The sequence below is a fragment of the Fringilla coelebs genome (genome assembly GCF_963513975.1).
Source record: "Fringilla coelebs genome assembly, chromosome: 3".
Classification (NCBI taxonomy): Eukaryota; Metazoa; Chordata; class Aves; order Passeriformes; family Fringillidae; genus Fringilla; species Fringilla coelebs.
In genome coordinates, this window is record NC_140030.1 from 24,232,251 (window position 1) to 24,376,429 (window position 144,179).

At 42.3% G+C, this 144,179-nt stretch overlaps 3 protein-coding genes across 7 annotated transcripts in view; all 3 read right to left on the bottom strand.

The window, feature by feature from the left end:
- Positions 1-15,254: 15,254 nt before the first annotated feature.
- ELOVL5 (ELOVL fatty acid elongase 5) lies at positions 15,255-54,675 on the bottom strand. 5 transcript variants are annotated; one of them, XM_084202935.1, is made up of 9 exons: positions 54,610-54,636; positions 33,795-33,847; positions 31,892-31,957; positions 29,802-29,989; positions 23,030-23,107; positions 22,217-22,388; positions 20,564-20,688; positions 18,592-18,726; positions 15,255-17,130 (listed from the first exon to the last, which is right to left on the bottom strand). In XM_084202935.1, the coding sequence occupies exons 3-9, from the start codon at positions 31,947-31,949 to the stop codon at positions 16,999-17,001; spliced, it is 888 nt and encodes a 295-aa protein (XP_084059061.1). In that variant the 5' UTR covers positions 31,950-31,957; positions 33,795-33,847; positions 54,610-54,636; the 3' UTR covers positions 15,255-16,998. The 5 variants fall into 5 exon arrangements, with proteins under 5 accessions (XP_084059061.1, XP_084059059.1, XP_084059060.1 ...); XM_084202933.1 differs by lacking the exon at positions 33,795-33,847 and having other exon boundaries at positions 31,892-31,960; positions 54,610-54,675; XM_084202934.1 differs by lacking the exon at positions 54,610-54,636 and having other exon boundaries at positions 31,892-31,960; positions 33,795-33,837.
- A 29,308-nt stretch (positions 54,676-83,983) lies between these two features.
- GCLC (glutamate-cysteine ligase catalytic subunit) lies at positions 83,984-120,884 on the bottom strand. The gene is made up of 16 exons (XM_084202329.1): positions 120,626-120,884; positions 106,449-106,561; positions 105,488-105,670; positions 102,801-102,914; positions 102,082-102,140; positions 101,854-101,990; positions 96,116-96,190; positions 95,110-95,226; positions 94,147-94,285; positions 93,507-93,619; positions 92,742-92,834; positions 91,917-92,021; positions 89,760-89,841; positions 89,558-89,661; positions 89,345-89,465; positions 83,984-85,674 (listed from the first exon to the last, which is right to left on the bottom strand). Exons 1-16 carry the CDS (start codon positions 120,773-120,775, stop codon positions 85,469-85,471), a joined length of 1,911 nt encoding a protein of 636 aa, XP_084058455.1. The 5' UTR covers positions 120,776-120,884; the 3' UTR covers positions 83,984-85,468.
- A 22,000-nt stretch (positions 120,885-142,884) lies between these two features.
- KLHL31 (kelch like family member 31) overlaps positions 142,885-144,179 on the bottom strand; it is an 11,952-nt gene continuing 10,657 nt past the window's right edge. The window contains exon 3 of the mRNA XM_084202096.1: positions 142,885-144,179. This exon is cut by the window's right edge and continues 5,029 nt beyond it. The gene's annotated coding sequence lies outside the window, so the exon portion shown is untranslated.

Sequence of the window (144,179 nt, forward strand, 5' to 3'; positions counted from 1 at the left end):
AGCTGCACTTCTGCCTTATGGAAACTGGTAAGAAGCCAAATCCAGACAGATATGTCCACCCACATGGGCAGTCCCTGCTTTTACTGATCAGGTGATAATTATTGCATCTTTCTTTGTCAATATTATGGCCAGCGTGCCCTTTTCTTATTTGGTGCTTTTCTGTCACACTAGTGATAGATATCACATCTAAGTTATTTCTTCTCGAGACTGGCTTGAGAAAAATCTCACTTCTTATAAGTTTTGCCTATCTCTGCTATTGTATCTCCTCCAGGAGAAGGAACACAACCGAGTTTCTCAGGCTTGTGAGCTGGTCTGACACCTACAATACACAACGAAGTGGGTAGGACTTCACCCCCATGTTTGCCTGTGCACCCTCCCTGTATTTTCTCCTGGTTCTATCTGTGGCAGCCACGTTGCAGACCTTGTTTCATTGACAGCATGGATTCATATTAGGATACCTGTAACTCCAATAATGCAATCCAATGGCACAAGACAACACCTTGTTCTCTGAAAATACAGTGGACTCTCTACTGCAGCTAAGGTCCTCACATGCTAACAGATTAATTTCCTAGAAGTGATGACAGCAGCATTGTTGTTCTCCACGTCATGTTCCTTGCCTCACTTTCTTTCTCCATACCAACTCGCCTATTCCCCAGCTATCTGGAGAGTGCACAGTAAAGTGCACTACAGTGATCTACAATCAACAATATCTACATATTTTCCAAGTAGTTTTTTTAGTACAGAATAATAGGCAGCAAAACTAGTAGCCCAGGATGCCTGGTTTGTTCTTTAGCTCTGAGACTGACCTCCGCTCTTGCCTTGATTGAATCACGTTTGCAGAATGTCTCACTGACTTGCCAGGTACTCCTGCAACCTGATCCCCCACTCCACCAAAAGTGGGTATGCCTCCATAAAGCAAGGCAGCTGGCCAGGTACTGGAAGCTGTGCAGCTGCATTTCCAGCTGCTCTGCCGAGGTTACTTAGCTCTGCTGGCTCTAGTTTTTACAGCCTTGCTGCAAAAGCCCAACTACGTGAGTGGCATGGTATTGCAGGTTGTTCTGAGACTGCTCCAAAGAAACCACTGCCCTCTCAGGAGATGGACTGTGCATTTGAAACTAGATACAGTACAGTTTTCAGCATATCTAATAACACGGTGCAGCAATGTTCAGGTAACCTGATGACACACTCCAGTGACTGCCTACGTATCTGCTGTCGTGCTGTGGCACAAACTGCAGCAGGAGTCTGTAAGCACCACTGGGTTTCCTTACACCTCGTGTTCCTCTCAGCACAGAAGGACAAGCCTGTCTTTTGTTTTCTCTTCATTTTGCTTATCCATTTGTCCTTCATGAAGAAGCAGCCCAGCAGCTTTTTTGCACTGCACTGAACTGAAGTCTCTGGTCTTGGATCTGTCACAGCAGTGAGGGAGAGCACTGTGCAATGTGGTCCTGGTGCCACAGACCAGGGACCTTGCTACTGGCATCAACATGGGAAAGCAGAAACCAGGGACAGAAGTTACAGCACAGTGTCCATTAACTAGAAGCAAGTTGTCTGTCCTGAAAACCCAGACCTTGTTTTCATGGGGCCACCAGAAACAGAAGGGCAATAAATGAGAGGCAGCAGCAGACAGGGAACCTGTGTGTTTGGGCAGAATCCTGCAGGGACAGCCACAACCTGTGGCAGGAGCATCTTAACCTTATGGAAACAATGGACCTGTGGTGCCATACAACTCACTTCAAAGCACTGAGACCAGAATAATTTTACTGCTGTTTTCTGAATTACCTTTTTTTCTAGCTGCCTTTTAGCTCCTTGCTTCTCTGGGAATAATCTAATTTTGTGGCAAAAATGTCTGGTTTTAATTGTGGTTGATAAACAAATGAAAATTGCTTTTTACAACCTTTCCAATTACCTTCAAAGCTGCTAAGCAGAAGTTCTTGCAAAGTGAGAAAGACAAAGAAAGTAGGAATGTTCTTGTCCATTCCTTCCACAGTATGTGCATGACTCCATCTTGACAAAGGCAGCAAATTGATCTGGAAAGGTCCATATGAAGAACTACAACTTGAAGAGGGCTGCTAAAACAGTGTCCCAGTGCTCTAACTGGCAGCAGTTTTCATGCCTTCTTCAAAAGCTCGCTGCCTGCACCCTGCTCAGAAACAAATTCCTACTTCCCTCTTCACCTGGTGAGCCTTCTCTCCTTTCCACATGTATCGACTATGGTTTAGTCCTCTGGCTTTGCAAATGATGATTTCCATTCATAGCTGCTTTAATTTTGCTGTTCCTCCTCCTCATTTAAAATGTGAAATATTTGAACTATGTAAGTTTTAAGTAAGTACAAGCAAGAGATGCTCTTATAAATGACCTTGGACATAAAAAAGGTATCTTCTACCTGTGCTGCTACTGTGCATATTTGGGTGCACAAAATTACTAGAGCCTATTGATCCCTTTAGGCAGCCAAATCACAGAAATTAACCCCTATAAGATTTTGTACAGGAAAATAGAGAAAAGCAACATTAACAGAAGGGGCAATACTGGCTACTAGCATTAAGACTTGGTCATGCAGTTACTCTGAGGCACATGGAAAAGTGAGGATTGAGTATCACTTTAATGAGTGACCATTCCAGAGGTGGAGGCTGCTGCTGACAGCAATAGCTGAACTCACCAAGGCTTTTTTTTTTTAATAAGCCATAAAATTTACTTATCTATATACAAAGAATTTGTGCAAAGGGACTTTTCAGTCAAGACTATAGCAACCATTACAACATCTATTAGTCACATAACAGCAGAAAAAAGTAGAAACATGAAACTACTTGGAATGCAAAGTTTAAGCTGCCTCTTTCACTCCTATTCAACAAACTCTTCAAAAGAAAAAAAAAAGTTGAATTAGTCACCTTATTCAGAACAAACAACTTCTTAGGGAAAATGATTTTTAAAATGGCTGGATTTGGGATAAACATCTATTGTTAGTATCATCCCCACCATGTAATGAAACACTGAGGAAAAACAGAGGACAAGATGGGAAAGGGCTTTGTGCAGGTGCAGGATGCATAATGCCCTTACACATTGCTCTCATCCATTTTCTGTCCCTTTTCTTGACAAACTATGGAAATAATTTATAAGGTGAAGAGACTTCCAGCCACTTTCAAACCCTTCCTTGGTTGAACAGCCCCAAAGTATCCCCAGGTGAAAGACTGTAGGGCAGTCAGCTGCCTGTGTCAGTTTTCCTGCATTCATTTCCTGCTACTGGCTCTTTGTTGGTAAGAAACCAGAGCTTTGCTGTAGTCTACAGACAGCAGAAGACTTGGCCTGACTTTCAGGATATTGAGAAATCAGCAGTTTCTACAGAGATGGAACAGAGAACCATCATCACTATGCTGTGGGTGCTTCAGCATAACTCCAGAAATCACTATGTCACCTGAGCTGCTCAAAGGGCAAGTTCCCATTTGAATCGTGTGGGAACTTGAGGCAACCATTACTAAGCACAGGATTGAAAGGAACATGTATAATGTGCTGAAATTGTTCTCTGGACAGACACTGTCTGTTTGTCCTGGATGTTACTAGCTCCTATTTCATGTACTGTGCCTTCATATTTAGCACAGTTGCATGAAATTAAAAAAAATGTTCCAGAATTGTAAAGTTGGGAGTAACAAACTTCAAGAGTTGCCTAAACCCACTGCTTGTCTGAATTGTTTCTTTCTGCTCCAAGCTGTGTGCAGTTTGCACTCAAATTATGCCTTAGTTTTGCCTTAGGGCAGATCTTTATTTTTATTTTGTTAGAAGAAAGTGCTCTGTAGTGACCTTAATAAGTATGAGATGGACACCTGTGTTACAAAAGGTCTCAAAAATCACTTTGGGAAGCTAACACTACACAGCCAAAAGATCTCTTATAATCTTCAGCAGTAGCTGAATACCAGCCCTAAAATGATTGGAAAATTTCAGGAACAACTTGCCAACTATTTTCAGAGTGCTGAAATGAGATGTGCGTGCTGAAATGAGATGTGCATGCTGAGATCATTAACAAGACCAAGAAAAAATGTATTCAGGGCAGTTTCCCATCTATTAGATTACTTTGCCTCTCCAGCTGTCTCCAGAGAAAGCCTCTGGCTGCTTCTTAAGGTCACTGAATCATTTCACTCCAATAAATGATCTGGCTAGCTGGAAATGTCGGAGAGGCTCAGCGCGCTCAGCGCTGCAGTATCAGTGAGTCACTGCCCGCGCTGCGCTCACGGGTGAGCACGCACCGCACCCAGCCCGCCCCTCCCCCGGCTTTCTCCTTGTCCTCCTTTATGTGCTTTTACTTTTCTGAGAGTATCGAGCTGATAGAGATCTTTGTCTTTTACTGTCTGTGTACGAAATGAGAACACAGACCAAAAAAAAGGGAAAAAGAAAAAAAAAAGCAAACCCCCACCAAACATGATTTGGGCACCCTAATCTTGGGAGTCTTTGCCGCGTGTAGGCAGTTCCAGGAAGGAGTCAGCAATGTTCCTGTGGGGCTCTGGCCGAGCAGGAGAACAAAGTGTCCCAGGGCAGGAACAAAGCTATCTTCCGCACCACTGAAGGCCTGCAGCCAGCGAGCATTGACAGTCAGGACATTGAGAGGCATGCCAGTGTAAGGGTAGCTGACATGCCTGCTTTAGCACACCGTGTAATCAGTAACAGAGGGAATTGTAGGTGCCATCAGCCACCATTCTGTCACAGAGAGCAGCACCATCTCCCAGATGCAATCTAAGACAACACTGATGAAGAAGACCAACATATCTTTGATAAATGCCTTTCTTTCAATAGGAGATAGCAGGCTGTTCCCTTGGTGAAACAAATTCCAGAAAACATCAGCTGCAAGCCCTTGGCATTATTGTCTCTCCTTATCCCCAAGTGTGCAACATATTTCTCTTCCAGCTTTGCTCTTTTATCTTTCTAACTTGCCTTTCTTGAAGTCTTGTTCTTCTATTTGACTGAATCCTTGTAGGAGGGAGGAACAAACCGGCACCACTGGGTCACTAGTGGGTAGTTCAGTAGTGCTGGTTACAAACCAGGCTCTTTCCCAGTCTCTCTCAGAGTTCAGCTATGCAAAGTTCAAGTGCTACAAAGCTGTCACCAGCCTTCCACTCCTGTTCAGGCATGCTGGGCTTGGGCTGAGTCCAAGGCACTGCGTGTCCACTTTTTCAGAGTAGTGATTTTATCACAGTTGCTTCCCCCCTGTAAACTAAATCTCTGATGTCTGTCTCTCTGCAGAGACACAATCACAGAATAATTTGGGATAAAGGGTCCCTCTGGAGAGTACCCACCTCACAGCAAAGCAAATTTCAAAGTTATAGTAGGATGCTCAGGGCTTGACCCATTGAACATCTCCAAGGATGGAGATCAGCCTTCCTGGAAAGCCTGCACCGGTCTTTGACTGCTGTGATTGTGAAGGATTTTTTTTTCCCATACATTTAATCATAATTTCCTTTGCTGCAACTTATGCATTTGTCCTTCCATTGCACCTCTTGGTCTTCTTCTGTGGTCTGCCAAGAAGACTCTGCCCATCCTCCTCCTTATAACCCTCAGGCAGCTGAGAACAGCATTGAGGTGTCCCCCTCTTTACTCTGCAGCTCCCTAAATCTCAGTGCTCTCTGGCAGACAAAGGACCCAGAAACACAGGTGCTTTGCCAAAGGTGAGGACAATTGAAAGACTTCAGACATCTTAGGTATAGACAAGCCACTTCCAAATATCTCATTTTGCCTAAAAGCCCAGTGGAGTTAGTAAAAAAGGTCATCCTTACTGAACATTGGTGAGCAGGGTACACAGCCTCACTCAATTAAAAGTTAAACCTGGGATGCTACCTTTACATATTCAGTTCTTATACTCCTAAAGACCCAGTCAGGATTTGATCTGGGATCTTCAAGTTTCAAAGGACAAAAGAGTCAAGTCAGAGTGTCCTCTAATTTTGCATCTTGCAGACTTCTTCATTTCTCCACCAGATTATTTTTAGAACTTGTTCAGTCTCCTTATGACCTCATTTCTTCATGTAATACCTTAAATGATTAATGTATAAGCTTTCCCTTGAGAGGATCCTGCATCTCAATAGTCAGAAAAGTTATTACAATTCTGCAACAAAAGTGCACTTCTGGTCCGATCATAAATATGTTTCTGATCATTATTCTGAGAAAAAGTTGCTCCATGGAAGTGAATTGCTCTTTCAGCAGCTGCTGGGACAAGGCTTGCTTTTATAGATGGCTGCTTTAGTATGACAAATATCAAGCAGACTTCTGGACACTGAAGGCTGTGTGCTCTCTTTTAAGTTATGTTTCAGAACTGCTTGTGGAGAGTATTTTTTGTGTTGTGTTTTTATATAAATCACTTTGACAGAAATGGAGACGTATTTTTTCCATAGGGGAAAAAAACATGATATTTTCAACAAAATAACTGAAAAATACCATCTGAAATAAAAAGCAAGGAAATGGGCCTCAGTGACACCTGGTGTTCAGGCAATGGATGTGATATTCCCTGGGGGAGGGTTCCCAGGGAAGTTGTCACTAGGAGCATCTGAAGTGACAGTATGTTACTGCAGAAGCATCAGCAAGGAGACAGACTGAAAACTCACTCCCAGATGCTGGCCACTCTCACTTCCTCAGGGGATAATCCAGCACAGCATAGCGCTGAGGATGGGCCAAGGAAGACCAGATCAGAGGGAATGAGGGGAGGAGGAAGCCCAGTAACCATTTTCCGACCTCTTCCACTGCTCCCATACTGCACTGTATTTTGATTTTGCTGCAGGATTGGTCTCGGCTTTTGCTGAGCTCCCATTGCCCAGGGCAGAGGCCGGGTGCCAGGAGAGAGGTATTCCCACACAACCCACAAAGCTGCACTGTTAAAGGCATCAAGGGTAACATGGCCACAAAGATCTATGGCACTTGTTTCAGCAGCAGTATTGGGATTCTATTCGTGCCTCTCCCAATGTCAACTTATTTCTCTCTCTACGGATACTTTAAATGATTCTGCTCAGCAAGAACCATCAAGGCTGGAGACAAGGCTTATGAAATGCAGAGGAGCTCCCACTCAGCAAAACATGACCAGGTAGCCCAGTCCAGAAGATGCTTGCAGCAAATGGCAACATCCCCACGTGTGATGGAAGTGCAGCCCCAGGTCTCTGTGCAGAGGAGAGGAGGAGGCTCAGCAGGGTGGTAGCAGACCTGGTAATCATTAGACCCAGACTGAGGTCACGAGAAGCAAATCCATGCCTAGATGGGGACCTGGTCTTCTGAGTTAAGGCCAAAGGAAGAAAGGAATAAAGACAAGGAACACATTTCTTAATGCTGCTTGAGGGAAACCTACCCCTGTATCAAGCTGAGCTGTGGCTGCTCTGCAGAGAGCAGGGATGGTTTTGGGTGTTCCTCAAACACCTACTGCTGAGAGAGACAGTAACTGCGGCCAGGCAGAAAACTGATCTGGCGTTGCATCCTCATCTCTGCACAATCTCCCTTGCCTTGCTGAAAATGAGAGCAATTCAGCTCATATTCATCACTTTCTCTTCCTATCCCTCTTCTCAAAACTGCCATGATGGCATTCTTCTTTCTTACCTGGTAGAGCCTCTCTCCCCATTAACTTTTTTTCCTGGCATTTTGTGTGTTTTCTGCTTCCTGTATATGTTTTCCTTTCCTCATTTTTTCCAAACTAGCCTTCTGTTACTGAGGTGTCAGAGCTGGGAGGATGCTGTCTTCTGTAACGCAGAGGAGCTGCTGTCCTAGCACCAGCCTTCATGGTCTTCTTACGAAGCCAGACATTTTGGGGTTTGCTCACCTAAATTTATCTACTATAAAGCATGATAAATGAGTGCTCTTAAATAATTACCAGTCACTTGTATGTACAGGACAGCTGGTGACGTATTATGTTAATAACCATTACAGGGTAAGCTTTAATGAGAAGGTACATTTGATTTGAGATTTGGCCTGAATTTAATGAATTTGTTCTTTTTTTCTTCCCTGCTTAAATGCATAAATTCACCTCTACCTGTAAAATGCTCTGAAATATTCCTGGGTATCAGGATGCACAGATCAGTATTCTGATAATTCAAAACAAAACACTTCCTGCTTTTCCATGAAAGCCAAAATTCCCAAGGTTACTTGTGCAACCAAGGTCAGGCGCATTACAAAGACCATTATGTAGGATATGCTTGCTTTTAATCTCCTCTCCCTTTATGACCCCTGTTTTCACACTAGGAAATGCTCTTGTTTACAAAGTCTTTGCAACTGTGAAATAAAAGACAACACAGTGGTTTATTCTTGTATGAGGTATTCAAAAGCAATCTGATAATCTGCACTACTACCAGGAACTACTGTGCAGATGTTTCCAATACAGCTCAGGAGCTCTGTTTATCTAACACTTACGTCTCTGGCCAGCCCTCCTCTTTTAAGAAGGGGCTAAACATGATCTTTGAAGAACACACTACAGTGCAGTTGCAAGGAAAAAGTCTCTGGCGGTGAAATCTCTGTCTCTCTATCCAGGTACTGATCTGCCATCCTTGCCTGTTCTAAATGCTAGCATATTTGTCACTGGTGTCAGCTACATCTTGCTATGAAATTCTCCCGGTTCTGGGTGCAGGGGCAGCAGCGTGTCCCCAGCTGTCCCCTTTCAGGTGCCGCCAGGAGAGGGCACCGGCTCCCAGCGCATCCCCCGGGGTGTGCAGCCCCCGAGCACCCCCACACCCCTTCTGGTCCTGGATGCTCCCGTACTTACCGGCTCCCGCTGCCACCTCCTCCACTTCCCCCTCTCAGCCAGCCAGGCTGACATCAGCCCTGCGTTTAACCAGTCCTGACTGTTAGAGAATTAGGTTTAAAACCCCAGTGCTGGCTTACACCATTCTTGAACCTCCTTAAAATCATCTGCCTAAGAGACAAAACACCACTGCAGATGCTGTTTAGATTTACTCTGTCCAATTTTGAGGCCAGAAGGCAAAACTGAACATAGTTGTGTTTAAGGTTTTTGTTTGTTTATTTTTAGTATTATCCTTGCAAGGTGAGATAAATGGGGTTTGGTTGTGAGTGGCTGGGGGTGAGTATTTGTCTAGTTGTTTTGGGGACTTTTTTACTTCAAAAGGTAAAATCTCACATCGATTATAATTTTTTTCTAAGTGCTTATAATTTTTTTCTAAGTGCTCTGGATGGATGGAGCCAGGTAGTTGGCCCCATAGTTTTGGAGGTTTCTGAAACCTTGTATGTTGCTCCTTTCTGAGCAAGAGAGAGTTAGTTGTTAATTATTCCTATTTTCCTATGTTGCAAGGAAACTTTTGGCAACTACTGCATATTGAAAAAATACCAGGAAACCAAGCAGAGCATCTACCAGCAAATTGCCTGGTCTGGTTTCAGGAGTTCCCACTCATTTAAAAATCTACTTGTACAGCTTTATACAGTAGGACTGGGCAGCAATTCTTCACATCTACTTAGCATGGAAACCAGAGTCAGATGTAAAGACTACTTCTTACCTTATTATTAAAACTTCTGAGAACAGAAGAGTCTTTTTCATGATGATTTGAAAAAAATCTGTGCAAACAATTTTGAAAAGAAGCACAGCTGATAATAGTTAGATTATAATAGTTATGCCATCTATATGCATGGGATGCATTTCCTGGTCTTTCTCACAAACTCATCACTATTCTACTGAGCAAAAGTGCATTTGCATCAAAGATGTCTCAAGTCCCTAATAGCCCAGCACACCAAGAGCTGGTCTCACACTCCCTTCCAACCCCAAGTGTTGTGGGAAACAAAGCAACTTGATAAATTAACAGAAGATCTTTCAGAGAGGCGATCCTTTCTAAATATACAGAAAGGTGTTAGACTTAGAAAGGCACTGAAGCATTGAGATGCCATTGATTTTAAAGGAAGAAATGCACTGAAATAACTACAAGACTACAGATTTTTTTTTAAATTTTATTTTCACAAAGCTCTGATTTCTGGTAGGTGAGTTGAGATTCTGATTTCCTACAACAGCTGGTAAAATTGAATTAGCATTTAGTAAACATTTGGCCTCCAGCAGCAGACAGAACAGCTGATAAAGACAAGCTTCCTGCTTGCTAAATGGGATGAGACACCATATGTCTAATCAATTACACAAATACTACAATACCTTGCTTCTGTATGTGTGGAAAAAAAAATTCACTTCATTTCACTGTGAGTATTTTTACCAAGTAGTTTATCACTACATAAAATTACCTCTGGTGCTGGCTAATCCTGGTGGAAATGCTGTGAATATCCACTTAGGCAAGTCTCAGGCAGTAAAAGTGCAATTGTGCCCCAGGGGTTGTACACTCCCCATTACACCAGTGCAGGAGCAGCAAATGCACAGGGGTAAACAACTCTGTGGGACTGCATTTTTATGTCAACAAGTGAACATCCAGTTCACTTGAAGTCTCACCTGCTTCCAAATGAAATGTGACAATGGGTATGGTTTTGCATTTCTTTTTGTCACATGGCTGGACCATCCCTGTTTGAGCTGGAGCTCCAGCTGCCTTTGAAGGGTGTGAGGCAACTCCTCTCATGAGGGAATTCAGGACCTTCTGAACACGGGCTTCCTTCACACGCTGTGCCACTGCAGTACCTTCCATTAGCACACAGGAGGTTCCTACACTGCCTTTAAAAATTTTCCAAGAATTATGGGACAGACTCCTGGAAAATGTGTTGTTTTAACATGTGTTAGATCTGGAAAAAACAAGAATTTTTTTTTTAAACCAAAACAAACAAAAACACCCACAAAACAAACAAACACACATACACACAAAAAAAAAAAAAAAAAACAAACCCAAAAAAACCCCAAAACCAAAGCAGTTGGTTCACTCCAAGGAGCATATTTTCCCAGACTACAAGACTGCCAGCTGTACTATGATGGCCTTCAGGTTTTCTGGTGCCTGGTACCTCGTGGCCTTTGGCAGATCTTCCTTCTGATCAAGGAAGCTGCCTTCTGCCTGGCTGCTGATTTGTAAGAGAACAAAGTGTCCATGTGGCGTGGGGTGACCTTGGCCACCTGCCAGACACCCGCCCAGCTGCTCTCTCCCCCTCCTCAACAGGATTGGGGGTGGAAATAAGATGAAATGATTGAGGTTTGAGATAAAGACAGGAAGGTTACTCAGCAATAATTGTCATGGCCCAAATGGATTCTGGGAAAAATAATTTAATTTCTTTCCAATTAAAATAGAGTTGAATGTGAGGCACAAAGACAAAAACTGAAACACTCCTTACCCCCTTCTTCCAAGGCTGTTTCACTCCTTCATCCCCCACCTCCTCTACCTCCTCCATGCTCCAGGTGCTGTGGGGGTGGTTCTGTTGAGTCCATAGCAGCTCCTCTCTCCTCCTTGCTACTCATGTTCCAGTGTGAAGTCCTTGAGGAAAAACTTGCAGCATGGGCTCTCCACAGGCTGCAGTTCCTTCAGGGAATGTCCACCTGCTCCACCACGTGGCCTCCCATGGGCTGCACTGTGGGTATCTGCTTTGCCATAGGCTTCTCCACAGGCTGCAGGGGAATTTGCTCCAGCAACACCTCCTCCTCCTTCCTCTCCCACCTTGGTGTCTGCAGGGCTGTTTCTCACACTTTTGTCATCACTCCTCTCGGTGTTTTGCCCTTTCTTAGCTATACTTTCACAGAGCCACCAACAGCTGCTTTTTGCCAGAATGCAGAGCAGCACACCAGGGGGTCCCATCCCTGGTTTTACCAGCTTTAGAAGTGGTCAGTGACCCATCTTCAAGCAATCCCCCAGACCTCCACACTATTCTTATGGGAAAAATGGTCCAGAACCATATTCCACTTAAAAAAGCACTCTCCCTATTTCTAGCCTAGGAAGACTCCTAGGTAGCTTATACCCACTTGATTTGTGTCATACACTTAAAATAGCTCATTTTCCTTCACAAAAACTGGAATCTACTGATGTGATGCCTGTGCTGGCTGAGGTTACACGCCTTCTCAACACTGTTCTTGTTAACATCTGTTTTGCAGAACTTCTCCATTTCTTTGCCCATCCCAGTAACTCTTCTGTACAGCAGATCTTTTAAAATCAGTTTTCTTGAGAGCTGATGTATTCATCAAAAGGAAGTCCTGCTAGAGCCTCATCCTCCCACATTCCTCCTACTAAAAATGGACCAATTAGCAAATAAGAGATTCCTCCCCTCTTTTTTTTCTTTTTTCACAGTTGCAGCTTTAAGTTGTTGAAGAGATGATTTTAAAGATATCTTCCTTCTCTTCAGTCATGTCCAATTGGAACTTCCATGGAAACAGCTGAAATTCTGTTACTGGTGCCTAAGGGGGATTTACAGTAATTCCTTTTTTTACTCCAGCCATCAAGGTAGTTGCTGTAGGAGATGTAATCTTTCCTGGCACTGACAGTACTTTCTGATGTTATCATCTCCAAACACAGTTGCAAATAGTCCTGGTTTTTATACCAGGGTTTCTCCTAAAACATTATTAATGTGCTCCATTCTGGCTGAAAGCATTGAGACAAAGCATCTGCTCATCAGTTTGACCTTGCTTATCCATGGATCCTGTTGCTGGTCACCACACCCTCTAGTTTACATAATAATTTCCAAGATTAAAAATACTACCTATTCCAGAGGGATGGAAGATATATTTTCTTTGTCTACACAGTATTTTTTTTTGTTAAAAACCAATATGGGTGAATCAGATGTGATTACTTCCAGTAAAGCTCTGTTACATTTTCTCCCCTTTTCTTTTTACTTCCTTTTACTCATTCTTCACATTTATTCTGAAACCTGTCATCATACTGAAAGCAGACTATCAAGTCTACCAGAGACTTTTTACATTCCTCCTATAGAAAATATAGTATCTACACTATATATCATTGAGACACAAGACATGTAAGTCTCCTTCCTCCTTCTCCACATCCTGGTTTGACTCCTTTAAACATAATGCACTTTTTAATTTTTTTTTTTTTAAACTAGACCTTCGTTGCTCTTTTCCCTACTTTCTGTTGGACATTATTTTAACACCTTTGACTTAAATCAAAATGCCTCTGCTACTGTCATGTCATGGGAGGCCCTGGGAACTCCAGGTTCCCTTGCTCATACAAATGCGTTCCACTGAAACTGAGAAACATATGGACCTGTTTTGTATATCTGTATATTTAAAGTAAATTAATTAAAAATCGAAAATGGAATCAAAGTTTGCTCTATAAGTCAGTTTGTGAAACATCCTGATGATCACAACTAATCACTTTTGCTAGTGCAGGAATTCTTTGCAAGAGGATGACAGTGACGATGTAAGTTAATCCTACCAATACAACTTGGAGCAGCATTTCTCTAACAGATCTCTACCTGTATTTCATCATTCCCTACACAGCCTCAAAGGGATTCCCTGCAGAACCCACACAGCACAAATAACTTGGCCTCTGATTTTATTTATACTTCTCTTTAGCATTCATCTTTTACATCTCTTTTTTTGAATAATGCATATGTTTTAAAAACATACATTCCAGTCTCATACAAGAAACACATTTTATCAACTTAAACTCAAGACAGCGACCAAATATCAAATATCAAGAGGCAACCCCCAGAATAGCTCTCTATGAGGTTTGGAGCTTTTGTTACCCCAGTTTTGGGGCTATAAGTCCTATCATAAGCTCCAACACTTAGTATCTCTCTTGAACCAAGTAAAATGCACAACCACCAAGATTTCCATAATTGTTCTCTGCTTTTCCTCTTCCTGCCAACCTAAGAATCCCAGTTCCTGAGTGATCCCAGTGATCCCAGATCCAGGACGCAGTGCTCAATGTCAACAGCAGGATCACACTAAAAAAGCTGCTTTCTGGCACTTGAGCTTACCTATCCCATTCACAGCTGAACAAAAGTTTAACTTTTCATCACTGAGGCGGTAGAGCCTGAGTGCAGGGAGGGATTTGGTCAGCTCATGAACTGTGCAAGACCTTAACCTAATGGTTTGTAGCTTGGTCATTCTCTCCGCAAATAACTGAACTGTGTCATTCTCCTCAGCCACCTTTACATGAAACCTCTCCATCCTGTTGGCAGTTCATCTTTTTTTTAACTCTCCTGCCTTCACAACACAAGAAGTCCTTTCTGAGGACTCTCTCATAGTCCCAGGCATCAATCCCAGCTATTAGGAAAACTTTGTGTGATCAGTGAATTGAGGCAACCCAAAGGCTGTTACATGCCCCAGGTCAGATGATACACTGGAAGCTGAGCCAGCTGGGCAGACCCAAGGCTGGTGCTTGAGTCCATCAGTTATGGCAAGATGATGTCTGATCTAACCCAGCCAGCTCTCAGACACTTTTCAGTTGCTGCTGAGACTGTAGAAGAGTATCCAGGAGCCACAGTTTTTGTCACACAGGTGTAGACACTGCTGATGTTCCCAAGGTCACATCTGCCAGTTTTGGACAAAGTCAGTGGGTTTTGTCACCATGTGCCATTAACCTCGAAGGAGAGGTTTGCAGTGCAGCAGCCCCATCTCTGCTGGCTCACACAGGGAGGCCACGTTGGTGCTGTGCCTTCTGCCTTCCAGGTACTTCCTGGAGATTTGGCCTAACGGCCAAAGAACTGCATCTTACTGAGCCTTGCTTAGAAACACACACAATTTCATAGTTGAATTGGCATGTGAAGGAGAGGAAACTGTCTTAGCAACTACCTCAGGCACTCAGACAACCCTCCCAGAGGAGACCAGCAGAGCATGAAACCTCTGAGCCTTTCACACAAAGTGTAAACCCACTTCCCTTGTCCATGTTTTTTGTTTGAGGAGCCTGCAAGGGAAAAGACAGTCAGCTGTAAGTAGCTCTCTTTTACCAAGTCCATCACCAGCCTATCTGGGGTTGTTGCAGTGTTAAACACTGAAATCAGAGAGGGTTCTAAAATGATCACCTACAGGCAAGGGGAGCTAAAAAGAAATTGCAAAAATGCTCCCATTCTGGAGAGAGGTATTATCCCCATTCTACAGACAGGACAGCTGAGGCAGGAAGCTCCTCTCAGTCACATTAAGCTTTGCTCCTGGCATTCATCATCTCAAGCTATTGAGGCTGCTCTGCATTCAGTGAGTCAGTAATCCCAGCGGGAGTTAAATCCATCACACGGACCAATATTTCTACAGCCAGGCAAGGGAATAGTGTTTAGTAACTGCCAAAGGTAAAGATTGTGTTACCAAATCTCTGGTACACTAAATGTCCCTGAATAGCTGCAGCTGTTCTTCCATCATGGTGGCTTCCCCTTGGCCTGACAAAGGATGGGGCAATGCATTGACTCTGTACAGACCCACAGAATTCAGGCAGAGATCATCAAAAGTGTTTTAATGATTAAACCATGTCAAACATTAACAATGAAGTATATTCAGATGAGCCAAGAGTTTATTTCTAGCACATTTAGACAGCCTATTGTGAACATTATAGCTGCTGTACTGAGCTATGTAAAGACTCTGCAAACCAGTACCTAGAAATGAAGACACACGCAAAAGCTTTGATAATGTAAACATAACAGACACTGTCTCCTTCAAAACAAGGAATGAAAACCCACAAGGCTAGTAAGAGAACTTATTAATTCCTTAAGAGATGTGCAAAAAATTTAAAAAAGATTTAAAAACAATTAAATGTGTTAAAACTGGCATTTATATAAATATCAAAAAACCAAATAGTTAAACTTGAGCAATGACCAGTAGAATGTCTTGCACAATTCAATTTTTCAGAGCTTAATGGACTCCACCATGGAAGATACCAGAATACTGGCTCTGCAACTGACTCCTCATATGTGCAAGACAGCATTTTACAAGAAGGAGTAACTTTAACCAGCACTCAAACCAAATCCTTAGATAACAAGCCAAAACATTACCAGTGATATACACAACTCACATTACAGAAACAGACATTTCCAGCACATTTCAGTAACATTTAAAAAACATTAGCAATGACTTCAACTGTTTAAACTTGCTTAATCAGGGAAAAAAATCTTTGTGTTAGGCACATTTTGAAAGTGAATGTATGCTACATGAAGAACAGTTCAGATACCAACTTACATACAGAAATTCCATCAGCAAAGCATCTTTCTGGCTCCACTTTTAAATATACTTTTGGATATGTCACAGACTTTAACAGTAGCTCCTAAAAAATGGATATGGCTATGGTAATAACACTTGAAACTGCCAGTTTCATATTAAAAACCACTCTTCATTTAGCATTTAAGAATTCTAAGAAATAAGAAAGAAAAAAAAGAAAAAAAGTAACAAGAATAGATGGGTCCACCCTGTATATGCTCTAAACTTTAGAGACAACATTTAAATCTTACTCGACTGTGTAAGCGCCAATTACTTTTATGTTAGTGATGTACTTCAAATAAAAAAATAAGATCTATTAAAAAGGTAAAATAACTTTTCCATCTGTTTTGTAACTGTTGAGTCAATTAAAGCCAAATATACAAAACTAAATGCGCCATTTCCAATCTCACTGTATCGAGTAAGAGATACGTAGCATCGTGTATCACATACAGAACAGTAAAATGATCAATGGATTCTTCTAAGTGACTTTTTGATAAAAAGTCAATCAACTGAAAAGTTGAAACATACCCTAATTTTTAAACCAGTAATAAGCTTTGGGCCCTGCTTTTTAATTTAAGGCATGTGTGTTTATCTACTGAAACCAGCATCATACAAATTACCTCTACAATCACATGCATGATCTATAGTTAAAAAAATGGAGGTTTAGATTACAGTGTTTTCAAATTGTGAATCATAATTCAGCACCTATCATATTGACTAGTAAGGCAACAGCAGTGTCGGATAATATGATAATACTCCCTTCCATAGTCTATAGCAGGGTCAGTGACAGCCCAGAATTATTTTTAAACTTTAACCTACTTTTATGTTCTGTATACAGTTTCTAGGGTGCTTGCACTGGTTAAGTCCTACATAAATCACACTATTCTAGGCAGGAATAGTTACAGTAGCCATTAGAGTATTAGTGCACAACTCTCATTGTGCTTACAATCAGATGATTTTGTTGTTGGGGTTATCAAAATGGTTTTTCAGTTTGGTCTTCAATCCTTCCTTTGTTTCCTTTGTTTCACATTGTTCTCAAGGGAAGAAAAGCTGTTTGTGTACCCGTTCGCAATGGCCGTCGAGCCATTCTGATACTCTTTCCTCCTCGAGGATGCCTTCTTGTTGTAAGTCTAAAATACATGGAAAGATACATGGTTTTGCTTAATTAGATATAAATAACCACTTCTTCACAGTAATTTTAGAAACACAAAAGTAAACTTGCATTCATCACTTTTAAAGACCTTGTGCCGGTGGTAAGAGTCTAACAAGCTCAACCACTTTTTGTCTATGAGAGTACACTATGCCTTTCATTCATCATAGTGAGAGGAGTAGTTCACTTGAAAAGAAAAAGGCTTGGCAGTATGATGGCAGTGTTATAATAATAGTAAATCAGAAACAAGGGAAGCAATTTTATGAGCAGACTATGGGACAAAAATATACTCAAAATGATATGTGAGGAAAGAGGTTTGTCACTGCAGGTGACTACCTTGAACAAAGCCAGAACAAGAAGTAGGTAAACAATAAAAGTGAGGGAAATTCAGAGATAGAAATGTGATGGGAATTTCCATTGGCTAAGACAAGAATCAAAAACTAACAGCATTGGGGAGACTGTTTAAAAAATTAGAGACAGTAAAATATACATATTTTTTTCAAAGGGGCTCAGCTGCTTGACAAAAGCAGATTTCCCCAAATTTCTGTGTGAAAGGAATTTAAACAATTAAAAGCTAAAATATGAGCCAAATTGACAAAGAAAATCAAGTGATATCTGGAATATACTATAATGGTTAATTAGCATGTTCATATGCAGCAAAGGATAGAAATCATGGGACTGATTTTAAGAAGTTCCAGAAGAACACACAGGGAAGCCTGCTGTGTTTCCCCCCATGAATCATTCTCACAGGAACCAAAATGCTCAATCTCTCAAATGACATTTGAAACATATAACAGAGGATGCTTGTTTGGGGGCAGCAGGCTGTTGGTTTGATTTTCTGCAGCCAGTAGTACATGATTTTCTGTAGACAGTAGTTGTACATCTTTGTACAGAGCCCAATTATGAACCACTCAGAATAACACATACCAAGTCTGGATCTGTTCAAACATGAAATCAGATTTGTAGAAACACAACTAAACCCACTTATTTCCCATATGAAAATACAAAAAAGTGCCTGTAGAAGTGAACAAAATCCATATTTCTGCATGTTGTGAGTTTAGGAAGTTTCCCTGGATAAAAACCAAGCATTTCCCCTTGTAAAAGCAGAAATGAACAATTCCTTCGGGTGCTTCACACAGGTTCACATGCTGTTGGTTTATTTCAGACTGGAAAGCTTTGTCTTACATAAAGCTCCTCCTCTCCCTTACCTGCAGTTAAAACTGCAATAAGCCATTTTTTTTTGTATAACTGGCTTACTGAAATTATTAGGCATTCAGAAGATTTGAAAGCAGGGGGTGGATCAACAAGCCTATACTTTAAGAACATATGTATGTTAGTGAAGGATAGCAAAAGGACATTTCCAGCATATCTTTCTGTCACAGTTTTCCAGTGAGATACAGACAGCAGAATGCTAGAAAGAGTTGATGAATATTACTTTTACCTGAATATAGAAATTTGTGAAGAGGATAATCAAAGAAATCATGTAAGAAATCTGAAAATACAGCCACCCCTGAGGAAATGCACACGGCCAAACAACACCACAGCTGGTCTGGAAGATTGTCAAGACAAACTGAATCTGGGGAGAGAAAACAAAAATAAGACAAATGGAGCACATTAATGGAAGGAGGAAAAAAACTACGAGTGACCAAAACCTCAACAGTTATTTCCAAAACAAGTAAAGAGTATGTAATATTGTGTGTTTGGCAAGTGTTTTCTCTGTAAACCTGAGTTAGCAAATGTTCAGATTGTGGTATCCTGTTAAGTGTGTTTATTTGTATTTTTCTATTTTAGAACATTAGAGTAACCTACGTAGAACTGATTTATAAGTGTCCAAGAAAGAAAGACCACCTTCTTCCTAGTGAGAGTTCAGTGGGATTTGACTTTACCATCCTAATGGAGTAGATCTGCATCTCACTGCTTCAGCTGCAAAAGACCTGGGGTCACTTGGTCTACATACAGACCCCTGCAATCCCTTCCCACAGACAGGAACTGTTTGACATATGGCTCCAGTGGAAGAATGTTTGGGGTAAAGGCTGCAAGGAAGCTGGGGAGCCAGGGAGGAGGACAAGGGTTCAATTATCTTTAATTATCTCTTTTGGAAAAACAGAGTTTGGGCTTATGTGATGCTGAGGGCCTTAGGCAAAACTCATCCTCACATAAAGGCTACCAGATTAGGGAATGTTTATTTAAAAAGGGAAAGACAGTTCTGCTCTGCTATTTTGCTGCCCTAACAGCTATGTATGCAGAGCAAGCAAGGAAGTGAAAGCAGCTATGACAATAGCCAGGGGAGCAACTGAAGCACCAAGACACTGCACTCTGTAGCACTTGAACAACCAGGATGAAGAACAGATCCTAAATCTGGAAAAAAACCAGAAGCAAACCTCAAACCAAAGCAACCCCCCCATGCCTCCCATGAAAATAATGAGCTCTTAACTACAATACTTAGCCATCCTTCAGGAAGAACAGTGCTAAAAAAAACCATGTTGAGAATCAACACTGTGAATTGCTGGCAGTAAATATTATTAATCATCACCAGCAAATGTTATTAAAACTATTCACAGCTCTTAGAAGGGTGGGGTGGGGGGGAGGGGGGCAAGAATATAACAAAACAATTTATCTCTAGGTTTCAGTTTCTCCCTCTATAACACGGGGAAGAGAGAACACTCATGCACACTTCCTTGTGGTGTTCTGACATGTTGTACACATTGAAAGCTGGTTCTCGTGCAGTATCACTACAGCATGTGCTGTATTACTTAATTTCACTGCTCTTACCACCTCCAGCACACAGTGGTCAGGCTTAATCACCACACACACTAGAGACAATGCAAATGGATACAAGGAGTCCAACACAGAATTACAAGAGAAAAATCTGCCCATTTAAAGTGCAGAAAGAGAGCAGAAATATTGAATAGTTTTTAATAAACCATTTGCAACTGAATGCAAAAGTAGGACAGAAAAGGCATTGTCCCTCAGGACTAGAATGGCCCTTGTTAGCTGTGGATGGCATTGCACTTGGTTTCTGGTCTGTCCCAGCCTGACCAACCAAGCACAGGGAAGAGCAGACTAGCTCAAGAGGGCTTGTAAGAAAAGCCTCCTCCCTGGCTACTGAGTCCCAGAAATCTCAGCACTGCAACTCCCAAATGCATCTAACCACACAACATGGTATGGGGGAGAAAGATCCCACAGACCTCAGCATTGATTCATGTACATCCCCAGTCCCCCATCGTCTTGAAAACAGAGCCAACAGATGTGCAGAAGCTGCATTTGTAAGGTGATGTAGGCACTCTAGAGAGGTACTAGCTCTCATTCTCTCTTCTTATATCCTCTGCCAAAATTTCCTGACTTGGTATAGACAAGAGGACCTCATCACAAATACAAGAGCCTGCTGAAGCACTGAAGAGCAAGCCACTCACCAGCTGCCCCTGAGTGATGTACTTCTTCCACCACAGATAAGGACGCATTGCTGGAACAGCAGACAATCCGTAGTAGGAGTACATGAGGACATGGATAAAGCTGTTCAGTGTGGCACCAAAGTAAGCTAAATAAAGGGCAAGGGAAAAAGAAAGTACACTGCATTACCAGGAAGGAACATGCTGTTTCATGGAACCTACAAAAATAACAAGTTCAAAATGTTACTATTTAAAATATTATTTCTCTTAGAAGAAAAGCAAGAGGGTTCTTTTTCTACCCTGTTTTTTATTCTGTCTACCCAATGGAGTAGCTGAGCTGCTCTGCAACTCTGTGCTTTGCACCAGCCTTCTGGTTTTGTTTCCTCAAGTTACTCTTTTTACATCTACATTATGGTTTCTCAAGGGAACTGAGGAAACTAAAAAAAAAGGAGGAATGCTCACATACCAAACAATCAATAGCTTCACCCAACTACTTTTAGGCTAATTTCACTTCCTTCCAGGCAGGAGCCAATTTTGTCATTTAAACCAAAAAAGCTTCAGATACCTTGAGAAACTGCAAGTTTGCTATTTTATTTGTCCTTGTTTATACCACCTTTAGTCATTAAAGAAACTTCTAGCTTAACACCAAACTGCTTCAAGCTGTGATTACATAACAGAATATAAAGCTTGGAAGAAGAAAAACACATGACTAGAAATAGTACAAAAGTGTTTCAAGACCACATGAGCACAGAATAGATTCTACATACACACAGTTTTGATTGCTGTATGAACAAGGACTGACTTCCTTGCAGGAGAATGTGTTTCCAGATGCAGACTTTTTATAAGTTCAGTATTACTCACTGTTGTGCTGACAACACAAAACAAATACAAGTTTCTATGCTGCTTGGCTCAGAGACCAGACTCCTAAGGAATGCAGCCTCTAGTCTGCATTGCCAGTGGCTCACATCCATCGGATCTGAAAAGGTTTCTCTTGAATGGAGTGTTCAACAAAGCCAGTATCTATAAGCTGCACATCCTAACCACAGCTAAGCTGTGATAATGCAGTTGTGAAACCAGATGCCAGCTAAATGCAATAGAAGAACTGAAGTCAGATTGCCAAAAGTTAGCAGGATTTAGACAAGAGAGACATGGAAATTTTCCACTTCAGATTCATATGCTCACGTTCATTAGTACTCAGGGGACAAGATTTTAATTGAAATAATTTGTTATGGCCACTGGTATAATGAGATTAAATTAAGAAAGTCATATCTCAAGTGAATTTTACAGATACAAGGACTAGAGTCTCTTTTAGCTGTTTTACACCTGAAACAAGCTTTTGGCTTAACTTGAAAAAGAGTACTGTTTCATCAGAGGGTCTGTAACTACAGCAAAAATAGAGAAGGCAAGGCTGATGGGTATCTGACCTGGGCTAATGCACCTGATAAATGTCACACTGCCACACAAATTCTTCAATCTACACAGACATTCCTTTCCTAGAGGCTGTGCTGGCAGCTTAATTCCTGCAACCATCTACAATAGCTGCAATTCAGCAAAGCAGCTTAATATGGTACAGAACAAATCCTACAGCTCAAGGTACCAGAGATGTTGGTTTGATCAAAAGACCACCAAAACAAAGCCCCTGATGCAGATGCTCCCCCACCATAACCCAGTACTTACAGTGACCACAAGGCACCCAGTTCATAACAAACCACCAGATGTTCAGCATTGTTGCATGGTGGTAGACATGCAGAACAGTGATCTGATGATTATTTTTCCTCAAAATGAAAAAGAAGGTATCCATGAATTCAATCAGTTTGGAGAAATAGTACCACCAGAGGACACGTATGATCTGGAAGGAGGAAACAAGTTTTAGAAGCATTGCACACTGTGGGGTTTTCAGCTCTTATGTTTTCTAAGTGATTAAAATCCAGATTCTGTCCTGCACTACTAGGACTGAAGACACTGCTGGGATCTTCTGTAATACTTCTGCCTCAGGTTTCTCCATAGGAGATCGAGGTACAAATTTACAGCTACAGCTGAAAACAGGATGACAAAGACTGCTTCAGGAGGCTACTGCTGTGCACCTGGGTTGTCCTGGGAGAAATAAGAAAATACTTAACTAGAGCTGGTGCTGCAGTGCTCTCTGTAAAGGAGAGGTCAGAAGTGTGACCAGAGGAAATCATCACCACATCTCAGAAAGAGAAGGGTAGTCTCAACACAGAGTGGCTGGATATAGTCTGAACACCAAGTCCTCATTTTTTGATCTGGGGACTTTTGAAAATTTGCACATAATTACTCACAAAAATACCAACCATTAATATATCGTAGATTAGCTATTATGTCTGACAGTGCATTATCTATTGTACTGCAAAAGGAGGAAAAAAGCTTACAGTTTAACCAAAATGTGCATAATCAATACTGTTCTGCTCTCCACTTACACTCAAGTGGACAATTTGAAACATTTCCAGCTCTAAGTCTTGATTACAGTACCTTCATATCGGCTTCTCCTCCACTGTGTGTATCCTGACAGAAGAAATTGTATCCTCCTTCCCATACTCCTGTCACCAGCTGAGCAAATAAAAAAAATAAAGCATTATTTGGGGAGGAGGCTGAACTCCATGGCACCTGCAAACCTCCACAGTGGCTCTGCCCAGACACCTGGTGTCAAGAAAATCCTGGGCACCTGAGGGTGGCATTAGGTTGAATCAAGTTTCAAGCAGTGACTGAATCATAGTGAAGGGTGAATTAATAAATTCTCCCAGTTGGGATATACCAGAATAAAAATAGGAGAAAACATTTTATCCCCACTTATCCCACAGTGTGAGCATTTTCAGAGTGAAGTCTCCTTCTTTGCTGATAATCTCACTGTTAGGGAAAGTACATCACCAAAGTTCAGTAAATACATTATTCTTCTGATTACTTTTAGAAAGAGCTACATCTTTAAAAAATGTTATACTCAAGAAATGTGACTATAATTTTTTCAACCATGTGACAGAGCATATTTTCAGCTTTGCTCTCCTTAACAGCTAACAACACATGCTTCACTGCATTGCCATTCTTCAAGATCTTTTTAAGCAATTCAATCATGCCAAGCACATTACATCCTTCCCAATATAAGTAACTTCCTCTGCAGGATATGCCACTGCCTTCCTGACTTCCTGGCATAACAAGTAACACCTCAAACATAACAGAGTCACAATAAAGGGTGACAGATTAGTCATGACAGATGACAGGGTGTCCACTGTGGGGGGGCTGGCTCTAATCTCTAGAGAAACAAGATCCATGCTGGATTCTCACCCTTTCACAGGTGGTAGGAGATGGTAGGAAGGTTGAGGGTTGAATGGGAGAAGGGAGCATGTGCAAATACATGAACAAAATCCCCTTTAATATCTCAGCAGAAGGGATGATTGAACATTGTTTAGAAAGATGTTCTTCCTCTTGGGAATAGCATGAGGAGAGGAGTAACAACCTGAGGCAACTCCCAAGTGAAAAAAAAATTTTTAGATATCTCATAAAACATCTGAAAGGCAGAAGCAAGTCGTATGTTTTTGGCCTGCAGGATAAGAAATAGCTTTGCAAAGCCACAGTAGAAATTCCTTATACTAAAAGTCATTTTAAAGATAACTTGATTAAAGGACTACAATAACTGGTATGACTAAATGCTGCTCAGAGCTGTGAACAGGAAGCTAATTTTAAAAGGTTCAATAATGATTATCACTTAAATGATCTACCTTTTCCCAATGTTATTTCCTTCATGCCTCATTTTCCTCCTAAATTAGCTTTTAAAATACTCAGCCTAGGTCATTATTTTTGACTTTCTGAGATAATATTATTGCTGCAATTTAGGGGAAAAAACTGTACATCTAGTTATATCATAATATACAGATCTGAAAGTATGTCTTGTATTAGTGATAAATCAATAGCACCCTGCCAAGCAAGGGCAGGGCAGCCGTGCACATCAGCAGCAGACCCAGGCACTTTCCCTACCCAAGCAAGAAAGGGAAGGCAGCCATGGAAGGACTCCTCTCCTGGCTGCAGGGCTCTGCAGAGGACACCAGTTTAAAAGTGGTACCTTGCTCAAGGACCAGCTGTGCCCCAGAGCAAGCTCTGCACCAAGCCACTTTCAGGCCACTGAGGGAAAGACTGCGTGCCTTGCAAGCGCCCGCCAGTCCCTCAGACAGAACACCACATTGTGCTGTGACCATGTTAAGAGCTTACAGATGTTTTCATACAGTTCTCATAGTTCAAGGAAGTCTTAGGAATAGAAGGATAATCACATTGTTTACATTGTAATGAATCCAAACAACATCCACCATTAATGCTGCGCTCCATAAACTTCTTCCCAGTAAAGGCTGGCACAGTGAATCCACAGCACTTTTCCTGCAAGAAGTACAGGTTCACCATCTAAGGTGTAATGCAACCAAAGGTGTCTCCATGCATGCCACCTCTCTAAAGGACAATGGCATCAGTGTAGCTATGAGCAGCGGCTTCACCTCAACCTGAGTACTCCCTTGTTCACAAAAGAACACATTATTGTATGCTAGGAACTGTAATACTCTCACAGCCACAAATGACATAAGAAAAGCAGCATTTGTAGGAAATGTCAGCATGTTTTATCATATAAATAGCTAGTATAGTTACAAAAATAATTTAATTCCCCGTTTTCCAGAAGGAACTAGTTGGTTAAAAGCTGCTACAGCTGCCCACAAACTGCTGTTGCTGCCCACAAACCTTACTCAGTGCAACATACAACATGTAAATAATATTCTTCCCCATTTAGCCAGCTGCTCCTTTGCCTGGCATCATTATTTCTTGCACCCACAATGCTTTCATCTCATGCTGGAAGGCTTCAGAAAACAAAACCAAGAGATCACCCTGAAACATGACCACAAATGGCTCCATTATGCACAGGTGTACAGTCCCAGGAAGCTGTCCCTGACACCCCAAAAGCGATAAGGAAGGGTCAGAAATTTCCAGCAGTGCATTTAAGTCCTTGCTCACACTTGTTGAGGTCTGCTCCCTGGATGCCAGCGTTTCCAAGACCCCTTACACCCCGGTACAGTAGGTCTGAAACTGCCCCCAAACAGGGCGGTGGCTCCTCTGCCAGCACAGCCTTAGACAACCTTTCCTTCCTTGCCTGCTCTCTCCAGAAGTCCTTCATCTTCAGGCTGGCAGGAGTCCAGGCCTGCTGATGGCACTGCTGATGGACAATCACAGGAAAATCTTCTCTTGAGAAATTAACATGTCCAGAAAAGGCCAATTATAACCATTTGCACTTGAGCAAACCACTTCACATGGTTTCTAAGCAGCACAAAAAGAGAGTTCATAAGCCAAATAAAATGGTACTCAATGTTTAGGCCCCTCAGCTCAGGGGAAAACCTGCAGCTCAAGACTCCATTTGTGCCAAAACAACCCACACTTTCTTCCCCTGCAATGAAGTTTTTTCTTATTGCTTTCATTTTGTAATTCTGTTGCTGAATTCTTTGAAATGCTGCAGCACATGCTTTTTTATCACCTCTGCTACCAAAACAGGCCAGGACACTAATACCAGTCTGACTGGGTGGAGGAGAGGTGTTACTGTGGAGGACTTTGTTTTTTTTCTCATGATAAAACTAAAGTCTGACACTCTCTGGAGAGGGGCAGATAAGGGACCTAGCACTGCGTCAGGCTGTCAAGGCATGATGGGTTTACAAGGCTCAAAACACAGCTAGATTAGAATAAAAAGAAACAGAAGTTGAGGTCTGATCAAAGCAAGCAAATGCCTGCACAGATACAGAACTTTATCTTTACATGAATGCAGTTACCGCAGGGCAGAGATACAGGCTTCTGGAGGGTGGAGAAAGAAAGGGGAGAGGGAAGAGCAGCCTAGCTGCCACCCATGGCTCCTGTGACACAGCACCTCTGCACAGTCCCCTGCTTCCTACACTTTTTCTACAGCATATGCAACACTTCACTCATCAGGAAAATCTAAGACTTTTCTCAGGCAGATTCAGTAGGGAATTTTTCAGATGAAGAAAAAAAAGACAGTAAAGAGACCACTTAAGAAAGTGAGCCTTCATCATTGAGCAGTTTTCTCCAAGGTAAGCCCAGGTTCTCCAGATCACTATAGGTCTGTGTGCAGTGTAACTGGGTAGCTGGCATTCTCCCCTCTTCGCTAAGTTACCCAGCTGACACTCAAGCAGAGAGGCACGGGCCCTTGCACAGGGGAAGCAGTGCTGCCTCTGCTGTTCCAGCTGCTCCTCCAGACACAGCTGCCAGCCAGCAGGTGAGCAGCCCATATCCTGTAACCCCACTGCCAGTCCCTGCTAGGCACCTTCTCCACGACGCAGGAAGCCTCTCCTTGATGCCCCTGCCTGACACATAAGAGTGTTATTTCTCCTTAAAGTCTAAGCACTGTAGACTTTTACAGAATAAAGCATTGTTTGTCCTTAAAGAACATCCTGTCCTCCTGAATTATGTGACAAATTAGCCTGAAAAAACCTCTCCAGCTCCCCTAGATCTGCCTTGTCTGTTATATTGTCTGGGACAAGAGCAGTCCACTTCTCTGCGAGTACCAAAACCCAGCCAAGTCATTAAATATCCTAATAAAAACAGGTATAGCAAGCACAGACAGAAACTATTAGGAATTCCACAAAACAGGTCTAAAATCTCTAGTGATTTTAAACCAAAGTACACAACACCTCGAGTAACACAAATCCTATGATGCCAAATTTCCCCGTGTTATTGCTTACAATCACTCAGACATAAAGGTCAGAAAACCAAGTAGGTCATCCTTTTCATCCCACTTGGGAGGGTACCTCACTTTAACATCTTGTTTTGGTCTCATAATATGCAAACTGAGCTGTGATGCTATGAATCACGACTTGAATCACCATAGCTGTAACTCAGGAAAAACTTCAAAGTAGGGTTTCAGGTGTACTGTACACAAGCCATTAAAGCAACTTCTTTTCAGGCAAGCTACTAAACAAGTTCATAAATGGCGACATTTTATGATTTTCCTCACAGTAGGATTGAAAAATTTCAATCCAACTGAAATTCAAAATGGAGTTGAGAGTTCCTTACAACAAGGAGGAGAACAGGGAGTTACTCAAGTTTTCTGAATGCTGTTCCTCATAATTCTGTCTTAAAAGCAAGTAAGTGCACTATAAAGTACTGATACATGGCTAATCCTTCCAAGGAAAATTTCCAAGACTGATGAGATATGAGCAAGGGTATCACATGCTGTGCAGGTACTTCAGATAGAGAGCATACCAAGAGGTGCAAGAAACCATTTTTTCCCTATGCCCTTTGGTCATCTCCCTGCAAACATCAAGCAGTGTGGCGTTATGTCAGCATGGCTCTCTGCTTTGCAGCGTCTTTATGGGGATCAGTCCCTTGTTGCAGAGCATCACTTGCCCTCACATCCAGCTTGTAAGTGCTGCCAACCACATTTTCTTGCCACTATAATGTGTTTAATAATCTTCACAATGCTCTAGCTTCGTATATGCCCATTTACAAGGAGGAGGTATATTTACAGTACTAATGAACAGTTCCATATGGATAATACTAGATTAAGAGCAACACTCATTTTCACATCAGATATTTCACTATATAGGAAGGAGGGGTCTTAATATTCACTGCATTTTAGTTGTGTCATTGCTCCACAATAGAAAAGCTATTTTCTGGTTACAAGTAAGAGGACTTCTTCAGCCTATAATGAACAGTCCTCCCTTGGTAACGAGTTTATTGTTAGCAAGAAAAAGACATTTATAGGATCAACAGTTTGGGTATTTTCTCTTGTTTAAATTAACCAGCAGGTTTTGTAACACAGCAGAATGTTACAGTAATTTAGAAACTATGAGCATTATTCCAAGTATTCATACTTGGTATAACTGAAGAAAAGTCTGCACGTCTAAACTCTCAATAACATTACTGAAGGTTAAAACAACAGATCACTATATAACTGTAAATAATGCCTGCATCAAACAATGCAGATGGACATTGAAGTCAACATCAAGACTACATTTAGACAAATTAAACTGATCAACACACATTTTTCTGGATTATAACACCCTGACAAGGAGTTTAGAAATGCAAGCACATCAAGAACACAAGTAGTTCCAAGTACCTACTGAATCCAAAACTGCTACCAACTGAACAATTAAGTATCAAATTTCTTAATAAAGCAACCCAATAAATTTTGAGTAGACAATTCACGACACAAAAGAAATAACATTGAATTTAAATCACTTCATCTCTAAACAGTCATCTTGTAAAACACTATAGAATTAACTACAAACTCAAAGGAGAATCGCAGCTTATATACACTTCTAAGCTCATAAAAAAAAAAGAAAGAGAGATTAGTAGTTTTAGTCCTAGGTTGTATTTGAAAATACTTCAGTGAAAGAATTGAAAAGAGGATGTTGAAAATGAAATATCTCCTTACAGAAAGAAGAAATACTTTGGTTAAAAGTGCATCAGAATATTCTGTACATTAAAGCAAAAGAGTAATTTTCGGACCACATCATTATTTACACTACCATAGTTCTTCATTTTGACTTGAACAAAAACAGACAGTTCTGAGTAAAAGCAGCTAAAGAGCTCTCTGGGAAGTGGAAAACTTTATACTGCCTAAATCTTTGGGTTTTTATGAAAGGAATTAAGTCCACAGAAAGTTCAATTCAGTCTGAAATCTATTTGCATGTTTAGATTTTAAGCTCAAAGAAACAGATGAATCATAATTGCATTGTCTGCATGTTGCATTGTTTCAGCAACATTTTTTTTTCCCAGCAAAACGAAGAGGATTCAAAAGAACCTATTGCAAGCTTACAGAAAGAGATGCAAGGAGTGCGAGCATGATTAAACACAAGTAAAGAAAATATTTTGTCCTCCCGATAAAGCTACTTTTGTCCTCCAGATAAAGCAGTTTTGCTACAAAGTACTTTGTACAGTCCTCCAGCACAATCACATTGAGCAAGGAGATGTTAGTGAAGGAATAGCCAAGCTCATGCTGACAGATCAGGACTTCACTTCCACAGACTGACTGAGCAAAGTGCATTTGAAACAAGGTCAGCAAAGATGTTTAAGGCAAGGTTTGTTTCATACCATCCTTAGAGGTAACATTACAATCAGGGTTTTCTCCCCAGACAAGTGACATTGAAAACGGTTGCACCACTTCTGCAGATGCTTCCCCAATTCAGAGGCACGGCTCAACTTTCAACACGAGCCAACGTAATTAAAACAGACACTACGAAATAAGCCTCAGCAACCCTTTTTCTCTTACCTCATAAAACATATACAGAGAGAGCAGTGTAAGTCCAAGGTTGTAGATCACTAGAATACCCCTGCATGAGAACGGCTGCTTATTCCGCATGTACTTTGGTCCTAGCCATACAATTAGTAAGTACAAGGCTGAGAAGATGAAGGTAGGTGTATAGTTCTCCAGAAGAAGCCATCCTTTTACTCTGGGGTCTGAAACAAACAAAAACATACAAACACTTAGATTTTGTAAGGAGAGAATTCAAGCAAACTAAAAATAGTTGTACCCAAAATGATTCCAGTGCTGGAATACCAAAGGAAGACAAAGGAAGTGCAGCAAGCCCTTTTACTAACAGACATGTTGCTAATTACTAACAATATTTTATTTACCTATTTAAGAAAGCAGAAATAATTCTTTTCCTAAGGCAAAAATATCCTTAAGTTATTACCACTATTATTTTGAAGTACTCATTACCATTCAGAACTGTCACCCACTTGAATACCACAGATGATTATAAAGAAAAGCTTCAACAAATCTCTCCCCTTTATTTTCTCGAACCAACCCTTCCTGATGGTACACATCTTATTTCCTAGAGTCAGCAAACCTAGGAGTGAAGCAGATACCTCTGTAGTTATAGGTGGATGATCCTGATAATTGTTTTCCAGTCATCCTAACACAATAAAACTTAGGTATGTGCTATTAGAAAGAATTAAATTTTGGAGTTCTTGTATGAGCAATGGAACACACAGCAGTCAGTCCTGCCTGAGTAACCAGTCTGGCTGGCAATGCATGAGCTTCTCAGGAAAAGCACATAAACCACCCACAATCAGAGAATTGTAGGGAACTACGTGGAACATGAGTGTGATCCTTTTGAACCACCCCCAGCAACAGCACAGTACCTCAGTCCTCACTAAAGTCACCCCAAAGTACTGAAACCAAGTTAACCAAACTATAAATGAACAATTCAAGAATTGCTGTCATTCACAGTCTCAACTTAATTTTTAAAGGAGTCATACATGGATCCTGAATGTATGAAAGGAGGCCTTAAAGCCATAGGTTGGAAAGTAGGTAGGCAAGGCAGGGAATTGTTTGGATTTGCCACCTTTATGGTTCATGATTTTTCTCATACAGCAAATAGAGACCATATGCCAGCAAATGCATTATGTTTACTTAGCCTGGATGTTCTGATATAAACAGGCTTAGTATGAAGAGAGGGGCAACAAGGGCACCGAGATACTAATAAAAGCAAACAGAAAACACACTTAGAAGAATCAGAGGCTTGTTCCATCTCCTGCAGACTTTCTCCTGAGAAGAAGGGGCACCATCACTGGATCTTGAGTGGGACAGAGAAAAGGCATTACTGCAGCAGTCAGAAGAAGAAAGCACATGCCACTGAGCAGCACTGCTCTGCACACTCTGTGCAAGATGCAGCCATTTAATTCCCCTGGTCAGAACCAGGTGGAACTGGACCATCCTACCCAAGCCCACAGCATGAGGCCACTGCTTGTCCTGGTTCCACAGTCTCTGGCTTCCTCACACTGACCAGGACTGCAGTTCTCCACCTGCAGAGTTTTTCCCTGGCCAAAACCTACCAAAACAATTGCTTCTTCAAAAAAGAATGGTTTCAAAGAAGCAGTGTTTCCCAAAAACTATAGATATTTTTAGGGAAAAATTCCAGAGAAGATCTGGTTATGAAGGCAAGAGTATTTTTTATATCATTAAATGCAAATTAAGTGGCTTTTTTAGAATAAAAGCTATTACTAAATAAAAAAAAAAGTAGCAAAGATCTCAGTGAGGTAAGTCAGCCACTAAGACAAACAACATGAGCTTAACTGATAGTAAGAAGAATGACCTCTTCAAGTCAAAAGATTAGGAGCATTGAATAGACTCTTGTTTATTACACTGTCAGACATTTTGATGCTTTGCAGATCCTAAAGAAAGTAATCACCTGTCAATGTCAAGTTAGAGGAAGAATGCTTCTTGTGTTCTAATAAGATCAGTTTGATTTATGTTTATATTATATTATATTATATTATATTATATTATATTATATTATATTATATTATAGTAATGCCATTTTTATTTATGATTTATTAACTATTGAGAAATCTTACCTCTGGGTCCAAGCCAAACATCAAAGTAACTATTGATTGTTTTATCCATAAGTTCCATTATACAACCTACTGAAATGGAAAGAAAAAGAGAAAGTTAGTTTTTCTGCTCAGGAAAATAGTTTACTGTTCAGCATCTGAACACATTCTGTTAGGGTTAACAAAGAAGATACTAGTATGCAAAAATTCCAGCAAACATAATGGACTTTCTCGGCATATATTAAGTACATAGAGCTTATTCTAGTCTCAGAGAGTCACTGGTGTATAAGCTACATTTCCCACTGAAGTACTTAACCACAGTTACAGATGCACAGAAGCTTAAAATAATGAGCTCAGATGAACCTGAAGTTCTTCTTAGTTCTGTATTTTGTACACGCAAATAAAAGCTGGCATCTTGAAAGATCCCTCAAGGAGGAGGAGGACTGGACTTTGAGAAAGCCAGCAACATTGAAATTTTCAGATAAAGACTATGAAGTTATTTTAACAAAGAGTCTAAAATAAGTAGCAAGGCTAGCTAGGGAAGAGGAGGGAACGAGGAAAAATGTTAACACTGGCTCTGCTATCACCTGCAGATAGGTGACTGATTACAGCTCTGACTAACAGCCCATGAAACCAAGAGATCAACAGTCACCGAGTGACAGAGAGGGCTGCAGAGTCCAGGAAGCAAATACAGCACCTTGTGGCATGAGCATCTCCAGTTCAGAAACTGCTTACTGGTAAGACATTACCAGATAAAATCCATCCAACATCAGTGATTCAAATGTCATCTGTCAGCTCCTCACACGGCCACTGTCTATTGGTAGCACCTGGTCTGTACATGGAGGCCTCCCATTGTGGTACCTCACTACACTTAAAGCAGGAAAGAAGCAGCAACTGTCCACAAGCAGGGACAACTGTGCACAAAGCTGTTCTCAAGAAAAGAGGAAGCAATTTTCTTCTTAAGAAAAAACAAACAAACAAACAAAAAAACCCACCAAAAAAAGCCAAACAAAAAAAAACCCAAACCAAACCAAAAAAACCCAAGTCTTCCAATTTCGTCTTTTCTATCCAGAACTGTACTGTAATTTCACTAATAAAAATTCACCCACTTCTAATAGAATGCTTTTCACTTAGTGGTGTTTCTCCTTTCCTAAAGTACTAATATTAAGAACAATTTTTAGCTATGAGAAAATAACATAAGCAACACAAGCTGTCAGTATACCCACAGAGCAACCAAAACAATTACACAAGCTAGTATGTACTTGCTAAGAAAAAAAGTTAGTATCCTTTTTTTTTTTCCTAGTTCCACCTAAAGAATATCTCCCTTCCACCTGTGAAAATCCTGTCTCTAGGGGATTTATGATTTATGCAAGTTAAATTAATGATATATCCTCTGGTTTTAGTCAGCTGGGACTGAAACCTCAATTTCATCCAGGTCCAACAAGAAAAGCCAAAGAGGACTCAAATTATGCTTTCTCCCAGTCCCAAGTGGCACTGGGAGCCAGTGCTGGAAGGCCTGCAGGGGCTTTGACTTCCCACAGACCAAGCAAATACAAGGGGCTTAGGTCATGCATTTCCACTCTGCGGTCTTCTTCCCTTCCACTGCAGGGCCAGGCAGGAGGCCAATGGCTCCCTGAGCACTTCTGCCTGCACCACCACCCACTGTTCCCTGCAGGGCTCTCAGGGACACACAGCAGAGATTTATTTCCCTTCCGTGTCACAGTGCTTGGGACTACAGAAAGCCACAGGAACATCACTGGAATCTGGTCACCCGCACAAACAAAAGGGCCTGATCGAAATAACCAGAAATGTTAGAAGTATTTTGCTGCCCTAATCCATACTGGTTTTATTTTCTGACTTAACAAGCCTAGCCCAAGAAAGCAAACACTTCAGAATAAAGTGCATTTTTGGGATTATGTCACCTCACCATGGTACTGTGAGCACTTGTGTGAATGGCCACAGCACTGGCACACTGGTGTCCTAGGAATAAGGAAACATAACTTGTGTCACCAGAAGCACAAACATCAGGAAGGCTGTGAGAAATGAGTATATAATTAGAAGGAGAAAAAAAGATATTTAGAGAAAGCACCTTTTTTGTCACCCCTTTTTTTTTTTTCATTTGTCAGCTCTTAAATACTGCCACGAAACCCACTCCCTGCTGGATGATTAATTTTGTTGTTTGAGATCCCTACTTAAACAATTTGTTGCTTGTTTGATCCAGTACTAATTGGCCTAGTTATGCAGCACTTCATCAGCCAATAATCTGCATCTGACTTCAGCCTTGCTGCTCACAGGCAAAAGCTTCAGATGGCAGAGGCTGGTACAAACCAAAGGTTTATTATACTAAAATATACAAAAAAGCTCAAGTCAGAAGTGACTTGCCACACATATTGCTACATTTACTGGACACTAAAAATGCATATATGTTAATCAAACAAGTTAGAAACCAGAAACAAACTCAGCCTAGTTATAGTAAAGACAGCAAGAAATGAAAGTCCACACTGAAGTCCTCCATAAAACTGGAAGAAAAACTCATTCCCCAAGAGGAGGAGGCTCTCTGCAGAGGTCTCAGCTTTTTTGGGCTGGTACCCCAAAGCAGCTTTTTGTGCCAGCATTATCTGACAGCAGATTGTAAAAGACACAGCAAAGGAAAAACTACTCCTGGTGTTGATTTCCAGAATCTGCAGAAAAAGAAATTGTTTCAAAAGGAACTCATTTGTGTAACAGAAAAACAGAAGGAAACAATCTGCTTTTGTTCCAGAGGGGGTCATGTGAAAATGCATCAAGTCTCCTGCCAACAGCCACACAACATTAAACACTGCTTCAACAGCAGCAACTACAAGGGTTCTTTTTAAAATAGAATAGTTTCCCAATTCAGAGAAACATCGACTCCCAGAAAAATTAAACCAGTGACCCTTTGAAACACTGTGATTGGCCTATTTCCTAATACTGAAAGTAAGGTAAGCAAATTCTGCAGCTGACCGCATACGTGAGCAGATCAGCAGCAATGCTCCTTTACCTACAAGCTATCCCACCACAAGGCACACTGTTCACAGAATCATGGAATGGTTCGGTTTGGAAGAGACCTTTGAAGCTTATCTAGTCCAACTACCCCATCATTTTCCACTCAAGGTGCTCAGTGCCCCATCCATTCTTGAAAGTTTTTTGTGCATGGAGCATCTACCACCTTTATGAGCAACCTGTTCCAGTACTCCAATGCCTTCACTGAAAACACTTGTTCCTTACATCTAGTCTAAATCTGCCTTCTAGTTCAAAACCATTGTCCCTTGTCCTAACACTACAGTTCCTATTAAAAAGTTTGTACCCATTTTCCTTGTAGGCCCTTTTTAGGTACTTGAAGGGCACAATAAGATCTCCCTGGAGCCTTCTCTTTTCCAGGCTGAGCGGCTCCAGCTTGCTGGATGCAGCCCCAGAGCTGGATGCAGCACTCCAGGTAGTGAGGCAGAATCCCCTCCCTCATCCTACTGGCCACGCTGCTTTTGATGCAGCCCAGGACACAACTGGTTTTCTGGGTTGCAAGCACATGTTGCCAGCTCTCCTCTACCAGTACCCCCAAGACCTCCTCACCAGGGCTTCTCTCAATCCCTCCATCCCCCAAACTATACGGATGGTTGAGGACTTCCCCAGCCCAGGTACAGGACCTCACACTCGGCCTTGCTGAACCTCATGTGGCTCCCAAACTCACTTCTTGAGCCTGTCCAGGTCCCTTTGGATGGCACCCCAGGCACATCAACCACACCCCTCAGCTTGGCTGTTGCCAACCTTGCTGAGGGTGCACTCCATCCCACTGTCCATGTCACTGATGGGGACACAACAGTACTGGTCCCTCTACAGACCCCTGAGGGACACCACTTTGTCCATCAGGACTCTGAGTCGCTGACCACTCCTCTCTGCATGTGGTCATCCAACTAATTCCTTTTCCAGTGAACAATCCAGCCATCAAATCCATATGTCCCCAATTAGAGAGAAGGATGTTGTGGGGCACTGTGTCAAAGGCCTTGTAGAAAATGACTGATTACATCCATAGCCTTATTCAGTACCTACAGTCAGGAAAAAAAGACCCAAGTGAGCCACACAGTGCTTTTTAAAACATGTACCTCTATATACACCAGTTATTTTTTCCTAACCTGCCTTTCTACAATGGAAAAGGAAATCATCCTCTCTGCCACCAATTTTTACCAGTGCAGTAAGGCACCAGGGCAAATTGGATCACAGTCTGGAAGCAGTCAGGCTTACAACCTGGAAGACATTTTCACTCCTTCAAGTCCAAATATCTAATCCAGAAAAAAACCCTATCTGATGCTTTAAACAAACAAAATTACTGGACTTTAATTCTGCAACACAAACATAGCAAAGGGTAAACTTGCACCTTGCCCCAACAAGACTGAGCAACATCATTATAACACTACATTTTCAATAATCCTCTGGATTTTGACAGACAGGTTTTTTAGCTCTTTTGGCATCCTGGGTTCATTTCTGGCACTATGAGCTGAGACAGCCACCATGCTCCAGCAGCCACCCAGATATTTGGGCAGAAGATGTGAAGCTCTGCCCTACTGCTCAGTCCAGGCATTGATATCCCTGGTGCTTCTTGGTGTGATAATCAAAAATACAGTTTAAAGCCTACACAGAAACATGCTTTTTGTGTAGAATACATTTCAAAAATTTTTTCTAGAAAGTGTTTCATACAGGCTATCAGCACTGACAGCCTGCTCTTCTAATGCACATAAACTACTCTCTGAGGAAATGGCTACTACATACTGGAGGATTTCAACCAGCTTCTGCCCCCCTTCAAAGGAAATTCTCTCCTATGCTTTCCACAAAAATGCATTCTAGAGGGTTTATGCTATGAAGCAATTAAAGAATTCATCACATTTTGATGGTGTTTCTTGAGTTTCTCCATGAAGTAACTTTCCAGGTGATGCAGAAAAATAAAAAGGTTTGCTTTCCGTCCCATGGCACCCTTTTTAAGCAAATCAAACAGCAGCAAAAAAAAAAACATTTTAAGCTGAAAGCTCAAAGCACTAGGAGCCTGCTCCCTTTCAGAAGGATCCTCCAGCTCTCACCCGGCTGCTCAAGAACTCCCTGAAACAGATCCCAGTTTTCACAGCTAAGTGCCTGAACTTGAGTTCTAATAAAATCCCCAAAATAGGCATCTAAATAATTGTTCTGGCTTCTGAGAGAAATGTGCTGTCAGGCCTGGCTGCTCAGCCTTTTTGGAAAACAGCCACTTTCTCTGTTCCTAAATTAGGACTTCGAAGCCTAAATTTAGGCACTTGCTTTTGCTTTTGGAAATCTTGATTTGTGTTTTCTCTATAAAGTAATGTTTCCCAGTCCCTGCCACTGCAGAGGTGACTCCTCTTTTTCCTCCAAAAGTACAAACTATCCCTCCTCCAAAAACCCAGTGATCACACTGCTGTTTGCTTTTATAGATATCAAGAATTGAAAACGTTTGGCTGCTTGAGAACTGAAGACAGCACTGAAAATCAAAGCTGTCACTGTTTTCTGTCCATTTGCCAAAGCTGCCCAGTTTCTCCTTTCAATTCCCCAAGCCTTAACCACCCCTTGGATGTGTTCCCTTTGCCCTTCAGCTTCCTGCCAACTGCAGATTATCCTTTTTTTCCCTTTCTGAGCACTCTTGTAGGGCCCAACCATGCTTAATGTTAGCACTAGATAGGATTTCAGAATAAACTATAGTCCATATTGATCTGAAAGTGTAGGTATTTTTATTTTATGGGAAACCAGGTGAAGCATGAGCGCTGTGGATTTTACACTTTAGTTTTGTTAAAATACAAGAAGATATTTTTAAGCTTCATTTTGAATCTCTATCTAATTTAGCAATGGGATTCAGATTTTTGGTCCCCTGGAATCAGCAGCAAACCCTCCAGCCTGCTGTTGACACATCATGACCCACAGTGCTGAGCTTTCACATTCGCCAGCAGCACCAGCATAAGAAAGTTTAGAAATAAATAATTTGTATAAAATTCAGAGAAGTGTAACAAACATGGGACAAAGGAGAGTGGTTTCAAACACTTTAACACCTCAATGGGATTTCAAACCATTTGAAAATGCATTGTTTAAAGAAAGACTTTGGGCAGGGATGTATACAGGGGGTAATATATAAGAGAAGTAATGTCATGAAATTACATATATATATATATAACGTATATATATGTAATTTCATGATATTACTTCTCCTGTCATTCCATTCCCTCAAATCCTTCAGTAATGGTTACCTTACTACATAAACAGAGATGTGGTAAGAAGGTATTACAGAACAGAAATAAATACAAGAAAGGATACTGCAAAACAGAATAACTAATTGCACTCAGTACACAATACCTCATGAAATCAGAATCTAATGACCTTCAGATAGGTAAGTTAACAGAAATAATACATTTCTGCAATTTTATTTACACCTTCAGCAGATCTAAAATAGGTCAAATTAGGATGTGACTGTCCTAGGATTAGAACACTCACGAAATTCATCCCCTTGCACTCAACAGCTCTTGATATAGCATGGGATGACTTCAGACAGAGAGAAAACACCAAGGGTGATGGCCAAATAGGAAGAGCAAGTTAGCAGCAAGCACACAAACACACTCATGGAAGTATTAAGAATGGGAGGAAAATGGTTCATGACTGCCTCTACATGCCACAAGGATGCATCCAGCATCCTACAAACAAGGACATTTCATGTTGCAGAGCCCCCCTGAGCAGCAGCAGATCTGGCACCACCCAGCACTATGGTTTTCACAAGAGCATGCACTTTCCTGCAATAAAGTGTCCAGGGGTATATCCTGTGCCTGCACACTGTGCCTGGAAACCTCCTCACCACTGCCAGCCTACAGCCCTGCACTGTGAGAGCAATACGGCCAAGACTGGAGGAGAATTCACAGAAATAAAATGTGGAGGAAGAAAAGGCAAAGCACGCAGGTTTATTTCAACTGCTGTAATTGTAATATACAGCAATGACACTGCAGAGAACTTCTGCCTAGGGTCTAAGAACTGCTTCCTTTTCTTAATGAAACAGAAGAGAGTGTCTGTAACAAACTAGGTTAGATGGAATAGGGGGAATATGTACATGGCACAAGAGCAACAAGTTGATTTTTTGTAAGGAAAGCCAAAGCACAGCATTTGCTAGATAGCTTTGCTCAAAGCCCCCCTCCCAAAGCACTATGGGCAGTGTTTATTAACAACTACTTTTTGAATCTGAACCTCCATCTTTTTACAAAAGCTGTGCTGGTATTGGAATTGGGAAAACAAGGGAAGTTGGGGGTCCTGGCCGATGACAAGTTGAGTCTGAGTGAGCAGTGCTCTGGCAGCCAGGAGGGCCAACCCTGTCCTGGGGGGCAGCAGGGACAGCATGGCCAGCCAGGCAAGGGAGGGGATTGTCCCACTCTGCTCTGCCTGGGACAGCCTCACCTCGAGTGCTGGGGGCAGTTTCGAGTGCCACACTACATAAAATATATTTTAACTATTAGAGAGCATACAAAAGAGGGCAACAAAGACAGTGAATAGCCTTGAGGGGAAGCTGTATGAGGAGCAGCTGAGGTGACCTGGTCTGTTCAGCCTGGAGGGGACTGAGGGGAGACCTCACTGCAGTTACAGCTCCTTGGGAGGGGAGGAGCAGGGGCAGACCCTGATCTCTGCTCTGTGGTGACAGTGACAGTACCTGAGGGAATGGCCTGAAGTTGTGCCAAGGGAGGTGGAGGTTTAGGTTGGATATTAAAAGAAGGCTCTTCACCCAGAGGGTGGTTGTGCACTGGAACAGCTCCCAGGGCAGTGTCACAGCACAGCCTGACAGAGTCTCTCAGGCACATGGTGTGACTCTTGGGCATGGTCCTGTGCAGGGTCCAGGAGCTGGACTTGATGATCCCTGTGGGTCCATTTCACCTCAGCTTATTCTGTGATAACTGCAGCTCACAATTGAAAATTAGCCTCAGGAGGCCTGGGAAGCTAAAGAGAGTTGAAAGATGAAGGGAAAAAAGCTAAGTCCAGATGCCATAAGAATTTTACCTTTCATTTCTGGTCTCATGTCTTTTATTCAAAAGCCACCTGCAAGAAAGTCTGAAAATTTTTTCTCTCCTTTAATAATGGGATTCCTGTAATTTCTGTGTACCTCACTCAAACAAACTTTATACTTCCACAGGAGAAAAATTAAGTTACAGTTCCCAAAGCCTATTTTAATGAGCCTTCTTGGTCAAAACATTGCATTTTCTAACAACAGAACCAATGAGACTACAGTCAGTAGGACCAAGAACGGAGAAGTCCAGCCTTGCATGACCATTACACTGAAGAGCACGGGGTACTCAAGATAGTAAGCTTCAACTTACCTTTTCTTTAAATGTCCAAGCCTCATAATTGCATAATAAAATTTAAAAATAAGTAGGAGGAAAAAAAGTGACAAGTAGGACTTTCCATCCACATGTCCCTCATTTCCTCCAACACCTACAGCTGCACCACCAAATCTGAACACCAAGAACATTTGTCACCCACCTGCCCACTTCCTCCTGCCAAAATCCTGCACTGAGGTCTGAACACGGGGGACATCTCAAGAATAAAACTCAAAGCATGGAGATATATAACTCTTGGTTACCTCCTTTGCATTTAGTAGCTTGACACATGAAAGTTTGCCACCTAATTAATAAAAGTACTTAAAATTCTCCTGCACATGTGAAACACTGTACAAAGCAAAAATGGCTGCGTGCAGTTATCCTGGAAACAAAGCTTAGCTATAAAAAGGTTATCTCAGGTTCACATGCTGACTAGATACAGCAATCCAATAAAAAGTGGAGGAATTAGAAGACCATGAAAACTGAGCATGACAGTCACAAAGGTAATGCTACACCATGCAAATCTGACTTGTACAGGGATAAGAGTGCACATAAAACCTGAATTAAGATGCCCTGCTAAGATGTGAAACTACAACCCCTGTGTTCAGGTGGGTAACTGACACCTTTCGGAGTACCACTTGTGTTTTGGAAACCAGATCACACTGAAAAAGCACACAAACAAGTCACCCTTAGGCAAGCTACACTATGTTAAGTATTTATTTGTGTGCTTACTCTATTTCCAATGCTTGCAGGGTCATACCTGGAGTGCTGCGGGAGAAGCGAAATTCTCTGGAGAGCCCCAGCACACAAAATTACAAGCAACACACTGAAGCAGTTACATTCCTCAATACAAATTAATTTCTGTAATTTTACCTAAAATAAGAAAAGATGCATACTGGCACTATAAATGCACCCCAGTGCTTGCCTTGCTGCCATTTCTTAATAGTCAGCCATGCTATAAGAAGTCAATCTTAAAACTTTTCTATGTTCTGGCTGTACACCTGTGAGACTCTGCATGGCTGCAGCTGTACCAATACTCGGTGCCTTCATTTCAAGATGCTAAACATCATGCCAGACTGTACCATCATACATAAGTAAACAGTACTAACAGAGGTCAGGCAGGTGTGAATGACAGCTGGCTTTGAATAGAAGAAGGTACCAAAAAGTTCTCTTTTTCCCACCATTCTGAGAAGTAAAAAAAAAACAAAAAAAAACAAACAAAAAAAAACAAAACAAAAAAAAAAAAAAACCAAAAACTTTAGGTACAAGTGTTATGCCATGGCACTGTACTGCTCAGGACAGAATCCTAACCATTATATGCCCTGTTAAACCCTCTGCCTTCAAAACAGTAAAAAAGAGATCATTATTCAGAAAATCAACTACCCTTTAAGACCTTTCTAAAGGAAAAAGGTGCTAACACTATAGAAACGAAGTTTTTTGACCTTGTTCCTGCCCAGGTTGCAGAAGGAGTACTGAAAGTGAAGATGATATGTCCTGGCATAGGGACAGAAAACAAAGAGACAGGAGATTTCTTAGAGATGCATTTGTCAGATCATTCCCCCACACCTTTCCCTTCTTGTACAATACTTCACACATCTGTAAATTGCTATTGTTGCCAAAACCAAGCAGGCAGCTGATGGCATTTCTTTTACAGAAGCTCAGGACTGCAAAGCCTGGTGAGTCCTGAGGAGCTGAACATCCTTGCCTGTGCCAGACCCATGTCAAACCAACTTCTGCAGAGAATTTTTGGGGTACCAAATCATTGCTGTAACAAAGGCCCATGAAAGAGGACTGACTTCTGGAGTAGTCAGAAATTAAAGCATTGGTACCTGCACATTTCCTTTGTTTGATTTTGTCAGCACTTTCTGAAACGTTACTTCATCAAAATACCCTGCTCCAGGAGGCAAGTACTGCGGTTTCTTATATTTTATTATTTGTTTTAAGGGTAGAAAGACCAGCCAACCAATTGAAAGAAAATTCTGTGATGGTACAGCTGTGTGTGATCTTATCACTTGCTCTTTCTATGAACTTTAAATAACTACTGCAGGAAAAAACCTTCACATATCTGGCAACTTCCAAGATGTTTTCTGCAAGCTCATAATATAAAGGCTTCAGTTACTTGCAGAAGTCAGGTAGTGAATTCTAGGAAAATAGGTACCTTTCCTCCAAAGTTTAGCCACTCTTTTCTTTCAATAAGAGGTATCAAATTCTTGGTGCAGTGAGAACCGTGCTGCCATTAAAATCTGTTCCAAGGAAGAACACAGCTAAACTGAGTCCCCAGCTCCAGCACCAAGATGCAGACAGAAGGTTTTGCTGCATTTGCTTCCTACTTTCACAAGTGCTGGAACAACAGCAGGGTCAGCACTGTAACTCGATGTAATATATCTGCTTTAAATACAGGGACAAAGCAATATTCAGCCAAACAGCACATGACAGGCTTCCTTCCCAACCCTGCAGCTATCCCATCCTCTGCAGGGCAGCAGTCCCCTGGAAAAGGGGGCACAAGACATGCCTCCTCTGCCTCACAATGTGTGCAAAGCCTCTTAAACAACATCTTCAGCAACTTACTCTCCTAAAGATAAGCATCTCCATCCATCCACTTGTGATGCCAGCTCATGTACATCAGCAACCGCCAGGCTCAGAGCTGTCACAGCACCTGATCTTGCTCCAGCTTCTCCATTCAGCCTGGCCCACTCTATAACCATAACCATATAACCACCTACACCGCCATACTCAGGCCTGTGCAGTAACAAGGAACAGACGAGAACAGATTTGACACAGCTGCCAGACTGCTTTCATCCTTCCCTACTCTCCACCGTGCCTTGGTGGAAGGAACCTGGAAAAACTGAAGTAGCCCCAAAGAAACCAACGAAGCAAGAAGATCAGCTTTCAGCTGGGTCCGTCCCACTGCTGATGTACTGCAGGAGAAGCAGCAGTACGACATGGACATGTGGGTGACAAAGAGGTCTTACACACTGCACCCAGCAAGGAACCACAGCAAAAAGAAAGGCAAGTGAAACAGAAAATGGAAGATGCAGAATGTCTAATGCAGAACTCTAAAATCCTATTAAGAGAAGGCCAAAATAAAATGCATTGCACAATCAACATTTTACATATAAGAATGGTTCTAGTGAAAAGTATAAAATTTTCAGAAAAAAGAAAGCATCAAGTAACAAAAGGTCATACAGGATATGCCAGGCAGAGCTATCCTAGAAGATTTCTTAATTATAATTGTAGCAGCATGAACTGACAGATTATTGTAAAAAGCAAACAAAAAACACAGCCTTGATATGTTCAAACTATGAAAGAGACAGAATTTAGGATGCGTTAGCCTGTTTCTGTCTTGATAAATGTACGGCTAAGGATGATCTCAAGGCAGGCTAGGTAGAGGAAGAGGGAAAAAGGCCACCATCAAGAGACCATGATGAACCAACAAAACATTTCTTTCAAGAAAAGACAACTTGAATGTTTTATTCAATCTAAACACAGCTAAAGTATTCCAACAGAAATGGTGCTAAAGAAAATAAATACAGAGAAAAAGACTGAAATAAAAAGCTAAGCAGACAGTGAATATGACCAAAAACCTCTTGCTACACCCTGGCCTGAAGGGCTTGAGGACAGAGGGGAAGAATCTCTTTTATTTCTCAGCTTCATATGTTATACTGTAAGAAACATGTTATGCTGTAAGAAACAACAAACAACAACTCTACTAGTGATTTAAGACACATCTTGAACACAGTAACCCAAGACTAAATTTCAGCGGGAAGTTTGACTTTCTGATCATACCAAGTATTTTTCACTCGATGTCCAAAGCTTATTATTAAATTTGTTAGATGATAAAAAGATTGCTGTGCAATTTGTGATTTACACATAGGAAACAATGCTGACTGAAGCAAAGTGAAAACCTAACTTACAGTGTATAAGTGCTCATGTTCTGCCTGGAATGAAAGGACAGAATCAAGTAGTGTTTCATCAGCAACAGTTGTAAAGCAACTTTTTAAACTGGGCAAAAGACGTGCTTTTCAGCCTCTATATTAAGACTCTGCACATTAATTATAAAAATGTCAACATACTAGAAGTTGCTCAGCAAGTAAACCCTGAGCACATTCTGAGTACTATTCTGAGTGTACCTATTTAATACATGTTTTGTACAGGCTGTGTAGGATACAGAATAATGCTTCAGGCAATTAAATTGCTTACTCATGTCAGTAGCTCTCTCAAAGTTCCCCTCTGGAATCTCACCACGACCACATCTCTATTTTTACTGTATGCTAAAAGCAAAACATGTTTTTGCGCAAAAACCTCTTTCATTAAGGGTTTTTCAAGCGTCAAAACACCATTCCTATAGTTGCAGGTTATTTTTCCACAATGTTTTTATCTCTGTGTAATACAAGCCCTCCACACAGATGTGTCATCTCTAAACCAAACAGCAGCGAAAGGACCCTTCAATTAAACAGACCTGCTATTCTCAACCAGGGAGTTAAATGCTCAAGTTCATATCCCCTCAATGGAACTGGCATGTGGTGGAGGAACAAGGGTAGGGGAAAAAGCAAAAATTAAAAACTACCAAAAAACCTTTGTTAACATTCTATTCTCACATTAATGACTGACAGCTTAGGTGGGAATTTGGTAAGATTCTTAGAAGAGGAATGATTCTGTAAAGTGAGGATGTGCCAGAACCACCAACGGCTGGTTAGAGCTTTTTCACCGGTTTGGTGCAAAACCCAGCCTTGCTCCTCTGTTCTGCAAACAACCCTCCAGGGTGTTGGGTGAGTAAGATTTTAAAAAGCAAAGACTGAAAAAGAGATACAGACAGACATACGAAAGTACGAAAAGGTGCAGCAACAAAATATTAAGTAAGGAGAGGGGTGCAAAACCACATCCCTTCTCTGCTAGGCTTCTTCACACGTGCAGTTGGCCGCTTACTTAGTCACTGCAGGTTCAAAAATGGTCATCTCCTTCCAAGGCCATGCATCTCTCCTTTGAAGGCAACACAACACTAAAGGATGTAAATAAAACACCCCAAGAGGATTGTTTTTCATAGACTGCAAAGTGTAGTTAAAATCTGGAAACATTACTGTGTTCTCATAGACAAACATCTCTGCTTCTCATCCTTCAGGATGCAGAACTGTACTTTAACAGCTTCTCAAATGTATATTTTAAGACACAAAGTTAATCCCACAGATGCTTAGAAAACTGCACTGTGCTATATGCAACCGATACCTGAGCTGATGCATCGTTTGAGCCTGACGTGTTTTATGAAACCAAGAAGCATTCAGTCTGCACAACTGGAAATTCATCATAGCTCTGCAATTGTTCAACAGAGTTTAGATTTGAGTCTCTGATCTAAACAAGTGCAGCAGTGAATTCAGAAAGTATTAGCCAATTAAGACAGACTTTAAAAAAAAGAGAAGCATTTGAAAACAACATTAGCAGTCCCTTCCTGTACCATAATGCAGCCACTTAGCAGTGGTGATAGAACAAGAAATCAATACAAAGAAGTACCAAAGGATATTATTTTTATTCTGCAAGGCATGACCAGACTTGCAGCCTGCTTTTGTGTGCTTCAAAGGGAGATGATGACGGTTTTGAAAGGGCTAAAAAAAGAATAAAGAAGTTAGAGGTTCTGGGAACCTGTCAAGTAAAAGTGGATAACTGAGTATGGCCTCTAGAAAAAATCACCCGGGAACCTAATGAAGGCTGCAAAACCAGAGGACAGAGTGTCATGGTTTGACCCTACCTGGTAAATAACACCCCACAGCTGCTTGCTCACCCCTCTGCAGATCTGATGGAATAGGGGAGAGAAACAGAAAAAAGTAAAGCCTGCGTGTTAAGAACAGTTTAATAAATGAACTAAAATTAACAATTACAGTAACAACCACAATAATAATAATAATAATAATAATAATAATAATAATAATAATAATAATAATAATAATAATAATAATAATAATAATAATAATGAAAAAGGAGATAAAGAGAGAGAGAGAGGGGAGTAAAACCCAAGAAAGACAAGTGATGCACATTACAGCTGCTGACTACTCATTGACTGATGCCCTGCCCATCCCAGAACAGCAACTGGAGCCTCCCAGCAAACTCCCCTCAGTTTGCACACTGACCATGACATTCTGCAGTATGGAATATCCCTTTGGCCAGTTTGGGTCAGCTGCTCCTAATTGTGCTTCCTCCCAGTCTCTTATGCACCTGCTCACTGGCAGAGCAAGGAACACTGAAAAGTCCTTGATTGAGAGCACACTCTGCTCAGCAACAATTGAAACATCAGTGTGTCATCAACACTATTCTCATACTAAACCCAAAACACAGCATTGTATCAGCTACTAAGAAAATTATTCCAGATGAAACTAGGACACAGAGCTCTTACTATTTAAACTCACATCACAAGTGGTCTGACACCATCAACTCTAAAAATGACTTACAGCCATGCACAGTTTTTACCTATAAGAAAGTAGTGGCAGCAGCAACAATTCCTGCATTAGCAGGGCAATGATCTACACTGAAACACAGTGACCTTTCTGTGATTACTTGTATTACCATTATTTTACTCCTTTTTAACTGAACTAACAAATGCAGTACTCCTTACTGACTTGCTCAGTGCCATCTCCCTCAATCTCTGTGTAAGGATCTGACACCCTATATTGCTGGTGTTCCCTCATACTTGTGCTCTCCTCTACTCCTTACACTGTGTTCTAAGCTCTTGCAGATGGTGATGGAGACACACACATAAAACTTCCCAGCCTATGGCTGAGTCTAGTGGCTGGGCAAACCCACTCACCCCTCCTACAGCCAGAGCAAACAAGAGGCTGCAGAGGCAACCATGGTCTAAGCTGCACCTTCTGGGTGGCAAACAAGTCAGAATTCAAAAAAAATATGAAAAAACCTGCTCAAATCTTTTGAAAGAGGCTTTTCTGCTTAGGCATGTTACAGACCCAGAGAAAAAAATCTGTAAGTAACCAGGCCTACTGGATTGGCAGCTTACTTTTTGTCACTATATCACATATGTTGATAAAAAAAGAACATTCTGCACCATGCTGTACAAACACAGGTATTTTCCCCATTAATGAGGCTTTATGCATGCACAAAGTCATGCTCACAAGATTAACACAAACCTTAACAACATGCCAAAATGCCGCTGTACACCAAGTGAATCAAGGGATAAACATAAGATGCAAGGGATAAATGCATGACCCTAGTTTAGGACAACCAGATGAGTTTGCACCAGTTCACAGGGTCTGTGATCAGCTAAGAGCAAACTCTCCAAATCAGTACTTCAGAACAGAAATGAACCACCAAACCACAATCAGACATGCACCATAAGCATCTGCTGCCCTGCAATCCGCAGAAGCACGTATACAAAATTCAAGCACAACTTTCACTGTGTCCTTCAAAGCCAAATCCAGATTCGTGTGCCTTTCCCAACAGGGGCCCTTCCTCACGAGCATGCGAGCAGCCATGTGAATGAACCGACCCCACAGATGGTTTCCAGCAAACACACAGGCCATGCCCCTGAAGTAACATGACATTTGAACTTCAACATGCCAAAAGGTTTCTCAAGTTTCTTTTTCTAAAGGGCAGGACAATGTTAAACATTGAAGAATGTCATCCTCCTAACTGGTTAAAGGTTTAATTATTGTTATTTAAGTCAAAGGTTGTCCCTACTGTTTGGCAAGGAGATGACTCTCAAAATGATGGTTCGAAAGAGTAGTGTTTTTAAAAGTAACCCAAGAGCAAGAAATATTCCTTCAGGAAAAGGTTAACTGAAGGTTTCTGATTCAATTATGTGCGTAGAAATAGCATATCTAAGGGGAAGCCTACATAAATTAAGGTTTATAGGCTTATAGTTTCCCAAATCTTCATTGTCAAGTGAACCCAAACCTGAGGACACAGGATCAGCTCAAGGCCTAGACCTCTACTTTCAGACCACTATGGTGACAATAATACTGTAGTGGCAAATGTAAGAGTAAATTTATTTCATTCATTTCTAAGAGCTGGTTTTAACTCAGCAGAGGAGCTGCTTCTCCACAAAGTTGTGGTCTGCTCCAAACCTTAACCGTATGGTGTCTAAGGGAAGAAGGCATTTTTCCACAACTAGCACTTGCTAAGGGCTCTTTAGTCAACACAGGCACAGCAGAAATACTGCTTTAACCCAAAATGCTTCCCAGCAAACTTTTAACAGCAAAAAGTGAGGGAGAAAAAAAAAAACCCTGCAAACTTGCCTGCTTATGAATTAACTAGCTAAACCTATAAGATATATACGTGTATTGGTGTATTTGGTTTAATAAACTAAACTACATTATTCTGCAAAATAATACCTGCTAGTTATTGTCCAACCCTGATAACTTCCGTAAGATTACACCAACAAAAACTCCCACTGACAAACAGAAAAGCTGGGGTGTTACCTGAAATCAAGACTACCTCCTTTTTTGAAATCAAGTAGATGTTTTAAAGCAGAGAGCCTGAACATGCGCATAGGAAGAAAGCAATTACCCTCCAATCACTTCAAAGACAGCTGGCAAGAAGAGAAACAGTTTTCTCAAGGTCAAGAGGGAGAGGAGAGCTTCCAAGTGATAACAGAAGAACAGTCATTTTGCTCAAATCACTGACCCAGAGTCTCAAAGAGGAGGGTTATGCAGGGATCAAAGTGCAGGGCACAATTTGAAAATGCAGGTAAAAAGGTTTATTCCACATTTGCTGTATTGCACAAGCAAATTTTATCTCCTGCAAATTCTAGGGCAAGTCAGCATATTTAGTCACTACTCACAGCATATCAGTTGGCAGGCATATGTTGGATACAAAGTTTTGACATAGAGGTCAATTAAACACAGACAACTTTAACTTAAATACAAGTTCATGAAATGTCTGTATATTTCTACCTGCCTAGTATGCCACGGTCATTAACAAAACTATCATTAATGAAGCACAAACTCTACAGTTAATAAAGTTTTCATAAAGGCATGAAAAATACCCAGATGCAACGGGATGCCAAGGCCATCTCAATTCGTGGCACTGAGCTTAGCATAAGTAGGATGATTAATTTCTTCATGGAGAAGTGACAATTGCACTTAGCAGCATGCATGTTTTGTAAAATCTCTACGCCTGCTAAGGAGGTCTATTCCTGTTTCATGCAAGTCGACTATTTCACCAAGAAAATGAAATAATTCTCCAATGCATCCAAAACAGCAGGAAAGCATTTACCAACCACATACTTCAGACAAGTTTGCTCTTGTGCTCCTATTTGCCCTGTAAGATAATATGTTCTGAATGCCAAAACACAAACAGAGAAACCAAGGCAATAAATTTCAGGAGATTAATTTCATTAAATAGATATAAGGAGACCAAATGCATACACAGTCGACAGCAACTCTACAAGTTATTTCCATAATAAGACTGAAGGCAGCATTTATTTCATTTGTCAATCAAAAAAATCAATTTATGTCACTGTTTGCATTACCCTCATCAAACAAAGATCTAACTGCTGTTCTGTTGGATGGTGCCCTCAGAAACCCAGGTATAAATCTCTTTTACCAATCAGCACTCAGGAACTGCAGGGATGTCAGCCTAAGCAATGCTCTCTTAACCATATTGCTGCAATAGCAAATTTAAACAGCCTTAGGAAAGGTCATAGCAAAGCAATCTGACCTGGAAAAAAGTTTTTAAACAGACCAACTTCTATGTAATTCATTGATTTTCCTTGTCATTTGTCCTTGTGTGTTCTTCCATTTAAGGGAAAAAGCATTTTCAATGCTAGTGTGCACAAACTGCAGGAATCTCTGCATTTTTAACACATTTAAGAATCACAAGACAAACTAGCAACTACATTACAAAGATTATTGTCAGTTTTTTGAAGTGTCTGGATGCACGTGGAAAAGTATGCTCTGACTATCATGCAAAAAGCATCAATTTCTTCAGTCTATTATATAGCAAAACAGCTTTGAAAAGCTTATGCTGCAGCCTGGAAGAATGTAATTTTGTACATTGTAAAAACAGAAAAACAAAAACTGCAAGAGCTGAGGCCAACAGCCACCATGGTTTTCCTACGTCTAAACAGTTTTGTAGATCTCACCCCCACACAACCAATTCAGGACATGGTAATGACAGAAGACAACAAAAGAGGATTGACATTAAGAAGACAAAATGAATGAGTTGTTATGCAAGGGAGGTTACAGTAAACAGCATAATTACCTATACATGCCTTCTCACCCTAAAGGAAGAGCTGCCAAATCTAAGTGGAGCTTTTGTAGCTGTGAAGAGCCAACATTTTGCTTGTGATCCACTTTAAGACAGCAGACACTTTAAACAACATGCCAAGAAAGAATAAGTAAAGGTATTTGTGGCTCTTCTCTTCAGCAATGAAAGAGCACCCCTGCCTCTCCTAGTTCAAAGTAAGAAAACAAAACTGCATGTCCTGAACAAAAAAAAAACAAAAAACCAAAAAAACCAAAAACACACCACCAAGAACCCATTCACTCTTAAGGACTTTCTCAGTCTTAAAGAGCCTTCCTGGCATGAATTGTCACAGGGAACAACTCCGCACAGCACAGGCACCCTGGCTTCCTGCCCTTGTGGTGGGAAGCCAGACCCAGAGAGCCAAGTCCCCCGCCATGTGGGTAGCAGGTGACACCTGACATGGCACTGAGCCCACCCTCCCATCCTGCTCCACACCACCACACTGCTCCTGCCCTGCCTACGGGCCAGCAGCAGCAAGAATGAATGCTCACTGGTGACATCCTTTTAGCACCAGGTCCAGGAGGGTCAGAGGGGACAACAGTACACAGAGGCATGACACTGTTTTAACAGGGCACTCTAGCAACCGCTGTTTCTCTCCCAAAATGTTTTCTCAAGTGGGATGCAGACAGCATTAACTGGGAGATTTGCTTTGTCTGCCACTGAGTGAGGGTTGCTGAGACCACCAGAAGAAGGCAGAGGACAAGTATTTTAACCTTGTGCTTTGTCTGGGTGTCTTTTTTTTCCACCGAGATCAGCAGAAACAGAAGCTTTTGATGTTGCAATGTTTACTGCCCCAAAAATGAGGAAGGTAAAGGAACGAGGTCAGCTCAGTACTTGAGAGCATTTAACCAATTAGCAACTGAATGCCCCTTACAAGGGACATACTAGCAAAGGGGCAACTCTGGATCACTTAAAGCTGGGCTCTCCAGCTGTGGCTGCTGGGCTTGAGCACCAGATCAGCTTGAAATCCTAAAATACTGTAAAAATCATCATTCCCAAAAATCTGAATCTTCAAACATATTTTCAAAAATCTGCTCTATCAAGTTGCAAAAAAATATGCAAATAAAGGAACTGTCAGGAGGCCTGATGGATCTAAAGCACTATTTCAAATTTACTTTTTTTTGGTCTGTTAACTTCTCTCAGTTAATTCCTCTTATAAACAACACAAAATGAAAGTCAGCAGGGAAAGAAGAGATTAGACTAGAGAATTCAAAATATTTTATTTCAATTCTGGCTGTACTAAAGACAAAGAATGTAACAAGAAGAATTCATGCTGAGAAATTTAGAACAACATCAACTTACTAAAAATACTGCAATAAGTAAACCCAGAGACTGGTCAGACAGCACATAAACTAAGTATCATTAATGATGATATATTTAAGTACCAAATATGCATGAGTTTTAATCAGAGATAGTCCATCTGATCAGCTGCTGCTAGGTAAAAGGCACTAACTCACAAAGTGCATCTGTTTTTTAAAAAGCAGCATGAGGCACAGAGACCCTCAGGCAGACTTTTGCCAGCTTGCAAGACAAAGCCACATTGCATATTCATTTCACTGCTACTCTGGTTGCATTTGAATGCTAAAATACAGGAGACTTAAGTCAGAACACACGACAAATTCATTTAGCTACTTATGAATAAAAAACACAAAGAGCTTCCAGCATGCATTACATATGTAATGTATGCTTTGTACGAAATTCAGTCAAGTCAAGCAAAATTCTGGCATCTCTTCTAGTGCTCTTGACCAATATCAGCTGGCAACAGCATCCCTGAGGGCAAATCCAAGCTTAATGTCAGCAAACTCAGCACAGTAGTCCTTTTCATTTGCTCCTAAGTTCACGTAAGTTGGGAAGGCATCTCTACCCAGCTGACACCAGCTATCTCCAGGTCCCACAAGGTAAAATCCTCCTTCTGTGTGCAAGAACAGCTGCCTCCAGCCAGACTACAAGCGCTGGCTACCTACTGCTCTGAAAGCAGACTACATCTAGTGCACCACAAATACATGAATACTCATTAAAAATTCCAGCTTTTATTGCTAAACAGGATCAGATGTGCCACAGGTTGAGTCTCCCCGACACAGCTTCAGCTGCTGTTAGCAGCGGTGAGCCTGCACCAGGACTTATCTCTAGCTATTGAGTATTCTAACAGCAGAGGAAAATCTCGGGCTGTGACTACACCAAAGGAGCGAGAAGGGCTTAGCGTGAAATACATCGCAAAACTCCTCACCGTTATTCACAAGTCCTTACTTAAACCAAATAAACCCCCTCCCTCTACGTTTGCAGCTTAATACTGGTGCAGCAGCACCATTCGCCCGCATCTACAAAAGCTCGGCAGCCGCCAGCCCTCCACCCAGCCGCGGCCACCGGCGATAACTTCAGCCACGGCTGCCAGGTCCTGGCAGGGAGCTGCTCTGGCAGAGATAACCTCACCCTGGAAGCAACCTGGCCCAAAACTCCGGCGAAAGGCTGTGCCGCCACGGGAGACGCCTGCACGCTCATCCTCCTCTAGTTTCAGCTGCAGGGCGTGTTTCCATTTGCACAGAGCGGTTTTAGAGACTTCCTGATGGGAAGCATCCCAACTGCAGCCATGCCCCTGCCTTGTTTTCCCTCGCCATCGCTAGGAGCCGGCTGAGCTCTGTGCTGGAGTTTTCTGTCACAGCCACGAGAACTCGGCCATGGCACTGAATCCCACAGCATCAGAGCGCACCCGAAGCGCTGAGAATACAAATGAGCCGCACGGGGCACTGCCGTTCAGCGGCGGCTGGGGCACGGAGCGGGCAGCGCACCCAGCTGCCGGAGGGAGGGAGGGAGGAAGAAACGCCTCTTGCCGTCTGCCTGCAGCCCTCCTTGCTGAGCGAGCCAAGGTGCGACTGCTGCTCTACCCAGGTCAGCAAAACTGACCTTTTGTCTGCAGACTCACAGCACAGATCGATACGGGAAAGCTCTTTGGAGCGGGATCCTCAGATGCTGCATCCCTGAGAATCAGGGGAAAGGAATGAGGGCAGAAAAGCAACACATGCAGGCAGAGAAGGAGAAAACACACTGCCCAAGACAACACCTCACATAACCCCAGGCACTGCTTCTAATGCTGCTGATGCCCAAGGGCTTCCAGGAGATGAAGAGATAAAAGCAAAGTCATAAAGTTTTTAAGAAAGTCCCTGCACAGGCATCTGACACACTGACACATTTCTGTCGTCTGCCCTTCCTTTTCTGCTCATTTCCTACGGCATGTACGCTTTAAACACCTAGGTTTTAATACGAGCGGGCCCCTTTCAGGAGCACTGCACATCTCCAGGGCGCTGGTTTAACGCGGCGTCTGCCCTGTCCCACACTCAAACCCGCGAACTACCGAGCCAGCGGCTCCAGTTCTAAACCAGTAAGGCGGTCAGGGGCGCCGGGCAAGAGCTCAGGGAAGAAGGAGAAGTAACAGCCTTCCCTTCCGAGGCCGACGAGCCCTTCCGCTGACACCGTGCCTCTCCGCCGGGCTGCTCCCCCGGCCGGCAGCAGCCGCCTCAGCGGGGCCGGGCTGGCGGGATGCACACCCCACACAGCCGCCACGGCGGAAAAAGACGGATCGGGGTTTCTGTCTGGAGCCGTGGCAGCGCTCAGCCCTCCGCGAGCTCCCCGGGAAGGCAGCTACGGCCGAGGACGGGGCTGAGGTGCGGGGTATCCTCCCTTCCTGCCGCTGTTATTTCACCCCACCCCGTGCCCCGCACGGCGGAAAGCGCTGCCGCCGCCGCCCGGGATGCAGTATCCATGGCAATGCGGGATTGCATCATGCTCTTGACTGAACTGCACCGGGGAAAAGACACTCCCGGCGAGAGCCCCGTCCCTTCCGCCGCCCCGTCCCCTCCCTTCCCCGGGCGGCCGGCCTGCCCGCCACCGCCGGCGCCGTCCCCGGTCACAGCCCCGCCAGGCACCAAGGCCCCCCCCCCACTCCGCTCCGCGCACGGCCAGCGCTGCCGCCGCACTTGTTGCGCGCCCCGCGGGGCGGCGGCGCCCCCCGCCCGCCGCGCCCCGTGCCCCCCGCCCCCCTCGTCCTCCGCATCCCCCTCCGGGCCCGGGCGGCCGCGCCGCATCCCGTCTCCGGGCGGGGAGCCCCGGCGCTGCACTCCCTCCCAGCCGGGGACGCGGCCCTACCTGGCGGCGGCAGCGGCGGCGCTGGGGGCGGCGGGCGGCACCGGCCGGTCTGTCCCGCTGCGAGCCGCGGGGCGGGGCCGGGGGGCGGGCGCGGGGCGGCGGGCCCCGCCCCCTCGCCGGCCGTGGGCTGACGGTGACGTTAGAGTGGTGCGGGGGGCTCACGGGCGGCGGCGGAGGGGCGCTATGACGTCACGGCGGCAGAGAACCAATCGGGCGGCGGGGGCGGCTCGGGAGCGGCTCGTGCCGCCCGGGGCTCGGGGCCGGCGCGTCCAACAGGTCCCGGGCGGGACGGGGAGCGCGGAGCGGCGAGCGCCGCTCGGGCCCTCAGGCTCTCAGCCCCGCCGCGGCAGCGGGGGGCCCTGTGAAAAACAATATCGGACCATGTAATTAAAGACTCTCGTAATGAGGTGAGCCGCGGGCCTACATTAAAGGTCCCGGGCAGATGTAGTTGGTGTCTCCTGTGTTTTGAAGTAACGGGCTTTGCAACGTGACAGCATTTTTGAATGTAAGCTCTGGCTGCAATTAAGTAGGTGGTATTTTTAATTCAGTCATATAATAAACCCGCTGGTTTTGCTATGTAATTTGCATGCATATGCTGAGCTGGTCCCCACAGTGTCAGATGTCTGAGGAGGGAATCTCAAAGCACCCTCTTTGGCTCCTTTCCAATGTCAGGGATGCTCAGCAGGGGAACAAAAGTTCTGTCCACGCTCTCCAGACACTTCATTGCCTCCCCGAGGTCCTAACGGGGCAACAGTGAGGGTGCTTGATGTTTGTATGGCCAACGGGAAGAAACCAGTTTGTTTCTTTCCCCCTCTCACGTATTCCCTCGTGATGGAAGATGACCTTTAAATTTTTTCCCCCTCCGTAAGAGTTTGTTCCGTCTCTTTGTTAATTAAATGAAAATGCTACATAAATAAAGAGCAGCTTTGCTTTGCAAAGGAGAGGAGTCAAGCAGCAATTTGCATGGGGTTTATTCAAGATCAAGTATCTCCACTCTATGGGAAGCAGTTAGCAATTACCACATTTGGTCACCACAATATAAAAAGGACATTAACCTATTTGAGAGTATCAAAAGGAGGGCCACGAGGATGTGCAGGGCCTTGAGGGGAAGCCATATGAGGAGTGACTGAGGTCACTTGGTCTGTTCAGCCTGGAGGAGACTGAGGGGAGACCTCACTGTGCTTTTCAACATCATCATGAGGGGTAGTGGAGGAGCAGGCACTCATCTCTTCACTCTTGTGACCAGAGGCAGGACTTGAGGAAATATCATGGAGCTGAGTCAGGGGAGGTGTAGGCTGGATATCAGAAAAAAGTTTCTCACCTAGAGGGTGGTTGGGCACTGGGACAGCTCCCCAGGGCAGTGGTCAGAGCACAGCCTGACAGAGTTGAAGAAGATTTGGACAATGCTCTTGGGCACATGGTGGGACTCTTGGGGTGCTCTATGCAGGGTCAGGAGTTGCACTCGATGATCCTGGGGAGTCCCTCTGACCCAGGATATACTGTGACTCTATGAGTACAATAATGCAGTGTTTCTCGGTGAGACCAGAAATTATTTTCCTTAAGCTCTTTCTGGGGTAAGACAAAATCTCTCACTAAAGTAAGTATTGAGGCTATGCCACTGTTCTTTAATCTTATTTATTTTATTAGAGTAAGATGTTAGGAATGCTATTTGATTGATGTTGCAGGGGTTTTTTCCTTTTTTTTTGTTTTAAAGCTCAAATCTTTATTTTCCTGAAGGACCAAACCCTTGCCTATGTGTTTTAACACTTTGGAAAAAAATCCCAAACCCTACGAAAACCAGCACAACTGTCAGGTGAGTGTGCCTTTCTGAAGGCCCTTTGCCCAAGTTTGCATTTTGGATGTTTCTAAGGGATCCCTTCCTATTAGTGAGAAGTCAAACCATCTTAATTGTGTAAGGCACAAGTCCCATTTTTTTCTCACTGGAGCCAAAATGTGCTGAGCTCACTGAAACATGACCAGCATTAGGTTTTTTCATATCTTTCAGACTTTATTTAAAGCACTTTTCAGTGTGCTTTAAATAAAATTCCTTCCCAACAGGCGTACACATTTGTTTCTATGGTTTATTGATGAGAGATGATTGCACTGAGTATTACTTTCACAGCCAAAACAGCTTTCTAAATCTGGAAGGTGCTTAAATAATTAAGACTCAATCTGGCTGTTTAAAACTAAAAAATAAGAACATGAGATACAGGAGGGGATGGAGTGGGGCATAGAGAGTGTAGCTGGGCAGCGAGCAGCACCCTGTGCAGGAAGGGGATGTGCTGCTTCCTGGTCCCCACACTGCATCCCACAGGCAGGGAAGTGTGCCCCAGGCCCACCAGAGGCTGGCACGTACCTGCTGCACCTCCCTTCACTGTGGAGCTTGCCTTTCTTGTTTGGTGGTGGGGTTTTAATGAGACTCTATGCCCAGGGTGCCAAGTAAGTGGCACAACAGCTGATGGAGGAAACAATGAGGCTGGCAGGTGAGATTTTGGTTTTGCCACCCTGGCTCCAGTGTGAGACTCCCAGACTGCCAGCTGGCCTGCTGGTTCATCCCTCTCCAGATCTCTCCAAAGTGCTCATGCTGTTATCAGTCAGAGAACAACAGCAATGTTTAAGCATGGGAAATGTCATTTCAGAATTACCCATTTGGGAGAACTAAGCAAACAATGCCAAATGTTTTGGGACTGATGTTTGGCATTTAATAAGGGTAGGAGCTGGCCAGTGTCATTCTGGGCCGCAGATGTATGAGGCCCAGCATCATCCTCATCTTCTTGCATCTGCAGGTTTGTCAGGATTGAAGACATTACCATTGACTTCTCCACTGAGCACTGATGAAATTGCTGCTGGTTTGTTTGCTCAGGACGGGCTTCAGGGTTTAAAGAAGGGCAAATGAAACACTATTCAGGATTTAGACAGAAGGATTGCTAGGGTTTATGTAAAATAAGTTATACCTTGCATATAATTTTAACCTGTCTCTCATTGTACTGCACTCCTGCCTTTTGAGAGAGAAGAGGCAGAATCTGAGCACTGTGGAAAGGCAAGTCCTAGGTGACCCAGCCTAGGCAGCAGCAGCAGAGGTGACAAAGAGGCCTCAGCAGATAGGGCTATCCTCACTTAATCAATGGTACACAAAGGGAAGAGGTTAAATAGATACTACTGTTTGAGAGTATGGGTAGGAAGAGAATGGCTGGACCATCTGGAAGTAGAGTGAAAAGTCAGTGAGAGCTGCAGCACTGAAAGGACAAAAGAGCTTGGAGTGGAAGGCCCACCAGCATGGTGTTTGAAATTAGCCTGGATAAAGGGTTAGAAGTGTGTGTTCCAGGGAAACAAGCCCAAATGGTATTCTTTTGGGGGGTGATTTACCAAAACCGTCTTCTTTTTTTAAAAATAAGATTGTTAGGAATCCTAGCTATGCCTATGTAGTAGTGGTTCATCATACAAACTGTAATGAATAGGTCCTTGTTTTGATTAGAAACAAATTAATCCAGATTTTCCAGAAGTAAATTATCAAATTGATTAGAATAAATAACCATCATTTGCCACTCAGTCATCTTAACGGGATTTTTCAGTTCTGCCTGTTTGCCTTGGCATCCATCCAAACTGACTGTGGCAGCTCCATGTTCTTTATCAGCACAGTAAATGGGATGTGATTACTGTTCCTAGATCAAACACTGGACTAAAGAGTCAGGCTTGAAACTGCATCATCTATGTCTTCTGAATATGGTGTTTTCTTCTATTGTGCAGATGACAAATGCCTCATGCTGTGTGTACAGCTTTGTCTAACTTTTAAGTACTTGACTGTTGTAGAAAAAAAGCTTCCAAGCAAGTCTTTCTTCACAATTTCGTACTTTCAGGATTCATAAGCAAGTGACTGGATGAAGCTGCTGTTTTGAGATTCCAACACAACTTGTGTGAACGTGCTGACTTTCTGTTCTGAGGCATGATCACGTTACAAATGTGATCTTAGCAGGTCTTAACTTTTTGCAAAATTCTTATGGGCTAGAGTGGAAAAAAATTCTTGGCCCTGTGTTTATAATCCATTTTCATGCATTTTACATTAACAGTAGTTACTATTCTGCATTTCCTCTTCCTTTTTTGTCTCCCTGCAGCATGCAGTACTGTAGGCAAATAATTGAATAGGTTTGAAGATCTGCACCAACTCACCAAACTTTAAGTGTATTTCAAGAGCCAGGTTTACCCCAAACGGTGTCCCACGAGACCAAAATATTTTGTTTAATGTAAAATAGGTCAAATAATTATGGAATTTTCTCTGTCACTCGTGTTAGTATTTTCTTCTTTCTTATGCTCATAATTCCAGAGAGAGAAAATGTGATTGACAAGTCCACCCTTGTCAATGCTGCTACAGCTTTAATATCCCCAAGTTCAGAAAATAATGAGTCCCAAGCATCCTGCCACTATATAACAGCTAGTTTGCTCCTATGCCAATTCCGGGGCTGCTAACAGGAGACACAGAAAGAATAACAAGGTGTTTCTCATGGCAAGTACTTCCAACACGAGCATGAAGAAAGCGGTCACTTAAGGCAGAGTTCTGCAGTGATTAACTCGGCTAACGCGTGGCCAGTGCCGTCTGTCCGCAGGCTGCCTCTTTCACAGCGGCTGCAGGAGAAGTGGAAATCGGTACTGGCTTGTTTATAACCCTGTACTCAACCCACACCTCTGTCTTTGGGGCAGACCAGGCTGTGGCAGGGCATGATCCACCTTAGCCCATCCGGGGTTCGCTGGTGGCTGCAGTGTGCCGGGGAGGGCCAGCGGGCAGTCACCCCGGTGTGCCTCTGTCCCACTGCTCTGCTCCGACCCCGGAGAGCCCCGTGAGCCCGGCCCTGCTCTCTCCTTCCTGCCTGCTTTTGGGTATGCCCCTCAAAATTTGGGCACATCTCTTTAAGCAGCTCTTTAAGGGGAAAGTATATTTTCACTTCATACAGCAAGCAGCTTCTGCTGGAGAAGAGTGATTTTATATGAGCTAATGCTAATCACAGTAGGGTGAACTAAGTATAAACTGCATTATTTTGCATTAGTAATTGGATGTCTTGCTCCTTGCCTGTTCCTGCTATGGTGGGTTTTTGTTGTCTTGCTGTGTGGATTACAACATCTAATCCTTCAAAACGATGTGAGGTTTTCCAATGAATCATAAATCCATCATTGTCCATTGCAGCCTGACAACAATTTTCTTCTTAATCTCTGAACTAATGGGAACTGGGATTTGGACCTGTCATATTACTCAGTGTAAGGGAGCTGGTAAGAGAGCAACACTATTTCCATGAAGAGTATTAGGTGTTCTGATTTAGAGATTCAGTTAAGGGCAGCATTTGTGATCACTCTTGGTGCTCCATGCTGCCTATCCCTTTCTCTTTAATCACAACCAGTGTAAATTGTTTGAGATCCTGTTGTTGAGAAAAAAAACTGTCTTACAGCTTAGAGCAAACAGTGAATCATGTTTTAAAAAAAGAGATGAGGGAAAGTTTTTTTGTAAATGGTCTGGTTTGTCTGGAAACATGTAATGAATCTGAATGGTTGTCATTACGTGTTGGAATTTTTAAAGTATTAAATCTATTCAAACTGCTTTGTTGGTGGACCTGATGGTGCCAACTCCTGATAGTCAGGATAGTTATTAAGTGATCACTGTCATCATGTTTTTGAGGAGACTGTTTCCCTAACGAGCACTCTGATCCTGATATAAGTCCTTTCCTCTTTCAGCTTTAAGTGTGCATAGAAAATCTATTGTGCATTTTGAGAAAATCATTATACCCGGACATTTGTCCTGAGTTAAAACTATTGTATGCTGTTTCAAAAGTCTGTTTTATTGAAGTATCACTATCTGTGCAGACCAGCCTGCCTTCCTGGCTGCAGGATACTAAAGCCTCAGTACACAGCTTTGAGCCCTCCCCTGCCCATCTTCCTAGCAGAACCTGCAAATCCAATGTGCTGTCTCTACTGCTTGTTCAGCTAAATTGTTCAGATATCCTTTCCCACTTCTAAGGATTAGTCCAGCTCTCACCTGGGAAGGTAGAAACTGCCTTTACTCTGTGGTCTTTGCAGCCTTCTTGGGACCTCCACCCACAAGGCCTGGGAAAAAGGAAGGTTGAGAATATCTTTTACAGGCAGTTGGGGAAAAAAAAAAAGCCAAGATAAAAAGCATATAAAATAACTGGTGTTTGGGAGTTTTTCCCATTTTCACTGAGAGCCTTTTCCCATCTTCAGAGAGCCGTCTGGAGATGTGCAGCTGAACAGTGAACCACTCAAAGCAGTGGCTGCTGTTGATGTTTCTAGCCCTGCTGCTGACCTCAGGAGAACTGTGATGGGGCCTTGGGGGCTCCTCAGCTGTAAGCCATCAGTAGCAACCTGCCAGCTATTGGGAGTAATCTTTGGTGATACAGCAACCAATCGTGGTCAGGTTTTGTGTGGGAGGTGTTTTAACATAACCCTGCTTCTTGTCAGATGAAAAGTATTTTGGCTTTCCCTGGGAAGGATGGGTGGTTTGGTTTTTATTCTCCTAGGAATGCAGTTTTTTCCCAGCAGTGAACAATACAAGATATGGGTAGATAAAAAATGGTGGATATCCCTCTCTTCCTCCCTCATTATCTTGTTTTGACCACTCACACTGTAAACTCAGGGCAGGAACTCTTTCCCACTATGTGCATGCATAGTACACTTCAAATACTTACATGGGAGAAGGGTATAGAAATGTCACATCCCCTGGAACAATTTTGATAATGACCCAAGGAGCTCTAGGGGAAGACTGAGTACACTCCTGGTTGCCATCCAGAGCAGCCTCATGTGCTCATCATGAGGTTGTAAGTAAGCAAAAGTCTTAGAGATGGCTGAGGCCATTCCCTCACCCTTAGGCAGACTGAGTTTTTCCTCTGCATATCCAAATACACTGAACTATTCCTGCTGTGCAAGGTCAGCAGCCAAAAAGAACATCCCCAGCCCCACAGATCATCACGTCCCAAGTGTGTAGGTTGAGACTGTGCCTGCCAACCAAAGCCATGTTAAAGTCCACAGAAGGTCATGATAGGGTCCTGGGAAAGAAGAGTTCTTGCTTTGAGCAGAGGCTGCAGTCTCTGGGGACTGCTCTTCAAAGAAGCAAGCCTGATTTACACTTTTGAAACTAAATTATATTTAAAACAATGTTCTGGTCAGTCTCATTAATTTCTTGTGTCTTGCCTTCCTCACAACTCTTTTAAAACAAAGTGTCTACTTACTTCAGCATGAAAATAGTATTTAAAATACTTGGGTTTGCTTCCAAAACTTTTTTTTAAATGCTGCTGAGGTGACATTTCTCCAGACTTCTCTTTTAAGTATAAATACATTTGAGCTTACAGTCCTGTCTTTTAGTTTTATGCTTTTTTTCATTAGACCTTACATCTATTCTGATGACACCTAACATTTCTTCTGTGCCTCTGGTACATAATTTGGTCTATAGTCTTGTTTACAACTTCCCGCCTTTATAATTTATTGCATTTTTAGCATTTTCAAGCTGCAGTCTGCTAAAACCTGTTTATTTGTCTGCTGTAATTTTTGTTTCCAATCCTTTGACATAAATTTTCATTTCTGTACTTGAGCAGCAATATCTGACTAACAATTATTAGGGTTTCTTGTGTTTATTGGTCTATTTGAAAAGGAGGATGGCATGATTACACTATTGTCAGAATCTACATAGTGACCTTTCACATCCATATCCATCCTACTTAGCTTCATGGCGCTGATGATGTGATGGATGTGGGTCATGTTGGCTGCTTCCCTGAGTAGAAGGTTAATGCATCCACACCTCCAAGCAGCCACCTTTATTAAAGTATTGGAATTACGAGATCCAGTCCTTGCTTTTTGTCTGTCCTTATTTCTCCCACATAACTCCATTTTAAATGAGGCAAGTCCTTCTTTTTGAGTCCTACCACAGTTTTGTCTCTTGCATTTAAGGTTTATCTTTTCTATGATTTCTGTTACAAAGTATTTGTTTCTGAACTTGATCTCATTTTCTGCTTTGGCTGTATCACTATATAATTGCTGTACTCTTATGATTTGATACCTTTAAATACCAAATTTGTATCTAATCAAATTTAGAGGCATTCTGTGTTCTTGTAATTGTGTTTTTCTCATTTAAAATGAAGTGCTTTAGTATAGTTGGACTAAAGGCTGCTTTTATTTTATTGTTAGAGTAATTTTATTCACTGAATTATTCTAAAACTGGAAGTTGCTGTGGCTTGTTCACTGCTGCCCCCAGCCTCTGCATGGGAATGGCTGTTGTGGGATGTCCTTGCATCTTTTCATCTCCAGGATGGCTTCTCTGTGTCAGGACAAAACAGCTGGAATTCAGAAATGCCAAATTACTGGTCTTTAATGAAATACCACATCAAGCCACAGAATTAAGTAGCTTGTGCTCTTACTTTCTGTTGGAAACGAGAAATGAAGCATATGAGTCTAAACCTTTGCAGGTCAAAGGTACCCTGCTATGCTTTTGCTGGGAACTGAGAGCTTTTAGTTCCTGCTTCTGTACAGGCACTTGGTCAGCTGCAGGCACCTGAGCCCTTAGGTATATTTTAACAGGAGCTAAAGTAGTGCAGTGTATGCTGAGGACACTTACTGCTGCTACCAGCTCTCCTCAGCATCAGCAGCTGTTCTAGGCAGGTATATGAGAGTGCCTCTCATAATTATAATATCACTACCAATGTGCTAAAATTACACAAGTTAAAAATTGTCTGAGCTGAAATCCACTCAACTCCAGATGCAGTTATCACTGAGAAAAACTGCTTTGAAGCTTTAGTTCCAGATAGGTGATATCCTGACACCCTCCTCACCTTTCACTTGAACAAAGCTTTTTGCATGGACTTAACACACATGGATAGTCTTCGTAAAAAACTCTTCTTGTATTTTTATTGTATACCAGTCGAAGCATTAGAGGCTCAAAGGAGTGCATTTTTTTTACATAATTCCTTTATGCCACCTGCCAGCCAGAGAGTTGTTATTTTATTACAGTAGTTTCTCATTAACTATGTGCATTTTCTGTGTAGGGGGCTGCATAAAACATCCTCTGAAACTTGGAAGAATAATCAGTTCACTCCTTTATTCTATGCCGGGTGTCCATGCTCCTTGTTTCTTACCTCTTGCAGATAGTGGGTGTGAGCCCTGCACAGCATGGACAAGACATTCTACCTTTGAACTGCTGCCAAATTCAATGAACTGTCAGCTTTGATGTATCCTGCTTTTTCAACCTACTTTTACAAGGAAAAAAAAAGCATCACTGAGTCAATTTGCTTTTTTGCTATAGCCGCTCCTCATATCATTTTGACAAGGTAGTTGCCTTGTTATATCCCTTGTATGGATCATTGATCGTGTCACTTTTTATAATCATTGCAGTTTTGTTCCAGCCCTGCAGTGAGAGCACTGTCAGCAGAGAAAAGGCAGTGCAGAGCTCAGACTTCTGCCCTGTCCTCACAAATGCAGTAGCAGGAGATTCATCATCAGAGTCTCTTATCAGAAACCCCCATTCTTCACATCATTTTGGAGTTCTTTGCAGATTTTCTGCTTCCACCCACACTGTAAAGACTTGTCTAATAATGCCAACAGCGTGAAGCCCATTAAGATCAGAATGGCAGAATAACTGAGTCCATCTTTGCCGTTTGATAGTGGAGAGCTGTCTTTTTTAAAGGAAGGCAGATTAAGAGTGTTTCAGCTCATAAAGCTGGCAGATTTCTGACACTGAAGCAGCAATGTATGTTTGCCCCATGAGTGCCTGGATGCCAGGGTGGGTTGAGGCAGCACATCTCTTCCTCAATTTTGTGTTTGTGCTGTGCCTGCTGCTGAGAGGTCCGGCCCCATCCCCAAGGAGCTCCATGGGATGTGACCTGTGGGCAAGACTGCTTACCACCCCTCCTGCTTCCAACACACATAGCTTTGTTATACTTGGATCCTGTGTTTTATTTCAAGGTGCTTGCTGTTCCCCTGCCCTTTCCTCAACCCTAGCCTCCGCCAGACTGACTTTAAAAGCTGCAGTCATCTGATTTCTTCTGGAACATTGCTCTGACAAGGAGGCTTAGCGTTCCCAGCGCTGCGGCTTTAAAGGATGACTATCCCCAAGGGTGGCAGGATGGGCCACACAGGCACTGAGGGGCTTTGAACTCCACTCTGTGTGTATTAGCACCACAGAGTAGTGCCTCTGTTTAATACATTTATCAGTGTTTCTTACTGCACCATTGTACTCTACAGTACATAGAATTGATTTGACATGAATCAGCAGGGGAAGCTTGCAAATCCCAAATGAATGATGTACAATGTTGGCTTTATAAAATACTCATCCCTAGTTGGTGCTTGCAGCACAACATTGCACACCTAATTACCCACATGTAGAACTGTGTCAGCAACCTACCTGGGTAGGATGCAGTAAGCTAACATAGCTAAGGTGTGATGTGTTTCTTTCTTTAAAAAAATCATGGCAAAGAGGGAAAGATCTGGTTTACATTTTTACAGAACCAGGATCCAGCGTCTTCTTAAACTCAAATTGCCATTGATTCTGACAGGAGAAGGAATGAGCCTCATATTGATTTTAGACAACAACTAAAAATTGCATTTTGTGTGGAAAACCGTTTTTGGATCATGACTAATTACATCACTTTGGGTAAAAGCTATTTTAAACTCCATAGTTATCATATTTCCTTTTAATGCTATTTTATCTGAAAAAAACCCAACAACTTCCCATGTCTTGTGAAGGGGAAAAAACCCAAATTCTATACTCAGTTCAGTTTTATCTGCCAGACAACATTCTACATTCTGTAAAAACTGTAAGCAGAGGAGTGCATCTGCAGATTCTAGGGGCGATGGCAGGGTGCCCCGGCTCTGTGGCTCAGCGCTGGGATCCGGCGGGACCGTGCTGCAGGGAGCAGCGCTCCCATGGCGGGGACAAGGGTGCCCCGGCTCTGCGGGGAGCAGCGCTCCCATGGCGGGGACAAGGGTGCCCCGGCTCTGCGGGGAGCAGCGCTCCCATGGCGGGGACAAGGGTGCCCCGGCTCTGCGGGGAGCAGCGCTCCCATGGCGGGGACAAGGGTGCCCCGGCTCTGCGGGGAGCAGCGCTCCCATCGCGGGGACAAGGGTGCCCCGGCTCTGCAGGGAGCAGCGCTCCCATGGCGGGGACAAGGGTGCCCCGGCTCTGCGGGGAGCAGCGCTCCCATCGCGGGGAGCAGAATCCCAGTGGCTCTGTGAGCAGGGTGCCCCGGCTCTGAGGGGAGCAGCGCTCCCATCGCGGGGAGCAGAATCCCAGTGGCTCTGTGAGCAGGGTGCCCCGGCTCTGAGGGGAGCAGCGCTCCCATGGCGGGGAGCAGAGTCCCCCCGGCTCTGTGAGCAGGGTGCCCCGGCTCTGAGGGGAGCAGCGCTCCCATCGCGGGGAGCAGAATCCCAGTGGCTCTGTGAGCAGGGTGCCCCGGCTCTGAGGGGAGCAGCGCTCCCATGGCGGGGAGCACAGTCCCCCCGGCTCTGTGAGCAGGGTGCCCCGGCTCTGAGGGGAGCAGCGCTCCCATTGCGGCCCCCCAGGGCAGCCGCGGTGACTCAGGTGCCGGCTGTGGCCCAGCCCTTGCCGGGAAGCCCGTGTTTTATTTTCCACAGTCAGTTCTGCCTCAGGATGTGTTGTTGCGGGCCGCTCCCTGAGGTACTTCAAGGCACGTTTATTTTTTTTTTTTTTTTCTTGCTGGCGAGGCCAAGGAGCTTTGGCTAGAGGCATGAACAGGTTGTGCTTGGCTTGATTCATGCTCGCTCCTCTTCTGGGAGTGCCTGGGGAGGTGCCCGAGGTGCAGCTTGAGGTGCTGATAACATCCCAGCAGATGTGTAGGGACTAATTATTTATGCCACGTCCTCTTCACATTGCTTTAGCCTTAGCTGAGGTGCAAATGTGCCCTGCCCTGGCCAGGAGCAAGTGGCCCAGGCCACAGCAAGCATCTCCGGTGTGCATGAGATGGGAAGGCAGCACAGGGCTCCCAGAACTGACAGGAGGGATGAAGTCCTGAGCATGGCTTTGAAAAGGAAAATAAGGACTGTAGAGGAGGTATCTTGTGTCTTATGAGACTTCTTCAGCAGTCTTCTGGACCTTAAGGGAGAAAATCAGTTGGCATTATTTGGAGCCCTCTCCCTGGGCATGGTATTTATACAGTAGGTATCATTAGAAGAAGCTTTGCTTGGTGAAACACCTACAAGTATCTTTTTATTTTTAGATGGTTCAGATTTTTGTTAAAATATGAATTTAATTATTTAAATTCTAGCAAACAGTGAGAGATGTGGCTGTCATGATGCCATGCCTGGCAGCATCTCAGCTTGCACCACTATGGAGACCTGTGCTTACCTGTCAGGAAGGATAGTGGGCTGGGGCTGAATGTGAGTGGACATGAGCTGAACAGAAGTTTGGGACCCAAATTGCTTCCAACCTCATCCAGTACCTTTATCTGTTGGTCTTGCCCATTTGCAGGTCAGTTTTGTGTTAGTAACACAAACCTCCGCTTGGCATTTTCTCCCCCCACTGACTGTCCACTGGCTGATGTCTCTTCCAGTCTGTCAGTCTGAGCTCTTCTAAGCATGACTATTGAGTGCACCCTTACAGCCCAGCATGGGGATATTAGGGCCTTGTTCACCAGAAGAACACAGATGTCTCTTTCTTCACACTATATTTGCATGGTCATGTAGTCGTCTGAAATCCTGTGGTTAGGACCAAAGTTCCTCCATGTTTCATCCCTCAGATAAATTCAGATCAGAAAAGCATTCACCCATTGCATATGCTATTTTTTTCAATACCAGCATTACTGGCATCTGTCTTCAGGTACTTTCAGAACATCCTATTTTTCTTCTAAAAATATATACTTCCTTCCTGTACCTCCCTCCTTTTTACATGATATAGTGTCATCAAAGTCACGAATATTTATGGTGTTAGTTGTTCAGTTTAGTTAGCTGAGAAAAAGAATCAAAAGAGAAGATCATAAAATAAAACTGAAAGCTAGTAGAACACTGGTGAGAAAACAAAAGGAAGTTATCCTAAGGGCAGAGCTGAGGAGCAGAAAGAAATCAGGTGAAGTCTGAAGAGGTGGTAATGAGGAAATGCTGTCTGGAAAAAAAATGGCTATTTGAACAGCCTAAATAAACTGTAGAACTATAAAGAATGCATCCATTAATATAAAATCTATTGCAACATTCTCTTTTTAAATACCAGTGATAAAACCCAGAACCATATCTTATTTTAAAACAGCAGCAGAAGCTGTCAGCTTCACTTTTTTGGAAATATTTGCTAGCACCAGCAGTCCAGCCAGCTGAAGGTAAACCACCTCCCTGGCTTTGCCAAGTACGTGAACCTTCTTCCTGCTAAAGAAGGTAGAAAACCAGAAGGAAAAGATGCCAGGGGCTGTCAGCACCTCTACTCAGCTCTCCAGCTGGTGCAAAGAGCAAATGGCAAGAGAACCGCTCAGCATGGTGGGAAACACAGCACCCTGTGCTCCAAGGCCAGCAGCAGCTCATCAGGTAGCCCTCGTCATTACTGATCCCTGGTGGTTTTCCAGCCCACATGACTGCTTTCTGCCTGTTGAAATTATCTTCAACAGTTTGAGGTAGGTTTGGAATCTTTCTGCATGTCCTAGGAGTGCTCGGGAGATGTGTCTGCACCATGTCCTTACTGCAGCTCCTGACTGAAGGCATGGAGGTGGTGCCCTCCTCTCTCTATCTCTGCCACTTTTTCATGTCTTAGAGCAAGGCGCTTAATAATTTTGCTGGGTTTCAGGTCACACAACTGGAAATTGCTTTCAAGGTCTAAAATATGGCCCTTGCCTTATTAACAGCTATGTGCTTCCAGACAGGAGAGACCCTGCATATAAGTGCCATCTTCTACTTAAAGAAGTGTATGTCCAAGCAATTGAACAGAAGTGCCTTGTCAGCTTCCCAGGTGACAGCTGGCCTCCATTGCTTGCTTGCTGTCAGCCCACAGGACGATCATGTAAAACCTGTTGGCTGCAGGGATGGAAATAACAAGTCGTCTTTCACAACTGCCCCAGGCTGGGAAAGGCAGAGCAGGACTCATCAATGTTACAAGCAATGCTGGGCAGCTGCTGTGGGAGCTGGGGACAGGGGAGCTGTGGGCTGCCTACCTTGGCTGCACTTAATCCCGAAGTCCTGGCACCTGGTGGCTCTGATCCCACTTTGCTCTTTCACCTCTCCCCAGAACTATAAGCAGAGTCTCTTCACACTTGAATTTCACTTATTCTGCTGAGAAATTTGGAGCTGCTGTCATATACCAAACTATTGAATTTCAACTGACAAACATAAATCTTTAATCACAGTAATTAACCCTCAGCGTGCCACTGAAGAAAACAGATCAAATTATTCTCCCAGCTCTGTTTGGGCAGTTGCACAATTTCCAGGAGCTTAAGTGAGGGGAGGATATGGCCCCTAATCTCCCAAGAGAGTCACAGTTGCTGCTCAGAGTACCTCCTCCCAAATCCTCTGAGCTCTTGGGCAGTTTTCCTTTCAAATTGCCTTGAAAGTATTAAAAAAAAAAAAAAATAGAGTAATCTGTTGAGTCAAGCTTGGCTGAATGTTTCATTGTTCCTTTGTTTCTCAACACATGGAAGCTGATTTACTTCTGCTGCTATCCAGTTAGAGAGGAACAACTGCTTTATAAAAATAACACTTGGGAAACACAAGGGAAGACAATTGGAGTTTGAACATGCATGGCCATAAGCCCAAAGACAGTCATGTCTGACAATGAAGAAAAGCTACACAGATTTATTCTTTCTATATATAAAGCAAACTGTGTTTTTAAATCCATAAGAACAGATGCCCTTTGTTTTCAATGCATGGTCAAAAGCAGTGTCATTGGTAGCAGGGGAAACAGTTTTAATGCTTTGCTGGGGAAAATGGCATTGGCACTTCCCATCTTTGTCAGTGAACTATTCCCCAGCTGTGGCAAACAGCCAGCCATGGCTGGGGCACACTTGAACTCCTCCTGAAAGCCGTGTTTTCCCCTTTTCCCTCCCAGCTGCAGAGTTCAGTGCTTGCTCCGAGGTCACTGAGTAAGCCTGTTAGACAAGCTCAAGGTATTATTAGCATTGAAATATTCCTGAGCTGCTCTTGTGGTTTTTTTGCAATGCTACCAAAGATATGCTAGTGCAATATTTATTTCCAGGCAGCATCTGAAGAAGCTAAACATATGTTGGTAGGTACAAATGTATTTTAGTCATCCACAGAGGGCCTTACTGAAAGCACAAGAATGAGCTCTAATGTCTGCACAATCCTGTGCTTGATTTCTTACTGTTTCTTCTAGGATCCACAAGAAATGTAGCTTGCAGCAAGAGGAGATTTTGGTTTTGCTATGAAAACAGGACAAAATAATAGTTTTAACATAAAATCTTTAATTGTGTGGTAATCCTAACTTTTAGAAGATTAGAATAATTTAAGTGAAACCACTTAAAGCACTTTGCAAAACTTTTGTGTCCTCTGGTAGTAGGAAAAGGTTTTAAAATGTGGATACACTGCAGGCTATTTTATCTTACCAGAAAGATGTGTGTAAGTACATGTGTCAGCAGAGCAATAACCACTTTCTTCTCTTGCAGTAATTTGAAATTTTATGCCTGCAAAACAGACTATTAAGAACAAGGCCTAAATGCAGCAGTCACCTACTGTCTCTTCTAGATTTTGTAAAGGATGAAGCTTTTATCAAAATCACCTTTTTTGTGATTTTTGTGTTGCTTTCCTTGTTCTTGTAATTGCACAATTCAAATGCAACATTCAAAAGGGGTAAATGCTCCTCAGAAACAGCTTTCTCTCTCTACCCATTGGATACTAATAACTGCTGTAGTGGACAGGGGTGGACAGCAGACATGCTGTACTTTTGATCTGTCTTCCTCTTTTAAAAATGCTGAACAAGATTTGACCCAAAATATGTTCAATGTATTTGCAAAGGACTCTAAGGGTATTGCCTTCATACATTTAAATAAACCCTGAGCGTAGATGTGGGTTATACAACATCACCAGTGAGTGGATAAGCAGACAAGAAAAATGAAAGATAATCTGTTTACCCATTCCAATTGCAAAACCCTCCTGCTGGATGGCTCTCTGCTGTCACTTACTGTCTGTGCAATGTCAAGGTAACCTCACTGCTCTAACTCTGCATCCACAGCAACACAGGGAGGGAACCCACATCTAGAAGCCTAACTCATGTTGAATTTAAATGTTCTGGACATGCCCTTCTACCAGGCAGGGGTTTGCATGGCTCTGCATAGTCTTCATAAGTAACACATCTCTACTCTGAGGTGTGATATCTTTTAAACAAATGCCATATGGGGTTGAAGTTGAGGAGTGAAATATGAGGTAGGTCAGTAGCATTCAAAATATGGAATATTGGTCTCACACTGGAAATCTGTGAAGAATGAGGGTATGTGAATTTCTGCTTAGAAGATCGGGAAAGTTTCTCCAATTGTCTATGAAAAGGGCACCAAGGTAGAAAATGAAGGCAAGCAGAGCTAAGGATTTGAGGACATCGTTCATCATAAATTGGAGAAATGAGGAGATGCACATGCTCTGTCAGCAAAAACCAAATTGTTGATGTGACTTTCTATCTGTCATGTGTAACCTGATGCAGGTAATGACCTCATAAAACATTCATGGGTACAATCAGGCTTTATGGTACAAACTTGAGGAAGCATAACACCTGTTAAAACTCCTTTGGTGCTGTGTTTTTCCATGGATCCTGGGTATGCCCCAAAACGTAAGAGCGGATTGGAGAGTAGCCGGGAATCCGAAAGCAGGGATATCCTTCCTGGTGGTCTGCCTTCAGAACATCAGGATATGCTCCTTACATCCTGCCCAAACTTCCTGATGCAGTATTTAGAGCCCCCAAAAACTTCTACTTGGAGAAGATCCCTTTCTGCTTTAATTGTTACACTCTTTTAGTCTGAGATCTTCAGAGCAGACCTATGATGCTCCATCACACACAGCAGTGTTCTGACTGCTTAATCTCAAAAAGCAACATCACGCTGTGGCCCAACCATGATTATTTTCTGATCTTTTCCTCTCTGTGTTTGCGTGTGTCTCTGCCACAATTCAATCATTGTCCTTTGGACTACATTAGAAACCTGCCTGAAGCTGAATGGTTATGGATTTTGTACTAGTGAATACACCAACTTGGGTTATATAGTTGTGTGTATCTTGTACAGATTACTGGGTTGGAAAGAAGTAATAGCTGAGGTCTTCTTCAGGCAAGTGGAAGAAGCCTTGTTTGATCAAAGTGATTTGGAATAGTCAGCATGGATTTATGAAAGGGAAATTGTGCTTATCCAAACTCATGACCTTCTACAATGAGAAGAGTGGCTTGGTGGATGAGTGGATGTTCTCTTTCTTGGCATTAGCCAGGGTTTCAAAGCTGTCACTTGTAACATCATCATAGACAAGCAGAGAAATATGTGCATGATAAGTGGACAGTGAGGTGGACTGACAACTGTGTGAATTGACAGGCTTAAAGGGTTGTGATCTGTGGCACAAAGTCCATCTGGAGACCTGTTACTAGGAGTGTACCCAAAGAGACTGCAATTACTTAACATCTTCATTAATAACTTTGGTGATGGGTGATGGGACAAGCTCAGCAAGTTTGTGGATGGTTCAAAATTGTGATGAGTAGCTGATTTCATTCAGAGGGACTTGGACAGCCTGGGGAAAGGGGCAGAGAGGAATCTCATTGAGCTCAGTAAAGAAAAATACAAAGTCCTACACCTGGGGACTCCGTGCTCCTCTTCAGATCAGGGGCCAACCAGCAGGAAAATAACATGGGAGAAAAAGGCCCTGAGTATCCTGCTGGACAAGCTAACCATGAGCCAGCAATTATTACTCATGGCAAAAAGGCTAATAGTACCCTGGGCTGCATCAGGCAAAGTGTTGCCAGCATGTTGAGGGAAGTGACGCTTGCCCTCTGCTCAGCCCTGGCATGCTGTGCCAGTGCTGGGCTCTCCTGGAAAGTAGGAAGGTATGACCTCAATGGATTGGGTTTGGGTCCCATGAAGTATCTGAGAGTTGGTTAAGGGACAGGAGCAACTGTCACATGAGGAAAGGCAGAGAGAGCTGGGAATGTTCAGACTGGAGAAGAGAAAGCTCTCTTCTTTTTATTGGATATTAATACCTGATGGGACAATATGAAGAAAGCAGAGCCTCTTCTCAGATGCCAACAGGATAAGAGGCCATGGGCACATACTCAAGCACAGAAAATTCTACCTGAAATAGGAAAACCCTTTTTTATTGTGGGGATGGCCGAACACTGGCACAGGTTGCCCAGAGAGGCTGTGGAGTCTCCATCTGTGGAGATATTCAAAAGCCATGAGGACATGGTGTTGGGGGCAGTGTTCTAGCTGACCCTGCCTTAAGAAAGGTGGCAGGGCATGGACTAAATGATCTCTAGAGATCCCTTCCAATCTCAACTGTTTTGTGCTTCTGTTCCCTAATTTCCAAATTGCTATGCACTTGAACTGCACTTTCCTTTATCAGTGATATTAGACCCCCTCCCTCCATGCATGAGAACCTCTCTCTCCTATTTCAGACACAAAGTGAGGATGTAGCTTTTAGATGTTTTAGAAAAAGTTGGACGTGTATATAAAAAAGCATTTGCTATATGAGACTCAAATGCTGCTTGATTTACACAAGGTTGGATCATAAATTTCTGAGGCTTTGCTATTGCCTGGAGCTGTGGTGCTTGACCAGCCTCCTCATCTGTGAAGGGCTCCTTTGGTCCTGGATAGTACATGATATATCATGAAGTAGTGCTGGATGTAACCCTAAAGGCCTAACATTCCTCTAGTTCTGTAGAGAGTCAGGTGACAAAACCAAGAAAATATTTGGGTACATGAAATTTAAGATGTCATTATGTCTAATTTATAGATATAACCTGGTTTTGACAATCAAAGTTGGTGGGAGGCACATAAGCTACATCTATATTAGTAAATGAAATAGTCAGGGGGGCTGATTCACCTGCCACCTTTAATTGTATGCATATGCTGACTTTGGCTAGGGTAATTTTCTTTACAGTGGCTGGTATGGAGCTGTGTTTTGGATCTGTGCTGAACAGGGGTTGATAATACAGAGATGTTTTTGTTATTGCTGAGAAGAGCTTGCACAGAGCCAAGGCTTTTCCTGCTTTGCACTGCCACGCTGGCGAGGAGGCCGGGGGTGCATGGGAGGCTGGGAGGAGACACAGCCAGGTGACCCAAACTGACCAAAGGCGTATTCCAGACCACATGGCATCATGCTCACTATATAAAATGGGGGGAAGAAAAAGGATGGGGGGGCATTTGGAGTGATGCCATCTATTTTCCCAAGTCACTGTCACATGTGATGAGGCCCTGCTCTCCTGAAGATGGCTGAGCATCTGCCATGGGGATTAATTCCTTGTTTTGTTTTGCTTGCATTTTGCTTTTTTTGATTAAACTGTCTATCTCAACCCACAGATTTTCTAGCTTCTACTTTTCTGACTCTCTCCCTGATCCCACTGGTGGGGGAGTGAGAGAGCAGCTGTGTGGGGCTTGGCTGCTGGCTTGGGGTTAGACAACAACATCACAGAGCTAAATTCTACCTGCCTCTGAACAGTGTGGCTGCATGCTGCCTGTGTGACTCGTGGGCCATGCTGCAGGGTGCAGGGGAGCCTGAGCTAGGACCATGCAGGGAATAAGCTAACCATATATTTTTGTACAAATATGTGACCAGACAGGTCGTTTATGGTTTTCTTAGACTATATCTGAGCCCCAGATATTTTTCTGCCTAGTGGGTAGGGCTAGGTATCCATTCCATGATTCCAAGTAACAAGTAACTCCATCAAAGTGTCCAGTTAATATTAACAGGCTGTTAGAACAGTGTTGCCCAAGATGTGTCCTGTACCCATTATTCAGGTTATAAGACATCATTGGGAAAGTAGTCAGGGCATGAGAAAGAGCAACTAGAGGTAGATTAATACATTACTTAAGTATTAGGGAGATGATGTGAATCACTCGTGTTCACCTAGAACAGGGACATGGAGCAGAACAGCTGAAAATGCTGCTGCAATAGCAAAGTCATTAGGAAACAGCAGGGCTTTCTTTACATTCTGCATAGTCCAGGCTGCTAGACAGGTATCCCTGTGAGAGGCCTCAGCCATCTCAGGAGAGGCACCTGCCTGTTCTGTGTGAGTGCTGAGAGGGCTGGGCAGGCTTCACCCTGCTGTCAAGGAATATAGTAACAGGGCTGCAGCTGGTCTGGATGTATCCTGTGCAATGCTGCTGAGTTTGGAGGGCCCACCCAGAAAGCTGAAGACTTTAATTCAGTTGCATGCTCAGGCACTAACTGAGCTCAGCCATCCCCAGGGAGGAGCCCCAAGGCATAACAAGGCTCCCACTGGAGCAGGGAAGTTCCATGCAGGTGACTGGGAGTTTACCTGCTAGGGGACCTCTTCTAAGTTGCTGCTTCTCTACTCTACTCTACTCTACTCTACTCTACTCTACTCTACTCTACTCTACTCTACTCTACTCTACTCTACTCTACTCTACTCTACTCTACTCTGCTCTGCTCTGCTCTGCTCTACTCTACTCTACTCGTGACTGCTTGAATTCCAATCCAGCTTCCAATACCTGCCTGATAGGCTGAGGTCTGTCCTTTCTACTATGTCTGCTTCCCAATTAACATTGAATTTTGTAAGAACATAATGGAATCAGACCAGAAAGCCAATGGTCTCTTCCTGGCAGATTTGGATGCTTAGGGAAAGAAACAAGGAGCAGCTGGTACAAAATGATCTTTCCCTGACTTATTTACCCCATTTCAGCATCCCATGGTTTTGGATTTCCTTGGCAATGGTAACCAGAATGCTGAATATTATGCCAGATAGTAACAATAATAGCAATGACAATGACAATGATGTCATTATATAAGTACTAGCCATATCTTTTTCATTAATTTGGCTGATCACCTGGAAAATCCTTCTATATTTTCACCTCTTGCAGTGATCAGTTCTACAATTTACTTACATGATTCAATCATGTTTATCCCCCAGACACCTATTTTCAGGAGAACAATTTCTAAATTATTTTGTCTGCATCATTATGAAAGACCTTCTATTTTTCTGAAAATTCCCCTTTGGCCTTGGCCATCTCTTGCTCTGTTTTATGTGTTTTGAGATTAGGCAGGGAGAACACTCACACCACACAGTGTGTATTACACAGAGGTTTACAAATATGCACTCTTTTGTTCTCTGTGGTAGCAAATTCCAATAAAAAGGCTGGAGAATTTCCATCCTTTCCTTTCTCTCCACCAGAGACTCTTTTAAAACTATGTTAAGGAATTGGTTTAGGTACTCTGTGTGGAGATTGTGAGTATGCAAACCCTCAGAGGCAGCAGCATATCTCTGTTGGGTCTGACTGAGACAGAGTTCACTTGTCCCTCCCTGTGCTGTGCTTAGCATCAGGGTGTTGATAACACAGCAGTGTTAAGGCTACTGCTGAGCAGCACTGTCCCTGTAACATTCCTTCCCCTCCACCGAGGGGCTTCACCTGGAGCCTCTGGCACAGGACCTCAGGAGAAACCCAAGGCCAACCATTAGGGTTTTGGAGCCAGAGTTATCGAGGATCAGAGGCCCACTATACTCCAGCTGAAAGAGCAATGTTAGCAGCCTATAAGGGGGTTTGACCTGCCTCAGAAGCTGTTGGGAATCACCTCTTGGCACTGTGATTGCCCATCCTGCACTGGATGTTTAAAGGAAACATCCCCTCAACACCTCACACAACCAGTGCTACATGGAGTAAGTGGGTAGCATTGATTACACAACAAGCTCAAATGGGAAAACCCTATTTCCCAGGAATCCTAGAAGAGTTTAGGACTGGCCAGAAGCCATAGATTTTGGAGCATTGCCTGAGAAAGTGACTCATGCCCAAGAAGCACCACCATATATAACTTCCACTTTCTGAGAAGTGCCCTAACCACAAGGGTCTCATAGTCCCTTTGAAGCTAAGCCCTTATTGAAAACCAGAAAGTGACCACTATTGCATTTGGTGGATAGCCTGTTGCTTTCATTCCAGTCTGAGTCCCTCAGTCTGGAATGGGACTGGAGCATTGCTGGTTCGGTCAGTGACTGGACTGGACTGGACAGGTCTCTTGGCGCTCCCCTCTGTTTGGAGAGGTGTGTGCTAAGATGCCTGGGAAACTTGGGAGGTCAAAAGTGGGAGGAGTCTGGAAGTCAAACCTTTGTAGAGGACAACAAATAAGCAAGGGTCTGATGCCTCAACCCATCTTGGAAAAAAATGTCGCCATAAATGGACTTCTATCACTCCCGACCTACACAAAACATTGCTCTAAGTCTGCAAAAACCTAAGTTCATGTTAGGATCAGTGGCACAAGCAATGTGCCACTTGCCAAAAGCTTCACCTGCTGCCCCATGGCTGACAGCCATCAGCACAGTGAGCATTTGTCATGTTGGACCCACCTGCTTTCCAGCCTCACCCTCTCTTCAGCACCAAGTCCTAACGTTTTGACTGAAGCCATTCCTGTTTTACCTCAGTGATGCTTCACTCTTTTTTGGTTTCTATCTGCCACACAGAAAGAAGTAGGAGAATGGAAGCCCCAGCTTTTCTTGGGAAGAAGGAATTGCTCAGCTTTCTTAGCCTAGAAAAGGGCTGCCAGCTGCATGTCCAAAACTGGTTCCATGGGAGCCAGACACAGAGCAGTTCCTGCCTGCCTTGCTGTCTGCCAAAGCTAATGAGGTAAGAATATTAAAGCATTCCTTGGCAATCACTTGATGGAAGGAGAGGCTCAAAATTAGAGAAGATTTTTTTTAATAGTTTTTTTTTAAAGATAAAATTCTGCAAACACAAAAAAGGCCTTCCATCCTAAATTACATGCCAGATTTATCTTGCCTGGACCATCAGGTTTTATAGACGCTACAAAGCTCTCCCTTCTTCTCTGACTTTTTCCTGTTCTGCTCACTCTTAGGTTGCCTCCTGACTCTCACCTTTACTATGTGGGTTAACCCTTTGGTGGGTTATTCTCAGCTTCTCACCACTCCTGCATGTCCTGCTGGTCTCCATTTCAGCTGTCGATTCCTATCTCTGAATAAATGCAGATTTTCCTTTGCCTGTCTCCTTGCAGACAATTTACAACTTGGTCTTTTCACCAGACCTGTGTTCTGCCCACACTGAAATCTGAGCTGCCAGATAAACTGAACTTGGACAAACTGGAGCTCCTTAGCACCTCCCTCTTTTCCTTCCTTTTTTTTTTTTTGTTAAGCATAGACAAAAAAAGCCACACACGAGCCTGTAACTTGTACACTCTGTCCTCAAGTCTAGGCTGCATGAGCTTGCAGTATTCCTTCATGATGTTAAGTAATGAGGCATTTTAAAAGGACTATTGTGTGGCTCATGCCCATGTCTGGCTTCCCAGGTTTTTTGTGTCTCTTCCACCACCTGGGTAGTAGAAGCAGGCACAGCCTCCCATTTTGCATCCCATGGGCATGAGGCTGCTGACATGGAGCTGCAGAAGGTCAGGCAGGTTAAATCAGGAGACAGAGCTTACTCAGGAGCAAAAGAAGAAGTCAGTCAGACAAGAGACTCAACCAGGGAGATGTGCTATCTGGGGAGAGGAGGGTGCAGGAAGGGTGTGGTCCTGAAGGAGAAGGTAAAGCTGGCAGAGAGGGAAGTAATGATGAAACTAGCTTTTTCCCCTGGAAAACATCTTTTGCAGTTTCTCTTGACTGGGTTTAGCTTTGATTCTTGGAGCAGGCAGAGCTCCTGGGAACACTTGGACAGAGAAGCTGGGATATGCCAGGTATTTGTGATTCAGATTTTTTTCCTTCCCTATCCCCACAGAAAACATCAGGCAAGTTTCAAAACTGCGAACTTGGTGTTACGTCAGTGCTTCCTGCCCCGTTGAAAGAGTTTTGGAAAGTAGCTGCTAAATCACCAGTTCCTGTTGCAGGGTCTGTGATAGCTGCTGATCTCCAACTGGAGGTATGCCATGAAGACACAGCACTAGTGTTCAGTGATTTCTGAAGTGTCCATAATGCCCTCTTGGAGGCACATGCCACCTGCAGTGTCCCAGGACACATCCCAGAGGTGTTTTTTCATGATAGGTATTGGAGAATCTCCAATCTCCAATCTGGCTGATTTTGAGCCAGTAAAAGTTGTTTACAAGGAAATAGCTAAGACAAACCAAGTTTATACACGCTTTGTATTTGTTGATGATAAAAGATAGGAAATGGGTGGGCAAGGCTGTCACTATGTCCTCTCTCTCAAACTCTAGGAAACAGCCAAGGAAAAGTTGTAAAGACAGCGCAGTTTGATGATAAAATTTATCATAATGCCTTACACATTAATTGCAATTAGAACATCAGACTCACATCATCCTGTGGGCACTTCTAGACCTGCACTGTGCCTTTGGTTGCCATATGTCAGCTGTGAGGTGTTATAGCATGGCATTGCAACAGTAAATGTGCTTGGCACCAAAGTTTTGACACACTACAAAACTCTCTTGGCTGCATCAGGACAAAAGGAGGTAACCCCCCCCTTTCAGGATGAAAGCAGAGCTGGAAACAGTTAAGCATTTGGTGATGTCCTGACAGTTGGTGTGCCTAACACATGCTCCTCTCTGGACAGCGTGGTCCTGGAGGAAGTGTTCCTCTTCCCAGAGAGCAGCTTGCTGTGGTGTATCTTGAAAACTAATACAGAGCTTTATACAAACATATGAGTACAGAAGGCAATCAGTGAGAAACACAGAAGCCTGCTGGGATTTTCCCTGGATACTCTTGCTGCACAGTTGGTAATCCTCTAAGTTTCCTTTGTGTTCTGTGGATTTTGATTTTCTGAGGCAGGATGAGAAATGTTTTGTCCTAGCACTGTGTTGGGGTTCAGGGCAAGCATCACACTTTATCAGTGCAGCCCAATTGGCACACCTCCCACAGCTTTTTGTGGGGGAGGGATGCAGTTGTTTTTAGAGATGTATATGAAGAGCAGAGCTCCAGAAGGGAGTGCCCACAAGGCCAACATGCCATGTTTTTGGAAGCCAGAGTCACAGCTGGAGGGACTGAAGTGGGATGCCTGGCTACCTTCTCCCTTTCTAACCATGTCACCTCTTTGAGTCCCTGTGGCCTGAGTGGGAATGGCCAGATACTGATGACAACCGTGCCGTAATGTGTGGGAAGTGGAAAGCCAGAATGAATTTCCAGGAATATGTGGGCACTCCCTTCTGGAGCTCTGCTTTTCATATGCATCTCTAAAAACGGCTGCATCCCTCTCCCACAAGAAGCTGTGGGATGTGTGCCAATTGGGCTGCACTGGAAGTAAAGGGAAAAAGACAAAAATCTGAAATATGTTGAAGTAAAGGGAAAAAGACAAAAATCTGAAATATGTTGTTTTATGCCATTCTCTAAGGAGTCCTGGGCAGATTATTTTTAAAGAGTGAGTGAAATTTGTTGTCTAGAAATGATTATTTTAAGAGCAAGAGCAAACTGCATTTAAAAGGGGAATTCACCTCTTCACCTCACATGGTTGTTCAGGATGTGTCGTGTTCGGAAGCATTGGAATGTTACATGTTTTTATTTGGACCATGGCAGTTTTGCTCCTAGCAATTGTGTGGCTAAACCAAACATTGGAAAGGGACATGCTGGTCAGGACTGCTCTTTAAACACACACAGAGGTCTGCCCTGCTTATAGGGCATCTACAAAGCAAATCTGCCTGGAGGGCTCCCAGCTGGGGTGTCCCCAGGCAGCCCCACCACTGGCTTCATCTGCCATTTGCCCCTTCCCAGAGGGAATGCAGCAGGGATGGAGAGGAATAACCACTGCTCTGCTGTGCGACCCCACCGAGAAGAGTTCATGGGTTAACCTGTGAGAAGCAACTTGGGCATAAATCCACAGAGGATTTGGACCTAAAATTCCACTGTGGCTCTGGCTCCTTTTCCCCTTTATTCGGCTGAGTACAGCTGCTTTCTCTCCCAGCTCACTGCAGTGCCTCTTACCTTAGGAGGACACCTAGGGCTGGCTCTGGCCTTAGCAATGAGCTTTGTTCAGCCTCATTGCCGTGCCTTGAGCACACCCAGCGAGGACCCTGCCTGGTTTCTGCTCTCTGTGCCAAGGTTATTTCATTTTGCTGTCAGTGGTCACGCTGCCAAAGCCCAGGGATGGCATCGGAGTTTATATTGCATTGCTCTGGTTCACCCTGCCAGGGTGAGAAGTTACAGGCGGAAGTGGTTTGTGCTCAGTGGTCCAGTTTGTGTCCGAGACAGAGTACAACAGCCCCATCTCCTGCTCTCCACAGTCTGGGGGGTCTGGAGAGCTGGCTGCCAGCTTGGCCTGCCTCCACTAACATCCCATGCCATCCTCTGTCCTACTGCTCTTTAGAATCAGATGCCTGTAGCGGATGCCAGTGGGATGAATAACACTCAGAAACACAGCAGAGTGGTATGAAAGGTAGGAAATGTGGCTGATGCCAAGTCTTGCTTCCCCTCAGCAGAGGTATTTTTTTTGCTGGAAGGCTTTCCTGTTTTTCATTAGGCAGCTGTGTGACGGTCTCTGGGCAAGGAGTCCCAGTCCCTTGCGGTGCCAAGAAAAACATTCTAAGTTCTTGGCCTTTGAATGCCCATGTGGTGAGTAAGCTGGCAAGGATTAGATGTCCAGCTCTGCCTGTGCATGCACAGATGGGAACAGACGGGAAGGAATATAGTCCAAGCTAGAAAATGGTTGAAGGGAAAGAAGAAACATAACTGAAAAATGCTGGAGAACTTGAGGTCGTCTTGGCACAGATGCTTCCTCAGCACAAATCAAAGAGTAGAGAGAAAAATGGAACCTCTCAGGATGGTAACAGGCTTCTCTCCTTCATTCTTTCCTCTTCCCTGCCCCCAGTCCCCTCTTCTGACCATGACCTGTCAGAGCAACACTCAGCAAGCAACTCCTCACTGCCACACAGACTGGCTGTAGTCAAGGCATTGACAGTAAGGCATTCTAAGATCTTTCATCAAAATCTGTACCATTACCTTGTACCATCAGAAAAAAATCTGCTTACTTTTGATCTAACTGCATTTAATAGGAGCTTGGACTTTCTCCAGAGTAAGAACAATTGTTGTTGCCTAAATATTTTATAAACTAGCATTTTTCTGGCCAGAACACAAACTCTTAGAAGTCAATGAAGAGGAGCCATCATGTAGCAACACTTTTTTTTTGTGCACAATGTGGCTCTGGGTATTATTTTAACTTTCCTTCACTGGGAAGGGAAGGAAAATTTACTCTCTACTTTCTCACAGCATGATTTTAGTTTTCCCTTTGTGTCATGTCACAGGGGTGTAACTTTGGAGTAACTTTGCGATACAAAACTAAATTCATGGCTAAATTAACATTGTTTTCAAAGACTGAGAGAAGAGTTTACAGCCATTTCTTGCTTAACATAAGCCATAGTATCTTGCCCAGTTGTTCAGTTCATAAGCCAGCATTTACAGTTACACTTTTTTTCAAGAAAGACATTGCTTTGTTCAAAGGGAGACACAATGCTGTTACACAAGCTGCAGAAACTTGCATTTACTGCTCCCACTGCTGTACAGAGGGAATCCTCATACTTGAGAGGGAATGGGCAGAAAGTGTTGTAGCCTGCAAAGCCTTCCTGACTTAACCTGTCTAGGAGAACCTTACCAGGAGCTTCCCATTTCTAAGGGAATCTTATTCCAGGGAACACTTTTTGGTTTGCATGGCCCCATTTTGGTATTGAGCAGGCTATAGGGGTGGCTTCTCTGAGAAGCTGCTGGAAGCAAGACAGAGGGCTCCAAGATGGACCTGCTGCTGGCCCAGGCTGAGCCCATCATCAGCACTGGTGGTGCTTCTGAAATAGTTTTTAAGGAAAAAGGGGGAAACCTGCACATCAGCACTCAACTGGAAGAGGGGAGTGAGAATATGTGTGAGAAACAACTCTGCAGACACCAAGGTCAGAGAAGGAGGAGGGGAAGGTGGTGCTCCAGGTGACAGAGCTGAGATTCCCTGCAGACCATGGTGAGGCAGCTGTGTCCCTGCAGCCCATGAAGGTCCGTGGTGATGCAGAGATCCACCTGCAGCTCCTAGAAGACCCCCGGCAAAGCAGATGGATGCCCAAAGGAGGCTGTGATCCTGTGGGAAATCCACAATAGCATGGACTCCTGGCAGGACCTGTGGCCCCATGGAGGGAGGAACCCAGGCTGGAGCAGGCTTGCACCACTGTGAAAAAGGAAGGTGCTTGCAGAGCTCTGTGCACACACAAAAGGAGACACTTTAAGGACGTAGGCCATGATAAAAGCATGGCTATAATAATCCAGAAACAAAGACACTTGAACATAAATAGTCTGATGCAAGAGAAAACTGGAATTGGATTTCATAGCATCTAGACCTCTGGAGATCACAATGGGATCTCCTAGCTGAAAACAGAGTGGAAGGCATGAAACATGTTACTGGGGCTGAACTGAGGCCAACACAATGATCACTGAAAGTGCCACAACTGATGCACAATTAGTCTTTCGGCAAGGAATCAATCACAATTCACCTCAGGTGCCTGATACTTCTTCCCCTCCCTTTACTCACATGATTGATGGAAAGGTCATTATTTCCATGAAAGCATTTCATGACTGCAGAACCAAATGTCCCGTAGGCATAGCCCAAAGAAGTTTCTCAGGCTCTCTGCAAAAGGCCAGCCAGGGCTTGAGGCATGGACTAGGTTTTGCTTCTCTACCTCAGAGTGGGCACAGGTAGAACAGAGCCACCTCTAAGTTGTATTCAAAGATAGTGGCAAAGCTTGCCCCCTCCTGTCCCTGCAGCAACTCTGGTTTGAGCTGACAGCCTTCAGCACACTATAAAGAACAGGCTGGATCACATACCTGAACTCTTCATCTAGTGAATGTACAATGCTTAGACACTGCAACCATGCATGTCTCAAAAAACAGAAGCAGCTCTGTTTGATCTCACTCATCCCTTCTGGAAACATGCACACAAGAAATCAGGAGGGAAACTTCCAGCCACAACTTTTAAGGCATGACAAAATGTTCTCTATCTTACAGGACACAGTTGGCCAGAAAGGCGATTCGATGTCAACTAAAAGGGAATAAGGATGTGTATTGAAGCAGTACCAGCAAAAAAGCATTCCAACTATTTTTAAGGGTTTTCCAAGCATAGTGGCTCATGCTGTGCAACCAGACAGATGGTACAACTTTAACAATAGCAAGGACTTCTTTGGTGTAGGAATGTGAGACCATTTGTCTGAGTCCTGAGAAGCTCCACTGTGAACAAAATAAGTCTGGGTGAGTTGTACCTGCCAGGTATGCAACTCCTCCTTTTTTGAATCTAAAAGTGTGGGTTCAAGTCATGCAAGTGACCAACACATACTGCAAATTTTATTTTTATTTCCTTGTTACAGAAACTAAATTAGCATATGCCTACATCTTAATTAAAACAAATTCACCACTGCAGAGAAAGAGGATTCTTTTTATTCTCTAAAGCACACCTGTGAACACAGAATGCAGTGTAATTCATTACATAAAAGCTTCTTGGTGCACCTCTCACTGCAGTTTCTCCATTAGTTCTTTTAAAAAAATCATTAGATCTTAGGGATTTTAATATGCTTCCATAAGCTTTGCATCTTCTACCCCTAATGCAATTCACTTTTAGAAATCAGTTAAGAAGCTAAATCAAAAAGGCCCCTTAAGTTTGCTTTATTAACAGATGCAATGGCTGAATTGAAATAGATTACAATCACTCCCAGCACCAGCTTCCAATTCAAAGGATTAGTGCATTCCAAAATTTCTCTTTAAACTGTTTTCTAGAGGGGATTAAATTTTCCATAACTACAGCTATGTAGGTAATCCCAGCCACCTACATAAATTACCTTATAGAAAATAAACATGCTGACAAAAATATTTATGATTAACAAAATGACAAAATGAGAAACTCAGCCTTCAGCAAGAATGGTCAGAAGTTTGGTTTTGTGCTGCAGCCATTGTTGCCTATGGGAACAGCAGCAGGGTGGGAGAAGAGTAGTCAAGCAGGCTGAAGTCCAGAGCAGATGTCTCTGGTTCCTTTGTGAGGAGAGCTGTTATGTCCAGCTCTCATTTCCTCCTCCCTTTCGACACATCTCCCATTACTACTTTTTTATGAAATCATCAGGCAGATTTTCTGAACTGGGACAGCATGCAGCTTATTTCAGAGGGGAAGAAAATAACTGCATCTGCAGGCAGGCTGACTTGCATTATCTGAATAAAGCCAGATCTGTTCCTCTGAGTTTTAGAGTTTACAAGTGGATGAAGGTCTTGTGGCAACTGAGAAACTACTGTAAGATTAACAGCTCGGATGCACATATATTTGTCTGTTCTTACACACTTTCAAAACCCAATGGAAGGAAGAAGTATCTGTGATTCAGGTAGATCCAGAAAGATTTTTTTTTCTTACACAATAAGGTAAATTACTTAGCACATTCCAGGTTAAAAAAAAATACAGTAAACATTCAGTAACTGGAATGCATATAATATACAAGTACCATTACATGTACAAAGCTGTTCATGACAATTTTTCTTTCTATATTAAGCATAAAAAAGTTACAAGCTAATTCACAATAACCTTAGTTACAATGTTATTAAAATACATTGATGTTAATCATAAAAATATTTTACTATTTACATGTATATTGTATAAACCTTAACAATAAGAATATGCCTATTTTAGGATGCCTTAAATGAATATTTAGGCAGATTGGCCCATTTTATAGTGCAGTATCCCTGTTTTGGTCTTCACACCATGAAACTGTACCAGATTCACAGTATCTTTGCTAGTGCTTTGCTAAAAGGCTTAATCTTTTTATTATTTAAGAAGCATTCATTCATTCATTACAAAGAGTCAGTTTTATTTCCACTTTGTTTCTTATTAAATCCTACCCCCAGTAGTTCAGGACACTCTGCCTGGCCTTGAGCGATTTGGTTGCATCTCCACATAAGGCTGTAATTCATTTCATCAGTTATCACACTGTCTTGCTTGTAGTCTGGATGCTGTGCGATGAATTCCCTCATCCATCGAGCAACTGTCATTAATTCTCCTGTGGGCAAGAGGAAATTAAATTTCACAGTTTATACATCTAATTTAGTAGTAGAACACCTGTGCACTATCTACACAATTAATGACTAGCCCACGTTTTCATGAGAAACACATTCCTATACTTTTTGGTTTTCAGATATGGCTAAACTGCAGCCACAATTAAGCTGACTTTTCCCTGATGGTCTAAAAGCCACTTATCTAGTGCAATTTTCCAACTTTCAGATGTTCTAGTGACACAATGCAGAGAGAAGTAGCAACTAGAACAGGTGCTACCAACAGATTGTACAGCAAAAGGTATTAAACACTTCATTTAACAGAGGATCTGGCTGAGATGAATCAGACACCTCTGCACTACTACATTTATATAAAATAAGTTTGTATTTGATCCATCCAACTGAGCTGCTAATTTTGATCGGTCAACCTGGGCTTATTATTCTTCCTCTGGCAGCTACTCTAGCAAAAAATAGGCTGGTTTCCAATTATAGCAACTTCTGGTTTGTACACAACGCCTCTGCTTCACTCCACAGTTCTTGGGGTGGTCAGCAGGTACATAAGGGTCCCCAGCACCTCTGTAAAAGGTCACTGAATAACACACACCACTTGCAGGTGACTGGTATCCCCATGAAGCTGCAGCTGGGGGCTGGTTGGACACCAGTGTCCAGGCTGCTGAATCTTGTTCCTGAATGCAGCACATGCAAGCAAACCTTAACTACTTCAAGTTTAAGGTAATTCTGACCGTTAAGACATTAAGATGGGCTGATAGGATGCTCAAAGAGCTTAGAAAAACTTTCATGGGTAGCTACCAGAACATCAGCTTCACTGTGAGAGTGGGAAGAGTCAAGGCCTTCCACTAGAGAAGTCTGGTTTAAGAATATTATAAAAAGCAAGAGGAATCAAGTTTGAGAAAACATGAAGGAACACACAAATAAAAAGTAAAAAGAATCCAACACTATTTAAAAATATCCTAGCCGTGGTTTTGAACAGATGTACATGAAGACAAATCAGAAAAATTGAAGAAAGCACCGGAAAGAAAAGCAGAATGAGAAAGGTTACTAGAAATCAAAATGTGCTTCAAAAACCAGAAGTAATGTTTTAAAGGAATGAGGCCAGAGTTTGCACTTCTACCTAAGAGGGCAGGAAAAAAATTACCCAAGAGGCTTTATTTGTTGAAGGCACTAAAAACTCAACATGAAAACCTTCTGACACCATCGAGAAGCAGGGGGCCTGCAACAAAGTCAGTGGAGGCAGGAGCTGCGCGGAGTGCAGCTCAGGAACAGACGCGTTTGGAGTGCAAGCCAGAGTGCAGCTCAGGAACAGACGCGTTTGGAGCGCAAGCTGGAGTGCAGCTCAGGAACAGACGCGTTTGGAGCGCAAGCTGGAGTGCAGCTCAGGAACAGACGCGTTTGGAGTGCAAGCCGGAGTGCAGCTCAGGAACAGACGCGTTTGGAGTGCAAGCCATGCAGGCCGGTGCTGCAGGAGCGGGCAGTGTCCAGCACAGCAACACAGACACCTAGTGGCCAGTCAGCCCAGCGCGCCCCATCCTGGCCCTGCCGTACCCTGCACACCTTCACTGGGAGCACAGCCTGCAGCCCTCAGAAGCACTTATGCGAGTATGGCACCACTGACTGCCAAAGGCGTGAGACACCTTCCAGGCAAGGAGGGGCAAAGGGAATCGTAAGTTCAGGAGAAACAATATACTGGAGAGGTCCACGCAATTATGAATGCTGATGACAAGTGCGTAGATATACATGATCCTACAACACAGGAACTAGAAGGGGTATCATGGAATAACTATGAAGAGCATTTAAACATGAAAAACTAGAGAATTAATTTTTTCAAAAAGCATATAATAGAACTATGGAATTTCTTACTATATGACTTTAGGGGGAGCAAAAGTGTAACTGCTTCAAGACAGGTAAGGCGAAGATCATGGAAATCACATCTGTGAAGGCTCTGTGGCACTGCAGGCAGCCAGAAGAGCACACCAGGACAAGGACCACTTGATGCTGCTACCTCAGTACTGCTTGCATTAATAACTGGTGGTGGTCAGCAGCTGATGCCTGCCTAGCACATCTGTAGTCTCACTGAGTGGTGGCAGTCACACACCAGCTATACAGAGATCAGGAGGGTAATACCTTGCTGTGCTGCAGGAGAGGAAGTGACTGAACCTCAAATGAATTATGCCAGGGCAAGGTTACAGCCACAGTAGCTAAGGTGTTGATTGTCTTAGTTCATGAGTGCTGTGTTCACCTTTGAGAAATCTGAAAATGGCCATTCTTTGTGACTCATACTAAACAGGCTGTGGATAAGGAACATTTGATTTAAGATCAAGAGTAAACTAGAACAATCCAAAGCTCACAGCTGAGAAACATTGTGGCACAGTACTGCAATACCTAATGCTTTTTTTATTTTGTGAATTCTAGTTCTTAAGAAGCTTCATTTAAAAGTCATTTCAGTTCGTAAGACCTGAACTACAAACCCTACACTCTTATCTACCTCACTCTCACAGCTTTTAGGTCTGTGTAAATACAGGAGCTGACCTTTGCAATGATTGCAACTTTGCACCAGGTAGCAAAGTTTTTCTTTGGTGGGGAACACCTGCGGCTCATCACTAGGCCTTAGGAAAATGCCTGCTACAGTTATGGATTCCTTGTTTCCTCAGGACCATTTCTCTCAAGGAAAAAAACCCCAAACAACAGACAAGAGAATGTTTAAAAATATGTTACCATTCTGAAGAACTGCTAAAGCAGTGAATTACCAGATAAGACAAAATCCTGATTTCCACCTCAGCTTTGGAAAGGTCTTTTTACCTAGAAGCTTCTAGCAATTCCCAGGAATTAAAAAGGAATGCAGCACTTTAGTTTAAAACTTGGGGTTGGGGTAGAGGGGTAAGAAGAAAAAAACATTCTTGACTTATGAGGCTAAAATTAACCATCTAGCTAAATTTCCATCAGTGCAGTTATACAGGGGATTTACACAGAAAAAGTTAAAAAGCTGGCGCAGACTGAGCTAAGCACACAGTTCTGAGTTAAGTTTAGCCTGCATCTTTTACTCGTTATACTGCTTAATTTTAAGAAGAAACATAAACAGTCATTATACACCTGTCTTGAAAAACATTGCAACATGGGAAAGACTGTGAAAGAGCCCGCTCTGCTCTGCCTTGAAGGAGTTCTGCTACTTACAGGAGGACTTTCTTATCAGTGAGCTAAAGTCCCTGTCCTATGGTCTAGCAGACCTGAGTTTACACTTATGAATGCTTTGCAGTCACACCAGTAATATCAGGCAAGCTTTCAGACCCAGCCTCAAATACAACACTCAAGTGACAGGGCAAAGTGGACTAGTGTATGTTTAAACTACTACAAAGTGGACAGACAATACAGTGGCAAAAGCAGCAGTAAATGGTGTTGAAAAGCAAATCGAGGAGTGGGTATATACTACCCTCTGCACCATGATTGTTACTCCATCAGTTTCTCTGAATTTAAGTTCTAAAATGGATCACTAAACATTAAAGATCAAAAATAGACAGGACAAGATTTAAGCCAGAGAACACACTCCAGTCCTTTGCTCTAAAGATTCAACAGCTAATGAGACATCCACTGGTCCCATCAGCCTTATCCAACTGAAAGTAGAAAAATGCCAAGAAAGTCAATGTCCAAAAATACCCAACATACCAGAGGCTCTCTTTTTTATTAGCTTCAGATAGTTTAGGATGGTGCATCTTGTATCCACATCCACCTCCATGTTTTCAAGATAGGAATTCAAAACTGGGATCAAACCAGGAAAGATTCCTTCCTGTGTAAGAGAACAGAGTCAGCAGAAGACACACTCAGTCTGGTTTCTGGGAGGGTAGAATAGAATGTGTTCCAGGTAGAAGAGGCTGTTACCTTCCCATTGATAATTGTGTCAATGCTCATTAAGGTGTACTCTTCTGCGTCGGCGCCTGTCCCATTCTGTGCAGAGCCACATCCATCCAAAACAGCATTTCCACCTTCACGTGTGACAAAGGGAAAGGAAAAAAAATGGTTAAAAGGCAAGACATGTGCTAAACATCCACAACAATGTTAGTCAGATTACTTGATGGGATACCTTTGCATATATCTTTTCTGAAGTAAAACATTCCCTGTCGTACAGCATCTCTTTTCTGGGCCACCTTCATATTTACATCAACCTGGCAAAAAAAATATTGCAGAGATCTGTAACATTTTAGAAAAGTAGGATTCCACCAAACCATTACATTTGTGTTTCATAAGTTGAAATATCTACTATATTTCTTACTATTTCATCACACAAGGTCAAGTTGTGAAGCTAAGTTTTATTTCATTCTTCAGTGTCCATGACAAACCCACCAATAGATGGCATTTTATGAAACTGGGTCTCCAGCAGAATAGGTAATGGTATCATGTTAGAACATGCTATGCTAATTTCACTTTGGATGAAAACACAGGAACAGTTACAATTAACAGATTATATCCCCCCTGGCAGACTTCATTGCATATTTAGATGCAATTTAAATAAGTACCGAAGAAGAGAATTTCGATTTCCCTAGCCATAATTTGCTGCTTTTATTAACAAAATCATTGCTATCTTTAGAAGAATTATCACTGTATTAAACAAACGTCCAAAAACAGCATTTAAGTAAGTTTGTATGGGAATTTTATCTATTCCAACCCAAACATGTTAGATATTTAAACTTAGAATGCTAGCAAAAAAAGTTTTAAATTTCAGGCTTCTCAAAAGCCCCCAAACTGCAACGTTTGCTCTGCAAATGACATAAGCATTGCTCTCTCTTTCTGGATGGAAGATTTTGTCCAAGTTCTTTGGCCAGTGAGTTCTCAGGGAATTCATTAACATCATACAGCTTTTGGATATTAGCTTTACCATATTCTCTTCGAAAAAGAGATATATTTTGCTGAATTCTTTGTCTGATATTTAACTAAAGGCTACGCAAAATCTTCCCTTACTTCTTACCTTCCAAGCCTTTGTTTTCAATTCACCTTATATTATGAAACCTATTTACACAACAGGTTGTTTTGAAAGTTTGAAAGAACTCCAGTCCCAGCTGACAGCGTTCAAACACATTCAATCAGACAGCCAAGATTAGTGTGAGATTAGCCCCATAACCCCCTATTATTTTACTTGAAAGAGGCAGGCTTACCAATGGTTGTGCAATTCTGTGTTGCATTACCTGCCAAATTGCTTGGCAAGCTCAAGCAATTTTAAGCCCCCCAGCCCTGCAATTCTGTTCAGGTTCTTTCAGCACCTGATCTCTTATTCACTCTTAACTGGTAGTTAAAATTTTTGTGCTTTTGAGACACTCAAATAACAATGTAATTATGTAATCTAACTGCTAAATTGCTGCATTATTCATGGAGTCTGAACTCCCTGACATCTCTTTTTAGAAGTCATACCATGTATGTATGGTATGATAACTGTAAATTTATGACTTCAATATTTTTCTCCATTTTAATTAAAAAAACTCTATGAAAAGCCACAGGATACTATGGCTATGCTGGATTTCCCAGCATAGTGTCAAAAGCCTTCTGCCCTACAAGATCTTTTTTGAAGCTAGGTATAACATCACAGGAATACCAATCTAAAAAGATATTTTTTGTTCAAGTGCCTCAGAAAAAGGACATGCAAGAACAGTTTCACACAAAACAGTTTAGCAATTGTGAGGGCAAGATTAAGGAAAAAGTACATTTTGCATGGCTTGTCTGTCTAAAGACAAGCTACAGTTGTCACCAGAATCAGCAGTTTTTTTCTCAAATACTGTGTAGCACTCTAAGCATGCTGAACTCCTCCTTTCCCTCCCCACTAGAAACAAACAAAACACAGAATAAGAGCATGAGACACAGGCAACATTCATGTTAAGATAAGTCTAAAGTTTTTAAGTTCCACATACTTCTCCCCTGCATGTAAAATGGGGGAAACATACCCTTTCCCAGCCTCGAAACAGCCTTGTGACAATGCTATTTCTCAACATTTCTGCAGCAGTTCAATGCTAGGCATCACAGAAATTCCTACAACACTTGTCTATGTTTAATTCCATGAGATAGCAGTAAAATATTTGTTTAATATTGTAGAGTTTAAATTAATTCAAAGTACTGGTACACTGAAAACTGACTGGAAGATAAAAATGACTGTTCTGTAAGCGGACAAATATTATTTCCTAGCTTGCAAGGGATAAAAATCAGACTTGATGCATTACATTTAGCTCTAACAGATCTGATCTTTCACACCTACCTTGGACAAAGGAATGAGAAAATCCAGTTTATATGACAGAATCACTCTGGTTAGCAATACCACAAACACAACATAAGCAGAGTTTTCAAAGTCTGTTAACTGGACCTAGACATGAAAGGAGTAGAGATTCAATTACTTTGGTGGGAACACACTCATGCAAGGCCAGTCTGGAGCAGTTTGACTCAGATGTTCATGCTGGCACTTGTGCTCACACACGCTGCACTCGACGAGGGCTCATCCACACGCGCTATCACCAGCACTGACTTCCAGAACACAAAGCACGCACAGGCTGCAACAAACTCAACCCTGCAGTTCCACGCAAAGCACACTTGTGCTTCAAAAGACTAATAACCTGCACCTTCAGGCTCTCTAATTACAGAAGTATAGTAGCATTTAAGTTTCCACTCTAAAAGGATTAAATTCAGAGAGCTTAGAAGCAGACAACTACAGAATAAAAGCACTCTGTGAAAAAAACAAAACTGTGACAGTGGAATTGTTCAGTACCAGGAAATGTACTAGAGAAATACAGTCTCTAGAAGCTAAATGGGGCTTTGTTTGCTGCTGCTTTAATACAAGGCTAATTCCTTTCCCCATCACCCCAAATCCATTAGCATGCGTTGATGTACTGCAGTGGATTCTCCTGTCAGTTACATTCCCACAGTCCATGTCTGATTAAATACTGCTGTCCACTTCACTTGCATCCAGCAAATCAAAGGGGAGAAAACACAGCACAAGTAATAGGAGTTTGATACTGGATGGCAGAATGCCTGGTACTTTTCCACTTAAAAGGAAATGTGCTCTTGTACATACTGATGTCTTCCTTACCTCCATAGGTCTGAATTCCACTCTCCATCCAATATCTGAATTTGGAGGTGGTGGCTTAAACCTCATTGTCTGCCAGTTTGTAGACTGAATATTCTGCAAAGCACATGAAATAATCTGTCACAATCAAGATGCACATCATCCTATAATATAATTGAAGAAAAATAAGCAGATAACTAGAGTCCTAGTGTTTTCTGTGGAACAGTGTAGCAGATTAGAGAAGTGGTTCCAAAGTAAGTGCTGCAATTTCCTAAAGCCCACAGTACCACTACTCAACGTAGGAGCAAATATGTTGTACTTTCTCATGCTGTTTTGGTTGAGTATTATGTACAAGACACTAAGGGACTGGCATGCAGCTGACTTTATTTTTTCATGAGGGGCTGATGCATCCTGAACTAAAAAGGCCTAATATTACCACAGCTGTTACCTCATAAAGCTGTTAAAGAAAGATTTCTACATAAATAAAATACAAACCAGGTTTCAGGAAGCCTTAAAAATTGACAGTTCCCCTTAACATTTATATACATAGCTATAATTTAGGCTCTTCATATTTCATTTAGTTTAAAGTATAAGCCATCACCTTCTAAATAAAAGACAAAATGAATAAATGAATGTGCTTTTAACTGCAAAGTCATATACTAAAAAACTACCTGAAATGAAAAATTAATGAAAAAATTCTTAGCTAATACAGCCATCCTCCAATTCAGTATCATGAAGATAAGCAATTATACACATATATTTATTAAATTCCTCTAAATTAGACGTAACCTCAAAATGGTCGGATTCATTTGCATCATCTAGATGTATTTTCTCCTCAAACAAAGTCAAGGGGTCTCGAATGAACAAGTGTGCAATATGCTGTGCCAAAAGGTGGTCAATACCTACAAAATGAAAATTCAAACAAACAATTCATACATATCAAAACAGGCTCTAGGATTTTTTTTTTTTAAACAAGACTGTAAACATCTAACACTGCAGTGCTACCTCAGCCCACCACATCCTGTTAAAGTGATGACTTCAGGAAGGAAGGAAATGATTAAAAAGAGCAAAAACCCCCAAACCAAACAGGTTCTTGTTTGGAAATGGCAGCTGAGTATTGGTGCGGCTGCCATTCTTCCTGTTTTCTGATGCATTCTGTGTCATGTTTCCTAAAGCAGTTCGGCTCTCTCCATAAAAATAAACCATTAATTCCAGCTTGAGCAACTCAGTTTGATGCATTAGGGACAGTTTCTGTTAAAAATGAATCCTTTTTAAAAAACTCTCAAGACCACTCTGCACAGATACTTCCTGAGTAGGAATTTTCTGAGGGCTGCACAACATTTGTAACAAACAACAACAAAAACCATAAAATATCCCCACACACTGCAAACATAATTCTTAACCTGCTCATAATGAAGCAAACACTTACCTTCCTTTATTAGGTGCTCGTAGATATCTTTGTCTATTGTCAAATCAATGTCATTGTATTTCTCACCACATTCAGATAGATAACTGTCTATGGAATCATATCTGGATTTACTGATTCTATAATGGTTGTTCTTCAGTGGCTATATAATTTAAGAATACAATATTTTAACAGCTTGTTAACAATGTTACCTAAGTTTTGCTCACTAATGACACTTATGTTGAGAATTATTATCCTATTTAAAAAACCCTACAACCTCCATTAAAATGATTAAAAGCACGAGTCTTAAATAGGCTCAATATAAAGTGATTCTGGAATTATGACTATTTTGTTTGCAGACATATATATCTGAGCAAAAAATCAGTCATCACACATTTACTAGAATTCTCTAGATGTAGAAATGTTTTCCTGATATATTACACCATTACCCTGAGCACCTGGAAAGCATTAAACATATACCAACTCTTTCACTATGTGCACACTGTTAGAGATACCCTTAAAATAGGTAGTTCAAGAAATATTTCAAGTACATTTAAAAAATTATTTATTTTATGCAATTTTGTAAGCGCCTTGAATAGAAATTCCTGCTTAGAGAAACTCTACAAATTCTGATACCTGGCTCTCTTGATTTAGTTCTAATTTATACTACTCAGCAGCACCCACTATTTAATCTAGTGCAATTTTTGCCTTTTGGGGTCGAGCATAAATTAGAAAGTTTCATCACTGCGGCCCTTTTTACCCAGCTGTGGAAGACTGGGATTCCATACCTAATTAAAAATATGTATTTCTTAACACAAACTGACCAACCAAGGCGAGTGTTTACACCATCTCTCCTGTATTTACCACAAAGACCATCACATTCCCTCAGTTAGGGCTTCTGATGAGCACAAGCAGAATTTGATACTAAAGAAGATTTAACTTTTTTGCCCAAAAAGCCCCAGACACCTACGAGGTGCCATGACTTACCTCCAGCCCTCGCTCCTCGCGTGTTCGATCATCCACGGAGGCAGAGATCACTCCCCAGCGACAGTCAATGTCAGACACGTAGCCTCTGTAGAATGGAGACGCAGCACTCAACGCCATCTAAAATGGAATGGCTGACATCAAAATAGGGGACAGGCCAAGGAACCAAGAACAAAATACAACCCCACTGGAAAGGGATCCAGAAGGAGCTGAAGTACATATATTTCAGTTTAACATCCAGCCAAAGCCCAAATAACCAGAAATATCTCAACTGCTACCTCCAAAAAACACCTAGGTCAAGGGTTAGCATTCCTGAAGTGGCTTCTGACACTCTCCAAATGTTTTACCTCTACAGAGCAGCACTGAAGGAACGCAAAAATGACAGTGGCAGAAGCACTTCTGAGACAAATCGGCAAGTATTCTGCTTGCACACTTCCAAAGTTCACCTGGCAATCATTTTATTTTGTTTATTTTTGTTTGGCCAAGCACATTAGCAACACAGCTGGAACATACCTCACTCAGGGCAGGATCTACTCATCATTCAGACCAGACAGATATTTAGTTTCATAACTCCTGTTATAAACAGTTGTTTATGACAACATGCTTATAAAGGGGACAGATTTAAACAACTTAAGCTGAAATCCTCTGTAGCATCAGACGGTTTTCAACACCAGTGGAAGAATTAAAAACTGTTTTAAGAAGCAGGCTTGCCTTGCTTTCATGAAATCTGCCCAAATGTATTTCTAAAACTATCCAGCAAGAGTCTCACGCATGTGGAAATGAGAGCAGAGGGGAAGAAACAGACACGGGGGCCAAGAAGGAACACATATTATCTGTTTTGTGGTGTCATTTGCACATTAAATAGTTAACACAACTCACGTGGCAACCTAGAAAGAGTCTTCTCCCAGAGTACCCAATTTGTGAGCTTGCAATTTGGGTATTATTTTTTTAATATACAGTGGTTTCTGCTACTAAGGAAGAGTTCATCTGACAGATGTCCATTACTTACCACAATGGGACAAATTGTAGCTAGCTGATCATAGAGATACCTTGCTTCAGAAATGCTGCAAGCCTGAAATGTTACCTGTTGGAAGATGTACAGTTGCTATCAAATTTCTATCATCATACAACAAGCACAGTCTTCCTAGATTTAAAATCAAGTATATAATAAAATTATTCATATACTAAACATTGAGGGGTTTTTTTTGTTCGGTTTTGCATGGGTTTTCCCCCTAAGTCTTGGACAAATTTCTGCCTCACCTATCAGTAGCATTTATATTACAAGCTTCTTTCCATGCCATTTCCATGTTCATTAAAAGATTTCAGACCATAATGCATCTATGGTGAGGCTGAATATACAAACACCAGAATCAAAGAAAAGTGAGTTAACATCTAGAATACACATGGGTGAGTAATGCACCTTCAGGAAGTAAGCCAGGAACCTACTTACTTAGAACAACAGTCAAACTCTATTGTAGATTTAACATTTGTTTTACGTGACGCTAATCCTGTTTTAAAGAACATTTCAAGATGCCTTTGATCCTGAAAAACTGTGGGGGAAAAAAGAGTATCTGTGTGTCTACTGTAACTTTCATTAAAAAACACAAAAACCTAAAAAAACCCACAAAACCCCACAAAAAAAAAAGTCCAGCTTTTTCTGTATTAGAGGCTAGAACCCAACAGAAAAATAGAAAAGAAATATTTTTTGCAGAAGGCATTAATGCTTTGGAAGCCCTACCACAGATAGGCCACTGGAATAGGTAACTCCTTTGTAATATTTTTGTGAAATTTACTCAGAGCAGCATCAAACAAAAGACACATTTCTAGTAGCAGACCTTACCCTCTAGACTTTGTAAACCAACACTCTACGAATTTAAAAAATGCAGAGAGTCTGAAAACTCCCTTTGCCTTAGCAGTTTATGCACTCACAGATCAGAAGAAAACTTAGATGGGAATGTATGCCTGTACCACTATTATAATATTATACAAGAGGCTTCAGCTCTAAACCAACACCTCTGCTTGCTGTCCTGAAGAATTCCAGTTGTACACAGGCTTTCCTCTTCCAAGGATAGTAATAAGAATGACCCACAAAACACAAATTTTCTTCTCAGGTTGCTACTAAACCAAACTGCACCTCAAGTAAGACTAAGACTAAAAAATAACCCAACCAACAAATAACCCAACCCTCCAAAACTCCCGAGTTCACTGCTGCCTCAGTGATGGATTTTTTGGGGGGGTGTTGATGATGGTGGTATAGGGGAAAGATGGGATTTGTTTGTGTTTGTCTTTTTAGATCTTCATCCAATATTCATTAAAACATCCCAAATTAGAAAACAGCTGTGCTGCGGAGAAAATATTCCCTCTGTGTCTATCCTCCAAGTGGCTTGTTTTGTTTTTTCAGAAAAAAAACAAGCAGACAAACAAAAACCCAGGTGACTAAAAGAAAAGATTAAGCAATTATCTTGCAGAAGAGCATCTAAGTATGATTTCATTAATTTTGGACCTTCAGCACTAGGGAGCCAGCCTTGAAGTGGGGGTGGGTTGACAGGACACTTACACTCTTTCCCCAGACAATGACATTTGCCGCCCCTTTCCATTTACGTTTATTCAAACCACATTAATCTGAAATTCAACATGGTTTCTAGGCAAATGTCCCATTAGGGAGGAAAAGGGTATGGCTGTCTTCTCCAGAAGGGCTACACACTGTGCCAGCACAGGCCATCCCAGCCAAGCTCATCAGATTATTTTTACCTCTGGAAATGCATCAAACCAAGTTGTAGCTTGGTGTGCAGTACAAAAAAAAGGAACAAAAACCAAACCAACAAGACCACTCCCCAAACACGAAAGGAAGTGTATATTATATATGATAAACTACCTTACAGAAATAGGTGGGCAATACATGTTTTCTTCTAGTCAGTAATCAGGAATTATCAGTTGATACAGAAGCAGCTGCCAGCCTTTTCACTCTCCCTTTGATAATAACAGGATTACCAAATTTGAATTTGGCCACTTATTACCAGAATGTAATAATAAAATCTAGCAGTATGCAATAGTAAAATAGTACTCCTTTAACAATGTTTTTAAAGTTCCTACAATGACTGAATAAGGCTGGATTTCTTCTACTGCTCTTAAATAAGAGAGATGGTATAAAACAAACCATGGCAAACTAACACCTTGTAAAACCACACAGTATTATATACACATTACTATCTCATCAGATTCAACCTAATTTGCCCTAGCGACAAGAAACCATATGGAGCACCTGTCAAGAACTTTTATTTATACAGCTTTTGTAGTTTCTCAAAGGGAGTGCTTCTTATGAGGTTTTCTGGCCTTGCTATGAAACAAGAAGAGCCTAGAGAATTTCCTTTAATCCTATAGAGTTAACACTAGCCTCTTCCTAGCTCTGCTTCCAAGACTGTGGTGGCAACAGGCACATTTTATCTAGAATCAAATACACCATGATTACCTTAAGGTGCTAGTGCCCAGCATCAGAGAAACATTTAAAGCAAACAGAAAAGGAAAAGGATTAAAGCACTCTTAATATTCAGCACCTGGATTTAAAGGGAAGACACTATAAGACAGGAATATCTCAGCAAATTACTAAAAAACACAGAAAGTAGGCATTTTCAAATGAGAGAAAACAGAATCAAAAACATCTTCCAGCAGAGTCAGACAACATGGATTTCGTAGATTTGTGGTACAAGCAGTGAGAAGACAACTCCTTAGCAGATAGCTAGAAATATTTAAGAATGAGAAACTTTATATAGGAGTTCATGATGTTTGTAAATGAAATAAAATTATACAAAAGCAGAAAGCTACTTAATTTAAAAAATATTCCCACAACATCTTGCCATTCCCTGCTTTTGCTGTTCTAAGGGTGCAGAAGAAGGAAAACACCCAAATGAGTAACTGAAAAACCTCTCCCGTTCCTACAAGACAGCTCAGTTTCCATCTCCACAGTGGTTTTGGTCATGCCTAAAAGATGACCGGAGTGGAAGATGACCTTTCACACTTGGGAAGTGCTGGAGTTTCAGGAGCATGTGCTACATCAAATGAGGCTTGACCAGTTCAAGAAACTCTCTCAGCAAGTAATCCAATTATGTTTGAATAGTAGCAGAAAAAAAAAAAAACATAAAGCAAATGAATAAACCTGGTGTATTGGACTGACCCTGGCTGGATGTCAGATATCCACCAAAGTCATTTAATCACTCTCCTCTTTTGCTGGACAGGGCAAAGAAAACGTAACAGAAGGCTTAAGGATCAAAGTAATGCCAGGGAGAGAAGACAGAATCAATTAGACTGGAAAAGACCTCTGACAGCACTGAGTCCAGCCTATGACTGAACACCACCTGGCCAACCAGACCATGGCACTGAGTGCACATCCAGTATTTCCCTAAACACCCCCAGGTACAGTGACTCCACCACCTTCCTGGGCAGCCCGTTCCAATATCTAATTACCCCTCCTGTGAAGAATTTCTTCCTGATGCCGAACCTGAACCTCCCCTGGTGCAGCTTGAGGCCATTTCCTTTTGTCCTGGCACTGGTTGCCTGAGAGAAGAGGCCAACCCCAACCTGGCTACAGTCCCCTTTCAGGCAGCTGTAGACAGCGATGAGGTCTCCCCAGAGCCTCCTCCTCTCCAGGCTGAACACCCCCAGCTCCCTCAGCTGCTCCTCACAGCACCTGTGCTCCAGACCCTTCCCCAGCTCCGCTGCCCTTCCCTGGACTCACTGCAGCCCCTCAATGTCTTTCTCACAGTGAGGGGCCCAGAACTGGACCCAGCGCTGGAGCTGTGGCCTCAGCAGTGCTGAGTGCAGGGGGACAATCCCTGGATGCCACTGGCCTTCCTGGCCACCTGGGCACACAATGACTCATGATCAGCTGGATGTCAACCAGCACCCCCAGGTCCCCTTCCATCAGGCAGCTTTCCAGCCACTCTGTCCCCAGCTTGCAGCGCTGCGTGGGCTTGTGGTGGCCAAAGTGCAGCACCCAGCACTTTGTCTTACTGAACCACCTACAACTGGCCTTGGCTCATTGATCCAGCATGTCCAGGTCCCTATGCAGAGCTGTCCTACCCTCCAGCAGACCAACACTGACCCAACTTGGTGTGGTGGAGATCACTCACCAGTTACTGTCACAGGAAAAACAGGCCTAACTTGGGGAAATTAACTGAATTTATAACAAGTCAAATCAGAGTAGAACAATCAGAAATATAAACTAAATCTCAAAATTTACTTCACTTCCAAGTTCTCTACTTTCTCCCCTCCCAGCAGTGCAAGAGAATGAGGAATGAGGGCTGTGGTCAGCTCATCACACATTGTCTCTGCTACTCCTTCCCCCTCAGGGGGAGGACTCCTCACACTCTTGCTTCAGTGTGGGGTCCTTTCCCTGGGACAGCCCTCCAACGAACATGTTCACTGCTACAACATGAGTCTTTGTCCTGGTATCAGCTGGGATAATTACTTTTGCTCCTAGCGGCTGGATACAGTTCTGTGTTTTAGATTCAGTATGGAAATAATGTTGATAACACAAGTGATGTTTTAGTTCTTGCTGAGCAGGGCTTATTCTAAATTAAGGACTTCTCAGTTTCCCATGCTCTGCCAGTGAGCAGCTGCACAAGAAGCCAAGAAGGAGCACAGCTGGGACCTGCATTGACCAAAGGGATATCCCATACCATATAGCATCATGCTCAATACATAAACTGGGGGAGTTGGCTGGGAGGGGCCAATTGCTGCTTGGGAACAGGCCGAGCATTTGTCAGCAGGTTGTGAGCAACTGTTCTGCTGAGCATCTCTTTCTTCTCAAGTTTTATCCCCCCCCCACCCCCCCCCCCCCATTCTCATTACCATTGTTATTATTTTTAATTTCGATTATTAAGCTGTTTTCGTCTCAACCCACAAGTCTCTTTTTCTGATTTGCCCCTTCATCCCACCAGGGGCAAGGGGGTATATGTGTGTATGGAGGGAGCAATGGCATGGCACTTATTTGCTGTCTGGGTTTAAAGCACAACAACCCTTCTCATGGGCTACTCTTAATTAACTGCTCCAGCATGGGTCCCTTCCACAGGGTTCAGTCCTTCAGGAACTGAGTGCTCCAGCCCAGGTACTCCATGGGGTGACAGGTCCTGCCTCCTTCCTGCATCCACCTGTTTTGATGTGGGATCCTCCAGGGGCTGCAGGTGGATCTCTGCTCCAACACCAATCTCCTGCCTTACCATGATCTTCACTGCAGGCTCCAGGGGAATCTCAGCTCTGTCACCTTGTACACCTCCTCCCCCTGCTTTTTCACTGACCTTGGTGCCTGCAGACCCGTTCTTCTTACATATTCTTATTCCTATCTTCACCTACAGTGTCATTGCATAGCTTTTCCCCTGCTTCTTGCTGTAAGTATCTCAGAGGTGCTACCACTGTCACTGGTGGGCTCAGCCTTGGCCAATGGTGGGTCTTGTCTTGGAGGCAGCTGGCATTGGCTCTGTTGGACATGGGAGATGCTTCCTTCTCATGGGAGAAGCACCTTCTCACAACAGCCACCCTCTGCTAGCAAAACCTGGCTACAAAACCCCAACATATTTAGATTTTAAGACTAGAATACTAGACATACCACTTGCTCTTTTATCTCCCTTTTTGCCACACTGATGTACAAAGCATCAGCTGAAGAAAGTGAAAGTAGACATAAGACAAGTCTTAAAAAGGGAAGTGTTGAGAGAAGACAATGTGTAGCAACATCTTGAAAGCAATGCACTTTACCTGGAGGCAGCAGTTTCCCATTCCAAAACCCATAGCATCCATATATATGAAGTCTGGCTTAGCTGCCTTTGCTGCTTCTCCATCATCATTAGGAAAGGCTTCAATGAAAGGTGATGGCGTGTTCTTATCTTTAAATACTGTGTGGAAAATACAGGCACTCAGTAACTCAGAGCATGAGACTAAACAATTACTTTGAAAAAGAACAAAGATAAGGCTGAATGTACTCACTTGGTACATTTATCACAACCTTCTCTCCTCTTCGGTGTCGAATGTTTCTGGTCAGTGTGCTACAACAAAAGAAAAAATTTTTTGAATTATATGAAATTTTCTCTTTATGAAAATATTTTTGCAGCTACTTATGAAACAATTTTTAGCATTTCAGAATGTCAACTTTCTATTTATTTTGAGCACTCTCCTTCAGGATGCTTCTTCTCCTAGTGTTAAGATAGATTGTAAAAGATACAACACCGAATTTTTCTTCAGTAAAGTCAGTCTTATTTTGATGGACTTCACTATACTAACAAAAAAGACTACAGACCTGAGGAATACAAGGCAAAGTTAAAAGGCAGAGTAACTAGGGCAAGCTACTGGGTTCAGAGATGTCAGTGTGACATACCTAAGGGAGAGCTGGATTAACCATGATGGAAGCATTTAGGCACAGGACTTCAAACTGGAAACAATTTTGCAGTAGCAAAACAACACTTTTTGCCCCATAACAGTGTGAACTATTGTATAAATATTCTTTTAAATTAACAATTAATTTTCTGAAGACACTTTGAAAAGAAAATACATGTCATCACAACCACTTCTGTCCAAGTCCTTCTGATATCTGCAGCCACCAGCTACAGCGCTCTCTATTCCAGCAATGTAAAGAATCTGCATATATGTCTATGATATTTAGGTAGAGACAAAATATTCGATTTCTCAAATTTTCCAAATATTCTTACCTAAATCTAGGATGTTTATTGATGGCTTCATCTGGAAAAAAGAGTGATTTTGAAGCTCCTCCTTCTACTGGTGTTGGCATACAATACGGCAGTGTAAACCCAGGACAGCCTAACCTGTGTAACACAACAATGAGATCCAAGCTGTAATGAAAACAGACTGGGATTTTACAACAGTCAGATGATCAGAGATTAGGATTCTTGTAGACAGCCAGCCAACAACCACCTTCCACAGTAGTTCCACTGCGTTCTTTTTAAAGAAACCCCACTAGTCTATCATTAGACAGCAAAAAAAGGACATTTTCAGTGGCTGAAGCAGGAAACTTCAGTACTATGTGGGGTACACACACATTTTAGTGTGTTAGTGCTTGTTATTAATACTGACATGCAGTTGCATTCCGTGCTTCAACATTTACCTTGAGGACACAGGTTGACTGCCAAAGAAAGTTATCCAGCCCTCCTCTTAACAATCTACCCCTTTTAAAAGATATGCCTAACCAACTCTGTAAAAATTAGAGGTAGTTTCAAGGGGAACACATATCCTAAGTCTGACAGCACTTCTAGAACTCTGAAAACCCCTATGAGATGAAAGTCATAAGCAAAGAAAAATTGCAGCTATTATGTGTAAAGTGCAGAGAGATATGCAAGCTAATCAGAATATACCCCTCCCCTTTGGGAAACTCCATTTTAAGTTTCAGAGTCACCTGAAACAAGAATAAGCTCTCAGTACGGCTGAGACAAAGGAACACTTGACAAGGTTGAGGTAAAGTAGCAGATTAATTTCTCCATGTTGCAGAGTAAAAGGGGCAAAGATTGTGTTGAAGGGCTCTAGTATTTGGATAGTTAAAAAAAGTTAGCTGATAAAATTACAAACTACTCAAAATATCAGGAAACACACTTCTGAGAATATTATTTGCGGATAATATTGCTTCTTCCTGGTTTTATTTCAGTAAGTTGTCCTACAACTTGCAAAGCCAGCTTCATCACCTATCTAAGTGCTACATTGTAAACTGCACCCCTCCAGTCCTTAAGAAAGGAAACAACTCTCCGGCCCAGCACTGACGGCTCACAAATTTAGGAACTACGGACACTTATTTAGTACCTAAGCTATAATTTTTTAATATTTAAGCATTTTCAAATAGTTCACTTTTAACTGAATTATTTTGATTTGAACAAGCTTACTTCCTTTCTTCTGTCAGCACTCTAACAAGTCTTCTTGTCTTTTCAAATGCACAGATTTTAATACATACATGTGTACATGCCCAGATGTACACAGGCACACGTACATGTTACTGTAGACATGATGTGGCAAAAAACTTCAACCCTATGAAACCTCAGAAATATATGTTAGCAAGACTCCAGTCAAACCAACAAGGACATAAATGGGAAGATAGCAAAATGCAGAAATAATAACTTAAATCAGGCTAGCCTACGGAGAGCAATCTCTGAGGGATGAAAGCATGTTTGGAATGACCCATAAGTCATAAACAAACTGCATTTTATTACTTACTGGCTTTCACTGAAGTCCAAGGTACTGCTGCTACAGTGATATAAAAAGCATTTATCTGTATCTACAAAGGGATCAACAGCTCTCACTTTATATCCTGCAAGACTGGGTCCAAAACATTTGTATGTAAAACTTATTAAATGACATAATGTACCTGTAAGGTTGCAGGGGAAGAAAACACAGTTCTCTAATACACTGACAACTACTTAACCACTGGACCTTAATTAAACCCTTATTACATCTAGTATAACTCAAATGAAGTAAATTTTGTCAAAGAGCGTTCTTAAAACAGCATTTATGGGGCATTATGCGGATATTTTGGCACCACTGCTGCAAAGGCGTATTTTGTATTGTTCTTCCTCTCAGCAAGAATTTTGGACTATTGCATTCTGTATTACACAAGAAACTAGCCAGTAAGGCCAGCTGCTTCTCTCTACTGCAGAGCAACTTTTATACCATTATAAGTGTAACTATCTTCATTCACTTCACTGACCAGGCTACTTAAAATGAATGTAATAAATCTCTGCCTAGAATTATATTTCAAAGGAATGTCACAAAATATAGTTTCTCCTAGATAATGAAGTTCATTCTAAATTTAATTTCCTCAAGAACTCCTTTACAACAATAAAGAGGATGAAATCTATCCTTTGTAAGGGTATCATTAACCCAGGAGAGATGCTCTCTTTTCTAGATTCAGTAAGTAGAGTATTGTATAATACTTAGTCCAGGTGCCCTAAACTACCAGAAGCTTGCATGTACTGTAGTGAAAAAGTAGTATTAAAAATAGATCACATTGGCCATGTTTTGCAAAACTGCTACTCATAAAGAACACAGTTTGCAAAATAGGCAAACAGAAAGCTTTTCTATATAATTTTCTGTATCAACTCAAGGTGGTAGACTACTCTTTACTTAGAGTTAACACTTTATGTTACAAATATTCAGCATTCTCTCCTAATACAAAATCATCACAGGTTAGAAGCAACCTAAAAATGTAAAAGACGCTTATTTGCTTGTCTCGTTGCAACAAAAATTTTAGGAAACATGACTGGAACATAAAAGCCAAAGTACTTTAATCAAATAATATTTTTCTCTATTCATTGAACAGTTCAGCTATATGCAATAAGGAGAAAAAGTGTGTAAGGAGAACAGGAAACATGGCATTACACTTCAACAACCATCTCACCTTGGAAATGATGTCACTGTGCAAACAGCCTCATTTTCTTTGAGTACAGAAGCAGCCTCTTGCCGTCTTTTCCTCATGTTGTCTTGCACAGTGTTGAATTCAGACATGGTTCCCCCATATGGCTGTCCAGGCGTTCCTTCAATCATGTAACTTCCATATTCTGGTCTCCAAAGTGTTGGGTGACTACAATCAAAGAAGAGCCACTGATGAATTATTTGTGAGAATTTCAGAAATTAATACCACTTGCAAGAAAAATCTCCTAGTATTTGACAGAGGAACACAATGTACCTTCCAAGGCGCCTCACCATCAGGAAGTGGTGAAAAGAAAGCAAGGTGGGGTTTGGCAGTAGTAGTGTTGCTGCATAGTACAATAAGCAGATTTGCCTACACCAAACTGCAGTCAGCCTTAGCATCTGTCTCAAGCTTTGTTTCTTGGGGTTTTAACCAGAACCAGAAAATACAGATCACTGCTGCTTTTCCACAGGAGAGGATAGGGAAAAATTTCCCTGCCATTCTTATATCTACACTTTTAGTTCCTCCAAAAATGGAAGAGTGGTCCTACAGACAACAGGCTTCCACTATACAGCCCTCACTTGCTCCTGTAGTCAAGAGATACAGGAGCAAGTACACATGCACGTGTACTTTATGGGACATGGATTACTGCATACACACAGACAAAAAATAAAACAAGCTCCCAAACTGCAACTTCTGTGGGCTCACCATTACATCCTCCTTTATCTCAAAGCATAATAATTTAAAAGTAAAAAATTGCATGGACAGCCTGCAAGTGTGCTCAGAATCTTTCACTTCCTGAACCCCAGATTTATCTGAAAATATCAGTATCTGTGGTTTACAGTGTTACCAACAGCAGACTTGAATGTGAAGCCAGGTTAACAAAATTTTGCACAGCATCATAACAGGACAAAAAAAAAAAAAAAGGAAACTGGAAACACCTACTCACTTGGGGTTTATCTTCTCCCCCTTGGCTTGCAGTGTTTGAAGAACTTCTTCACCACAGAGTAACAAACGCACTTTCTTATTATCATGGTCAAATTTTACCAACATATACTCCACCTTGTAGATAATAAAAACAAAACAAACAATTAAAAGGAAGGTTGTTTTCAGGCACAAACATACTGGCATGCAACTTAAAGCATCAAGTGAAAAAAAAAGATATGTCACACTGAACTTTATAAAGGTTCAAAACCATTACTAACTACAAATGCAGTAAGCAGTACTGGCAAAGATGGCTGCAGGCTTATTTAATCTTGAATAAAGACTTGAAATTCCTTGAAATTTCTTTACCTCCATTTCTAACTGGAGACACTTCACCAAAAACATCCTAAATTTGCACTTGCCTCCACATTATTTCTAGACAGAATTAAATTCCAGAATTATTTCAGAATATTCAGAATTATTTCTAGAAGGAATTAAAACTCCATGCAAGCTATATGCAACCCACAAACATTTCACTGTCATCCCATCAGTTACTGTCTCTGCTGCTGACAAAAAAAAAACCCAAACAAACACAAAAACCCGAAGTTATTCTAGAAGACATCCATTTACACCCATCACTTGTTGGAGCTATTAAAGGCTAGCACTGTGTCTCATCTGCACCAGAGAAAGCCCACAGCTGTTGGTGACAGCATCAGTCCTGTCATTATGACACTCCAGCTCTTGGCACAGCACACTGGTTTTCACTCCTGCTTGATTCAGCTTTGCTGCCACATTTTCTTCTCCTCCTGCCCAGCTGCATACCTTGTCCCCAGAACTGCCTCTGCTCCAAGCTGCAACCCACACTAGATCCAATAGGCCACTCGTGACAGCACTGCTGCATCCCAGCACTAGAGAATATGTTCCCCTAAGAGACATTACTTGAAAGCAGCCAAACCTGGAACACCCCCACCTCAAACTTCCCGATCTCCACGCACACTTGCTGTCAAAGCTCCCGTTAAGACTTTTAGAATGCTACCCAGCTCAGCAACCTAACAGCTGCTTGCACCTTGTAGCCCTCCAATACTCATGGATGCACTCTATTTGCTAGTACCTCTGGGTCAGAGGTGCTCAGCAAGGTTCTGGGAAGTGTAAAAGACAAACCAGCCCCCAGCTGCAATGTGCTGCCTACCATGTAAAAACAGAAGTCAACACATGGAAATGCATTGCCAGAGTACTGGTAATGCTTTCAGGGCTTTCAAACCCTAGCTGGACCAGTGGTGACAGGCAGTGCCTTTTGTTGGAGGCTCTTGAACCACTGCCTTCAAGACTTACAAAAATCATCTAATTCGAACATCAACTTAGAGTTAAAAATCAGATTGCAATTTCACAGCTAGAACTGTCAGAGGTGCGCTGTGCTCCTCAGTTCCATTTTCCAACACTGTCTAGAGCCACATCCCTCTGTATTTAACAAACGTGACAGCTCCAGTCCCAGGAGCTCAGATTCATGTAAGATGCTCATGTTAAAGTTGCAGCGTACCAACTCATGGCAATTTCTATTTTGTACAGAAGTCCAATGAAAATAGAAGAGCAGCTTGCCAAAAGACAGGGAACTTGTGCCATGTTTTACAGCACACTGTAAGCAGATTTGTGGTCTTCATGTTCTTTGGTTGCTTCAGTGTCCGTGGAAGAGTTATTGCTTACTACTTTGACAAAAAATATAATCCTTGGCTGGGATTTGTGATTAAATCACAAGCAGCATTATCCAAGAGTGTTTGCAATTCTACAGAATCTGATCAGAGGAAAAATCTAGAGGGACTCATCTGGCAATTATACACATTTGCTGTATGTTTCCCAAAATCAAATTTTAATCTCCTAGAGGAAAAAAATTAATGATTTCTGGTTTCTGTGCAGATCGCACTTTCTTGCATGGTCTATTTTGTCACTTGTGTGTATTATGCCACAATAATCTACTTGAGATAACTACAGATTATAGTCAACCAGAACACAGTTGAGCACTGATTTAATTATTGCCCAGCACCAGTCCCTCCACAGTCACTTGACCTTGAATATTGGAAAGAAATAGGGGCTTCCAGTTTCCTACCACATTCAACATCATCTCCTGCTTCGTAAAAGTATCATTCTCACTAGGAGCTGGCCTGATCTAGAGCGGGTATGCAAGACCACAGGTCTGAGTCATTCAGATGGACACAGAATGAGCATCAATCCTGCCACATCCCTGGCCTCCCCCCACACTGCTTGTGGGAGTGAGTATTAGAAGGGAGAGCAGAGGAACTGCAGCTGCTGTCAAGAGACCCAAAGTTGAACATTTGTCCACCTTTGCATGAGTATGCCACTGTGATTAGCCTCCTGTCCTAGAAATCCCTCTCCAAATGTAGCTGTAATGAGCTGGTGGAAAGAACACTGTATTTCTCGATAAAGCAAACTGCAAGTTTAAAAAAAAAAAACCCAAAAAGTCAAAAGTGTAAAGAAACACTAAGTCAAGAAGGCAAACCCCAAAAAATCAAAGTGTTTCATATTTAAAGTACAGTAGTGCATATATGGCATTTATGCATCTAGCTGTAGAAACAACTATTACTTTTGCCTCCAGAAACATTGACTAAATCTTCAAAGCAGTCTTAACACACAGATGATCTGCCATAAGAATGTATTTTAGGCTCATCAAAAGATTTAGCCTACAGCTACAAAGAAACAAATTCAGAGTTCACACATTTTTACATTCAACTTCAGGTCATCATTCACAGACTTCTCACATGTTCTTTATCCACAATGAAGTTTAGAAAAATGCAGCCAAGCTGAGAGAATCAGCACGCCTGGCAGAGATTCCAGTCCAAAGGCCAAATATGAGGGGCTTCACCCAACATCTATAATTCATTATTTTGCTGAGCTCTTTAGAGTTCACTTTTCTCTATAATTTTAACTAGGCTCCTTAGCAAGAATCAAAATACACATCAGATCAAACTACTGATGCAGATGGCTGACCAGCAGCCTTGCTTAGAGGACACTGCACCCTGTCATGGCCACTTTGGACCCAAGTTTCCAGTCAGTGCTCTCATCATGCAGCAAACCCTACACACCTCTGTCTTCCAACTGGCACATGCTGCAAGGCTGCTGAGGAGAAGATGTGGCATCCCAGCTCCTCCCTGCAGGCAGACAGACAATGCTCTGTGCAACCGCAGTGGATGAATCTCTCCGACCACCCCTCCTCTGCCAGGCTCACAGAAGTTCTGTGGTACCTTACCAGGCAAAGGAACAACAGTATGGCCAGCAAGGTTGCAAGGTTGAAAGCTGAAAGTCCAACCCCCGACCCTGCTCTGACACAGAGCAAGCCTAAACCAAATTATTGTTCACAGTTAAATGCATAAAAAAGCAAATTCAATCTTAGTTAAAGCAAATACTCAGAGTATCAGAACTACTTATGAGCCAATACAAGGAAAAACTGTTCTTTAGAGGCTGCCTTCCTCTTAATTACTGGTTTGCAATGTAACTGCATCTAAAGAGCACTTCCACACCAGCTGTGCTCCACTCCATTGCTGAATCTTCTCAAGAAACACTATGCTCCATTAGCTTGCCAGCACCCAGAATACTGCTACTTCACTCACTACGACCTTTTCTCACAGTTGGCTACCAAGAAAATTTCAGATTTTGAAAATTCTTTGATATCGCCTCTGTAAATACAAGTGAGACCTTGAAGCCTTTCAACTGCAGAGAACCACAACCACTCTCAATTCATTAAGTCAAACAATTGTGCTGGACTTGTCTGGAGGCAAAATGAAAGACTACAGCTCTCTGGAAATGGGTAAGCATGTCTGAAATTGTTTGAATGCCTGAGTTGTTTGATCATAATTACACATATTATTTCTGCATAAGCAATGCTTCTTAAAAGTGAAGGTGTATAAAAACCAGCGGTAAAACACATCAGTGGTAATTCTAAGGAACAAGGAGGACCAAAGTTGTCGCCTGTGCCACAGCATTGTCCAAAATATGGGTTTGCTGCCCTGTGTGCACAGCCAATGTACACACCAAGACAAGGTATCTCTATTTAATCACAGAATCTTCAACATTAGAAGAGACCTTAAGGATCAGCAAGTCCAATTGTCAGCCCTAAATCACTAAACCATACCACCAAGCAAGACCTAGATGCCTCTTTAACATCTCCAGGGATGGTGACTTCATCACCTCCTTGTGTAACCTATCCCAATGCCTGACCATCCTAATGGTGAAATTTTTTTTCTAATGTCTAATCTGAAAAACCCATGTTTCAACTTAAGGCTGAATATTTCTTTATTTCTTTCTAATTTGTGCAAAGCAAGGAGCTAGATTATAACCCACAGGAGGTTGCTAGCTCCCCCATCATCAAAGCTTTATACTATTTATACATTTTAGCAAAGAAATCACAGTTTACTGACTACAAGTTACATAGTTCTCTAATTAAATCTACCTTCTGTTGGTTAAATTACTCTCTTCCTTCTCATGCTAATTAGTCTGCATGCTCAGTACTTCTCTTGAGTTGGTGGGTTTCTTAAGTCAGTGGACCACGGAGGTGAGAATCTCTCCCTGTTGGAATTACCTTCTACCCAGCTTGAACTGATCTCTGCACAGTTGCTGAGTTGGCTTTGTTAGTTTAGTACTTATCTTGGGAGTTTTGCCAAATGTCCTTGTGGCCTGTAAATTCTGTGTCCTTTGTGCCCACTATCAGTAGTACATCCTTCTCCCCAAGCTTTGCTACCCCCTCTCTCCCTAGACCTAAGACCACTGAAGCGTGTTAAGCCCTAAACATTAACACAGCAATTCTCCCCATAAGTAATTTATCTTTCTAACACAGGGATATCAACCTATCATGGTCCAAATACTTACCTTGGCAGTGCTCTGCTTCCCAATATAAAAACCCGTCCTTGCACACTCAATTTAACCCCATCATGCTAACTACACAGGGAACAAAACCTATCTAATAGATGGGAGCAAAGCCTCTGCTGTAGTGTTAAATGTTGAAATACTTTTAATTTCCAAAGTATGCGCCATGAGTTACTTCTGCCTATGAAAACACTGCTAAGCACAGAGTCTGGACCTTAGTAAGCTCAGCAGTAAGGTGCCAAGATGATATAATAGAATAAAATAGTTTAGAAGAATAATTTGAAGAGAAGCATTTTTAAAAAGAAAAGCAGTGAAAAAAGCATTGCTTCATGCTTTCTGTGTGTGAAAAACAGTACCTGCATTAGCTTTGCACAACACTCCTGACCATCCATCTCAGATGTGGGTGTCCCATCCCTGACAGTGATCAAGGCCAGTCTGGATGGAGCTTTGAGCAACCTGGTGTAATGGCAGATGTCCTTGCCGAGAGCATGGAGTCTGCCAAAATTATCTCCAAAGGTCCCTTACAATGCAAACCACTCTGTAATTCTAAATAAACCTGATCATGGGTGACTCACAGACCACTCTGTTTCTCAAGGATAATCTTAATGACAGTTTCTTTCTCCCTCCACTGGGCAGCTATTGGCGCACATACCCAGAACAATTGTTAGCAATCTCCTCATATGAACCTTCCTTCAGGCCTGGAGCTTTAAGGGAAATTGAAAATTTTTCCTGAACAACCAATGAGGTCTCATGGGTATTGTTTGCTGTTAACAAAAGCCACTACCAACATTTAAGTACTTTTGTGCAGTTTGCCTCATATATGCCTATTGCCTTATATATGCAGTAGAAAATACCCTTTCCACTAGTTATTAAGCTCACTTATGGAAAAAAAGTAGTTCTTCCATATCTTTATTTGTCAGTTAATTCATCATTAAAATACCCATTATATGACAGTCTAAATTCTAAAGGAGAACAAAGTTTTAGTAATCTGACTGTTCATTAAAGAACCTGCCACAAGTTTTCAGTGTTGGATGGAAAAAGCAGATTATTTTCTGTAGGTACAAATACTTCTGATGGATGTAGAACATAAATACCCAAGGTGGGTTTTTTGGATGTACTTCTCTTCTCACCACTGATATGATAAAGCACGAAGCCACAGAAATAAACAGCTGGTAAGGTACCCTTAATGAAAGCTTTACTATCTTACAATAAGTCTAATGCCCTCGGGAGCAAATTTCAGAGGAAAACAAGTTTGGAAGTACCACAGAGGCTGGTTACCCTGTTTCTAGCCAGCAAGCTCCGACAGTGCACACTGGCATGAGGCAAGCATTTCTACACTCATGAGGTCACCATGGCTGTTCTCTGCCACAGAAATTATTTCAAAAATCTGCAACAGGAGAACCTAGATTAAAATGTTAATTTCCAAAATACCTAATTTTGATCAAGCAGATTGGAAGTGGCAATCCAATTTAAAAAGCACCAGCTTTTTTTTTGCCAGCTCTAAACAAAACCAATTCACAGAAAGCATGTCCCAGAAACAAAACACCACTCATGTTTTACAGTACATTGACAATAATGAAAAAGTTATGAACTGCTATGCCCCATTATACATTATCATAGACAAAACAAAGAGGATGCAGAGGCTTTCAATCTCAGTCAACACAGCCAGCCACAGCTAAGCACTCTTGCATGTTTCCTTCCCCACGTGACAACATCAGGGCTGCAGATTTTTTTTGTGCATGACACAATGTGACTAGAGGACCTTCTGCACACACCACAAAGGAGGAAGCTTGGTTATTGAAAATTAAAATTAAGAAGTTATAACCTTTTGCATGATTCTAAAGAAATAAGATGTGGTGCGTTTCAGAAAGAAGTGTCATCTTTGACTTCTGTACTATGTAACACCTGAGGCTAATATTATTAAAGACTAGGATCATGTTAACATTAAATTCCTGCAGCAAAGACAACATTATTTATTCACCTGTGAAACAAAATGTTGCAAGTTTCTAATTCACCTTTTCCATCAGAAAGAAAAATAAAAAACCTGAACAACCAAACATGCAACATCAAGAATAAAATCTTTCTTGAACTAATCCTTCTGACTCACCCTTTCTCACACTGTTAACTAAAATAAGGCATCTGCACAGCAAGAAGAGGTCCTGAGGGAAAATAGGAATTATAATAAAAAATGTCCCCTGATAAAACCACAGCAATCTACTTGATATCCACAGAAGGAAATACACTGTGAACAGAATATTTTGTTATCAGAAATATACAAACAGAAGGTCATTTAAACTTCTCTTATTAAATTCTGAGATTGGGAAGGAGGAAATCAATGTTTACTATGTGGGCAGGTCAATATTTATGACCAACTGCAGCATGCTTTGGGAAAAACATTACTAAAAAACGCCTAAAAAAACAGCCCTAAAAACCCCCAACCAACCAACCATCACCCCAAACCTTCCAAACTGGTTTCCATTGATTACAAATTTAGATTTCCAAAGAGCATGTCAGCATAAACTACAATGAGTCTTGCACTGTCACATACATAGTGCATCTGGGAGTACAACTCTCCAGTAGGTCACTGGTACTGCACTACCACCTTACATCAAACACATATACATCTTATCACCCAGCCACTGGAAAAGCCAAGCAGAGGGAGTGAAGCAAAATTATCAGTCATCATGGGGTTAGCACGCTGTGCATGTTTTGAGAGCTAGAGGGTTTAGTTTAGGTTTTCCCTGATACCAGGATTAAAACCAGGCAGAAAAAGTAGTTTCATGGCAGTCAGTCAAAGTATCCAGGGAAGGAATAAACATGAAGACTCTTCAAGGGCACCCATCTTGCTCAAGTCAAGATTTAGAGAGTTACATTTCTGTGCATTAGTGTATACCTTTTAGAGGCTGTGCATCAGCACAAGCAGCGTAAGCTGATGCACTAACCTCATACCTTCAGACCGAGCCCCAGAAAACACCACTATTTGAAACTGCAGGTACCCATACAAGAGATATAAAGGAAGCACTAAGTCTATCTGTAAATAAATCATTCCACTGTCCCTGTATTTAGCCAAATAAAGCTCTGAGAGGAAGGGTAAATAAGCAGACACGTGACAAATAACGAAAACATTCACGAGTGCTGCTTCCCCCCAAGCTGCCAGCGGGTGAGCGCATCGATTAAGACAGCTCCATTGAGATGCATCTGCACATGTCACATTTTGCAGAGGCCATCATGAGAAAATTCTGCATTAAAAATCAAAAATGCATTGTTTGGCGAATTGCACTGGGGCACGGGGAAACTAAAAGCATTTGTCTTAAAATGACAAGAATGCAAAAAAAGACTTCAGGCTGCTGTTAGCTTTAATATAGGCACAAGATTACCAAGAAAAGCTTTTAAAAATGCAATTTCTGCACACTAGTATACTGCAGCAGTTCGTACAAAGTGAGAATGTGAGATCATCATAGTACTGATGACGAATCTGTATAATGACTTGGATGAATATTTTTAAAAGACCATATATTGCTGACATTCTGGAAAATGCAACAACTATTTTTTGTGATTCTGTTTTATTTATAACATTTAAAACAAAAAGCTAATTAGAAAGTTTCAGATAAACATTAAAGAAACCCCACAACTTGCTATACAATTATTTAAGTGGTTTGGATAGATGGACAAACATCTTGCATCATGTAAAGTTTAAAGAAAGTGTAATAAACTGTCTATACTTGTTATCCATGTAAGTCAATGTCTAATCTCAGCTTCTAAGCTATCATGTGGCATCTTGTTCCACAGGGCATCTAGGCTTCATAAAATAAGTAATTATACTAAAAGTACATCTGCTCTTCTGGCTCATTAGGTTAGCCAAGTTTCTTGTAAAATGAGAAGTGAGCACTACCTTTCTGTACACCATGATGCTCTCTCAATGTTCTCATTCATCAGTCCTGGTTCTTTCTTATCTCTTTTTGAACATTTTTATGCATGTATATCTGTCTCCCACTAAGCCTCACTGGTTGTCTTTTTAGCAAAGAGATAATGAAAACTTCCTCTGTGTACATTAGGGATAGTACCTGTACTTATTTTATGCAACTGGTGAGCTAGATTCACCATTGCTAAAAAATGCCCTGGATTTTGTTCCTGGTTTTAAAAGGGTGACAGGCAAACTGAAGCCTCAAATCTGAACCCAAATTGCGCATCTGAACCCAAATTAATTTCCTTAATATGCAGCAATAATTTTACCAGTTGAAGTTCCACAGACTGTAATGTAACATCTCCAATCATACCATTTACAGGTTGCTACTGCCCTGGAAGCACCCAAAAACATAACAGGCTAGAAACTGTAACAAGATACTAATTCAATAGCTAGTTCCCTGGAAAGAATCACTCAAAAGGAAATACAGCTCTTTTCACAGCCTAGCCTTTCATTAAGAAAAAGGAGAAAGCTTTCAAGAGAGTCATGCATCTTCTAATCAGAAGCACCTTTGGGACATCCTGGTAAGAAACCTCTGGCCTCTTGTAGCTCCTGAGAAGGGCTGCTTTGCTTCTTGCATGAGGAAGTGCTGATTAGCACACGTTCATTTTAGTTCTCATTTAACTTATTTACGAGGTATAATTCAAAAACTAAAGGATAAGGAGAGGAATTATTGAGTGTACAGAAGAAAGATCAAAAGAAGCTTAAAAGGACTGAGAAAGAGAAAAAAGGAAGGAAAGAAAACAAAGAACCAAAACCAAACTAGAATTAACTCAATAAAGCTTCAACTTGCAAGCAGTGCAGTGGTACATTTTTCATGCTGCCTCACACACAGCATTATCAAATCTTTATTTAAAGGCCTCAAAATTTCACTTCAAGTTTCCATTAAGAAAACAACTTTAAAAAAGCTGGAGATGCTTATTGCGGACTAGGTACCTACACCGATGGAAACAAGACTCATACACAATGAAAGTGTCATTATGTCCAATTTCACTAAACAAGGCTGAGCAAGTCAGATGCCTACTTCATTCACATGTACTTTAAAATAAAACTGCCATGTTTTGCCCATGCTTGCTTTCTAAATCTCTTCCTTTGAGATCTCCTTCTGGCACACCTTTCTCAAAATTTTCTTATGCTGAAAACAGCTCCTCGTCAGTCTTTACAGACTGTGCAAGACAAGTGTTACATGCACATATGAATACACATGTATATGTAGTGCGGTGTGAAATGCTGTGACTCTCCACTTGTGTGCACGCTCAGCACAAAACAGCAGCAGTGAGCCCTGCCAAGGGCCAGCCATTCCACTTGCCTGATCCGAGTGCCCGCATTAAGCTCCAAAGGGAAATTTAAGCAACATCCGTCAGTTAGAGGAATGCAATCAGCAGACAAGAGGCGCTGAACAGCACAAGAGACTAATAATACACTGGCACAGAAGGGGGCTTTTTGGGATAAAAGCTGGGAAGCAGCAGAATAGGCTAGCATCTGCCAAGCTGCACAAACTAATTGTTTCAGATAGTATCTGCTAACTGTACTGGAGTTCTGAAACAGTACTGAAAAGGTTTTTGATTCTGCTGCACAAAAATAAAAAAAATAAACAATCTGCAACTCTGCAACAAATAAAATAAAATAAAATAAAATAAAATAAAATAAAATAAAATAAAATAAAATAAAATAAAATAAAATAAAATAAAATAAAATAAAATAAAATAAAATAAAATAAAATAAAATAAAATATCGCAACTCTGTAACCCTGAGGTCAAGCATACGTTATTGGATGGAAAAGGAAGATGAGAACACAAGGAGATTGTACTTGTTAGCATTACAGGGTCTCACCAGCAGATGTAATTGTTGCCCAAACTTTGTGAGCATTAAGGCAATGATAGTAAGGCGGGGTTTGCTGAGGGATAATGAGACAGTTCACTGTTTTGTATTCTCCACAGTCAGGAGAAGTCAAGCATAAACAGGGAGGTTAACTGTCAGTTTTAAATGAGGTAGAAGGATGATTAAGAGGCAGAAGGATGATTAAGAGGCAGAAGACTTTACCTGCAAATGCAAACTTAAGGAGACCTTTAGAAAGCATTTTTTAGAGCAAGTCTTACTCTTACATATTTGGTAGGCTTTTGTTTTTTACCATTGCAAAGGCTTCGTGGCTGTGGAAAATGGAGTAAAAAAGAACTCACCCCAAAACAGACAACAGCTCTTAGTTCTATTAACACTGAAAGCAATAAAAGAGCTGACTTTTCCAAAGGTAGCAGAACCAGTGTCTCGACCTTTACAGCTCTTTCCTCAGGAGAGGATGGGCACACTAGGGAATGCTACCCTGCAGTGTAAGCTGTGATGCTGTCTCACTCTCTTCAAAACAGATGCCACCATCATGTTCTGTTAGCACTTAGCCTTAACACTTCTGTCTGACACCCAAGAAACAGTACATGATAATTCTCCACAGTTTCATTCCCTTGGCACCCCAGTGAATGGTGTCCTTAGAAGGTTACAAGAACCCCAAGGGACCCCCACAGATCTGTAATGAGTCTTACAACACACACTGAGAAGTGGGAGTCCTAATGAAAACAAAACCAAAGAAAAGACTGGTATCTACACTCATGAGCAAACACAGTATTTCCTTTTCACAATGGCATCATCTAGATGGGGAACAACCTTTCAGGTATTCACACATACACCCTGAAAGACAAACTCAGTATGTGCTACAGAAGTTGAATCTTTTTCTAATAAACATTCCTTAAAAAAATTTACAAGATACATTTTTACATTCTAAACACAGTCACAGAAACACAAAAATAATTTTGTTTATTCTGATTTTATCTCTACCACTACATGAGGGCTGTCATTTTCATTCTTGATTTCTATCTTCAAGAAGTTTTTGAAACAATTAAATACCCTCAGGCTATGACTTTATACATGAAGGTCAAAGTGCAAACAAGACTTTTTATTAAAACTGTCCAATTAGTCAGTTGATTCACCTAAGCTGCATATAAATGTGGCGCCACGTTCTAATAACTAGGTACCTCAGAGGAAAAATGGAAAACAAATGTACTGCCCTCCACATTAGTCTATCTACAGCACAGCTCAAGTAAGCTACAGACCAAGGTATAGTTTTGTGTTTGCACAAGAGCAGACTGGCTACAAGTACTTGCTCCTTTGACACACTCCTAAATGCTATGTTACATAAAAATATATAACTGCATAACACAGCAGAATAAAGTTGCCACACTTGAGTTTATTAGCATTTGCTAAAATGAAGAGGTAAACAGTGAACCAGGTTACCCGACCTTCTCGGAATGTCCATAGACATTTCTAATACAGCTCTCAGCTCCTTATCAAAATTATGTCTGCAACGATACTGCTCTTAAAATCCTGCCTCTTGCCACACTGGGGCATGGCAGAAGTGCATCTCCTTTGACATTCTGCTCCACTATTTATTGGACATAAGCACTTTGCTCAGTACGGCCCCTAGGCCAAAGGAAGAATGAGGCTCCCAGGGTCCAGTCTGACCATACATCTACGATTACCAAGTGATCAGCTGTGGGTGCTGCAAGGGCCGGCTGTACCCAACCCTTTCCTCCACACACTCCTGGTACTTACCTCATATTAAGCAGAGCTTGTTGGGCCTACTTGTGAAAGAGCTGAAGCTCCGCTGAGTAAACCAACCACCCTAAAAAACTGAATGGAAGAAGAGTTTTCTCTGGGGTCAAATTTTTGGACTCAGCTGGCCAGTAACAACACAAGGCAGGCAGCAGAAATAGGAGCCTGGAATACAGGGAGGGAAGCTGAACCAGCTTGCTAGTAGATCAGCCTTAGCTATCTTGTGAAATCTCACTCTGAGAAAGCAAGGACAACTAAAATCTAACACCCATTGAAAAATGAGTACCAACTCTTAAAGATTAATGAGAAAACCCTTGAGCTAAGTTTCAAAGCAACAGGAAGACTGTCTGTATTTCTGGACTCAAGACTGTGAGGCTCTTTTGTCAGCGTAACTTTAGTCATACAAGACATGTGGGAACACAAACGTCAGACAAGGATAAATAAAAGTATATTTAAACTTCCTGAGTCCACATCATTCTAGCTGCAAAACTCTGTGGCGTAGACTACACATACTTTCATTAAACAGATTTTAGAAGCCAAGCCCCCACTCGCTCATGGAAGCAGCTTCTGTGCGCTGACGCTTGCCTTGCTGTTACGTGAATTATAAAAGGGGTTCATTTAAAGAAGAACTGACTTTAAGACAGAAGTTCTCTCAGAGTGCACACGCTTAACAGCATTCTCCTCCGGTGAAGGGCATCTGTGAACAGCTGCTATTACCTGAATGAAGTTTTCTCACAAATGCTTTTGCTGTTCAGAAAGCAAACTGTACATGAGACAGAGGTGCAAGGGGGCCAAGTCCCCACATTGCTTGTATCCTACTCTGCTCTTCTTCCAACTTCCCCGCAGTTGCATCTAGAACACCTTCAAGTGACCAATGCTGGACTTCACCAACACCACGGACAAGGACAGCTTCTAGTACAGCATGTGTGAAGCTGCTCCCTGTCTCCTGGGGAACTGATGAATAGAGGAGGCAGCCTTTGCTCCTTGCAGAGTGCAGTGAGGCTGTGGCATAGAAGAGTGCAGGTTTACAAGACAACACACCCAAAACCCGTGATTAAAGTTACGGTCCTCGGGCACAAAGCACCTGTAACAAAGTTCAAGTCATGACCCGAACGATCATCCTAAACCTCGTTCAGAAGGCAGGCTGACGAGTACCAAATGCCCAGGAAACTCCGGGAAAAAGCAGGGCTCGGCAGGTCCGTTTCACGCAGGGACACAGGAGGAACATGGTGCGCGGTGAGACGGCTGCACCGCAGAGCCGCCCGCTCAGCCCCGTCCCGCTTCCCTCACTTTCCTCTCAAAAACTGCGTCTGAGTCCGAGCAGGCACTGCCTTGGACTCGAGGCATAGACATGCTTTGCTCAGACTCATCGAGAGAGCATAAACAAACTCCGGAGAAGAAGCGAGTGCTGCCGAGCATCACCGTCCCGGGAATACGCCTCCCGAGGGGCTGCCCGGGCAACCGAGTGGTGCCAGGCGGAAACACCGAAAGTTGTTCCAGCGTTTCAGAACCGCGGGTAACAGCGGGGCAGCCGTGCTGCGCAACGAACTGCGGCGAGCGCGCGTGTGTGCGCGAGGTAAACAAAGCCCCACCGGGCAGCCCGCAACGTCCCCTCCCGCCGAGCGGCCGCGGCCGAGCGGCCGGGCCCGCTCCGGGCAGCACGGCCGCCACGGCCCGACCCGCGCCGCACCGGAACGGCACCTGCGCCCGCGACAGGGGGCGGCGGAGGCCGCGGCGGAGGCCGCGCTCGCAGGGGTCTCACCCACCTCGTCGCCCCACTTGAGCACGTCCTTGTGGCGGTCGCGCAGGGCGCGGTAGATGTGGAGGAACTGGAGGATGCCGTGCCGCCGCACGTGCTCCGCGTACCGCCGCGTCTCCTCCCAGCTCAGCGGCGAGCCCTGCGACAGCAGCCCCATGCCGGCTGGAAGGGAGGCCGAGGAAGCGAGCGGAGGGGAGCGGTGCGAGTGCGCCCGTGCGCCGTACGCTCGGTGCCGCGGGTGCGCTCGGCGCCGCGGCGGCGGGACCGAGCCCGGCGCCGCACGTGACGGCGGCCGCGCGTCAGGGCCGTGACTCAGCACTTTCCGCCGGCAGGCGCCACCCCCGCCGTGCCGAGCGCGGGGCTGAGCGCGGCCTGGCGGCCCGGGGCGCTCTCGGTGCGGAGCCGCCGGGCAACGAGAGAGGGAGCGTGTCCGGGGAGGCACACCCGGTCACCGGCAGCCACCGTGAGCGCCGCTGCTCCGAACGCCCGGCCCTCGCCCCGGACACAGGGGAGGAGGCGCCGCTCGCCTGTACCGGGCGACATGGCGGCAGGAGGGTGTCCCCCGGCTGGACGGGGCACGTCTGGCCGGGCTGGTGGTCCTGGGGGAAAGGAGCCCTTATGGGCCTGAGAGTGCCAAAATAAAGGTCCCGATTGAAAGGCCCCAAAGCGCGAGCAGTGTGCGAACGCTCCTGTACGTTTTACAGATCAGAGCACAGGGGGAAAACGGATGCTCGGAGTGGGTGGAGTGAAGTCCAGAGAGGTCGTCCTTCGTTCCGCATGGATTCTCCTCGGCATCTCTCCGGCTGCGGAACCCACATGTGCTGTCAAGCAGTAAGCACAGCTCGTGAAGATGTTGAAAATGAGTTTGTTACCTGGGGGTTGTTCTGGAGGGAATTGCAACAGCATTGTGTCAGGAAAGAGGATGCAGGGGCCTGTCGAAGCGTGAATTTTACAGTCCATAAAAAGTAGAACGAAGGCCTATTAGTGTTAAGTCTTTACTAAATGAAGAGACCAAAGGCTGAACGTTAGCATGAAGGGAAAGTTTCTCGCTGCTGAGAAGCAGAAGTTCATAGCTCCTGGACCCTCATTGTTCCATTCACAAAGCTCATCATGGGCCGCAGGGCTGGTATGTAATAAACCAATGCTTTGAGAATTAGTAAGGTATTTAAATTGTAATATAGCCCACTAATGGATGAACTGTATTATTAGATCTTTCATTGACTGAATAACTATACTTACAAGAACTGTTTGTCTTATTCCAGGATATGAGGTGCCTAAAGGATAGAATAAGCTCTCAAGATAATAGGATAACAAAACTGAAAGACATTAGTGGAAGATACCAAGTACTAAAGTAAAATGACTCAAAAGTATTTTAACGGCATAAGTTTCTACGCAAAAGGCAGCATTGACAGAACAAGGAGTAATAGTTAAAATTACAAACAATTTATAATGAGCTGCTTTTTAGGAGCTCATGATTTTTTAAAATAAACATCATGGTTTTGGCAGAAATTGTACAGGCTGGCCTGATTGAAAGCAGTGCTGTTGTTGGTACTGTAGTAGATCTGGAGATGGCTGGTTGACTTAGTTTGGTGGACAAAAAACCAATCTTGTAGCTAAAAAATCCCATAATGTTTTTATTTTTGAAACATCAAGAAGCCACACTTGGCAATGGTAGTCTGAGAGGCATATCCCTCATGTGAAAGCCAAATTGTACTTTATTCAGAATTAAGGGGACAAAGTCTTGCATGTTTGAGGGCAATTGCACCAAAATATCAAGATACCATATTTATGCCATCATGCTGCCACCCAGCCTCAGCTTTTCCACAGCTTTGAGTTAGAGCTGAAGCACCTCAGGAGTCGTGGCAGTGACAAGGAGCACCTGATAGCCAGCAGCTGTTTCAGCCCCTTTCTAGCTCTTGGGACAGTGAGCCTGGGTCTGGAGCTGGAGCAAACCTTGTGTCAAATCAAAGCTAACATTGTCATCTTACGAATCTGAGCCAAGGTGTCTATATTGTTTTGGGTCCATGCTCTCAGTTCACTTGGCTGACAGCAAGAGCCCTGTGTTACTGAGAAACTTTTCTGGAAGAATTGGGTATTTGGTATAATCCCAGCTGCTTTGAGTGTGCTGGTGTATAGTGCACTGTAAACATTTCCAGCAACTTACAAAAAATTTTGAAATTAGGATAAATTTTATTGTACTGCAGGCTGCTGTTACGCAGTCTGTACTCTTCAGCTGACCCCTTATGCTACTCTTTGACCTGCAATTCAACAGCACATTTTCAGTGTCCTGTCTTTCTCAGTATTTAAACTCAGCTCATTTTTGTGTTCTTTTAGTGTCAATATCTACTCTATTTCCAGTCCTGTGTGCTTAGTCTCCTCAACTATCGAGCTAATACATTGTTTGTAACAGAAAATCAAGGTATTTTCCTTTTGCACCAGTGAAACTGATAAAGACATAAACTCTTTTCTCACAATGCAATCTCTAGCATAGCAGTGTGACAAGTCAGCTCTGTTTATGAAGTGTTCACCACCTTCAGCTGAAGCCTTTCCCCCTCCAGTTCTAATGTATGTCTTCTGGCACTGTGTGGTGATCCATAGTGGAGGACTAAGCCATTCTAAAGTTGACAGCATCACATGCAGAAATGTTCATTTGCACATCACCTAAAATATGACTTCAAGACAAACCACCATTGTATAATATCTGCCCACATGCTTAATGTTGTATAATTATTTCCAGTACCCTGAGTATCATGTATAATTACTTCAAATACACTTCAGATGAAAAAAAGCTTCTCTGAACATGCAGGCAGTACTTTGGATGATGTTACTGGTTTACTCTGTACCCATATCCCCAGCCCCAAGGCTTAACTACATTTTCTGAACGGTTCAAAGGAAATAGTTGAGGGGAAAGGCTGATGTACCAGTAATTTAGTAGGTTGATTGGAGGAGAATATGTGACTTGCAGCTTGCACAGCAAGGAGCTGTTTGACACGTTCCTGTCGTTCTCCACAGAGGATAACTCACTTTTTGTTTTGTATAGCTGCAAAGCTGCCACAAATCAGCTGCCACTAAATCTAAATAGAGTAGCTTGGCTCTTTGAGAATATACCTGCTGGGAGAGATGAAAGATATGTAGACTCATAGGTGAGGCCACTCCTACAGAATCCTTTCTTTTACTGTCTGTCATTAAAAGTAATAAGTAACAAGGAGACATCTTGTGATGAGGCTGTTATTAGAAGGAAGAAAGAAAGATTTGTTTTACTTCATGAATCATCTGCAAAAAATTTTTAAAGCAGCTTTGTTCAAGGTAATTTTTGAGCTGGCATTGCAGCATATTGGGTTATTCTCTGAGTAAAATGAAAAGACTTCAAATGGAACAATTGTCTTCCAAAGTTTTCAAATGGTATGTTAGGTAGAAATTTTTTTTTTAAACCAAATATTTTATGCCTTCAGATCTATAATTAATGATATGCACTTGTGTCCAGTATAATTGACTCAGGTGAGCAGCAGATGCAATAACTGCTTCCTTTTGAGTGGGGAGGCCTCCAGACATTTCCTGAGGCACTGGAGAGACCTGTGCTCAGTCAATTATTTCTTGATGCAGAAAGTCTTGCTGACTAGCAACTTGGATTAAATGATCTGTCTGGGGAGAGAAGGAAGTCAGAACACTGAAAAGATTCAAGTGAAGGATCTCCTGATGTATCTTCCAGTTAAAGTCTTCCTGCTCTGCATTGAGGAATATGACTGATGGGGACTTATTCTGGTCTAACTAATAATGCTTATTCCTCTCCAAGCCAACTTCTCAATTAGTGTATGAGAGACACTGGTGTGGCTTGTCCATATTGCTTTAAAATTTCTTTTTCTTGCTGTTGCCTGATGTAGAAATGACTGTAGTAGCATTAAGTTATGTCATGAGTCTAAGTGGTGTATTTCTAGGATGTTTTCTGGTGAATTTTTATTGACAGCCATTGGTTTTGAGGTTGGAGTTTTTTACTTCAGTAAGGATGAATTGTGCATTTCATTCTATAAAATTTCATGCATTTATGTAAAAAGTGAATATAATCACATTGTTTCACCACTTCATTTTTTATTAGCATGTTCCTTTTGCAAGGAACTTGAATTTCTCATTTCTGAGTACCCCACATATTCTTTTGCTGTGTCTGTGGACAGGACATGATTATGGTGCCTTGACTCACTTGGGCATACCTAATCATGCCATGAATGCTGCTGGCAGTAATAGCAGTTGTAGTGTGTGAATTAGTCTGTGTGCACATTGCTGAGCTGCTCCCTCTCAGAGTGGTCTAGCATGGTTACTGATGCCCATTGCATCCTGTTCACCTTTTTGTCCTGCCACTACCAGTTCCTTTGGAAGTGCACTCTCCTACCAATTCAGCTGTCACTGTGTCCAAATCTGTCCTAAAGAGGCTCTTTGATGACATGCACAAGATTCAAAGTACTCCAAAGAAAGCAAGAACTTCCAAATTGCTTTCTAGTTTATTTTCTTTCCAGCATCTTCTAAGATGGAGACCCTTTATTATAGGATTATCTTTATATTCTTTTCCATAGGCTGACCTGTGGGCAATACCTGTGTAATATAAAATAAAAGAAGGCCAGGTGCTTGATAGCAAAGCTGAAGGCTACGTCCTCATCCTCTCTGCATGTCGAGTTGTTGTCTTTAATGCATCACTTCATTCGCTGTGAGTATCAGAAACAGTGAAATTCTTCTTTAGACATATGAAAACAGTGGCTGAGTGCAAAGTCCTTCCAAAGGACTCTGTTGATAATTAAGCTTTACAAAAGCCTGAATTGAGAGTGTGCATCTTAACAAAGCAACTGAGCTCCTTGGTTACTTGAATTTCCACCACAGGCAGGAGTGTAGGTGTGTGCACTTTTTTTGCACACATGTATCCTCTTGAAGGACAATACACCTAAAAGTCCTAATTTCATCATCAACATCTCCTGAAAAGAATCCACAAACCCACAAATATTAGTTAAATGTGGGTTGGAGCATTCAAAAGTTAGTTGAAAAGCAGAATAAATAAATAATATTTTTCTCTTTAGCAACCGTCTCATCTTTCTTGCCACACTCAAGCTGTAGCATATTTTTTACATAAAGTTTAGCAGCTAAGAATAAAGTAGTGATCCTTAGGGAAAAAAATAGTAGAATTCCTAAGATGCATTAGTAGCAGCTTTTATATCTTTTTTAATATCATTTTTCAGTCTCCAGTTTTTTTACAGGCTGGGAAATAAAAGCAGAGCCAGTGAACTGCACTGCCAGGTAAGAGTTGGAACCCAAACCATGCTTCCCATTACCAAATTCCCCAAGGCTTCATTGTTCTAGTATTTGAGGGTCATAGAAAATAACTGCCTGGTTTCTCTCCTATGCCTGTAAATGATTATAGGCCTCACATTTCTAACCCCTCCTAATTCTGCCAGTAACAGCAATACAGCCTCCATATGGTAACCCAGTTGTTCACATCCATAGCTTCTTTAATCTTTGTCCAAATTCGCATTTCTGCCAAAGAATGCATCAAGCAGCAAGATAAGACTCAGGGAAATGTAACCCTTGCCCCAGATAACCTGTCATGAACTGTAAAGTTTTATCACAAGAACTGTACTTTGCACAGTTGTGTAAAAGAGCAATCATCTGCTTGCCAAACCTGCAGCTCTCCCACGCTCCAAGCACTGACACCAGCATTCCCAGGTTTTGCCTGTCGGATTACTGCTGCCAGCTGGTTCTTTCCAAAGCCATGGCTGTTGGGTAGCAGCACTAAGGCAGCATTGTTGGGTTTGTGCCCTGCATAGATCCATGCTTGGTACAGAGGCAGAGGAGGCTGCAGGGTTCCCTCAGTGCGGGCTGTTGAGGGCATACAGCAGCAGAGCAAGAAGGAAGAACAGCAGATACAGCCAAAAGATTCCATGCTTAAAATAATTCAGCCTAACACTGGTTATAACCTCCCTTTTAGTGTACATACGTGTGCAGGTTTTGGTCATATGGATCACCCCCTGAGAAACCTTTGTTCTTCTCAAATGTCTCATGACTCCAGTGTGCTTTAATCTTCTTTTTCATAAGAGCTGTGTAATTCTGTGGCACTCCACCAAGGAAAAGGCTTTAACTATATCATGAAAGAGTTGTTCAAAATCTAGAAACCTGTGTATTACTACATGTAACAGAAGATTGAATTTATTAATAAGCCTAAACATGTTCCAGGCATCTCAAGTGAAAAATGCTGTTAGCTAGCTCAGCAAATACTTGTGAGGCTGAACTGCCAATTTGCAAATAAACTGGCTATATCAAGAAAGATGACATTGGCCTTCCATTTAATAGTTGAGGTATTTGAATAATTTTGCATTCTATTTTTATCTTTCTTTGGCAGCTTGTATTTCTGTATAGAACTTCAGGTATTGAGAAATGGGTGGAATATAAGCTGAATAGGTCTGCTTTTTCCCAGTGAGAAACTGAGTTATGTGAGGGAGCAACTCCCAGCTGCTGTCTCCCTGCTGCTTCCACACAGTGCATAAACACCACTATTGGAAGCAGCTGTAGATCATGGGCTGCATGGTCTTTGGTGGTCTTACCACACTTCTTTCTCAGCCTTTGTTGCTGAAAGATGTAGTCCTAAATGAGCCAGGAGGTTGTTGAGAGGTAAGGGATAGACTCTAAGAGACAAAGATGCTACAACTAAACAGGCATGTACAGCTCTCAAGGTCTGGCTGAGTGCTTGGGAAACACCTCAGTAGATACAACTCAACATTTTAGTCTTCTAAACATCTTGAAAAGGTAGCTTTCTCTTGGAGTTCTTTTTGTTCACCTTATCATATTATTGCTCAATCCTTTGAGCCAGGCTATATAATTACTGTCAGGTTGCAAATGGCTATTAGGAGAAGCCTGCAGGACACATAACAAGGAATTAAAGTGTCTGCAGCAAAGCTGCACAGGTAAAGTTACACGTTTGGGCTTGAGATTTTCTAACAACTCATTTCCACTTAATGAGGTCTGTGCCCTTCTCCCTGTCCTCCTTCTGCCTTGACCTACCTCCCCTTACATGCACTGGCTTGTGTTTTCTGACCCTGCACCAAGCCAATTACTGGAATTGGGAAGAATATTAAACTGGAAAAAAGGTGAATCATTTGTGACAGCATATGGACTTGACTCAAAGCATGAATGTACTGATGAGCACAGAGCTAATGCAAAGAATGTGACTGGATCTGGGTCTAGGGAAAGGAAGAGGAGAAAAACTAAACAAGAGTTTTATAGCAATGGAAATGTGGTTAATGTTCATTGTGATAAAGTGCCACTACTCCTGAATAACAAATGGCCAAATTCTGTTCATGCACAGTCCAGCATCATCCTGCATATATATGTTATCCTTGTCATTATGGTTTTGCCTTTCCCAGTGTGGGTCTCAGTGGATAAAGCTGGGATTGCAATGTGGCAGATCAGTGAGACACCAGCAACAAGGCTTTACCCTGAGGGACAGTGGTCAATAGTAGTGGCATATTTTGTAAGCTTGCCCCTCAGCTCTCTCCAGGTGATTAAGCATCTTGCCAGCTCCATGGGATGAAGGTAGGCTTTCTTTCTCTTTTTTTTCCCCTCATTTTTTAGCTGTTTTTTTTCCCCCTATCATAAATTCTGGAAAAAGATCAGCTTTCCATCTTCTCTCAAAAATCTGTAGAAAAGCAAGACAGCAAATAAGTAAATGGCAATGAAACGTACTGCCCATGAAAGATTTGGCATAATTCAGTTGGAGGAAAAGGAGGAAAGTTAATAGTTGGCAGCAACTAGTAATCACTCCAGAATTTCAAAGTTTTTTCCAGATTAACTGAAGACATTTTCTGTTTTTGTTGCAGTGAAAGACAATATTTCCATTGGCTGTAGTTGGGGCAGTTTTAATCCCTTAAGTTTTGAACTATCCTGTTTTTCAATGTAAAATAATGAAGTACAATATTCTTTCAAAACTGGGTCAGTTATCTGATGTGTGGATTCATCATTCATTTTGATACTTATCTGATTATATCCTCATTCTTCTACTGAGGTTAGTTTAAAAGAAAAGGCACCTCCCAAACTATCCTCCCTTGAAATGTCACCTGAGGCTTTCTTGTTCACTTTTTAAGCTCTGTGGGAAGTACAGTTTCAGCCCTATTATAAACAAAACACAGCAAGAACTTGTCTTCCTCACGCAACATGTCTTGGGGTGAACATAGCAGTGACTCACTGTTGCCTCTGGCACCCTGCTTTGGCTGGGCAGGTGCAGTGGCAGGAAGGTGGGAGCATCAGTTGCATGGGCAATTCAGGCACAAGGGCAATTCTTGCCAAAACCCGGGCAGCCGTGCGTGCTGGGGAGCAAGGCCTGGACATAAACTGCAGAGGGTAAAGCCTGGACATAAACTGCAGAGGGTGGCCAGGACATCCACCCAGGGCTGAAGACACAACACAGGACTTACTGGACCTCCATGCCCTCTGCCTTGTGGCTGGAGGCTGGGTGCAGTGTGCCAGGCACTCAAGAGGGCATCTACATGTGAAAACCTGCATCTTTCTTGAAAGAAACACACCCTAGAGCTGGTGTGTTAAGAAGTCATGGGTGAAAGAGCTAACCCACGCAGAGAAGGTACTTGCTGGTTTTCCTTAACATATTCTCCTCTGAAACCTTTAAATGGATTATGGTTTCCACTTCTTTTTTAACAAATGGGCTATTTGTGCTGGTTTTTTCCTTTGGTATAGCATATTGGACCTCTTGGCAGCCTGAAGGTCAAGGTTCCCATGTTGCAGTTGCCACTGCCTTACAGGCAGCTCTCAGCCCAGTGCTTCTGTTTGCACAAATGCATCCCTCATGTTTTGTCTCCTGGAAAACTGGAGGAATGGTCCACCTTCAAGTGGACAGATTAACCAAAACTCAAGGAAAATTATGTCCTTCAGGTGGACAGATTTCCTTTGAAGAAAGGAGTTCTTTTCTTCTTTGTCTGTGCATGTAGGCATTGGATACAGTGGTTTGTCCTGGCATAGATCAGAGGGAATTTCAAGCTTTCAGCTTTGTAGTTCCCTATGGTACCTTCAGGTATTCTTTGTAGTCTGTACTGTGCAAACACATCCAACAGTCAGTTAGTCAGTTCGAGGACATTGGTGTTACTGTGCCCAGTGAGAGTAACACGTGTATTTTCTGGGGTTGAGCTGAAATATGCTGCTCTCTGAAACGTCAGCTTTTAGGGTTGAGTGGAGAACTTTCAATGAGGGTAAGAGTACTGCTACAGTAAATGCAGCTGGACATGGCTATCTCACACAGCCTGGGGACACAAGACATGAAAACTAGGTTTTCACAGCTTGCTCAGTCTGCATTTTTTAGTAAACCATCTTGGATTACTGAGTCATAGAACTCAGCTGCAGTTGACTTGAACTTTGAGAGTAATTACATAAAACATTACATTTTAAATTTCCCATTCAGAGCTGTACTGGGAGTCAGTTCAGTAAACAAAGAGGGTGTGGAAGATGAGTGCTAATAAAAATCCTACCTAGAATCTCAATAAAAACTCTCATCTGTTCCTGTGTACTGAATGAAGTAGGGATCTCTTGAAAGAAGCACGATACAGTTGTCTAATTAAAAAGTGTATAATCGTATGTACACAACAGGGTGCCACATTAAAGGCAAGCTTAATTCTGGCATTTCATGGTATTAAAAGGTATTGACTTTGCAATAACAATTTTCTTTCAGTGCAGGGCCATTTTTGCTTGGGTGGTGTGTGTGAATAACCTCATAGTTTCACAGAATTGGGAAGGTGAAAATGCAGGCCTCCTATGAATACACCACCCCTCCCATGCACAGTTTGCATCCTGAGCACAGAGGCATTTGTGAGGAGTGTTTCAAAGGAAAGGCTTGGCTGTGGTGTATGGGGGCCTCTGGCCATGGTTGTATACATGATTGAATACACCACTCATGTTGTCATGTATGTCATTTAACTCAGCAAGTTAGGATGCTTTTGATTCATAACATGTATGTCCTGATTCATAACATGTATGTATGTCCTTTGAACTGCACTCAGAGACAGGCTCCCCCTCCCAGAGAATCTGTGCCAAAAGGATGCTAAGACATCTCTGTATTCTCATTGCCTTTGACACATTATATGCTGATAAATGAAACTTCCTTATTGCCAATTCCAGAAGAACCCGAGATGAACTGAGCACAGAACTTTCTGGTATTTGCTTTTCATAATTTCTTTGTGCTGATCCATTGGCTCTATGTGCTGATCCTTGCCTTGGAGCCTTCACAAGAGCATAAGGCTTGCCCAGCAGAGCAGCTGCAGCGTTACCGTGTGGGGATGGCACATCTGTCAGTCCCTGCTTGGTTCATAAACCTCCACAGTCTGGAGGAGCAGGGCCCTCTCAGCACTTCCAACCCGTATTTGTTGTGTCCTTGGAATTTGAGGAGTTTCTCATATCGTGTGACCCCCACCTTTCCAAGTGGGAAATTCTTCATCAAATTCATAGTTACCAAAGAGCTTCCCAAGGGATCAGTTGCAGTCCTGTCAGCCTAGGAAACAGCATGTTTCTCACCTGGTCATGTCCTCAACAGTGACTGAACTTCTCCATAAAGAAGGTGTATTTTTATGTCATTTCTTGTTCTCAGTAATGACAACTATTTTTGTATACATTTTCTTATGATGGGCTCTCTTACTGGTACCAAGAGTGAAAATTTTCAGCTGTATAGAAGTCTTGCAAAGTCAAATGAAGAACTTCAGGGGAGAACTACTGGGCATTTTTTCCTGTAAACACTGATGCTGGATTTGTATATGGTACCAATCAGAAAACACTAAATTTTTCATTTCTGTCTTGATTTCAACATTCCTTAAGAAATAGAACATGATTTTGCCCACTGTAAAATAAAGACAATAGCTGCTATTCAGTTGCATATTGTACTTGTGAAGGAAGCAAGTTTCTGCATCTCAGATTTCTGCATTTGTTAAGCTGTCCCACTTGCACACTGACTTCTTCAAGACCTACAGAGCCGCTCGGTAGCAGAATCCAAAACAGAATTAAACCTTAGAGAGGAATCAGAAGATAGAAACTGTCCCAGTCTATGGGCAAATATTTGATTGACTGCACTAAGGACATGGTTTATTTTAAATATTCTGATCCTTTTGAAATACTAAGAGATCTAAAAGTAGATACTGCAACTTTGAAATGGAACATTGCTATTTGTGGGGATGGTATCAAAAGTAAATGTCATTGCCAAAAATAAACAGAAATATTTAGTTGCTTTTCAGCAAACATTGACCAAATAAAGGAGCTCCCCTGAATCAAGCTAAGTTAATGAGTGACTCATCACTAGGGTCTTTGCTTCTGAAAGTTTAACACCACTATTTTATAACAAACCCAAAAGATGCTGAATTTTAGAAAATACTGACCACAATCCCTGCTCCCTCTGTCAACCTGAACAATTCCATTTCAACTAAAAAAATGTTTAGCTGTTCTCATGCTCCCCTAAAATCTCTGCTCTCTGCTTAGATCTTAGGCTGCTTGGAATTTAAAACAATTTAAATTTGTTCATGTGTTTTTCTATTGTTTTTGGCTATACTATGGTTATAAATAATCAATATGGAGTGTTTTCTATGGTAAGTTACATCAATATGTGGCAGCAGTGCTGTGAAAATCAGGTTTCCAATTCCTTGGTAGTCAGGAATTTCTGACCCAATATGATGCTATTTGAAATCATCTAAAAGGATCAAATATTCTGTAAGAAAATAAATGAACAAATCTTTTATTAATTCATATTGGTTTTCTGTTGATGTATCACCAAATGAAGCCAGAAAGATAAGGAACTCTTTTTTTTCAGAGAAAATGAATCCATTTCTTATCTTTGGAAAAATTTGGCTGGTCTCTATCCTTGAGTGATGTCATGTTATTTCTCTGAGCTAATAAAAAGACCAGTGACTCAGCATCTGTAACTTACAATTCAATCTCAGGTGAAAAGTTTGAACAGCACGCCAATATTTCATCCTAATGTTAATGTATTACCTTCAGGAGAGACCAAGGGGAACCTTCTGGAATGCAAAGATGAATACATTTATCCATAATTATTTTTAAGTTCTCTGCTTGTTTTCCAGGTGGCACCTGTTATTCCTAAATTACTTTAATTCCTCATTTGAATTGACAGATCAAATTTGCCATCAACTCTGCCACTTCCCAAACTGGTAGGAAACATACTAAAACAGAAAAAAGAATAATTTACAGCAAGAAGTATTTTCTCTTCTGTCTGGTGAGTTGGTTTATTTTCACCTTCTGCGCTATCAATTATTTTCAAAACCTTCAAGTGAAAAATGAAGATGTAAACAGAATTATGGGACTCTATAGAGCAGAGCTTGCACAGTTTCAGGAGAAAAAGTAGTTTCAGGAATTAAACTTAGGTGACTTTTTTTTAAATTGCACTTCAAAGTTCTGGGGAGAAGGGGAGTGCACAGAGATAGGAGGCAGCCTCAAAGTATTTGTGGGGAGGTCGCTGTGCAGCAGCAATGTTTTCCAAGAGTTCACCAGCACAGGGCCAGGCTGATTCAGGAGCCCTCTTGAAGCAAGAGCACCTTGTCTGGGTCTCTATTGCCTGTGTCACTGAGCAGCATCACATGGTCTGATACAGCTCAAACCTACTAGTTCTTTTTGCAGAGTGAAGAACGAGAGTTTGTCAAGTTGCTTAGTCACTACTAAATTGAAACATAATTAAAATAATAACACAAAAAGCTCTATACTGTTTCCTGAGGGTTGCCATGAGGCTCCCATGCAATGCAGGCAGCTGATTGCTTTGTTTAGCTTTTCACAAACCTGGTGACTTGTCTGAAGCAAATGCTTTCAGAACCTCCTCTCCTGGCACTTCCAGTTTGCATTCCAGTTCTAACAACAGCTGCTCTTTGAGGGCTGTATGACTTGGGTGGCCCTGTTGCAGAAGAAGCTATGCCCTCCGCATTCTTGGAGAGAAGGCTGAAAAGGATTGCTGTGCTAGGGCTGAGAAGTTGGTTCAGTAATGGGAATTGTATTTTTAAGCTAACATTTGCTAGAATTGATGCTAAAAGATACAGTGTTGCCTCCCTCCTGCTCCTTCCTACCCTCTCCCTTGAGTTTGCACAAGGTTGGTCTGAACAACAGAGGAATTAATCCAGCTGAAGTCTCAGCCAATGGAAACAAAACCACTGCTGTAATCTGGCTCGGGGTTGCGATGTGGTTTTCCATCCAGGCACGTGGGCATGTGTGCCCACAGGAGGCAGAGCTCGAAGGAAGGGAGAGAACTGCCTCTCAGGGGACCAGGGAGGAGGATGTAGGGAGGTCTCTGGGAGCTTGTGCTTCCTCACAGGGTGAGGTTATGTGGGATGGCTGAGCCTGGGGGTGACTGTTTACTTGGGGACAGTGACACCGACTTCCAGCAGAGCCCTGTGAGCATTTGTGAAATTTTTCTGATCCCTACTTCCCTGTGCTGGGATGCTGCACACATGAGCACCAAGCCCCATGCCACAGCATGCCACAAGCAGGATGGAAGTGCTGGAGCAGCATGAGCAGGAGCCCTCAGACAGCATTTCCCAGGCAGCCACAAAAATTGGAGAGATGGGCATGTGACAGCCTAGAATGACTATGCAAAATGGTGTGTAGGATATGCTGGGAGGTGCCCCAAGCCCAGCTGTCCTAGAATTTCACCCACAAGGTAAGTAATGAGCATTTATTGTACAACTGTGTGTTCAGGATGGCTTTTCACGATGAAGTTGCATAAAATTGACTTTGTGTGTTGAGAAACCAAGTCAGAGTTGTGGAGCACCTCTGCATCTACACACTAGCTCATAGTAGGGATTTTTCAGGTTAGCTCCAGGGTTGGGCTGTCCTTAAAAGAGGGCATTGCAAGAAAAAGTTTCAAGGTCCTTTACTAGTAAATTGTTGTTTTTTCTGTTTTGCAATACAGGACAACTAAATATTCTGATCTTGTTGAAACCGATATATCTCTTTCATCTTCTTTCTTTCACCACCTTCTTTCTTTATCTCCGACTAAAAAAATATACATTAATTCCTGGAAAAGCTTACAAAACCCAAAAAGGTAAGTGAACTAATTTCACCTTTGTGGAAGAGGGCAACTTGTTGGTAGTTGCTGTCAACGTGCATTGATTTTATCTGGTGGGAAGACGGTGGTGACACCAGCATTGAGGTGTCTTGCTCTAACAACTCACACATATACAGGGGCTGTTGAGCAGATGGAGAGAGCTCAAAAAAGTGGTAGAAAATGCAGCATCTTCCTCTGTGAAAATATGCACAAATATATTTTTGTTTTCTCACTCTTCCCATTAGGAAGATTTTTTGATTTTTCAGCCTAGATGAAGGAAGACTCAGCAATCAGTGTCCATCCATCTGTCCCACTCTAAAAGCTTTGAAACCAGCCATGACTCTTGAACATCATGAAGTGGCACAGAGCTCAAAAGAATTACAGTAGGATTCATTTCACCTAAGTTTAGACCTCTGTAGTACCAATGTCCTCATCTGAGATAATCCCTTGGTTGCCCTTACAGTTAGTGGAGACCAGCTGGCATGTTTAACCATGATTCAAATGGCCTGATTTAGATGTCTATTTTGGGATAGGATGAATCATGGACTAAGAGTGCTTTTCTCTCGTTTCTGCTTTGTTAGGATGACCATCTGAGATGAAGAATAGTGGGATTTTCTACACAACTTCTGAAGACTGTCTCTATATAAGAAAGGAAATTTAATGAGGCAAAGCTGAAGTGTGTGCTCACCAGCAGTGGTCGTGCCACTCACCATGGGTATCAGGCTGCAAGACAGAACATGTCCCTTGTCAGGGCTTCAGCTAGGTGGTATTTAGAGGTCATGAGAAGAAATATGCTGAAGAAGTACAGCTGAGGTAAGGAGAAAGTCATAAAGAGCTTTAGGAGAGGTTATTGTGTTGGGCGGGTAAGAAAATAAAATGTGAGTTCAAAATAAACCAGGCTTCACCAGGTTTACTGTTTGCGGAATTAAATTATTATTCCCAGGAACTCACCACAACTCTGTGTGCTGTGACTGCTCAGATAAAACAACTTCTAAAATAACCCTTTCAGTATTTAGAGGTCAAGCCCTACCTCTGATCGGCTTGTGATGCAATTTAGTAATTTTCCATTTCCAAACTGATCATTTTCAAACATGTGCTTTTGATGCTTTTTCCAAGAAGCACTCTCTCTTCTCTGAAAAAGTCATTGTAAACACCTCACAGCCACCAAATTATTTTCTCTGAAAGTCCTCAGGCCTGCTAAACTCTTGATGATGGTTGCTGTACTGAAACTGCTGCCTCAGATTGATTGTTTCTGTTTCCTATTACTTTCTACCTCATGGCTCCCAGTCCGAGTGCTTCTGTTCAGACCTTTTCTTTGTTGAGCACAATGAAAGTCCTAGTGAACACGTCTGCCTGTGTCTATAAAATTTATGGTAATGCAAGTAAATAAATGTGAATATATTACTGTACTAGTTCTGTCCTGAATGTGTGAATGTTAGTGGTGTTCCTTCTATACTGAAGGGTCTGGAAGTTGTTACGACAATGTCTCTAAAACACGATGAGACCTGCAAAGTTGCTTGGTTAAGCAGGACACTCAGCTGTTTGTGGAAGGAGATTGAGAAGCAGGACTGAGCTGTACCTGCAGAAGGGGCAGTCATGGACAACAACAAAAGGAGGAAAAAAGCCTGTAGAATGCGCCACATCATTTGCTGATCCCTGTGATACCGTTGAATGAAAAGAGTCACCTTAATAACCTTGGTAGCAGTTTGTGCTTTGTCACAGTGACTCTCAGCCTTTCGTAAGGCAGGGTGTTATTCATGACTGGCCTCAGTGAAAAGGCAGTTGCTCCCACAAGCATATTCTTGTCTTAGGATCACCTGTTAATGCATATTTATTTAGTAATTTACTTTCTGGGAACAATTCAATTCATGTTCACTTTTTCATTATCAGCAAAAACTCATTACTTTTCAGAAGGCACAAATGAGACAGCAAGTGAGCTAGTTGATAGCTTAAAGCCATGGAGTAGGTCAGTGAGTCATCAGCAGAGCAGTTTGAATGTCAGGCAGGTTTTGTTTTGTGTTTCATTCCAGAAAAAACAATGCAGGCTGGGAGAAAAAGTTCAAAACAAATGAACTGCAACTATCACTCCCAAGTGGATCTTGACCAGAATTTGGTCCAGAATTCAATGCTGCATGATGATCAGTGAATGCCAGATCCTCATCTCAACCTCAAAAGCTTTGTTCTTCATAAAACTGGCAAGGTTGCTGTCTGTTGTCCATGATGCCTCTGTTTGGATATCCTCATCTTCGTCATGGGACAGTGGAAGGAAGCATGGCCCATGTGACATCTTTGTTGCCATCCTCTTGCAGAAGGAGCCGAGACCTTCTGGTCATGATATAAATGAACAACTCATCTCTCAGCACTTTCCAGTCTGACTGCTCCCATACATGTCCTTGGTTATTAATACTGACCATTCCTTTGAACTTACTTTACTGTTTTTTTTCTGATGTTCTTGAACACATTAATTCCCATGTCACCCATAACTTCCCATAAGTACAACTTTTGTCCCCATACGCTGAAAGAAGGCGAAAAAACTGCCTTCCAGGGATTTTCTGGCAAAACACAAGTAAGTCAGTTAGGAAAATCTGAATTCAGTCTCTAGAGCTACCTGTGTGCACATGTATTTGTTCTGCACCAGCCTGTTAAGGCTTGAGAATGTGAACTGTTGATGGACATATTTCAGGTGAGTGAAACAAAGCATGAGAGCTTCTAAAATTAAAAGACACAACAGCCTCAAAATGAAGCTCCTAGCCAACAAAATTTTCAAGGGCAGAGAAAATATCAAGATGGAAACTCTTAAATTAACATGCCTACATGTAGGTAAAGATATCAACATGCTTGCTGTCTATATTTTGACTGTGGAGGTCAATGGATCAGTGGAAATCAGTGGTTTGATTCATTTGCCTAAATGTTAGTGCCTTTGGACGAATTTAAGAAGTCTTGAGATGTGCCTGGCACTTAAAACATAAGGGAAACCCATGTCCTTTTGGGATGGCTGGATGCCAGACAGGACACCCACCCAGCACACAGGCAGTGCTGGGCATTTACGTGTGAATCTTGTCTCAAGCCATACCATCAGTAAAGCCTAAGGGGCAACTTGGGTTATCCTACAGTAGGTTTTGTGGGTGACCAAATAAATCACTTTATGTGCCTGCATTGGCTGACAGTGCACCTTTGACTGTACTGCCTGTAACTGAAGGTTTAATATCTTGAGCATATATAGATGTCTAAATTTATGCATCCTGACCTCAGGTTGTCCTCAATGTTTCAAAGGACCAGTGGCAGATATGAAAGCATTCAGCTTACACAGCAGCTAATACCTGCAACTCCTCAGCTTCATGACTTGCATGACTGATCTGGCCTTTTTAAGTGGTCTGCCCTCCAAAGAGATATGATCCCATGGGAATTCTTTGAACGCTTCTCATATGAACAGATCCTGCTCCTGGGTAGTGACCCAAACTGACATATCCTTCTGCTCTACTTTTGCTGTGTGAAGCAGTCTCTTTTCTGTGATTCCCTGCGACAATCTCCATCCAGGAGACAGGTGTATCTTTTGTTTCAAAGGATTTTGTGAGAAGAATTCAAGCTGCTGGTAACATCTTAGGGTTTTATAACTCACATAACACCATAAGAGAGCTCTGCATTGAGTTTTAATACATGATTTATGACCTTCACTTGCATTTTTTCAGCTTTGTTAAGATTCCTTTGCAGTCTCAGTGCTGTGCAGTTCACCTGGCCTGCCACATCTGTTCCTTCTTCACAAGAGCTGATCTGTTACTTCTGACAATGTGGCCAAGGTGTCCTTTTGCCAGAACTTGTTTGACACCAGCAATGAAGCAAAGGGACCCTGAAATGTCACTGAGAGCCATTTTGGTGGCTTCAGTGCATTTGCTGCTGTTCCACTGAGTGGGATCTAACGGAAAGCAAAATATTCTTATTATAGCAAACTGTAATTCACTGGCTGAACTCTCAAGTGTATGCAGTGACCAGCATAACAGCTTTAGAGCAGCAGCTGGGCCAGGAATCTGTTGGCTGCGCCATTCTCCCAGCAACATAGGAAATAACTGTTTTTCCCATCTGTTAAATGTCAGTAATTTAAAAAATGTGTTCATACTGCACTGGGATGAAAGCAAAATATGTTCTTGCAAGAACTTGTCCAGCATTTAGCAGACTAGCTTGGGAAGCTGAAAAAAAAGTATTCCCTACCCTACAAGGGTGGTAAATATTTATAATAGTTATGTATTCAAACTGGAACTGCTCTGACAGAGGAGACTGAAGAACTTTCAGATAGGTTGATGGTGAGATCATGTATCTGTAACATGCAAACCAAGTCCCTGGTGTGAGCCAAAACCACGAAAGATGTATGTCCTCCCCAGTCAAGATTATGTCCTTTTCCCTGTGAAAGCAGGCGTGATACTCTCTTGCAGTGACCTCAAATTCATTCTGAATCCAATAAACATTTCCCTGATGCTAATGCTGTCAAACCTTATGCACCACTGTGCACTTTGATTTCAGCAAATGGGAATTTTTTCACCTCATCCTTGTTGATATGCATTCTGTTTTTTTAGGATCATGGCACCAGCCTGATGGCATCGTCCAGAGGTACGAATCTTTACTCACAGGATGTTTACGGACAATAGATGGACATGAGAGAAGGGACAGTGGGCAGACCACTGCTAAAATACACATTTTTACATGACGCAGTAACTCTTGACTTGAAAGTTCTTCCCCTCTTTCTCCCGCGTCAGCCAGCAGTGCTGGCTGAAGTAAGCACTTGCTGGCTTTCCCTGCCTTTTTCCCGGTACTGCCGCCCGTTTCCCAGTGGGACACCCTTGTCCCCGCGGCCGCAGCACTGCCCCTGCCCGGGCTGGCAGGGACGCGTCAGCTCCGGCTCTGCCGCCGGGCCCGTCCCCGGCCGTCCCTGCAGGGAGCCCGCGGGGAGCCCGGCGCCATCCCCGGCCTCTGCCGCCCTCCAGTGTCTCCTTCCCGGAACAACTCAGGAGAGCAAAACCCTTCAGAGGTCCCACGCAGAGTGATGATCCTTGGGGGTGCGTGAGCATCAGCTGCCGAATTGAGGATTGAAACTAAATTAACTGGGCAAGCCTTGTGCCCTTGACTAAAGGCAAGAGACAGAAGCGCCCGGCTGACATTAAGCCAGGCTGAGAAAGACAAGCTTTGCTACCTTCAGTAAAGCAACATGGAGTTCCTGGTCATCTGAGTAACTAATTGGAGAGCGGCTTTATCAAAGATATTCCCTGCATAACCATTTGCACTGTACTTAAAAAAGGTGTCATTACCCAACACAGAATGAGAAATCGTGATTTGTTCTGTGGCTGCTTTCACTGAAAAGAGCACCAGTTGCAGACTGAAAGACCTTTAATCTGAATTTATTATCTTCCTTTAGAGAGGTAACTTAATAAATTTACTGTTTGACTCAGGATAATCCCATACACAAATAACACAAAACAAAGTCTCTTCGATTTGGCTGTTTCTAATTAAATTCAGCAGAATTCTGACCCAATTCAGGTACTCTCACATCACTACAGAATCAGAGGGCCGCAGGATGGGTCAGGTTGAAAGGAACCACAGGGGGTCATCTGGTCCAACCTCCTGCCTAAGCAGGGTCATCCTAGAGTAGCTGGCACAGGATTGTGTCCAGATGATTCTTGAGTGAGGGATTACAGCTTCTCTGGGCAACCTGTTCCAGCGCGCAGTCACCTGCACAGTTAAGTTCTTTCTCATATTCAGGTGGAATTTCTTGTGCTACGTAGGAATTTTACTTATAAAATACATGGTGTCCTTCAAATGAAAAAAGAATACGGTGCCATAGGATTGAGTAACATTTATCTTATAAGCATTCCATGAAAACAAGCAGTATACCAATTTATAGGCCTCTACAGACTGGGTTTAAGTTGCTATAATGAACACCATAAATCTATGCAAGGCCTAGTGCTAAATTATGGATAATTTACAGAAAACTAGCTTTTACTAAGTAAATATTTCACTCATATTATTTAATGTTTTTGAAGGGAAAAGATGACACAATAAGCTCTAAAATATAAGTACAATATAGAAAAGTAAGTTTTCTCAAGGCCTTAAGTAACAAGGCAAATAGAAGAAATAAAGGACCCAGATAGTTTCTTCTTTAATCCATGTTTACTTTAGCACTGCTGGCAAATAATGCATTTGTCAAGACTTGCTTAAAATATTTTTGCTTTTATATCATAGTCTAATTTGGTCTAATTCTAGCAGTTTTTACGATACAGACCCATGGCTTGACTCTTCAAAACCATCCTTGAATTTTGAGCAAAATCATCCCTTTTGTTTCCTCAAAATCCTCATTGCTATCCAAGGCAGCCAGGACTAGTGGACATATCAGCATATATCAGATCAGCCATTCACTCTGGACTGCAGTGTGGAGAGCAGAGGGGCAAATAAGTCTCCTTCTCCAGGCTTGATTTAGTGGCCATAGCTGGACACCCAGTGCCATTTAAATTGCTCTGCAGCACCTGGGGAATCTGCACAAGGGATATTTAGACAACTGGGTCCTGACTTGGTGTGCAGGTAAGCACACCCACAGGCATGCAGTGGCTTTTCAGGCACCCTAAGGGGCCCAGCCAGCAGGCTCACCTAGGAGCCTTGGCTCTCCCAGCTGTGAGCAACCTGGTTAGAAGAGGAAAATTGCTGTACAGAAAAATTTGTTGGTTGCAAATCATGAGTGAGAAAGGTCTGGCAGCCTGGGATTGTGAGGCTGGGGAGGAAAGTGCAGCCAAGGACCTAGAAACCAGAGACATCCCAAGGTACCAGAAATAAGTGCAAGCCCAAGAGACTGTAATGGCAATTTACTGTCTGAGAAAATGGAAAAAAACATAGACATATAAAATTGATGCAAAAAAATCAGAAAACAGAATCATCTGTTGCCTGTTATAGGTGAAAAATGGAAATTGACATAATTTATTAGATTCTCAAAGCACAATCTCCTACACACACCTAATGTCTCTCTGTTATAAAACAGTCTAAAGTTGTCTCCCTCTGAGAACTTCCCAGCTGAATCCCAATGAACTGTCCATTCTCTTGGACTCAGTGGGAATGCTGGCTGACTCCACACTCTGTGTCAGGGATCTGTTTTGAAGGGAAACTCTGTCTGTTGTCTTACTGCTTGGGTCTTTCTTCCAGTCTTTTGGGGATGGTTTGGTGTCCCCTACAGGATCAGTTTGTTGTTCCCTTTTGGGCTGGTTTGGCTTCTTCTTAAGTCTGGCTAATTTGCTGAATGTAAATATTATATATACTATGCATATTTGCTGTTATATTATTGTTGATCAGTTTGTTTCAGTGGCAAGCTCCAGTAATTGAAGTAGTACATACCTACTTGGCTGTTGCTCTCATTGGGGGTGCTACATTGGGGCATGCTGTTTGATGCTAGTGTTGATTGACACTGTACTATTGACTGATATTATTGATTGCTGATAATAATTGTAATAGCTTGACATTCATATTCATTCATATTAATTCATATTCACTTTATTAATCTTCATATTGGCTGTAATAACTATTGGTATACTTGCTAGCAGTGATCTTTGTGGTAATCTGTAATGAAGTAGAAAATTTTAGAGAATAAAGCTTCTGTATCCTGAGTATTATGGAATCTTAGGAACCCACAGTCATGACCTCTGCACAGCCACAGGCCAGGTAACCCTTCAGGTTGTGACCTAGAGAATGACACTTTGAACCAAGTCCTTGGTGTTACAACACAAGGAACAATTTTTGACATGTCAAACCCTTTCATCTGTGGCACAACTTAATTGCTCTTCAGAATTTGGACTAATTTTTTTTCTCTTGAAATGTAGATGTTTTTATTTTTTGGTACTGTTAGCCATAAATCCAAATGAAAACATATTCAGTTGCTAGTCAGACATCTGATTTATCATCACTTCTTGTTAGGCATTTTGATTACAATAAAAGACTGTGAAGTTAATTGTAAAAAAGCAAGTTTTTGTCTTTGTTATAAAATGGAAAAAATAAAAGTGGCTACATTGTGCAGCCTATTGTGAAGGTGGTTTGATAGCCTGGGTGTAACAAACATTCCAGTTGGCTGATATGAAAGCAAGGATCAGCCCAGGGCTCAGAAAACAAAGCATATTTCAGCTGCAACCAGGCGTTTGTCAGAAAGGCAGTCTCGCAGTTTCCAACTGATTTTACAATAATTTGTTTGTGCCATGTGTCAACAGTTTTATTTAAAGCACACAATGAAAAATACCAACATGCTGTTTTCCTCTTAATGACAACTTGCTGCACTACAAATTTTAGTTTTTAAGTAGTAACATTCTCACATTACACTTACACATTTTTTTCTGTTGTATTATGTTCCCTTGTGTTATCACAGTCCATCTTTAAAGTGTACACTTAGAAAACCCTTCTGTATAAGCAATCTAACAGTTATAAGCCAGGAAAAATCTTCATACAAATAAGTTATATTTTTAACTTTTCTTGTCAATAAAGGAACTGATAAGACTGCAATTAGAGTAACAGCATCTTCCTTTCACAGTGTATCTAAATGTGTGTGTTCCCATTCTTACCAACAGAAATTGCCTGTTCCTCAAAGGTTTAATTGCCTATATTGTTATTGAAAATTTTCATTGAGACAAATATGTCTTTTGCATGGCAAAACTTATCTGGTATTAACCAAATCTCTCCCACCAGCTGTATAGAATTGCATGTATTTTCCTTTATTCTTTAGGGAACTTCTGGGAACAGAGCTCTGTGCAGGGTCACACTTGCAAATGAGCACCAGCCACTCATTTCTTGACAAGGTTATGGGTTTGATCCCCATATAGACCATTCACTTAAAAGTTGGACTCTGTGATCCTTATGGATCCCTTCCAACTCAGAATATTCTGTGATATTTCACCTTTTTTTATCCAGCAGGCATTTCAGAATGTTTCCTTTTCTTTATTGTGGCCACCATCAATGAGATTTTTATAGATTCACAGTTGAGCTTTTATGTACTGTTCACATCTGTGCAGCTTCTTTGGTGCTCTGATAGTCACTCAGTTATGGATAAGAAAAGGGAAGCTAAAAGAGACAAGAGATCTTCCTCTTTCAAGGAGAAGTCAAAGTATAAATCTGTGCATTACAATGTGCTTGTACTCATTACAATGAGTACTTATACAAAGCAAATCTTTGACAAAAGAGAGGATTCATTGTAAAAAGGTTAAGAACCTATAGTAGGACTACTGGGTCCAATTGCATTCTCTGAGCAGGTGAATTCAGACTTTGAAAAAGATCTCCCAGCTTCGCTAAACAGTTAAAATGGACTGAAAATTCAGTTCAACTGAGAATTGAAGTTACAGACAATTGAAAATTGATCTTTGCTTTTCATCAGAAAGATGATGAAAATCTCAGTAATGGAACATAAGCAAAGCTGCTTATGGAAAGGTAGGTGTTGAAGTAGGTGCTTATTTCCAGCACATTTTTCTCAAACATCCTTGAGGACTGGGAA

Coding starts and splice junctions, on each gene's coding strand:
- GCLC (XM_084202329.1), bottom strand. CDS start 120,775: ATGGGGCTGCTGTCGCAGGGCTCGCCGCTGAGCTGGGAGGAGACGCGG. Junction 89,842..91,916: donor TTCTCATTCCTTTGTCCAAG/GTAGGTGTGAAA, acceptor TTTTTTTGCCAG/GTTGATGTAAATATGAAGGT. Junction 85,675..89,344: donor AATAAAAAAGAGAGCCTCTG/GTATGTTGGGTA, acceptor TCTTGCCCACAG/GAGAATTAATGACAGTTGCT.
- ELOVL5 (XM_084202933.1), bottom strand. CDS start 31,949: ATGGAACTTATGGATAAAACAATCAATAGTTACTTTGATGTTTGGCTT. Junction 23,108..29,801: donor CTCTGTATATGTTTTATGAG/GTAAGAGAAAAA, acceptor TTATTTGCTCAG/CTGGTGACAGGAGTATGGGA. Junction 18,727..20,563: donor ACATCACTCAGGGGCAGCTG/GTGAGTGGCTTG, acceptor TTCTCTCCCCAG/ATTCAGTTTGTCTTGACAAT.